At 40.0% G+C, this 144,179-nt stretch overlaps 2 protein-coding genes across 2 annotated transcripts; one reads left to right on the top strand and one right to left on the bottom strand.

The window, feature by feature from the left end:
• Positions 1 to 4,019: 4,019 nt before the first annotated feature.
• On the bottom strand, positions 4,020 to 81,648 carry ctnnbl1 (catenin, beta like 1). Its single transcript, XM_085444298.1, has 16 exons — positions 81,478 to 81,648; positions 80,337 to 80,567; positions 78,482 to 78,588; positions 78,166 to 78,305; positions 77,480 to 77,577; positions 73,459 to 73,552; positions 68,006 to 68,097; positions 65,689 to 65,761; positions 64,454 to 64,512; positions 64,059 to 64,207; positions 55,835 to 56,016; positions 36,541 to 36,638; positions 32,473 to 32,553; positions 18,328 to 18,465; positions 17,594 to 17,666; positions 4,020 to 4,630 (listed from the first exon to the last, which is right to left on the bottom strand). Exons 1-16 carry the CDS (start codon positions 81,505 to 81,507, stop codon positions 4,542 to 4,544), a joined length of 1,734 nt encoding a protein of 577 aa, XP_085300424.1. The 5' UTR covers positions 81,508 to 81,648; the 3' UTR covers positions 4,020 to 4,541.
• Positions 81,649 to 111,254: 29,606 nt separating this feature from the next.
• Positions 111,255 to 114,011, top strand: LOC146684434 (uncharacterized). Its single transcript, XM_085443747.1, has 3 exons — positions 111,255 to 111,872; positions 111,957 to 112,049; positions 112,856 to 114,011. The coding sequence occupies exons 1-3, from the start codon at positions 111,702 to 111,704 to the stop codon at positions 113,165 to 113,167; spliced, it is 576 nt and encodes a 191-aa protein (XP_085299873.1). The 5' UTR covers positions 111,255 to 111,701; the 3' UTR covers positions 113,168 to 114,011.
• Positions 114,012 to 144,179: the final 30,168 nt, after the last annotated feature.

The raw sequence follows: 144,179 nt of genomic DNA on the forward strand, positions 1-144,179 counted from the left end.
CCAGACAAGCGTGCAAGGGAGGTATCAAAAATTAGGATTGGGTAAACAAAGTGTTGCGAGAGCCAGTGGCTTGTTTCATCACTGTACACACACACACACTGCTAAACTCTGAAATAACTGCGCCCACAGTGGGCATCACAACCACGTATGGCTAACTGTTTTTTTTCCCTGTCCACGCCAATGTTTCCTGTGCACCTAAATACATTGGCGCTGTTTGGGGGTCTCATAGCTCACCTCTTGCGTCCAATGTGAACCACTCACTACCAATGTGAGTGGTGGGAAATAATTGTTTCTTTTGATGTAGCTGACAGTCTGCTCACTGATTCATTGCATTGTTTAGACTAGCAGAGCCACAGTAATGAGCTTCATCGCTGATTTGGCGCTGGAGTGTGGTTTGTTTGCTTGAGAGACTGATGTCAGGGGCACGCTGCCTGTGTGTTGTGTAGCTGTCCGTGGTGCTGAAATGTAGCCTCACTGCTGTTCGCATGAGCAGTATAGAGATCAGATTTCTCAATATAGGGCAGCCCAGCCAAGAGCATCATTTTTGTCCACCTTGTTAACCAAAATAACATAAAACTCTGGATGGTGTTTTTTTTTTTCTTATCAGCTCTGCCAACTGGATTTTATTTGTCTTAAATGCTTCAAAAAGTGTGCAAAATAGAAATTGAAACTTTACTTTGAATACACATATGTAACTTATACCGGTAATATGTTTTATTATATTTTGTTCAATGTTTCTGTCTATCTCACAACTTTGAATTACTTAGCTTAAGATATGTATTTGTGTTATTTTCCAGTGGTGGGTCTGTTTCACACAAGGCACAGATGAAATATTCAATCAAGTCGCTAAAGGGGCAGCTGCCCCTCCAGTCTTAGGTCAGTATGCAGTAGCATTGCACTCTCTGTCAAATATTGCCCATTCAACATAATTTGTCCAGTGTTTTGTTCCAATAACCTTGTGAAAGCTATGCATTCTTTGTTTTGGAGGCAGGAAACAATTTTTCATAGTATTTTTTTCCTCCTGTCCACTAGCACCATTCTTTCAGTTTTTCCCGTTTTTCCCTCAATCATAGGTGCTTGTAGGACATTGAACAGAACTTGAGCAAGAGCATAACTCGTTAGGAGTGTCCTCCTAATGGAAAAGGAGGACACTGTTGTTGATGTTTTGCTTGTCATTCTGGTTGTAATACCTGATAGTCACTTTGCAGGGGTGCCATTAGGGCACACTTACAGTTGTATGTGTGCTAGTAATATTTTGCCAGGTCTCACTGAAAAACTATTTTCACAGTAGGGAACGAGAGTGGATACTCTGGTGGAAACATCTTATGCAGCAATAAGTTCAGCCCCTATGCTGAGTTCTGGCGCAGAGCGGCATTTGGACTACAGGAGCAATTAACTTTTTTCGAGCCTGCGAGTTTAAGTGCTGTTAGCTTTATGTATGCAAACTGCTAATGAGGCAAAGTTGATGATGCTGAGAACTTAAGGAAAAATCAGTTTCAGTGGTGTAAACTCAGGGCCACATGTACCCCACCAATATCGATCGACCAGTCGGGCCATTTAAGGCACCATGCCGGCAGACTGAATTCACAACCAATAAGAGACGGTTGTCATTAGACCAAATCTCACCTGTCTGCTTCAGGTTTTCTGCTGTCTCTTCCTTTACCTTAGACAGCCATTAATATAGGTAGAGGGTGTTAAACAGCCAGCCTGCCTCTTTCCCTGTCACCACCAGTATGCTTACTCAGTGTCTGCTGTCTACATGTGCGAGCTCATGACTGAATATGTCAACTCCCGGCCTGCTAGATGTGTTTAGCGAAAGTCGCATACAGTGATTTTGCCTGGCAGTATACATAGATTGTTGCCATCCTTCCCTCCTCATCACACTGCTTTTGTTATTTCTTGCCATGTTTACTGAGGGTCAAAATACACAGCTTTTATTATGCCAACATTTCAAACCTAAATATTATTAGTGCTAATACATAAAAGACTTAGCTACAGAGCTATATTTAGCCTTACATGTTAGCTTTACAGATTTTATCTGGTGTGTGTGCAGATCTATTTCTCTATCTATCTCTCTCTATATATATCAAAGCATTAAGGTGTCTGTTTTGCAAACTTTACCAATCCCTCTGTTCACTCTCAATAACAGAATACCTTCTTCTTCCCTACTAAAAAGAGAAAAGCTCAAAACCACAGTGGTGCACAGTGTTTGCACTCAGTCATTCGGAAAATACAATTATTCTCCCTCCCGTCGGCTGTGAAATTGCTGTACAACCGCTGTTAAACACGCTGCAGTCATAATCACTGATAGGAGATGCATGGGGCTGGGCCTCCTCCGCCAATACGGTATGCAAACGACGCCCCGCCGCTCTACCCATCTTGTTACTGAGTGATATTAGACTTTGTAAAGGCACTTAGGAAATGCAGCAGATGTGGCAGCTATCAGTGAGCATCCCACCCAGTCCCTCCCACCACTGCTGCCTCCTGTCAGCAGTCATGGTCAAGGATCTGGAGAGGACATGGTGTACTTAAATGGGTGATTGATAATGTAAGCCAGTTTCTAACAAAAGTTAGGATATAGTGTAATAAAAACCAATTAAAAAAAAAAAAGAACCTTTCAAGGTAGAAAAGCACTTTCCGTGCTCCACAGTCAAATGGTTTAGATTCAGGATCTGCAAATAATCTTAATATTTAATCGTCATCATCTATGGTTCAGATGCACAGAAATCTTTACCTGTGATAGGAACAGGCTCTGATCTTTGAGCCCTGACTGAGTGTTTTGACAGAAACCTGACATAACTGCGTCATATAAATCTCTTAATAGGCTCAGATGGGGCACAACCATATGCAACTTTATTAATATTCTAAATAAATTTGGCTCTGAGGTTTATTGCTCTTTGTAGATTTAACCAACTTAATTCAACAAGATATAACTAGACGTAACACCTGCTTCCCAACATCTATCAAGTATAAAGCTAGTATGAAGATGGATATTTTAGATTTAAGAATCCTCAGCTAAAATCTAAAATTGGTGCGTGACCTGACTTAGCAATGACCATAATCGACACAAGTGTCATGCACAAGTCTAACACAGTTCATCACTTAAACGTCTGCCTCTGCACCTATGAAGGAAAAAAAAAAAAACATGTCCAGTATTTGCGGTCAATAACACAAAATGATTGTATTTAATTTTATTTTCAATCAGCCCAATGAAGCACTTCACTCTCAGACGCGTGCCTTACTTGTGGTTCCTAACCTATTACAAAGAAGAAAGAGGGAGAGCTTTCAGGCCGCTCTTCTGTGAAACCAGCTCCCAGTTTGGATTAGGGAGACAGACACCCTTTCTGCTTTTAAGATAAGCTAAAAACTTTCCTTTTTGATGAAACTTAATAATAATTAGGGTGACCCTGTATCCCCAACCAGTGGCAGGCTGATGGATGCCTATCCCGGAGCATGGCTCTGCTTGATGTTACTTCCTGTTAAAATTGAGTTTTTCCTTCCCACTGTCACCAAAGCGTAAATTCAGTCTTTATATAGAAATTACTCTTATAAGATAAGGATGATACTAGGCTGATATTCTCTCTCAGTTAACATGTAATTCATAACAGGTTTTTTTCCTCCCAAACAAAGATGCAGCCTGGCGGACAAGACAGAGACAATAATGCAGTAGGTCTGTTTGTGTACACAGCTGTACTGTAATCCACCTCCTCACTGATGTGCGTGAACAGCATCAGCGTCAACGAAAAACAGCAGTGGGCTGAGAGCTCCGGGAGGCTGCTGCGATCCATCCGTGGGTGGGTTTAGACAAGTAAAGAAGAAGCAGGTCTGCCTTTCCGCAAGGATTCTAATATTGCGAACGGGGCTGCAGATATAGGCTTGCTGTCTCCATCTGCGCTCCGTGCAACAGTAACCAAGTGGGGGCATAATGAAATTCATGTGCACAGACCGTTATCAGCTTGCTGTGCCAATCCCACGCTGTAAAACATGACATTTAATCAAAATCAAAATGGCCATCAGAATTCCATCACCAAATGTTTTTATTAGAAAATATTTTACACCTAAATCTATAAAAAACAAAAACAGAAACAAAACAGACCAAACAAAAACTCGCCAGGTAAAAAGCTTTGAGGGGGGAATTTCTGAGTTTAAAATCTGTGTCCATGATTATCCTGCAGTGTCCAACACCAGAGTTCAGTAAATAAACAGCACTGTTGCTGAGAGTAGTCTTGCTGGCTGGGTGTTTCAGTCAAGATACAATTTTCTGCCCTCCAAACTCAACTCCCACTGTGTCTGCAGTAAACATCTTCATTGGAACTGAACCAATTCTCTGACACAAGACTTAGACAAGTAGACAAAAAGGATATTATTAACTTAGGGCTGTAATTTTAAATTCTTTCTCACATGAAACCCTATCTCCCTCCACTGAATGCTTTTAGCTGTTTCTGTTCATTTAATCATTAATTTTCTGGGTTTGATGATCACCGAGGTTCATTGTGTTTGAGGGTGGGAAAGCGTGAGCGTCTGCAAGAGAAGAAGTGAGCTTAGAAGTTGTCTGCGAGGTCCATGATCCTCTTCCGCTCGGCCTCTTTGAACTCATCGCTCTTTCCATCTCCGATGCTCTCAGCGTACTCTGCAATACATAAAGAAAAATCAGAGGATTAGTTGGCTTGACAGCACAGCCGTGGGCCTTCTAACTTTTGCGGTTAAACAGAACATGCTTGGAGCCAGAAATTGACAGAATTGGTCCTCCTCCGGCACTGAACAGGAGGCAAATGAGGGAAGAAAAACATCGTACACTTCAGGTTTAGGAATTTTCCTAAGAAGTTTAATTAGAGTAATGTAGGTTCAATAATTCATTTGTTCAATAAAACAGACAGAAAAACGCAAAGATATTCACAGAAAAACAAAAATTTATTAGATGGGTTTTTGTCAAAGCCACCAAAAACTAACCAGTGCTCTGGTCCTGAAACACCACCTCACTTCAGCTTTACTTTGTGCTGATTAATTTAAAACTGACTGAATACAAATATACTTTGAATTATGCATGCAAGCTGATTTGAGAAACTGACCATCAAGGGCCCTGGGGCAAGTCTGCAGTTCAGTTAGAAATTACTGGCACTGACGCCTGCTTCCTGCACTTAAAATGCTGAATAATTAGAAAGAAGCAGAGCAGAGATGCTGTAACTTCGGGAGGGAGAGTGAAAGCTATTCTCTGTATATTAAAAGGACTAAGCGAAAGGGAACTATGCATTAAAAGGCTTTTGTTATTAAATAGCCTTTCACTCTAGTCTAGACATTCTTCAGTCTGTACATCACTTTTCAACAAAAAGTCAAATTATAGGATGTTTCCTGTGGAAAGAAAGAAAAAAAAAAGGGCTTTTCTATAATAAGACGCCCTGCAGCAGTGGCTGCACTGAAATCTACCCTGTTTCCTCAGTAACCGGTCCAGGTGTATTGTGTAGTGCTTGTACTTAAGTGTGGACTGCTCTACATTTGACTGTTTTCTTTATTGTCTGCCTCTCGCACGAGCCCTCTGAGACAGCGCGACGGTCGATTTGTGAGTCTAATGTGCAGAAAGTTGCAGCTGCCGCAGCCCCGGCGGAGTCCGTGCATCCGGCGTGTCTCTCACCCAGCCTCTGAGGCAGGGATTACACATTAAACTCAGGGATGTCGAGACAGAAAGATGGAATAAAAAAATAAAAAAATAATAAAAAAAAGATTTTTCTCTGGGAGACACTTCAGAGAGAAGAGAATGAAGGGGGGCTTTCCTCACAAGAGCCCGCAGGGTTTAGGAGGATAAAGAATGGCTGCCAAAGACACAGAGAAGACTTTGCTTTTGAGGGTAGAAGGATGTTTTTATGTTATTAGATTGTACATAAAGGATAGTGACAGATGTAATAGGGCTGAGGACGAACCTCAAGAGATACTGTAAAAGAACACTACTTGTTTACAGATGTTCTAGAGGAACAGGCAAAATTATTTATTATGTTAATTCTGGTTTTATAAGGACCTGTTTCTTAATTTTTCATCGTTCTGACAAAAACAAAAGAAATCAGTTTAGACTTTAAAAAAAATGCAGGATATGGATATACAAAAATTTAAGTGTTTCCACGTGTCAAGAACTGGAGTGAGAAGTATCAACTATAAATTCAAAGAGAGCCACGCAGCACCGAGCAAGCCTGGCAGAGGTAGTCAAGGACACTGGAAAGAAAACAAGTGAGAGATATTTCTTGAGACCCCAGAACAAATGCAGAGACACGAGTGAACTTAGCCATGTTGGGAAATGTAGTCCCAAGGAAGATAATCACTAGGACCCTGCACAGGAATGGACCGTGAGGTTGCAGACCAAGAAAAGAGACACATTCAAGCCAGACTGAAGCACGCTAATGATAACCTGGAGAAAGATTATGTAGACTTCTTTGGCGAAAGAAGGGAGAGGTGTACAACCAAAGATCACAGTGTACCTGGAACTGTGAATCTCGTCAAGGTGGAAGGAATCATGAAAAAAGGATGTAGGATTATTTTGAAAAATAAACCTCAAGCAGTCAGCAGGTAAACTTAGTCTGGGTCACCGTTTTTATCTTCCAGAAAAACAAGAACCAAAGCACAAAGCCCTGATCTAAATTCTACTGAAAATCTGTGGGGTGAACTGAAGATCAAGGTCCATCCCTGACGACCATCTAATGTTAAAAAGCTTGAGAGATTCTCCAAAGAAGAATGGGCTAACATGCAGACATGCCTACCACACCTGCTGGCCACTGTACGGCTACATCCTACAAATCTGTATCTATCAGAGTAGTATGGGAGAGCATTAATAGCTACAGTGGGGCAAAAAAGTATTTAGTCAGCCACCGATTGTGCAAGTTCCCCCACTTAAAATGATGACAGAGGTCAGTAATTTGCACCAGAGGTACACTTCAACAGTGAGAGACAGAATGTGAAAAAAAATCCATGAATCCACATGGTAGGATTTGTAAAGAATTTATTCGTAAATTAGGGTGGAAAATAAGTATTTGGTCACCTCAAACAAGGAAAATCTCTGGCTCTCACAGACCTGTAACGTCTTCTGTAAGAAGCTTTTCTGTCCCCCACTCGTTACCTGTATGAATGGCACCTGTTTGAACTCATCATCTGTATAAAAGACACCTGTCCACAGCCTCAAACAGTCAGACTCCAAACTCCGCCATGGCCAAGACCAAAGAGCTTTCGAAGGACACCAGGAAAAGTATTGTAGACCTGCACCAGACTGGGAAGAGTGAATCTACAATAGGCAAGCAGCTTGGTGTGAAAAAATCAACTGTGGGAGCAATCATCAGAAAATGGAAGACATACAAGACCACTGATAATCTCCCTCGATCTGGGGCTCCACGCAAGATCTCATCCCGTGGGGTCAAAATGATCATGAGAACGGTGAGCAAAGATCCCAGAACCACACGGGGGGACCTGGTGAATGACCTGCAGAGAGCTGGGACCAAAGTAACAAAGGTCACCATCAGTAACACACTACAACGGCAGGGAATCAAATCCCGCAGTGCCAGACGTGTTCTGCTGCTGAAGCCAGTGCATGTCCAGGCCTGGCTGAAGTTTGCCAGAGAGCACATGGATGATACAGCAGAGGATTGGGAGAATGTCATGTGGTCAGATGAAACCAAAGTAGAACTTTTTGGTATAAACTCAACTCGTCGTGTTTGGAGGAAGAAGAATACTGAGTTGCATCCCAAGAACACCATACCTACTGTGAAGCATGGGGGTGGAAACATCATGCTATGGGGCTGTTTTTCTGCCAAGGGGACAGGACGACTGATCTGTGTTAAGGACAGAATGAATGGGGCCATGTATCGTGAGATTTTGAGCCAAAACCTCCTTCCATCAGTGAGAACTTTGAAGATGAAACGAGGCTGGGTCTTCCAACATGACAATGATCCAAAACACACCGCCCGGGCAACAAAGGAGTGGCTCCGTAAGAAGCATTTGAAAGTCCTGGAGTGGCCTAGCCAGTCTCCAGACCTCAACCCCATAGAAAATCTGTGGCGGGAGTTGAAAGTCCGTGTTGCTCGGCGACAGCCCCAAAACATCACTGCTCTCGAGAAGATCTGCATGGAGGAATGGGCCAAAATACCAGCTACTGTGTGTGCAAACCTGGTAAAGACCTATAGTAAACGTTTGACCTCTGTTATTGCCAACAAAGGTTATGTTACAAAGTATTGAGTTGTATTTTTGTTATTGACCAAATACTTATTTTCCACCCTGATTTACGAATAAATTCTTTACAAATCCTACCATGTGGATTCATGGATATTTTTTTTCACATTCTGTCTCTCACAGTTGAAGTGTACCTCTGGTGCAAATTACTGACCTCTGTCATCATTTTAGGTGGGGGAACTTGCACAATCGGTGGCTGACTAAATACTTTTTTGCCCCACTGTATTTCACGGTTCTTAAATGGCATGGTAATTGGTTTTAACTCGTTATTTAAAACCAGTAGCACTTTTAAACTCCTTAGCTGACCAAGTGCATAAAGTTGTCTTTGTCTACAGTGATTAGGGCTGTGCGATATGACACAAAATCTCATATCCCGATATAAGACATCTATCGTCCGATAATGATATAAATCACAAAAATGTAACATTACACGACAGCTGGGCGTCGTGTATCTGGAGTCGAGTGTTTTAACCGATGCATGAAAGTATACAATTTTAGATATAAGTTGTAACGGCCGCCGTTTTCTTTGTATTTATTACGTGCTGCGGGGAAAAGCCTGTTCTAACGTCTAAGTCTAAGGTTTATTTTTTAGCACTTGACGGTCTTTTTTGCTTCTCATCTGAAAATACTCTGCATACTCTTTCAGGTGATTCAGTTTATTTTGAAAAGTCTCAACAGGATCTTGAGCTTTATTGTGAAAGGTTTATGTGGAACAAGCGGACACGTGACAAGATGGTTTTACTGTCGTTGTTGCTAAAGACAACACATAAAAACAGGCGCTTGTCCGTCCGTAGTGTGGTTATATTAAATATAAGAAAAAGAGAGAACTTTAAGAAATTAATGTAGCCACTACAGTGACCATCAGAACGATGAAAAAATATTGCCGTAAACAGTTTATTTTGCGACACCACGAAACAAACGATAGCGTAAAATTAAACATAAACGTTTTTATATCGTCATCCGATATATATCGTTATATTGAACAGCCCTAACAGTGATTAATAAATTTCTTTCTCTAACTCTTATTCAATAGGAAAGCTATTAACAACAACACTTTCTATGTTTCCTCACCACAACAAATAACACCTAAATGCAGCATGATGCATTCTTTTTCATTAGGAATTTTAACTTTGTAATGCCACTCATGGAAAGTAATGTCAACCTTTGTAGGTCAAAATATGTATGTATAAAATTTGCATTCAGAAATTCTAAAAGAAGAAAAATATTTCACATGATTTTAACACCATGCTTCAGTTGGAGATAGCATTTATCATGCTTTAAAGCCCACAGTACAGCAAAAGTATAGATGAGTAGACTGTAGTCAGTAAAAGCAGAATTTCAAGCCCCTGCAAAGTTGTAATGAATGGAGTAATTAGCCGAGTTTGGCCACTGTAATAATCATTTACATCTAGTCGAGGGACTGCAGTCTGTGGCACTTCCATGTTAGTTTCATTTTTTTAGGTCAATGCTTATTTCACTAAGATGAAGTCTGAGGTAAATCTGAGAGTAAATAAATGGAAAATGCCAAGCTGTGCGTACAGTTGAGTTTGACATTTATTGTCAGCTTTATGCAAGAAATTCATGCCAAGTTTTGATTTTCTCTTCTAAACAGCTTGAGCTAACACAGAGATTTTTTGAAAAATGCATAATTCTTTGACTGTTCTGTACAGTGAAACTTGTAGAGAGACAATGATAATACCTAATAGCTAAAACTATTAAAACTATTTAAGAAGAAGAAAAAAATGGCTCTTTAAAGCACTAAGATGACAATGAGCTTAAATACCTAAACCCACACTTCTGCCAAGCTTAATTCTTGCCTTTTCTTACCTGATAAGAAGAGTATATTTATTTAAATGTTGAGTAGAGATGAACGCTACAGTGAGATTACCGGAGACGCCCAAGTGCAAAAAGAGATTTTCATATTTTTATGGTAAATGGAGCAGTTCTTATGTAGTGGTTTTATGTAGTGGTACTTTACACAACTTTGCTCATTCATCCATTCACACAAGCACTTTTTTTCTATACTCTTTCTATACAAGTGCTCCTATCTAACATCCACACATTCGTAACTTGGGGTTAGTACTTTCCCCAAGGATATTTGGCATGCAGACAGGAGCAGACCTTACTTTACCACAAAAAAAATAACTGAAGTGAGACTGCAGAGATGTATTTAAGTTTGAGCAACATTAGAAAGAAGTTAGAAGTAAAGGCAGCATAGCACGCTACAAGAAGTGCTTCTAGAAGTACAAACACTGAGCTCAGGTCAGAAGACGCTCAGGATGACAGTAATCTGCTCAGGTTACTCCATCATTGAGTATTCAGGGGAGAGCTAGGTTATAGCAGGCCACAGCACTAGGCATAAAGTTAAGTGTAAAGTTAGACCAGCATCTGCAGATATGAGGATGCAGATTTGTCCACAGATTTGTGCAAATACAAAAGCCTTGAATGTCAGAATCAGGGATTTTAATTTGATCCGCAGAGGTTTGGATGCGAACGAGACTTACTTAAAAAGGCACAATTTTAAGGGTGACTGAGAAAAGCAGGTGAGGGGCAACTCAGAGAAAGCAACTCAACAAAAACATGATAATCTATGGCCTCTATTACTGCCAGCCTGTCATTGTGACCGAGTGCCAGTGTCTCCATGTCTATAAATGGTGTTGCAGTCAGCCACACAGACAGAGAGGTCAGAGATTCCGTGACTCTTCAACTCTCTGCAGAACCTTTTCTTTGGCATGCTGGTACCCTCTCCTTCTGTCACCACGGCAACACGGCAGAGGACAATACAGTAGTGAGCATCGCCATTACTCAGGTCAGCGACTGGGACGGATCTGCCATGAATACAAGGAGAATCATTTCCAGGAGCAGCCTCTGCAACGGCAGCCAAGGATAGGGACACGCTATAGGACTTTCAGCGTGATTGCAGCTGCAGCTGGAGCACCATAAGTCATTTAAAACACTGCTAAACCAGTCTCAAGCCACTGTGATCCCACTGAACAAAGGACAGCTGGTACAGAATATGCCCACAGTGGGGTAACCTACAGTCTATAATCATCATGCAGTTTGCCTTTTAACAAACAAACAAAGAGAGTGGGAAAAAAGATACTGCAAAAGCTCTCTAAAATCTGGATACCATGACAACATTTAGCAAGACATAAGCTTCAAAAAACAATAATTGCTGAAAATGTTTATTTTCTTCTCATAAACCAGTTTCATCAGCACATCTAATAAACACAAATAAATTTTTATCTATGTCTATATTTTTGATATTTTCAGAGAAAGTCTGTGTAGGGTGGACTTTGCTACTTACATTAAATGCAATAGTTTGTATTTTTAATAGAGATGGCACGATACCACTTTTTTATGTCCGATACAGATATCGTAAATTTGGATATCTGCCGATATCGATATGAATCCGATATAGTGTGTTTTTTAATCAATAAAACGTTTTTTTAATATCTTGCTGCATTTTGTATAAGTTTTTACTCAAGTTTAAATAAATAACAACACTAAAGCTATTCTGTTATACCTGTACGTAAAAAAATACACTGCGCCCAAAATATTTCATAGTTCAGCAACACTGATCAATCTAATAAACTTAAACCTATTCCATGCTCCCTATTCTGGTATTTTAAAGAGTACTTAGCAGAAATATTCAACAACCTAACTAATAGGGTTGCAAACTCCCAGCAAAAAAAAAAAAAGGGAACCACCCTCCACCTCATGTTGCTTAATCGATGTAATCAAATTTAATTTGATGCAGGGGGAAAACTGCACAGAAATAAATTCTTTTTCAAGAATAATTAAATAGATTCAACATCTTTCTTCAACAGAATTGCAGAATTCACAGATGGTACTTTCCCAAAGGAAAAAGTACTATAGCTTACTAGGGTATATTAGACTTAACAGTTACTACACTGAACAAAAATATAAACGCAACACTTTTGTTTTTGCTCCCATTCCCCATGGGATGGACGTAGAGACATAAAATTCATTCCAGATACACAATATAACCATCCCTCCCAAACAGTGGTCACAAATCAGTCCAAATGTGTGGTAGTGGGCACATCTGCCATATTGAGATAATCCATCCCACCTCACAGGTGTGCCACATCAGGATGCTGATCTGACATCATGAGTAGTGCACAGGTGTACCTCAGACTGCCCACAACAAAAGGCCACCCTGGAATGTGCAGTTTTGTCTCACAGCAAAATGCCACAGATGCCACAAGCAATGAGGGAGCGTGCAATTGGCATGCTGACAGCAGGAATGTCAACCAGATCTGTCGCCCGTGCATTGAATGTTCATTTCTCAACATAAGCCGTCTCCACAGGCGTTTCAGAGAATATGGCAGCACATCCAACCGGCCTCACAACCGCAGACCTCGTGTAACCACACCAGCCCAGGACCTCCACATCCAGCAGGTTCACCTCCAAGATCGTCTGAGACCAGCCACCCAGACAGCTGCTGGAACAATTGGTTTGCACAACCAAACAATTTCTGCACAAACTGTCAGAAACCGTCTCAGGGACGCTCAACTGCATGCCCGTCGTCCTCATCGGGGTCTTGACCTGACTCCAGCTCGTCGCCGTAACAGACTTGTGTGGGCAAATGCTCACATTCGATGGCATCTGGCACGTTGGAGAGGTGTGCGCTTCACGGATGAATCATGGTTCACATTGTTCAGGGCAGATGGCAGCTGAGAATGTCCCAGTTCTTGCATGGCCAGCATACTCACCGGACATGTCACCCATTGAGCATGTTCGGGATGTGCTTGACCGGCGTATACGACAGCGTGTACCAGTTCCCACGAATATCCAACAACCTCGCACAGCCATTGAAGTGGAGTGGACCAACATTCCACAGGCCACAATTGACAATCTGATAGACTCCATGCGACGATGTGTTGCACTGCATGAGGCAAATGGTGGTCACACCAGATACTGACCGGTTCTGGGTCCCCAGACCCCCAATAGCGCAAAAATCTGCACATTCCAGGGTGGCCTTTTGTTGTGGGCAGTCTGAGGTACACCTGTGCACTACTCATGATGTCAGATCAGCATCCTGATGTGGCACACCTGTGAGGTGGGATGGATTATCTCAATATGGCAGATGTGCCCACTACCACACATTTGGACTGATTTGTGACCACTGTTTGGGAGGGATGGTTATATTGTGTATCTGGAATGAATTTTATGTCTCTACGTCCATCCCATGGGGAATGGGAGCAGTAACAAAGGTGTTGCGTTTATATTTTTGTTCATTGTATATACAGTAATGGATTTCTATATATTTTACATCAGATTAAAACTTTGGGTGTAAGATTCAGATAATTATTTATTAAAAGCTAGACATTTTAAATGAGAATAAGAAAGAAAAGTATGTCTTTGTGCCCCCTTTTCCCTGTTCATGCCCTATCGGCCCCCCTGGCTAAACTTTGCTAGATCCGCCCCTGCACAGTTACAGCCGTCAGCTGCGTAGAAAAAGATCCTGGTGTAGAAAGTAATATTAAATAAATTCTAACAACAGCTTATCAAGCTTAAACGTGCTGCTGTTGTTCAGCCGCTGGTTTCCTCGTTCTGGTGAGAAGTGGGCCAAAAACAAAGAAGGGAGACGGACTCCCGACAGAAAAGCCGATCAGCTGATCATTGATCAGTTTCACGATTGAAGTAGCAGGAGGAGAGTGAGAGAGGCAGTCTCTCCATATATTGGTTGTTAAGCTTACCATGGGAATGCTTTACAAACATTCAGAGATGAACTTACACACTTGCTTTACTTCTCTCTGGGAAAACTTCCTCGGAGATGAAATGCCTGATTGCTAGCAAGGCTACAAATACACACAGCCGCTCTATCACGTGATGCATACTGCTGCAACTTGCTACGGTTATGAGCCGAGTTACGCCGTGTAGCAAGTTTTGTGAGGTGCTTTTTTGATATTTAATGGATCGGATTACATTTTTTATTTCTTGCCGATATCCGATCCAGCAATTTGGGTCAGTATCGGACCGATACCGATATGTAATATCGGATCGGTCCATCTCTAATTTTTAAGTCTTGCAAGTTCTTTCTTTAGTACATGTTCTTACCCCACAGGATACCATGGGAGCCATAATTTCTAGTCCCTGGAATAAGGGCTTGACATTACTTAACTGTTCTTTTGTGATGGGAGGGTGAGCAAGGGTTTCAATATTTTTGGTCAACTTCCACCTTTAGCTTAAATACAGCGTAAAGACTTCTTTTGCACCTTTTTCTTTCTTTACCTCTTGAAGGCCGACTAGGCGTAAACCTTGAAGCTCTTTTTTGAACTTCTTATAGAACAAAATAACAGAGTTTGCATCAGCAGTTAGTCAGGGTGGTCTCTGATTTAAAAACCCCAAAACTATTCTAACATCTTTATTGATATAAAGATTCATGCCACAAGAATGTGCTGCAGGAAAGAACCCAACTTCTTAATCGACACAGTCGCTTAAGTACTGTTTTAGTCAACGGTACAGTTCAATGGCACAAAGGCTGGTTTTCATTGTGTTAAAATAATTTGAAGTGGAGACTTTCAGTTTTATTTGAAGGTATTACACTGAATATTTAAGAATTGCATTCATTTTTGTCCACTGTAGGCTCAAAACTACTAGTATCATAACTTTAAGTGTAAGAATTAGCTTCAATACTTGGGTAAAAATCCAAGTATTATTATACAAGGTTATCACAACTGAAACATTTTAAAAAAGGCAAATCATAAACCTCAGAATTCAAAACCAAAAACTTCACAACACAAGCAAAATTGTTCCTGCGGAGCAGTTTTTTATTCTTCAGTAAGCTAAAGCCGTTAAGGTCAAGATAGCAGAGCAGGCGACACACACTGCATGTGCTTAACCTTTTCCTGTGGTTTAACATTGACCGGGTGGGGCACTTGAAATGGGAGATGGCTCCACACACTGTGGCCTAGTAGAAAGGGTGAGGTCACTGAACCACACGCGCGCAGATGAATTATGATAGACATATGCAATGGCTCTAAGCTATTATGTATGCGGACGCATAGTTATTTGCAGAACACATAAACACAATATAGTTTATGAAAAATAAGTCACATCAAGATCATGCAAGGAAACCTAACATGCACATTAATATGTAGAAAACATTCAAGGGCAGGCACGAGTACAGAATGTAAACTGAATCAGAAATGAAGTAAACATCTGCAAGGATTTCCTCTCAAAGGTTTGTTAATATCTAAAAAATATGCAGATAAAAGCAAGCAAGGACATGTGCGTACAAATAAACATGGAGACATGCTAATGGCAATCACACACACACACACACACACACACACACACACACACACACACACACACACACACAAACTCTGTAAGTAAGCAAAAACATAGTGTGGACAAGCACGATGTGCGTGTATGCAAATATGCAGATGAAAACAAAGAGTCACACAGCCACATTTAGGATACAAATTCCTGCACACACGCACACGGGGAGGACTGGAGAAATGCCACGCTTGCTGGCAGTGCCATGTGTGACGGATGGCTCTATCTACAGTGTTACATGCCACAGAGAGCCAGAGGGTGTGTGAACGGAGCCACGTCCTCGAGCTTTATCCAACAATGATACGGGAAGGATGGATGTCGCGCCGCGAAGGAAATAACACAACCTGCTAGGTCTTTGACGGCAGAAAACAAATATAGCACGAGGAGAAATCTCTGGCTAAGTGAAAAAAGTGAATAAAGGACAGACTGTCTCTGCTCTACTCAGTGATAATATGATCAGTTCAGATTTGCAAGCCAGGCTCAATTTCATCATATTGTTTTACCATCTGCAGAAAGGTAATACAATTAACAAAAACAAAACAATCACATCTGCCTGGATATTTTAGATGCTCGATTTTATCGTGTTTATTTTTCCATCTGAATTGTCTATATCGTAATATTCAGGACAGTCTAAATATTAAAGACACCCCTCTCATACAAGGTGACCTCTGCTACTGCAAATGCAAAGGAAGAATATACTAAACAAAGGTCAGAGTGACAGGGTCTCCCCAGGCCTACTTCTTTGTTCAAGAGAACAGGAGCATATGACATTATTTGTGGTATTTTATTATATTCCAACCTAACCACTTTGGCAGGCAAACAGCACAGGCTTGCTATCAAACAATAACCAGAGCCAAAGAACAGCGATTATACCATCATTTTCCCCTGAAATGCTGTTTCCTTGCCAGGCTGAGAAGCACTTGGAAACAGGATTTTACAAAATGTGTCAATAAAATGCACTTCTGAAAGTAATATAAATCTCTGTGGGTGTAAGAGCAGCTTTTGAAGGCACCACTTTGCCCTTTCAAAATATGCAGTTTTTCTACTTTTATCCTTGTTCACTCTAAGGTGAAGGATCTGCGCTTTTGGGCAAGGTCCCAGATCAACCTGTAGATTTGATATAAAGTCACGGGAAAGGCCTGTGCTGAGAAATGTGTCACTACAGATTATTCTCCCATTTGCAGAGTATGAAGATAAGGAGAAAATTATTTCACACTTTCAATTTGATAGATGAGGACTATCAGAATGGACGTTTTTGTCAGATTCTTCCAACTGCTTTTTTTAACGGCGCAAGGAATTTATAACATAGCATTTCTAAGCATACAATAACATAATTACTTCAGAAAAAGCAAAAGCAGTACTATTTGCCTTCTGAAAAACTAACCTTTTTATCAAACCACTGCTGTGCAATGATGCATTTCAACTTTATGTACTGTAATACTCAAAGTTTGTAAAATCAAGCTAAAACTGAGGATTTTCTTCCACAATATAAAAACTTCAGCGAGAGTTTGAGCTGTCACCTGTGAAAGCATCATGCCAAAAGAACTCAGTTTGGACTTGAGAAAATGAAGGATATCTGAAGATTTCAACAGTCAGAAGCCAAACTGGATCTGGGTCGTCATTTTGTCCTCCAACATAAACACAACTCAAAACATGCGTAGCTCCTTGTAAAGAAATATCTCCGTCAAATTTGTAGAAGCTTGAGAGATTTGCCAAAGAAGAATGGCCTGGGGAGAAGGCGTGTTACAGACTTGTTGCAAACCACAACAAACGACTGCAGGTTGTTATCCAGCAAAAAGGAACTGATTGATTTTAACCCTGGCTTTTTTGGGTTTTTGTAAAATAACTTTGCCTGTTTGCAAAGTAAAATAACATAAACATCCAAAATAAAAAGCTATGTTCAAAATTCTTTACTCACGTTAACAGCGCTTAAAAAATACTAATAACCTTTTGTGTATTGATCAAACACATTTATATGTTAAAGCACTCCCCATATGTTTTCACATAAAACAGTGTCTGTATGTTTATGTGCAGCAGAGTAGCAGAGATACTAAGGAAATATTGAGAAGATAAAGTTACTCACCTCTCATGATGTGGCGCACTACTTTGACAGAACCTCCTCTTAGGTTAAGAATTTGATGGACCCTCTGTTGAAGCTACATGCAGACAAAAAAGAAAAGAAAATAGAATTCCTATTATCTAAAGCTGTATATTGTTGATTGTTTTGATGTGTCTTATTACTTGGTCTGTATTTTAGTGATAAACAAGAACTAAAGGTAACATTGTAGCTAAAAAGACAGTTTCCACTTTGAGTTAATGCTAGTTTGCTCAGCTTAAAATGTCCAACTTTAAGCTAATTGTTTGCTCCATATGTTTATTCTTGGACTCTACTATAGTGGCTTTTATGTTATACTAGGCCTTTTAAACACTAGTGCTTGGAAATATTGCCTCAAATCTTTATCCCAATATTTCATTCATATTTTTTACAATATAGAAAACAATGCAGTGGTTGCACCTTGCAGGCAGTAGAATTTAGCCCAAACCCTGACAAAAGGTTTCAGCAGCAGTATTACAGTGTAACAGTAGTGACACGGCGTTATAGACTGTGACATAATGCAAGTCAAATGCCTAAGTAGTATTTTTTTTTGCCTGCAACTGCAACACTTTAACAAACTGCACCCATTAAAAGCTATTTGACCTCCATCTGTTTTCATAGTTTGTGTGATCAGACATGTTAAGAACAATTAATCTGAAAGGAAATTGGCAAGCCAGGACCAGTTTGCGTGCGTGTGTGCATGCGTGCACATGTGTGTGTACCTGTGGGATTCCTGAGTTGCTGATCTCCACCATAATGTAGCAGATCAACTGAAGAACAAATAGCCCGGCGTCCAGACGACGAAGGTAAAACTCATCCTCCATGCTGTCGTCCAAGATCTCCCCACGACGGACCATCTCCTGCACACACACAAACAGACAGAAAAGCCTTGTAAAAAGAGAAATGTTTTCAAGCACAAAGCAGAGTTTTCTGTTGTTTGTGGCACACTTATAAAAGATTCAACAAACAGAAAAAAAATCAGAGCCCAAGTTTAATTTAGGTGTTGTTTTCAGCCTCTTCCACAAATCAATTTTCTTATTGACCAGACAAACAAATCAATCGATTTCACAGCTCTACTGCTGGCTCTCACACACTTACACATACGTACACACACTTGCATAGTTATCCATCTTAACGGTCCTGTCAGTATGCCAATAACACAGTGGTGCCAATAAGCACACAGCCTACATTAATCATCATTAGAGATCAAGAAGCAGACCTGAGGGGAGAGGGGAATCTGAAGCGTAAGCCACTAGAATGGCACAGAAATACAAACAGTGTGTATAGCACATTGCAGCCTCTAAGATTTACATCTAAACGTCATCAGTAAAGTCACTATTTATTGTGAATGATGCAACTGGCCTGGTAATAAAAACACTGAAATATTCATGTATTTCCAGAATGACAAACTGAGTGTATTTGGTGACATTCACAGGAAACATGCTTTATTAAGCTACCGATAATGCAAATGCAACCATTTTCTAATGATACACCTTCATATTGAAGCATATAAATGGTAATACTAACTTTTCAATGAGGCAGCCAAATTTCACTTTTACCAAGCAGCTAAAAATCTGATTCTTGCTGCCAGACAGAATGACGGAAAAGGGACACTTATTGCCTAGCCTCTATTATTTAAAAAGAATTTCAGGGTTGACAAAGTACAGTGGGGCAAAAAAGTATTTAGTCAGCCACCGATTGTGCAAGTTCCCCCACCTAAAATGATGACAGAGGTCAGTAATTTGCACCAGAGGTACACTTCAACTGTGAGAGACAGAATGTGAAAAAAAAATCCATGAATCCACATGGTAGGATTTGTAAAGAATTTATTGGTAAATCAGGGTGGAAAATAAGTATTTGGTCAATAACAAAAATACAACTCAATACTTTGTAACATAACCTTTGTTGGCAATAACAGAGGTCAAACGTTTACTATAGGTCTTTACCAGGTTTGCACACACAGTAGCTGGTATTTTGGCCCATTCATCCATGCAGATCTTCTCGAGAGCAGTGATGTTTTGGGGCTGTCGCCGAGCAACACGGACTTTCAACTCCCGCCACAGATTTTCTATGGGGTTGAGGTCTGGAGACTGGCTAGGCCACTCCAGGACTTTCAAATGCTTCTTACGGAGCCACTCCTTTGTTGCCCGGGCGCTGTGTTTTGGATCATTGTCATGTTGGAAGACCCAGCCTCGTTTCATCTTCAAAGTTCTCACTGATGGAAGGAGGTTTTGGCTCAAAATCTCACGATACATGGCCCCATTCATTCTGTCCTTAACACGGATCAGTCGTCCTGTCCCCTTGGCAGAAAAACAGCCCCATAGCATGATGTTTCCACCCCCATGCTTCACAGTAGGTATGGTGTTCTTGGGATGCAACTCAGTATTCTTCTTCCTCCAAACACGACGAGTTGAGTTTATACCAAAAAGTTCTACTTTGGTTTCATCTGACCACATGACATTCTCCCAATCCTCTGCTGTATCATCCATGTGCTCTCTGGCAAACTTCAGACGGGCCTGGACATGCACTGGCTTCAGCAGCAGAACACGTCTGGCACTGCGGGATTTGATTCCCTGCCGTTGTAGTGTGTTACTGATGGTGACCTTTGTTACTTTGGTCCCAGCTCTCTGCAGGTCATTCACCAGGTCCCCCCGTGTGGTTCTGGGATCTTTGCTCACCGTTCTCATGATCATTTTGACCCCACGGGATGAGATCTTGCGTGGAGCCCCAGATCGAGGGAGATTATCAGTGGTCTTGTATGTCTTCCATTTTCTGATGATTGCTCCCACAGTTGATTTTTTCACACCAAGCTGCTTGCCTATTGTAGATTCACTCTTCCCAGTCTGGTGCAGGTCTACAATACTTTTCCTGGTGTCCTTCGAAAGCTCTTTGGTCTTGGCCATGGCGGAGTTTGGAGTCTGACTGTTTGAGGCTGTGGACAGGTGTCTTTTATACAGACGATGAGTTCAAACAGGTGCCATTCATACAGGTAACGAGTGGGGGACAGAAAAGCTTCTTACAGAAGACGTTACAGGTCTGTGAGAGCCAGAGATTTTCCTTGTTTGAGGTGACCAAATACTTATTTTCCACCCTGATTTACGAATAAATTCTTTACAAATCCTACCATGTGGATTCATGGATTTTTTTTTCACATTCTGTCTCTCACAGTTGAAGTGTACCTCTGGTGCAAATTACTGACCTCTGTCATCATTTTAAGTGGGGGAACTTGCACAATCGGTGGCTGACTAAATACTTTTTTGCCCCAATGTATATCGGTAAAGCAAAAAACAAAACATGGATTTCAGCATCAAGCTAATGGGTATCCCCATGACCTTCAGACCCAAATGATTTAATCTCTAAGGACTTCTCCTTTAAGATCAATCACATTGAAAAGCTGCCTCTTCTGAGGACTACATTACAAGACTATTTTGTGGAAGCCCTTTTAAACCATGCTGCAAAGCTGGGAAACAAAATAGCATGTCAGTGTAAGAGACTTTGTGATTTAACAGCAGGATGGAGTTTGTACAAGTCTAACAAGCTTCAAGGTCAGTGTTTGGTATGCCTACTTTATTCTGCAAAACAGCCTGAAGTTTCTTAGGCAAGCTTTTTAAAAGTAGTCTTCAGGAATATTTCTCCAGGCTTCTTAAAGGACAGTCGAGGCTCTTCTTTGGATGTTGGCAGATTTTTGTTCTGTTTTCTGTTAAGATCCCACGCTGCTTCAATAATGATGACATCCGGGCTCTGAGCAGGCCTGTCCATGATCAACAGCATTCCATTTTCTGTTTTTATTTTTTCTTCCTAGTTTTTTATGACCATACGTTTCTTTCTTTTCATCACCATGAACTGTGTTTTACAAATGGGTGTACCTCTCTTCATAAGCCTTATTGTCACCGACTTTCATGTGTAATCTGGCATACCTCAGCCTCTTCTCCCCATTTCCCTTCTTGAAGAATGGCTTCTTGATGGCCATCCTTCCACTGACATCACTTCTGATAAGGAGCAGATGAACAGCAGATAAATCAACTAGAGGTCCAGATGCATCTCACAGGTCCTCTGTCAGGTCTTTATTGGATTTTTAGGTTTGCCCACATCTTCTTTTGTCCTCCACTTGACCAATTAAGACAAACTACATAGCATGCTCAGATACACCAAGTTTTTGGTTCTTCTTAGTAATCACCTTGTTGGCCCAAAAATATTATTTTATGCCTCCCAAACTGTGTTAGCATTGACATTTCTTTTTACTCCAGCTAAAGAAATGGGAACACATAATATGTTTTGCAACATTTGCAGCCAGCTACTAGTAACAAAGTAACAACAAAAAAAAGTAAAACTATTCTACTTGTACTATAAAGCACACCTACCTGGAATGATTCAGAGAGCAGAACTGAAACATGACAGGTGATGCTGATTAAAAAATACTTGATTTGGAGTGCTGCCATGTATGCTGAAAACTGGTTATTAAGTTCAGTTTACAAGTATTGTATGGTGCATGACTGACTTAATTAGTGAATCCAAAAGAAACTAACAGGTTACACATGGTTTCCCCTGGTTTAGGCTTCATTAATTACAAGAATAGGGGGAAAAATACCCAAGTCAGCTAATGTCCCTGACATTTTAATATCATACTTGTGCAAAATGTTTTTTTTAATGTCAGTGAAGTATCAGATTTGCATCATTTTTATTTGCTTCCACAGTCAGAGGCTCAGTTTAATTTATTTAGTGCTGAGAAACTGTGCCAAGGAGAGAGAGGTGTTTTTCAAAATGACAGAAGAGGAGGAAGAGGGAAATGCTCAGAAAACTCCTCCTCAGTATGATCCTGGCAGCTACTAATATTAATTTTGAGAACTTTATCACCTCAACCTCTAATAGAAAAAGCATCTGCCCAGACTCAAAACACATTTAGTGTATAATTTTAGAGTGTACATATGGCCGGTCAAGGCAAGAGAAGCCATGATGTCACCAATGGAGGATGACAGAAAGAAAGAAAATTGCAGTTAGGCTTATGTTGTCACAGAAAAATGTGTGCAAGGTTTTCTTTGCTGACATAAGACAGCTAAGATCAGCACTCTGGTATGTTAATCTATCAAAACACATATGACTAAGAATAATTTCACTCATCAAAACAGAAGAACAACCTTCATGGATGGGCTCTATGACACTTAAAGCAATATTATTTGTCAGATAATTCAATTAAATGAGTTGCGCCTGGTTAGTACTTGGATGAGAGACCACCTGGGAATACCAGGAGCTGTACACTTTTGGTAAGCTGTAGCTCAGGTAGAGCAGGTCTTCTACTAATTGGAGGGTTGGTGGTTCAAACCCTGGTTTCTCCAGTCTGCACGACAAATATCCCTGATATTAATCCAAAGTCGCTCTCTGATGCATTCATCAGAGTATAAAGGTGTGTGAATGTAGATAGAAAAGCCTTTAGGTAGAAAAAGCATAGAAAAAGTGCATGTATGAATGGGTGAATAAGGCAAGCTGTATACAGCACTTTGAGTATTAAGAGTTGAAAAGCAGAATATAAAAACCATTTACAAGGAACTGATTTTTTTTTCTTTTTTTTAAATGTCATTTTAACGTGAACGTTTAAGGGGGTTGCAACGCTTTCAGAGCCAGCCTCAAGTGCCCAATAGAGAACTGCATTTTTTGGCACATTTCTCAGCTCCAGCAGCTGATGCCTGATAACGAGCTGTGTGAAAACACTGCTTTGAAAACCAGAGGAACCAGCTTCCAATCTAAGTTACAGAACATACAAATCTAGGTGAATTAACACTGAAAGTTTTTCATTTATCTATATGAATACCCCCCCCCCCCCCCCTTTTTGGAGGGTTTAAGGGACTAGAAGCAGTTTTTAACCAAAAGCCTTAAACTCTATAACTGTAACTCACTTAACATAATTAATGTGTGACGTTTACTTCTAAAGGCCTTTTCCGTAACCCATGATCCACAATCCATTTAGTTACACTTCAGCAACAACGGGCCTCATCAAAAAGAAAAAGTAATAAAAATTTTGCAAAAGTCACCTGCAACACTTTACAGTAACAGCAAGAAAAGCTCGACAGATCAAGAAAGACCTACGAACGTGTGAGAGAGTGGAAGTTCTTTTTGAAGCATGACGTGCATTTACAATTTATTATAGAAAGCAGTGGAAGTGGACATTTGGGATATTAAAAGCTGAACCGGCGTAGGCACTGTGGCAGGATTCATTACAGCGAGAGAGTTTTGTTCACTCGTAAGTTTTGACAATGTGACCAATATCTTTTGTGTGTCAGCTCGGTCCCTCTGGCAAACACCGGACAGAAGAAGCGGAGGAAGAAAAACGTGTTGAAAGGAGGGACTGGACAAGTCAATTACTGCAACCTCAGGGGAGCCTGGCAGCTAGGCTACAGTACAGACAAAGTAATAAGCAGTGATTTTCAGCTGCATTGTGCTTGTTTGTGTGATGGCATGTGTATGATTTATAGAACAGTCTGCATACTTTTGGAAATCACATAGGTTTGTTTGGGTCTTTGTTTGACATGTTCATAAGCGTACATATCTCTGAACAAGAGCCTTTATCTAGTGTGCTCCTTAATGTGTGTGTGTGTGTGTGTGTGTCTGCTTGTTATTCCGGTGCTCTCTTTTTTGCTGGCATACTTCGATGCAGAATTAAAGTGATTTCTTTGTCAGCAATTTACAAAAACCCACTGTGGCTGTGTGTGTAGGAACTAATGGTTTTTGATGAAGCTTAAGCAAACTCCAGAAGGAGGGGTTAGATAGCCTCATTATGAAACAGAGATGCAGAGGTTCACAAGGAAAAATCTGAACCAAACACTGCTTTGTGAGAACACACGTTGACATGCTGATTTCTAGTTGTGATGGAGAGAGCCAAAGAACAGTCATCTGCTTCTGGGCTTGCATCAGTTATCGTTTGCTTACAAAGTGGGGAAACGCAAAACAGCAGTGTTACAGGAAGATGGGGTGGGGTGGGGGCTATTTACAAGCAAAAACAACACATTCGGTGCTGAGCTCTGATCAAATGTTGAAATGGTTGACGGTAAAACACAGTTTGTCCGTGTTCATTCTCAAGCAGCTTTGTGTTCTCGATCTTTGACAGCTTCCTTCAATGTTTCTTTTATGAACAGGACTACACTTCTCCTGTAATTTATCTTTTAAGTTGTGATTGTGAGTTAGCCCTGACTGGATGACTCAATCAAAGACTCAGGAAAGCAGCGGCGCACTGCTTTTAGCCAGAGTTGGGGAAGTAAAGCAAACATCGTAACAAAGACGGTAACAAAAGAGTAAAAGAAAAACCAACAAAGGGTGTTTTTCTAAGGCTACCGTTTTCTTCTAGAACCAAACATATTACCTTATTTGGTGTCGTGATGCTGAAAATAGAGAAAAAAATTTAACATATTAGCCCAAACTACCAAATAAGCCCAAAAAAGTGTCCAACAGAGTCCTTGGGAAGGCTATAGCACCTGATACATCAGACCTCCAAAACAGCTTGGACCCATCAGGGCATGAACACAGACCTCCTGAGGTACGCTGTGGAAATCTGGCACTGGAATGTTGGCAGCAGATCCTTTTGGTCCTGACAGTTGCAGGGAGGGTCTCTGTGGATCAGCCTTGGTTCAGAGCATCTATGGATGCTTGATTGGACTGGGATCTGGGGAGTTTGCAGGCCAGGTCAACACCTCAGGCTCTTTGTCATGTTCTTCAATCCAATACTGATGAGTTTTCACAGTGTAGCGGGGGGGGGGGGGGGGGGGGGGGGGATTATCTGTGTTTTCCACTTTAAAGCTACGTAATGGCTTCACACGGGCACTTCCCTAACCTACTTATGGGTCCTTCAGGGACTGCCTCGCAGTGTATGAGACTGGTCCAATTGGACTTTTACCTACACTTATTTTTGTCTCGAAAACAGATACAAACAACTGATGGTTACAATATATCAAGAGTATTCACACCCGGTAACGCAACTATTTCCAATATTAGGTTGTTTACTGCAATGGGTATTATTTAGGCATCATTAGAATATTACAGTTTGGTAGTATTTTCAGTTTAGATGATACATTCTCGCCGTTAATCACATGACAGCAAACTCATTGATTCAGGCATGTAGATATGGTTAAGATGACCTGCTGAAGATCAAACCAACCATCAACATGAGGAAGAAAGATGATTTAAGTGACTCTGAATTTGACATGGTTGTTTGCACCACACAGGCTCGTTTGAGTTTTCCAGAAACTGCTGATCTACTGGGATTGTCCACAGCAGATGATCACCATATCTATGGTTTAAGGGGAATGGTCTGAAAAAGATAAAATGCCCAATGAGTGGCCAAAATGCCTTCTTGATACTAGAGGTCAGAATAGAATAGCTAGACTGATCCAGGAAGGCAGGAGTAACTCAAGCTAACACTTATTACAGCCAGCGTACGCAGAAAAGCAACTCTGAATGCACAACCTTGTCGAACCTTGAAGACAGAAAGGATAAGGAAGCAGAATACCACACTGGGTGTCAAGTTGAACAATAGATGATTGGAAAAACACTGGCTGGCCTGATGAGAGTGTCTTTTGCAACATTCTGGTGGTTAGGTCAGAATTTTTCATAAGCAGCATTAAAACGACAACAACAACAAAAAAACCCCACAAAAATGTTTCTGTCTTTGTAAGAATCAGGCTAATGGTATGGCGGATACTTTCTTGGGGCCCATTAGTAACAACTGAGCATTGTTTACATGCCACAGCCTGTCCGAGTATTGTTGCTGACCGTGTCCATGCCTGTATGACCACAGCGTATCCATCTCTGGGTGTCTGCTTTTAGCAGGATAATATAGTACATCACAAAGCTCAAGTCATCTCAAACTGTTTTCCTTAACATGACAATGATTCAGTGTACTCAGCTAATCTCCCCAGTCACCAGATCTCAATCAGAGAACCTTTGGGATGTGGTGGAATGGGAGATTTGGATTATGGCTGTGCAGCTGAAAATCTGCTGCAACTGCATGATGCTATGATATCAATAAAGACTAAAATCTTAGAGAAATATTTCATGTTTCAATGTGTCATCACAGTGAACAAATAAGGTACGTCTGAAGGCAGAAAAAAATCTAACCGTGTGCAAGCAAGGAGTAAATAGTTAAGTGGCCACTGAGTGTATATCTTTAATAAAAGAAGCTTTTATTGCTGCATTAGGCCATATTCAGTGCTAGACCTAATTAAGTTCATCATGATACACCAGTATTGGCAGTACCCACTATATATTAAAACAATTAAACAGACATCAGATCATAATGTATTTTCTTTACAAAGTGCACATGAACAGAACAGTTATGGTTTGACTTACTCACCAATTTAGCACGGCTCTGCACTGATGCCTGAACTTACCCACTCGCCTCATGGCTAATTGAAATAAGGTGACTATAGCTATCGGCATTCACCTCTCACATACTAACTGAAACTTCCCACAACAAACTTGCTAATTTTGACTGAGTCACTCACATGGGTGTAGATTTGATTTAGCTAATTATTTATTTAATTACTAGTTTTCTGTCTGCTCTTTCTGCTACTTCTTCATCCCTGTTTCCTTTCTATCGCTGACCTGTTCACTCCATCACCATGTCCTTGACTCAGAGGTGTTTTTGGATGGCCTGATTTAGTCACTGCAGTTTTTTGTTGTATTTTCACCTGCTTCACATTTCTTGATACCAGTTTAACCACATATTTTAAATATTTACATCTGGGGAATTGTTTTTTTTTTTTTTTTTTAAAGCTATCATGGTCATATCATTGCTATTGTCTACAATAATCATGTAGTGAAAATCAGTGATTGTGACACTTCTATACCACATAAATGTGTTGGTTAAAATAAATTGGATCACTGGGTAAAAGAAAGAGATTTTAACAAGGAGATGCAAAAATTGGTCTCTGTGTATCTGACACTTGACTCTAAGTTTACAGCTTGGTAAAATAATACCACAATACTTCCATCTGTGAAGTGCAACATTACCTGTAAATACAACAGCATTTTTTCCCCTTTAAAATGTATTAGTCTTTAGAAATTATTTTTATATGAACACAGTAGATGAAGAAATGAGAGACATGTCTTTTTGAATTAAGACTGAAAAGTTAATACCTGTTAACATTAAATAATTCAGTCCAAACTGGAGCTGGGCACACTCTGGTTAAAGGTAATTTTTAGTCCTAAATCCCTGAGGACTAAACAGTCAAATATATGAATGGAGGGTGACTTTTAAAGGGAAAGAATAACAGATGAGGATAAAAAAAAAAGCTGAGAGGAGAAAGAGAAATGATGACAGGAAGATAAACAAGCTGTGACACAAACAAAATTTCACTGAAGAATCGTGTATGAATCAGGAAACAGAGAGGGAGAGCGAGTGAGGGAAAACATTTATTCTTGGAGGACGTTTAAGAAAACTAAATATATCACATCCAGGTGCAAAACCAATTCCAACTTAACACAGACTTTCTTTGAAAATGTCTACTGTCAGCAAAGCTAAACTAGCTCATTTCTGCTGTACTTGCTACAGACCAGTAAAGGAAACCCACACTCACTCTCTCTCACACATGCACACACACAACACCGCCAGCAACTGAGTTCTTAGGAGCTAGGAAAGTGCACTCAGGCATTTTACAGTATTGAGGTCGGCCTCAGCCATGTTTTGCTGAGCTTCATCAATCTCAAAGAGCTGTTACCAACAAGCTGAGAGCAAAGGGAAGGTTTGGAAAGGAAGAGAACTGAAAGCAGCGGCATTAGGGAGAGGAGGAAAGGAGAACTGAGGGAAATAAGAAAGATGTGTGAGGAGTGAGGTGGTGTGATATAGCAACAGAAACTGAGGATGAAGGAGAAAAGATGCACAACAAGAAATACATTTTATACATAAGCTGCTCACAAGGAAGTAAAGGAAGAAGGAGAGGTAGAAGAAAAAGGGGGGTATGGAAATTAAGTAGAATAATAATATTAGAGGTATGTAAAAACGCAATTTAATGCAGAAAAAGGAAAATTGGAAATATGATAGGATGAAAAACAGCTTTAAGAAAAAGGAGGAGAGAATGAGTGGGATAGAAAGAAAAGAGAAAGAGATACCAAGGTGGAAAGAAAATAAGCAGCTTATTAGAAAGGGACTGGGCTGGAGATGCAGAGAAAAGGCAGCAGCAGCTTTTCCTCTGCTATCCTCCTGAGAAATCTGTGGATAATATGTTGCAGAGGAAAAACATTTTGCTTACCGCCCCTTAAAAACAGGCTTAACTAGGGGAAACCAAAAAGCACGGCGGAGAGAGATAAAACGCTGCTGCTGCTGACGGCAGTCGATTCTGACGAGGCGCTGGACAGAACTGGGTTGGCGTCTTTATCGCCTTATTTAAAGTAACGTGGCATTTGGATTCACACAGACTTAAAATATCACTCGGGTGTTTTCAGGACTGGATGTCGGACCAGCGGGAAGGAAACCACTGCAACCGCAGTATCATTTGTTGTCCAACATTAAGGAGAAGAAGTGATCAAATCAGAAAACACTAATGGAATTTCTATGGTTTGTGAATTAAAATGACATGTCAAAAGGAGCTGGAGAGAACAATCATGGCCTCATGGGTACACGTGAGGCCATAAGTTACACACAGCAAAACTTCCTCGCTGATGTCAGAGGAGAACAGCTAGACTGCTAGAAGAATTAAGGTGTAAACAACATGAAAACATAGATCTATACAGTATCAATGGATGTAATGTATGATGTAATGCTGTGGGGGATGATTTCTTTGCACACTTTTGGCCCCTTAGCACCAACCGTACATCATTTAAACACCCATCCTACCTGAGTGTATATGCCCTTATTTTCACTTTAACCTTTTATGAGTGTTACCACTCCAAATGTGACAAAAAGCACTTCAGTCTATAAATGACTTTGGGTCCACAGACAGCACCACCCCACCGTAAAGTACTTCATATCCCTGCTACATGCTAGAGGCTTCAGGCTACAATATGCATGCCAATATATAGCTCTACACCAGGAATATCCCACTCCAGGCCTCGAGGGCCGGTGTCCTGCAGTTTTTAGATCTCACCCTGGGTCAACACACCTGAATCAAATGATCAGTTCATTACCAGGCCTCTGGAGAACTTCAAGACATGTTGAGGAGGTAATTTAGCCATTTAAATCAGCTGTGTTGGATCAAGGACACATCTAAAACCTGCAGGACACCAGACCTTGAGGCCTGGAGTTGGACCCCCCTGCTCTACACCATTAAACACTTATATTCATATAACTATAAGTCTATAAATGGTACAAGTGCTCCTTTGCAAGCAAAAATAAAAGGTGAATAATGCTCACCAACACGGAAACTAAAACAGTGCTCTGATTCAACCTAAAAAATGTGCACTCGAATAAAGAAATGCATCTTATCAATGTGATTTACTTGAGCTCATGACTACTAGCTGAAAAAACCTCCAGTCAGAGCCTAGATATTTTAATTATTCTCTTTTTCAGTGTAAAATGAAGAGAATACTGTTGCTGTGCGACAAACTGGCTCACAGTATGAAGTCTGAACTGGCTGAAGCAAAACCATGTGGCTTCAAAGATAGCTGCACACGTAGACATGTTTCTTATCACCATGTTATCGCAGTCATACTTCCACCATCACGGAAGAAGAGGCGAGAGAACGATAGAGGGAGAAAGAGAGATGGAGAGAAAATGTCAAACTGTCTGGTCTTTTCTTGGCAATCCCACCAAAGATGCCTGTCTGAGAAATTAATCTTCTGTCATCTTTAGATAGGAATCTCACACTTATCTGTCTCCAGCCAAACCCCGGTTCCCCTTGTCATTCTCGCTTTCACTCAAACCTCGCTCTTTCTCCTTGCATTTATGACACCATCTCCTCTTATTTTGACTATATATCTGTTGAGATATTTAAAGTATAACTATGTCTTTTCTTATCTTCCAACCTTTTTGAGGCTCTTTCTCTCTCCATTCAAGCCATTATCCCCTGCTCGGTCACTTATCTTCTATCTCTAGCCCTCTATCGTTGCGTCTAGCCCACAGCTCAATGCGCTGACATACACACACGCAGACAGCTCAATAGGCCGCTTTCACACAGCTATCAAACTTTCCATTCTTCTGTAAACTGTCATATTGTTATCAGCAGGACTGTGATTGTATTTTAGGTCTCTTCCCTCATGGCTTTGGATGTGACACTGTGTGGAACCGCACACCTTATCTACCCCATCCCTCCAAAAAACCAAAAAGGACTGTATTTTTGAACGCAAACACCAATCCTTTCAAACAGGAAATGCAGCTGAAATCTGAACATCTATATTGCAGTGTGATTTAGCTGGTGGACAATACAAAACCATGTCTGTCTGATATTGCGCTGCGGTCCACATTTTTTCCCCCGTCCGTGGACAATTCCAACTCAGAGTTTATCTTGTGCTGTTGCGATGACCTGCTGCAGACTGCTCAAGTAACTCACAGACCTGTCTCTTAACTTCCTTCTCTTCCTCTCTCTCTAAATGTATTCAACCTAGCAATGCTTCTGTACGTGTCCTTTAAAAGAGTGTCGACGCAACACCACAGATAAACCACCTGATAAATGAGCTCTTACTGACAATACATTTCCCTCTTCCCATTTTCTGACACTCTGAATAGGCCACCTGTCCAGGGGGGTACCCCGCCTCGTGCCATATGACAGCTGAGATAGGCTCCAGCACTAGCATGACCCTGAATTGGACAAGTGGTTAAGAAAATGAAGGAATGGGTGGACGAGCTTTTATAAAACATTAAACTAAATTAGGCTGTTCATCACTTATAAAAAAGGGCCATAAATCTTGAGTAAATGGCCCCAAAGTTTTCTCTATCTATAGCCTTTAATACACACACAAACTCTTCCAGGCCTGGAAAGGGAATGCAGGAATGGTAAGTTCTGGGCAACTTATCTGGGTGCATTCGGTACAGCCTGCCGTCCACAAACGCAGGACAAAGCTTAATCATGCAAAGACGAAGCCATATTTGAACAAGGTCCAGAAATAGTGCTTCTCTGTTCTGCGGTCCAATGAATTTACATTTCTGCTTAGAAAACATGGACGCTGTGTCCTAAAGAGGAGAAGGATCATCCAATTTGTCATCAGTCCTCAACGCCAAGGTCTGCATCTCATATGGTACGGCGGTACATTGGTTCTTATGGAACTGGCAGCTTGCACAGCTGGAAATGTACCATCAGTGGTGAAAGATCTATTCAAGTTTTACAGCAACATAAGCTCCCATCCATTGTCTTTTTCAGGCAGGGCCTTGCATATTTCAGCAAGGCAACGCAAAGCTGCATACTGCAGCTTTTACAATAGGATCCTCTATCAGACAAGAACGGGAAAACAACACTCTCAAAAGTCTAGCAGCTGCTCTCCTCAGTCCCAGACATTTACAGACTGTTGTGAAAAGAAGAGGGGATGGCCTTAACCCATGTTGATGCCATCAAATTAAAAATAACTCTAGTTTCGCCTGAAATGGTACATTTCTTCCATGTTTTTTTAATCCATTGTGAGTAAAACATTGCTTAATGGTATTTGGAAATCATTGCATTCTGTTCTTAGTTATATTTTACAGAGCTTTATTGGAATTTGTCTTGTCCTACAAAACAAACAAATCAAAAAGATCAAACCAACCCAAAACAGAAAAACGCCTGTATAGCAATATTACTCCGAATAATGTCTCAGTGACTCATAATTCATTGGTGGCTTTTGTTTGTGGTCAATAATGAAATCCAGGAAACACGAATGCATAATGTAAATTCATCATCAAATCAAAAAGCCTCACTGACAGACTGAGAGGGTAAGAGGGAGGGATGGGAAAAAGGAATAAAAGAAGAGATGCTTACATGTTTCTCTCCTTCAATCCTTTTGTCAGCCTGTTGAACAGCCTCGAGGTACTTAAAATGCAACTCCATCAGTCGATCAACCTGGAGAGAAAATGAAATAGAGCAAAGTAGAAAAAAAGTGAGAGATGCAAAGTGGAAAAAAGAAACATAAAGAGGACACTACAAAGCAGCGCAAAAACAGGATGAAGCTCTGCGAGCATATATGGAAAAATTCTAACAGGGACAAACAAATTCCACCTTCTTAAAATGAAGTAACAATAGAAAAATACATTTCCAATTTCATATTTCTTTTTATATGTTAGTATGCCACTGATCATCCCCTCATTTATTTGGCTACAGACCTTTTGCAGGGAGTAACCTATGGAGTGGCAAACAAAGAGAAGAAAACACAAGCTTCCCTTATTGCCTTAACATATCGCCAGACGCTGGATACAAACCTTAAAAGCTGATTAAAATGAGACTCTAGGTTGCCTCAGTAGTGAGAAAGCTATCGACATTTGATTTGTACCACAGGCATTTTCAAAAAAAGTCATGCATCCAATGAAATGGCCTTGAGCCACAGGCTGAATATGACACATTTGGGCACATGTGAGTAGGATCGTGGGAGTTGAGGTGGGTGGTGGGAGAGTGTGCAGTGTGTCGCGCTGTCAGGTTTGACATCATAATTGCTTTCTCACATTCTGCAACATATGGGAGACGGTATACACAGGTACAGAGTGACTCGATGACCTCGGTGTATTTAACCTCTCGTAACGTCTTAGAACTAGTTTCTGGAAAAAATAGAACTACTGCAGACTGGTTCAGGTAAAGGTGTTCCCCAAGTGTGTGGAAGCTGAATGGCCTTCTAATGTGAGTATGTTATGAATAGGGCTGCTCAATTAATCGAATTTTAATCACGATTACGATCTGGGCTTTCAACGATCATTAAAAATGACTGAGCCGATTATTAGCCCCTCCCTCATTTATCCGCGACACCTTAAAGGCCGGTCCATGAAAATATTGTCGGGCATAAACCGGTCCGTGGCGCAAAAAAGGTTGGAGACCGCTGATTAAGAGGACCCGAGGGAAGCTCGGAAAGCTAAGCAGAAGTTATTTGGAGAGTGACTTCCGTTGGTTGAAAAGAGAGTTTAAAAAAAAACAAACTTCAGTGGTGTTGCACACTATTTTATATTATTTTTTTAAAGTCATTGTTAACCCTTTAAAGCCGGTCAGAGCAGCACGCTCCGTTTTGCGTAACTATTGTTAAATCCCTGTAGAATCTGAACCGTGTAAGCTAGCGCAATAATTTGTTTTGCATATGAAACCGGAGGAGTTGTACTTACATCTTATGCCATCAGCTTGTCCTCGGTCACGGTTTCGTTCCACATATAGCTTTGCAAAAATTGCATAAAAAGCGCTTGCAGGAACAAAAACATAATATTCCAGAAACACGCTTTGCCGTTCCTATCAGCTGTTCGTAACACTTCCCACAGTGAAATGATGCACATGCTGTTTTCTTTGCAAATTTGCATCATAGGATTGTTTTTTGTTTTTCCTGCAGTATATAAAAATTGCTGTATCTCCAAAATAAAACTATGAAGACACTCAAAATAAATTTCCTGTGGTGGGAAACTATTTTTTGCAACTTTATTGTATTTAAAGTTTTGAGGGATAAACCTCTTAAATTTCTCCAAGTAGAAATATATGTAAACAAAACAAAAGCGATTTTCAATTTTTTTTGTAGTTTATTGCACTTTTTTGCAATTTATGTAATTACTATGCACTTAATGCATACATATTATTAAAATATGGGCTATAACAGTTGTATTGATGTATAGCAACTTGAAATGCTCCCACAAATGGCACTACAGCATGTAAAAAAAAAATATAAGCTCTGGTGGACTTGGTTCTATAGTAGGTCTTAAAGGGTTAAATAAATATCGTCAAATAATCGTGATCTCAATTTCAGTGAAAATAATCGTGATTATCATTTTTGCCATAATCGAGCAGCCCTAGTTATGAAAATAAGATCTGTGGCAAAGCCCAATCGTGGATACGCTGAATATTCAGGCTTTCACCTTTAATCACTTTTGCTTTATTCGTTTCCATGTATACTAACCTTTTTAGCTGTGGTATTTCTACCAGTTTCAAAATAGACTTTTTTGTTTTTGCTTTTGAAAGAAAACATATGTAGTCTATCTATGATTAAAAATTATTTCCAAGAGTAATAATTTGTACATTCATTATACATGTTCAACACTGTTGTCATGAAGTTAAAGCTAGGCAGCCAGTGTTTTGTTTTTACTGACCACACAACTTTAATACTTTTATAAATGAAATGTCACTGAACTTGTCTTTTTTTTCCTTTTGATCCTCTACAGTTGCTGTAAAACATTTTGCATCGCAAAGACCGCTCAAAGTTACGACTGGGCGTAAGTTTTGTTGATGCAGCTCACGTAAATTTAAACTAAAGACTAGTTTGAACAAAAACTCAAGATATTAGGAAGAGGCTTGGGGGAAATCAGTTGATGTGACTGCCATGTGAATTTTCTGACTAATAGTTAAAAGCTTCTTTTGGCTGCTCCCTCACAAGGGTCGCCACAGCGGATGGATCTGCATGTTTGATTAGGCACAGATGACCTCCAAATGTAATCCTCCCATTTAAGTGGGCTTGGGGCCGGCATGAGGAGTACACAAACTTGTGACCCCATGAGGCTGGGATTGTATCTCCTCCCAGTCCTAACCAAGGATCTTCTCTGTGTAAAGAGAATATGTAAACCACTACACCAGCGGACTGGACCGGTAACAGTCCGTGAGTTGTTTTGGTACCGGGGTGCAAGAGTTGAGGCTTGGGTGCGAAATTTATGGTTTTTATCGTTAACTCTGTTTCCCTGGGTCTTTTCCCGTGTTGTAGTTGTGTGTCTTATTTTGAATGAAATATTTACGCATTACCATAGCGACAAGAGAGCATTAAGGGGCAGAGAGGAGGATGTTACACTCAATGTTGTTGGCGCATTTCAGGATGATGCTGCTAATAAAGTTACACAATTACACAGTGAATTTGTGTTTATTATTATATTTACAAAATACCACAGTTTTTGTCTTGGTCGTATGATTTTATTTTGTTGTATTTATCCGCGACACCTTAATGGCCGGTCCATGAAAATATTGTCTGACATTAAACCGGTCCGTGGAGCAAAAACGGTTGGGGACCGCTGCACTACATCATGGAGCACAGAGAAATACGTAACTACCAGTGTCCAAAAGGGACAGATGATCAACTTTTCCCAGTTCCGATAAAATGACTTTAAATGTCTGCAGATACAGAGTACCGAGCAGCACTAGAAGTATTCAAAACGATATTTTTTTTTAAAATGTATAACGCAAGATCAGGACCTAAAGATTATGTCACAAAATAAAATACACAAATAAAATATATTAAAAAAAACACCCCCAAGAATATACATTTAGTAAACTAATAAATGAAAACAGTACAAGGATAAAGAAAATAAAAGATTTAAAAAAAATTTGATTATGCTTTTCATCCAATATTTTTTCACTAGTCTCATTGACTAGATGCCGCTCTCATCTAGGGGCTAAACATTATATAAGATCAAATATTAGCAAGTGTGGATGAATGACAGAAAGAATCCAATATGGAAAGCTTCGTTGCCTGTAAGTTTCATTCTAGTATTTGGGTAAAAACCAGTTGCAAACATATGACAAAGTGCAGAATAACCCTTGCTGTAAGGCTACTTAAGCTCAGTCATGCTGTAGTAGTATTCAGAGCCTTCTCTCACCGATACCCAGTCCTGACACATTTGAGTCAGGATTGGACCATTATCTACTCCTAATATTGATCAGTGCGTTTCTATTGCACAGAGTACAAAGCAATTTTAGAAAATATATTTTTAAGTCATTTAAATTTAGGAAATATAGTACACCTGCTCGGAATGAAAAAAAAACAACTGGTAATGAAGACAACAACACAGTCTGATGAAGCACTCAAAAACATGAGATGCAAAACAAAAAGGGGTTGCAAGGCAAGAAGAAGAATGAAGAAACCAGCAAGACGACAATGATACAAACCTTCTCACAGTCGTTCTCCGTGAACTTGCTGAGGAGCCTGCTTCTCTGCTGGGACTTGAGATTTCTCAGCATGGAGGCGATGATGGAGCAGACGTGTTCTGAGAAAGAGTAAAGTGAGAAGAGAAAAGCTCATCAACGACACAAAATATCTCTCAAATATCTCAAGCACGGCATCGCTTCACTGAAGACCTCACAGGGGTTTACAGTAAGCTTAAAACCCAACAGGTGCATGATCTTTCACCACAGTTACAGTTAAAGCAAACAGTCTCAAACTCTTAAGAAAAAAGAACCGATTACCGCAAAGCTCATTCTCACCCACATCCACAGAAAGGACAAATCGATTAGCACTTGATAATTTGCAATTAGAGCATGCAGCCGGCTAAGCGTGGATACTCTTACAGAGAGTGCACAGAATGAGAGGAGGGAAAAATGTTAATGAAATTTAGAAATCAATTTTCATTTTAGGGCATGCTGGAACATGCTAAATGGTTTTGGCTGTGGCTGAATTACATTTATCGGGGTGATAGAAATTCGTCTGTGGCAGCTCTGGGGCCATTTAGCAAGCAGGAGGTCTAGAAACATGTTAATTGACTGAATTAGCAACAAACACCAGTTAGTCACATTGAGTGCCCTTGTTAGCCAAATTCATGCTATGTAAGACGTGTTATCTCATTCAAAGACCTTCTTAGTCACAAAGCGGCACCAAAAGGCAGCAATCGCATAATATTGCTCCATGATATTGAATGGGAAATACAGTGTACACACAAGGGGGGAAGAGAATATGACATTGTAAAATCTCTAGATATACAGAGTGGAGGGGGAAAAATGTAATTGGACTTTATCAACAAGAGGTCAATATTCTCTCTCAACGAGGCTTTGCAGTTGCTAAGCAACAAGTGTGCAGGAATCAATCCCATTTCTACTTTTTAAAAGGGGTCGTATTTGCTGTCAGCTCCCTTCGTGCAATCCCCTATGACCCGTAGGCTCTCTACCCACAAGAAGTGAAGGCTGGGAACACTTAAGGCCTCTAACACCTGCCAGATGCAGCCTTTTCAGAATATAGAAATATCCATCAAAAGCAGAGGGAAAAAAAAACGTGTGAAAATGAACTGGAGTTGCAGTGTTTCAGCATGGCAATTCAGCGGAAATGTAAAATGTAAAAAAAGCTAAAAATTTAACAATAAATGTGTATTCCTGCTAAATCTGCAAGCCAAATATTTGGTTATTTTAACACTTCTGTTTGCATCTATTGCTCTTCTATCAAACTAAATCCCTCCAATGTTTTACATCAAACTTCTAATAATTTACTCAATACTTCTGATGTAATTAAAGTCCCTGAAACTGTAGCTTTGTGCTTTAATTATGCCTCTAAGCAACCAAATATTCTTGAATAAAAAACAGCTTTTAGTTATTTGTAATGTTGGTGATAAGCCCTATATGGGCATGGCTTAATCAGGTGTGACATACGGTGATGGCAAAATAACAACACCACGGTTATATTTTGATTCAAATATTATTAAACTCTGATTCATTAAAATTTGAGAATTCAATACGTGAAACTTTCAAGGAATTCTGAATTCACATTATCCATATCTCAACAGTCACTGCAAGAATGCCCATGTCTAAAGTAGACCAACTTTTTGATTTATACTGCTGTGATATGTTTGTTTACAGGAGTAAATTAAGGATTAATTAACCATACTTCAAATTTTGACAAACTAAAATCACCTCAGCACTTCTATTAAAATCCTTTATATCATCATGACACATCAGAACAAAGGAAAAAATAAATGAACTATTTCTGACTGGTTCAGAGGTATCACAAGTATCTGCTTAGGCTGAACATCAGGACGGTTCAGTCCAAAGATCCCTTATTTTAATGTAGACAGCCTTATTTCCTGTACACAAAGACAAGGAGGCTAAATGCCATTTCCAAAAGGACACTACTTTATCAACTTGATCCAAGTGGTAATTGATGTCACCACCTCCACGCCCTGCCGGGGAGGCTATTGATCGCTGGCTGCAGAATGTTCTTTCCAAAGAGTTTAAAACTAAGCAGAGACTGCTCCTTTGAGATTTGTGAAGGAGGTGGGAGCGGGATTACATTGTGGCTACCAGATAAAGGGCAAAGCTGAGTAAAAATAAGCTTCCTCATCTGTCTTAGAAAAGTGTGCAATCAATACCTCATTTAAATGTTTTCTTTCAAACCTCCTTCAGTATTTCACTATGGGAAGCGCCCTCTGGCGTGACCAATCACGGAAGCGCCACTACCACCACGCCTGTTCAAGACAGACCAATTACTTCAAGGACAAGGGCCCCCCCAACCCCTGGCCCCCACACTAGGCATTCTCACTTTCTTCCCTGTAAAGATTATAAGAGCTCCTCAGCGGTCCTCAACCAGAATAATTAATTGAATATGTTCATTGACGCAGCCATTAAGGTTGTTCAAGAACGTGGTTTTTTTTTTTAGTTTTCGGGAACATTTATTATGCTGTAGCTTTGTATTTTCATTGAGGAAATAATAGCAGTTGTCGCGTTACTGCTAGCACATCCTGTGCCTTTGGTAGAATTGTGGGTATGTACTAGGGGTGCAACGATACACAAAATTCATGGTTCGGTTCGATACTCTGGTATCACGGTTCGATATTTTTTCGATACAAGAAAATGTTCATGCCTTTTTAATTTGTCATTTATTAAAATTATAAATATATGTTTTAACTCAAAAGTATGGTTTTTAAATGTAATGTTGCTGAAACAACAAATTAAAAAAAATAAATAAATCTATCTGATCGAGAAATCACTCATCTTTGGAAAAGAGAGTTTATTACAGATAAATGGCTCTTTCCAAAATAAAAGCTATACTATCCGCTTCTTCTGGGCTATATTCTCAGCAGCATATTAAACATATCAGGTCCCCATAAGGAGAATCATGTGCTAACGGCTGTCTAAATGACTCGGGTAAAGTTTGTAGCATCCATGCTTGTTGTTTTTGTCTGCTTCCACTTGTCTTTGCACTAGGATGCTGTCGGTGTAAATGTGCAGTGATATTCGTTGTGTTCCCACTAGTGCTGTCAGCGTTAATCTCGTTAAAATGACATTAACGCCATAACGCAGCAAATCTCCGTTAACGAGTTACCACGGATTGCCCCGTGTGTGGGGCTGGACGGGGTCAACACGTTAACAAGATAACTGTGCTAACGCACTAGTTCCCACCAATTGAGCATTGCGTGGCACATCCGACATATTGTTTTTCTTTTGTCCATGACGCGCTTACCATCAGGGTCATGCTTCACATGAAAACCAAGATAGTTCCAAACGCCAGATCTGAATGAGGGTGGGGGAGGTTCAGCTTTGAGCTTAGCTTCTGTCTTGCTAGCTTGAGCTGCGCTCAGTGGATCTGCACTCGACAGTGCAGCCTAGGCACAGTAGTTGAACGCAGATTCACTGAGCGCTCAACACAGACAGCATTGTCAGAAGAAAAGTTGATAAAATAAATAAAATTTTTTGTATTGTTCGATACATATGCGTACCGAACCAAAAGCACTGTATCGAACGGTTCAATACCGATACGAGTATCGTTGCACCCCTAGTATGTACGGACATGTTTTATTTTTTTTATGAAGCCAGACATAAAGCCAAGAGAGCAGTGTGACTGGACCTTGTTTCTGAACTTTCGTCCCCTGGGTTAATTAGCCGCCAGGGTGGAGGAATGGCAAGCACGCGCAGTCTATTCATGAGTGTTAACAACCGTTGCCAGGGGCTACAGGCTACAGTTTGCAACGAATCCAACCATTTACAATGGCGTGGTGGGTTCAATGGCTACAGAGCAGGGCCAAAAAGGCTTTAGAGAGCAAAATATCCTCTCTCTTAAGCTGAGGAGTGGTATCTAGGCTTTTATTCCAGACATTTCCAAATTCCGAAAAGGTGGGGGATCATTTGGTCCCATTCTGAAATTAACGCTCCCTCAGTTCTCACCTCAGAAAATACAAATTCAGAATGTTGACACAAAATGTGTTGTTTCGATCTATTCACATCGATAGATCTACAAGACACTCATTTCCACATTTCCAGTTCTGGATAAATGCTAATTCTTTAGGTTTGCGTTCCAGGGCATAGCCTACAAATAACTCTGTTTCGCAACAGAAAGCTGGTCTCATTAACAGCTTGCTTGCGTTTAACTGGACTGATTGTTTCGGTGATTTCCGTCATTTCCCCAGGGGCTGTCCTCGCTGCAGCTGGATGTGAGACGTTATCTCAGTCATATGGCCAAAATTTCTCCCCGAATGTCTACTGGCTCTCGGTCACTGGAGGGACCCCAAACTGTTCACTGTTGGTGACCCTTTGAATACCGTTATTATGAGGAAAATTGACAATGGATACTACATTAACAGGATAGGGGTATATTTCCGAGGGGTCCGCCGTAAATGACACCTCGCTAGAAATTACTTGGAGCTGGCAGCAGTTTTTCCAACGCTGAAGTTAGAGCTGGGCGATAGAACGATAACGATATGTATCGCGATATAACTTTTACTTGATAGAGAAATTAAGCTATCGCGATAGACCTCGCCGCTCTTGTCTTCTTAAAAAAAAGAAAAAAGAAAAAAAAAGAGAACAGCCAATCCAAATTAAGTAGCGCAGAGCCGAACCAATCACAGCCGCAGCGTCACGTCACGTGACTTGTTACGTACAGCACAAGTGCCAAGCCGCACATGTGTACTTGTTTGGGAAGCAGCCAGCCACCGTACCGCCCGGGTAATGGAGGAAATGAGTGAGCCGACTAGAAAAATCAACCGAGCGTGACCGAAGAGAAAACAGATGATGCTTCCAACGCCGGAGAGATTGTCGAACGGAAGAGCCATAGAAGTTCCGTAGTGTGAAGGTATTTCGGCTATTTCAAGTCTGACTTAAAAACAGAGTAGCGTGCACTGTAAATTGTGCCGAAAGCAAGTCTGGAAATTAGGGCTGAACGATATATCGCATTTGCGATAATATCGCGACATGATCAAGTGCAATTTTCTAACCGCAAAGGCTGCGATTATACTCTGGACATGTCCAAATTCATGGGCTGCATCCTCCTGAGGCCGCATTTGTAGACCGATTACGTCACAGCGACGCGCCGAAGGCTGTCCAAATTACTACCATATCCCAGAATTCATAGTGCGGCCCAGCCAAACTCCAGTTTCCAACAATGGCGGCCGCTACTAAGTTTTAAAATTACTCATACTAATCTTTCTGGGTCACAAAATAAACTTTTAACATATTTTCAGGCGAGAAAGTAGTTGTGTAAACATCAAATATCTGCTCGGTTTATCAAGATATCCCATATTTGCAAAAGTGCTTCGACGTTTTCAGAGGCGTCTGCTACCCACCAGCTCGACAGCTAGCCGGGAGCTCGAGGGTTACTGATGCGGCCGAGAACGGCACAACTCCCGGCACATCATTTTCAGATCACCGCGGAGTTTCGCTGCTCGGGTTAAACGTAATATATAAGTCACTTAGACAACCTAAAAATGTTATTGTTGGGCTTTTTTCAGTGTTTTGTTTGTTCGTGAGTAAATCGGTTTGGCTGAGATTAAAGTTATTAGATTAGATAAAATAAAACTTTATTAATCCCCCGGGTGGGTTCCTCCTTGGTTTTCACACAGCTGACTAAACGTCAAACAGAAAACTTATTAAACAGAAGTATGAGACAGTCGAGAATTTACGCCAGTGTCTGGTTATATTTTAGATAGCAAGAAGCAGACGGCCGAGTTTATTAAACTCCACCGAGACAGCGGTGACGCTAATCAGAACTAGCCTTCTGATTCAGAAGGCTAGACCGTCCAATTTCACGCCTTTAAATTTTAAAGGCGTGTTTGTGTGTGTGTTTATACAATTGCTATTATGTTTGCACTTTATGTGTAATGTTACTGACTGCAGAGATCAGTAAGATGTGTGTATTTTTTATTTATTAGTTTTATTTATTTAATATTATTTTTTAATTGAATGACTGTCTAGTAGTTCACAGATGTCGAAAAACTGAGTGTGGTAAAGCCACTGATTTTGTTTATGTATATTTCTGCAATCTGCACATTGTACTGACTTTCATTTTAATGTTTACACCAGGGTTCCTTGTCAGCACTTTATGCTCAGATGTTTGTAAGCTAAAAATAAACTATTGTGTATGTTCAAATATACTGTTGTGATTGAAGAAGTTAAATAAAAATGTCAGTCATCAATTCATGCATCACCTCATGCCATCATAACAGAGGTCTGTCTTCCAGGAAAGAACAGTTTAAAATTAATGTAATATAGTATTGGCCATACTATATGATGTATTGCTTGTCTTTGTTTAATAATACAGAAGACAAAGACCTTAAAAAATAATCGCATATCGCATCGCAATCGCAATATTGGGGCAAAAAATCGCAATTAGATTATTTTCCATAATCGTTCAGCCCTACTGGAAATACAATAAACTGGTGCATGCGCTACGTCCACACGTACCCGGGTATTTTTGAAAACGCAGATTTTTCTATGCTTTTGCACCTTTCGTCCACACGTAAACGGCGTTTTTGGTCACTGAAAACGAAGATTTTTGAAAACTCTGTTTTTGCATTTACGTGTGGACTAGAAAAACGGAGAAAACGCAGCGTCAAAGGTGTGCGCCACGTTATTGTTTCGGTGAAATGAATTTCTACAATACTGTTAATTCTACTCTCTGCAGTGTTTAAATGCTTACATATACACACAGTTACTGTCCCTCCACACATACGACTCAGTTCTGCTTCTATGCCCCAGCTTTGTTTACTTTTTCCCACCGAGGCTTCTAGACTTCTGATTGGCCAACATTTCTGCACGGTTAGGAATCTAGCGCCACCTGCTGCTTTGGCATGTTCATAGCAGCGTTTTCCTTCATTTCTGCCTTTATGTGTGGACGGGATTATTTTTTAAAACGAAAACGGAAAATCTCCGTTTTCAAAAATACCCGTGTACGTGTGGACGTAGCCTCAGTCTCTGACTGGAAGCGCTAATTCGTCATTCGGCTTTTGTCAGACTAAAGTAACTGTTAAAACTGTTTGAAAAGCTAAGCTATACAACAAGGAGAGATTGAGAATTTCCTTTTAGTTCTGTTTATTTGATATTGACAAAAGTTAGTCAGTTTTGTCTGTTCTTCTGTAAAACAAACTAAGATTTATTTTTAGAATTAATATTTTGTTTCTAAGTGGAATTGACAATTTAGTCTGTTTCGTTTGTTCTATTTTGAAACTTAAACGCTTTAGCGGCTGCCTTTTGTGTAGTTTGCAATATTTGCCTTTATCTATCTGAAAAAGTCTCATGTTCCTTAAGTACATCTACCCTGTTGAACTTATTATGGGAAATAAATATTTAAATAAAAACAAGCTGCTGATTATTTCACATTTTACTCGTGAGCAACGGCACATTTAAATCTTACAAATATAGTTATTTGGCTTATATCGTGATAGATATCGTTATCGCCTGAAATGAAAAAAACATATCGTGATATGAAAAAATCTCATATCGCCCAGCTCTAGCTGAAGTGTTTTTTGCCGCTTCTGAAAAGTTGTCATATCTTAGTTAAAACAGACATAACAGCAGTGCGTATATACACCGTCATGAGGAACTTGCTCTGTAACTTTGCACAGACTGACACACAGCCTGATTACGTGCAGCAGCAAACACCTCCTGTCATTACGCACGACACACATTCCCAGTGTGTTGAACACCATGGCAGATCTGCTCTCTAGAGGGAATCAACTCTACCGGGAGTTTAGACCCAATTCAGAAATGGTGCAACAGCTGTGGGAGAGGTTCGGACAGATCTGTTCGCATCACACAAAAATGCACAATGTCCTCTGTTCTTTTCGTTAAGAAACAAGGGCACGCCATTAAGCGAGGATGCACCCATCCTATTGCTGGCTTTGGCATCAGCGAAAACAATGAGTGATTTGCATGCTATGAATGACTTATCTATGTCCTGTTCCTGTCTGCAGTTTGTCCCCCATCCTTATAATAATTTTATAAGGTGGCTCTGCGCCCCTGCCTTCATGCCTAAGGTTAGGGAGTCTACCTATAGCTGCCCCAGGATCTATCAGCTTTTCCTCTGCCATTTATTGCTGAGAGCCAGAGGTGGCTAAACTCATTTTGTCCTGTCCGATCATTAGCAATCTGGGAGTAGGCTATATCTCCCATAGTGAGATACCACAATTGGTTTTCAGAGAACAGAGGTTATACAAGTAACCAAAACTTTTGAATAATGAGTGTAACAACTGGGGGGGGGGGGGGGGGGGGCAATCCACAACAAAGTCCTTCAAAAACAACACTAGATCAATGGATATTGCCGTTATAAATGTCAAGCAACAATGTCGTCTGAAAAGCCTACCTCACAGTGTTAGAGTTACATCATTGCTGACAATAAGACAACGCGAGACTGCTGTTAGTGTTTGCACTTCCAAAAAGTAATGCACGAAACCCTCGAGTAAAGTTAAACTACTTCACAACAGTGAACAAGGTCCCTGTCAAATATTCCTAGAAATATTTGCACTCACATTACCCAATGCATAATATTCCAATTGCAAATATTCACTCATCCTCCTCCAATCATTCATCATTTGCATTTGCCTTGCCCCAGGGGATCCATAGCACTAAGTTAACATGCAAATAACCCTGAGGGGCCTGGATTCATTTATTGATTGACAGTTAAAGGAAGCATGGTGTAATTCTGAATGACAGAAGAACAGATAGGTGGTAGCTAAATGATAGACTGATTGAGTCTGGACTAAGAGCACCCTAGGGAGAGCAATCAGCCTCTCAGCACCACAGGATAGACTGTCAGGAGGTACCTGAAGGAGCATGAATGAATTGTGGTTTTGTTTGTTTGATTTATTTCATTGCTATCAATTTGCTATCATTAGCTTGGCTAAGTTTAAAAACTTAATCTACATATTGCCCCTAGGAAATGCATAATACATCTTGTTCCAATACCTGTTGGTGGGTACACAGTCTGATAATTTGGGAACTTGGGTGGAAATTTGCAGTCCTGGATGTTTTCAGCTGCCACAGTAACTAATGTTTCTGTCCTATTTTTGTCATAATTGAAGCAGTCATCTGTTTAATTAGCATCTTCACGGTTCCTCAGATGAGTACATAAACAGGTATCTGAGAGTATGTTCTTGGAAGCAGAAATGGATTTGTGGGCAGAAATGACAAAAATTAAGGTTTATTTATGCTCCTGTTGACAAAATGCAGGCCATCCTGATGACTTAACACACATGACATGCAGAATCTGTTTGAATATTTTGTGAGTTAAAATTATTCTTCTTAATACAGCTGTACACACCAACCGCACAATTTCCATAGAAGACTTTGTGGCATTTGTTTTTCTTTTAACCAAGCTTGAATTTTCAGATGCGAATAAACAGATCTGACCAATCAGACCACTGTGCTTGCAGCTCAAAATGCGCACAGGTACTGGATATACAAATAGTAAAATAATACTATTTTACCTCAGACACAGATAGATGCTGCTTCGGCTCAATTGGCTCTCTAAAATTGTTTTTCTGTCTGAAATGTGGTCCCAACTCTAAAAGCAAAAGCTCAAACTGCCCAACTGAGATCCTGAAATATGTACGAAAGCGGCCATGATAGAGCTTGAAATCTTGGCTCAAACCATGAAATTCTCCCTGGTGCTTGCTTGTCTTGAGAATTGGATGAACCCAGAATCTCCATTTCATCCTTTTTCTGTGCAGAAAGACCAGGTCCAGCTTGTCATCACTAAATTTCGACTTTTCTTTTTCCACTAAAATGCAAGTTCATATCCAAAAAATTCAGAATTTAGCATCACTTTTTTGCAATGGACTTGGTGAGTAAAAGGCTTTTAGAAGTTCCTCTGGAGGATAAGGTCTGGAGAAAGAGACCCAAGTTCACATCTTCGGATTCATTCATTATGTTTCTCAGTAAGATTTTCAGACTTTGTAACACATTATACAGTACAGTTTTTCTTTATGGGAGCAGTTTTTGTATACAAAGTATATCTGGTTCTAGTCTATATTTGTCAGAATAGCCATGATCACAGATGAACTACAGGCAATGAAGCAATTTGTATGTAATTTGTATGGGACATCTAATGTTGTCCTTTCTGAGATGTAGCAAACAATAAGAGTTCCTTTACTAATGGAATTGAGCAAGGATGCTGCCAGGTTGGAATTTGTGGCAGGACACTTGACGTCTGCTCAGCATGCATATTTCAGACCATTTTTTCCAACGAAAAAAAAAAGCAGCTGTCAGGTTAAATCAATATCTGACTGTACTGGACACACGCAGACAGCTCCGCCAGGTAAGATAAGAGAATTTTAAGGTTGCACTTTTATTGCTTCTAAACAGGTGTTAAAGTGGAACGGAACAATCCAGAATGGGAATCCCAGTTAATTAGTAGTCTAATCTGACAGGCAGTGTCTTAAAGAAAACTATCAAGAAAGTTATTTACCTCTGTGTTGCAACTTGTATGTTGCTCACAGTTGATGGGATGAAGATGCTTGTTCAGTACTTAGAAAGTAATGTCATCCCACAGTCAACTTATGTCTTCAACACATCCTTTCTTCTTGTAATCACTTTGACGTATTCATGCTCCAGATATCAATAAAGTTGCCTGGCTAAAACTACAGAAGATCAGAAGGGAAGGAAAAATGTTCATGTGTGATAATTCATTTTCAGAGACAGAGAAAGGTGTTAAAAAGAGAGGACCGTAGAAGAAGCTGTGAGATTATTTTCAGAGGTAAGGACTGCTCAGTGAAATCTGAAACGCTAAAAATCTAAAGGTTGGGTAAAGTTCTAAATTTAGAGATTTTTTTTTACAATAACTCCAGGATTTATTGATGATCTGTTGCTGAATTTATGTATTTTTTTCATATAGTGAAAAACATAAAAACAAAATGAAGTACAGCAGTTTTGTTGCATCAAAATACACTTTCGTGCAGGCTAAACTGGTTATTGCGCAGTATTCTGATGAAGACTGCATGGACCGATGCAGGGCAAGCTCTGGTGTTCTTGGTAAATGTCAGATTATATCAAGAGTAGCAGACAGTAATTTAAATTTTGTTAAACTATCTAATTTACAAAGTGCAATAAAACCTAAAGCAGCAACAGCAGCATGGGTCAGCTGGTCACAACCTGTATGCAAAGAAAATAAACTAGAGCTCACGATACAATTTACGTCTCTTATTTCTAAGTGATTTTTTTCCCTTGCTGCATGGTTACACCAGAGAACAAGGGTTCACAGCTACCTGCCAAATCCCATTTTAACCCATGCTATTAATCCATTTCTGACAGACAGTATATGACCGCAGAGCAATCATTTTCTAAAAACTACAATAGGTCTTATAAACAAAACAAAAAAAAGAAGCTTTTTGTACGGTATAATATTAGTATATTATATATTTGTTCCACCTTGTTGCACCAAACAACCCGTGCATTGGAAACGGCTGAGTTTATTACTTGCTACTACTACTAAGTAGAGCAGGGCGATATGGCCAAAAATATTTATCACAATATATATTTGAAAATTTGCGATAACGATATAACTGATGATATAATTGATGCGAGACAAAATACAACTCCACAACTTTACCAGCGCAAAAAAACCCCATCCATTTATTTTCACTTAAACAAGCAGCTGTTTTTTATATGCATTAAAGCTATTTAAAAATTTAACAGTGCAAATGCAAATTCCTTGCTGAAAGTTTAACCAAAAGCCATTTCCAGTAGAAATGGGCTGACATATCCTGAGCATAACCATGTATAATATCCACTGAAGTTAAAAAGAGGTGCTTTGCAACATTAAACTGCAGTGTGCCAAATAAAAAAAGTCTAATATGTATTTTTCGGACCATAAGGTGCACAGGATTATAAGGCACATTAAGCAAAACAAAGCAGTCAGATAAATCAAACTTTATTCAACTCATTTTTCTTGCTTCCTCCACTTCTGTACCATGGATTCATTAATGCTGTATTCTATCACAGCTGCTCTATTCCCATGTTGTTGCAGTATATTAATGACTAACCTTCTGTTGTGGATAGATTGTCTCAGTTGTTCTCCTGACTTAAGTTTGGTCCGTTTACAGCATCCTGCCATGCGATTGCATTTGTCTCTAACCGTCAGGAACCCTCACGTTAACTTTTATCGAGTGGAAAAGTGTTAGTGTTCATCCTCCAGCTTCACTGTTTATGTTATGCTAACATAGCTGTGTCGCTAGTGATCACGTAGCACATCATTATATACCAGCTAGCCCAACCTCAGTAACCTTACAAACGTCACTGCTGTTTAGTTTCCTGTCTGGAAGTGATAGCAGAGCTGTACGTTTGAATTTTTTCAGAAACCTCTCAGCAGAACATGGTATATCATGCATAGGTAACTAGCGAAAATAGCGAGCTAACTTCCTGTTAACTTCTAACTCCGTTAAATGTAATAAATTCTGTTTTCATTGATGCCTGGATGTTAAACTTCATAGTTAAACCTGGTAAAGCAGCAATGCTGATTGCTTTATTAAAGATGAAAGAATTTAGACAGTTTTTAACTCTCAGTGATGCCGCAGTGTTCGTTTGACTTTGGGACCTTGGGAGTTGGGAGTTTAGGACACAGATTACTCCCAGATTTACGAGCACCTTAGTCCGACAAATTTGGCAATAACGACGGCCCGCTTGCATGTTCTACAAAAAGAAATGTACTTTAGTGGGTATCTGACAGACAAACACCAAACCAGTTCCACATCACTGAAGTGGCACCATTTTTACAAACCAAATCTGGTTCATCCTCACTCAACGATCCGCTTTCTCCCTTCTCATTCTCCGTTGCCGCCATGCTTTTTCGGCCATGTGCGTATGAAAACAAAGGCACTGTGCATGCACGTTTTACCCATATTCTATCGCGATATTTCATTTTCTTATTGTTGCCTAACATTGTACTGGTATTATCGTGAACGGTATAATATGGCCCAGCCCTACTACTAAGTAATACATTTCGCCTAAATGTTGTCCAAGTCCCTTTCTGATCAGTCTGTTGAAATAAACCGTTTATATACAGTACAAGTTAATATACCCCAGCACATTTTGTTAAAGTTTACAGAGATAAAACATGATCCCCCTACAGAGGAAAGACCAAATATGAAGAAGATGTTAATTAGATATGTCTTTACACAAGGCTCTAAAAGCATATCTCTCCCTCTGAAATACACTAATAATAGGATTAACACAGCACGACTACGACAACACAGTTTGCAATCATACTTGTAAAATGTTACTGATACCAATCTATGCCTAAAACGTCTGTGCTGGGAGAAGGATGAATAAAGGAGATTTCTATTTGATTCTGGGCTTTTTTCCCGAAATATACAAGTTTCATCTTAATATCTAGATAACCAAGTTTTTCCATTATAGTCACTTATCTAATGTCATATATTTTACTATGCATTCATGCTTTAAGAAAAAAAAATCTCATTTGTTAATATCAGAGAAGAGATGCTTGTGATAAAGTAATAAGATGATAGAGTTTGATGTTTCGTCTTTGTAATGAAATCTCTTCTTGAGGACGAGGAGGAGTGGAGTTGCTTTCATAAAGGGATGCCGTTTCCATCAAATGGTCTATTCCATCTTTTATACCCACAACGTGTATATCTTGCAGACCTGCAGAGCCATAAAACATGATGGTGCTTCTGGTCTCTTTCTGGCAGCATGTCTCACTCATTACCTATAGTAGTGCAGTCATTAGAAAATAAGGGTCGCGATACGGCCGTTCGCAGCACTGGAAGGTGTTTGTGTGGCATTCAAAATGTATCATGCACAAAGGCCTCTGTTCCCTCTCTCACCACCAAACAAACACGCACATGCACACAAGTGCACACACAAAATAAAAAAAACCTTTTCTGAGTTGGAGCTGGAGAAAGAGCTAGGACTATTGTGCCTCACCATGTAAATTAGTTGTTTACTTCTGTTCCCTCCCGCACTCGCTCACATCATTAGCCACCTAAATATAACAACCGGCTGCCACCAATTTCCATCATACAATCTCATTTCACTGGTAATGACAGAGTACATACACCAATAAACCGAGACCCTAAAACAAGGTGAATGGCGGAGTCGAGACAAGAATACTTATGAGCACAGAAATGTAATTTGTTGTTTGGGTTTTTCTTTTTTCCGCGTCTTTTCAGTGTTTTCTCGTCACTTACAATGCCCTATTAATTATGCCATTCTGTGTGCTAACTTGGTCTGGCAATCCCTGGTCATTTGGGCTATGCTAATTTCAAAAAGGATTTCACAGGGATCAGTCTTCACAAAAAGGTTTATGATAGAGAGACTAATAGAGTGAATGTAACCAAGGGGACTGTTGATAGAAGGACAGCGAGGTGCATACTTCCTAATTACTTCTGTTTGAAGCGCATGATAGTTAATTAATCTACGCTGTTATGTTATTCCAGAGAACCACTTGAGTCACACCATATTCAATTAGAAGTCTTACGGAGAAGGAGGGTTCACTCTTATATTGTGACAGGCAACTCATTACATCTATTGCTGTTTGACGAATCAATACAGACGTGATTGGGAGAGTTACGCAGGTCCCATTTGTAACCACAGAGAATAATAACAGTAATCATGTGCCAAATATCAAACTACGAGCACTATATTGATTCTACGAAGTTATTTTGAGTCCCCCTCCCCCCAATGATTATGTTTGTATTTGAAAAAAAAATAAATAAAAAAAATAAAATAGAAAATAGTAGAGATGCACAAAATCAGAATTAGTCTGCTTCATGCACAGTGGTGGAGGCAAACAGCTGTCCACACAAGTTCAACAAAGCAAATATAAGTAAAGTAAAAAGGCAGCTAAAGCAGCTGGTGTGCCACACACACACACACACACACACACACACACACACACACACACACACACAATGTTTCAATAAAAAGTTTGTAATTTACTAGTTGGTGTAATGCTGCATAAAAATTAGAATAAACAAAACACTTAAAAGACAATTTTGAATTCATTGTATGCCTGTTGCTTATATCTGACAGGAAATATGTGCAGTGTTTTGGTGTTGCTGGTATAACCTTTTCCTCTTTATCATTAATAGAAATCTTGAACTGTTAAGAGAAATGTAGAAATTTGTTCGAGTGAACCATCCTCTTTGTAGCTTTGGATAAAAACATGGAAGATTAAGTTAGATTAACTGGGGCTTCTATAGGGCTTTTCCACGCTGAGCTTTGAAATGTTCTTTACTAGAAGCAACATTCACTGATTCATACACACATTTAATACAGCACTTTGATGTATGTGTTTAAGCACTCTATAGCTACCACTCCAAGCGATGCTTTCAAAACTCAAGGAGCCAGGGATCAAACCACTCACGTTCGCATTAGTGGATGGCTTGCGACACCTCCAGAGACACAGCCACCCATTTAATTAAAAGACCTCACATTCCATAGGAATATATTCCATAGGAGGGAAAATATTTTAACTCTCCAAATCCAAAAATGTAATATTTTTGAACATTTTTGTAGTTTGCAGTTTACAAGAGAAGTTGAAAATCTTGACATTTAAGAGAAATGCATTTAGTGCATATGTAATAAATTCCACCTGCCTACTTCCACCTTCAGTAGGAACTGTTCTGCATTTATGATTTAAAAAAAAATAAAATAAATTATATATATATATATATATATATATATATTAGGGGTGCAACGATACACAAAATTCACGGTTGGGTTCGGTTCGATACTTTGGTGTCACGGTTCGATATTTTTTCGATACAAAAAAAATGTTCATGCCTTTTTAATTTGTCATTTATTAAAATTATAAATATATATTTTAACTCAAAAGTACAGTTTTTAAATTTAACCCTAACCCTTGTGCGTGTTTTTTATTTTGACAGCGAATGCGCACCTGCGGACCACTTATGTGCAGCCCTGGTTATTTAGCTCGTCATATTGCAGCCACAGAAATTATTTTGTCCATGAAACCATAAAGCTGCACTTTCTTTTTGCCTTATAGTCTGATTTGTCATAACTTCTCCGTTTTGTGGTAAGCTTTTCTTTGGCTGTCACTTCTTCACCCTGACCTGTCTTATTTGGCTCAGCAGAAGTAAAATATATATCTGTCTGTGAAGGTTCTCAGTCATCCAGGTCATCGTAGTCAAATATAAATCCTGCTGCTTTTACACGCGCACTCACATAAGCTCAGCGATTCTCTGCGCGATCAACCTCTCACATGTTTAAGCTGCGGGAGATTTCACTTGTCATGTTTGCATAGTAAGCTAACAATTAATAAGACGATGTCAGAGGAATTGGTGCACAAATTATCATCACTCACAGATCAGTGCTGTCGCTCTCTATACACAGTTCGCGCGATTGCAAAGTGAAAGCAAAAAAACAAGCGCAAATTCAAACGCGATTGCAATATGTCACATATTGACAGTGGCTCACCGATGCCAATGACATAATTACCCAGCTACATTTCCGAAAGAATGCAAAAGCATTGACATATATTTTTCCTTCCTACAATAACCCGACGGGCAGGGCAGAGATAGATTTTGGTACCCCGACTGAAAAACACCACACCAAAGTATTGAACCGAACCGTGAATTTTGTGTATCGTTGCACCCCTAATAAATATATATATATATATATATATATATATATATATATATATATATATATAATAATGTCATGTAATGATGCCTATAAAAAGGACCAGTAGTAATTCCCCAGTTTTTCCCTTGAAGACCACAAATCAGCCCAACTGAGCATGGTTTGATTTGGCCTAAAAACATCATTTTCTGATTCTGAGCTTGACCTCTTTAATCATTACTGCATATCACACTGTTGATCTCCAAACACAGCTTATGTTGTCAAATACAAACCCATGAAGACCACATTTGTCAAAATTCAAGGGCTGGGAGAACCTTGGGGATGGATTTCCACATTAGTCTTTTAAGAGTATGTCTGCCCTGCCAGAGGCTTCAACACACTGAGGGGGGGCTTTATTATCTTGGTCCTGCTCTTCAAGGGGGTCAAAGGTTAATTTATTGAGTCCCTGGGTGAAAATGGGACACAATGGAAGACAATTTGTTCTTCTCTGCAGAGCAAGCAAGCCCCAGCTGACATATGAAACCTAATTAATACGAACAGAAGGAGAGGAAGGATTTTACGTCTCGGTCGTTGATAATCAAACAAAGGGCAGAGACATGGACAAGCTGTCTACCTCCTCTTCCTTCAGTCTCCTCTCCATTTTTACTCACTTGTCGTGTATGACACGAACCTACGTCTCTCTCGCCGTCTCTCGTTTGCGCTTCCTATCTCTCACTCAGAGACAAGAGAGGTTCGAGAGCACAGGCAGGAAAATCAATCAAGATTGGATTGATAGTGTAAACTGACAGGCCAAAGAGGTAGCAAACCATGATACATGAGCAGATTAGGACTGAGAGCGCCTGCAGGAAATGAGTGTGACTAGACGTTGCAGAAAACTACAAAACAGGAGCAGAAACAAGTAGGGATGGGTATCGAAAAACGGTTCTTGTTGAGAACCGGTTCCCACTGTTTCCATTCCTTGGAATTGTTTGCCATTTTTGCAAACGATTCCCTTATCGATTCCAGTCGCCCCGAATGACGTCACCATGTTGCGGAGCGTCATTTACCTGGCAGGAAACATGGCGGCTCAAACGCTCAAAAGTTAGGTTATACTTTACTAGCAATACTTGCAAAGTAGATACTTCATTTAAGGGAGGAAACACTACGAATATGCAAAAGCATTTGCTCACAAAACACGTGATAACCTTAAATGAATGTCGTGTTTTTAATTCCGCTCCGGACTCGTGAATCTCAACCCAGCAGCAGCGGTAACGTTTGCATGTCCTCTCCCGTTAATGCGGCAGGTAAACAGTGCATATTATGTTAGCACGATCTGCCTTATTACAAAACCTGCCTTTACTTGTGCATTTAGGTGACCATGATGAGAGAGACAGACAGAGTCTGGCTCAGATGCTGGCAGTTGTCGCTGCAGTCTACCGGTAGCGTCTCCTTTCAGGCCACGATAGACGAATGTCACCGAGCAGTGACTAAGTTTGTGGTAAAAGGTTTGCACCCATCTGCCACAGCAGATGCCTCTAATTTTCAGTAAGTGAATGTGTTTAATTGTAGGCAGGGACATTACTGGATATTCTGCGGCAATTGCTACAGAATAATTTATGTTATACTTTGTTATTGCTACAGAAGAATATTTATTTTATTATTTTACATTTACAATTTTTTTTCCTGGGGACCCTGTGACACCCCATTGAAGAGCTGTAGGCTGTGGATCTCTTAAGATCTCACTGTTGGGTTTGTAAGGCCACGTTACTCCTAAATTTCTATCTTGGTCAAAGAGAAGATATAAAACAACAACTGTCAATTTCTTGATATTCGTTTAGAATCACATCTGTAAACCCTGAATATTTATTACTCGGTGACTTGTATATATTGTGCCAGTCCTCATATCTTAACATACTGTGTTGACAAATAGTCTAGTTTGTTTTTGTTGACGCTAGTGTACTGGAGCAACTGTAACCCACATAATTTCCCTAGGGATTAATAAAGTATTCTGATTCTGAAGAGTCACCATAACTTTAAAAAGAGACTTGCTGCCCCTCATACAAAGGTTTAAAGAGGGACATGTCTTTTCAGGTATGGTCACAATTAAAAATGAACCACAGTTTGTTTAGTTCTGTGAGCAGCCGAGTTCATTAAAGCTACAGTGTTTTATCATTTAGTCCCAGGGCCCATTTAAAACCTAGAATCGCAATACAGCAACACTGTGATGTTGAACATTATTCAAAACAATTATCTTTAACACATCACAATGTCTGTTTAACTCAAAGAAGAAGAAAAATGCAAAAACTTTATGCAACTAACATTAACCAATTTCAAGGCTGCATCTCTTCAGGTTTTTGCCTTTTCCCTGCTCTCAAACGCTGTGCTTTGTAGACATTTGAAAAGTGCCACCACGAGGAGTCATGAAGTACTGACACAAAGTGAAAAAGTCAATACATTGGCACCAGTGTATTGATAATGTCTCTGAGAAAATGAAACCAAAAACAGGCCAATCCCATCAATATTTTGTCCCCCTAGATTTTACGCAGTTTAGAAATGTTGCAATAATTTCTTTTTCATTGCTTGAACCAACGTGTCACTCTACTCCAAGAGATCAAAACAAGGTAACAAGATTACAGCTGAACACAGCCTCGCTGACCTGCTGTAATTAGTAACTGACCTTCATGCTCCCGCTCTGAAACACCAGTTTTTCTCATCTTCTTAGGAGTTTTCATGAAAAGCGGGAAGATTGTTCGCAACCCCAAGATGTCCACAAATTTATGGCAGTTATCTGTTCCCTCTGGTCCAATCATTCCATGGTCCAGGACCTTCAGAGCACTGGTTCGGGACATCTTCTTTTCTCTGCAGGATAGAGAAGAAACACTGAATAAATCTTAAATGCAGGCTTTTTTATTTTGTCCTGGAAAAGTCTAGCTAACGGTATTGAGACACCGATAACAGACATGCCATTTTTTTAATGCATTTATATCTACATGAAATTTCAGCCTTGAGGTGCATGTTCTCATTTCTAACAGAAAAACAATATATATTTATTCCTGCAGAGTCAAACAACATGGATTAAATTGGACCACAGCTTTACATGATCACTAGAATTAACAGATACAAAAAAACAAGGTATTTGACAATTATGCTGCTGGAAATTTTAAGCACTTAAAATAAACAGTGGAGTGCATAAAGAATTACTTGTGCAAACACTTTTGTTATCGAGCACCACATAAAAGGGATTTCAGCACTTGCTTCTGGCTTTTGGAATGTTCTCTTATCTGCAAACAAAACATACAAGTGATCCAGATCTAAAATAAAAGAATACGTTTTTCGCTGTTCTCCTCAGCTTGAGGTTTGTGAATTTACTGACAAATACTTGGCGTTTTTGCGTGGCAACTTTAAACTTCTGTAGTGGTTCAGAAAATTCCTCAAACAGCTGCCTGGCAATCCTTCTTTATGGTAGCTGTAGGTGTTGTTGACAGTTTAGCAGTGCATAAACATATAATAATATCTTTCAGGGTCTATATGTCACATCCCTCGAGTATCTCTCTTCAAAGCCAGGGCTTGGTCTAAACAATTCTTAGCATTTCATAGCATTTCACAGACTAAAAATCATATCTTACAAACACACAGCTGCTTTATATTTGATTCACAACAAATAAATGCAGTTTTAAAGAGCTGATTTGTACAAGTTGTAAAACAACACTCACAGTATTAAGCATGAGAGATTTGAGACGTTCAGGAACGTGCAAGCTTGCCAAGCAACAATGAAATGTTGCCTATATTCTCCACTCACATCATTTATTAAGTTGTATATCCCTAAAGGCTGTCGGCCCAATGTAATGCATGAAAACTCATATATGCTTTTACTAATAAAAGAAAACGAGTAAACACGACAAGATGAATTGTCATCTGTTTTTCATCATCAATTTATTGTAGTAATAACGAGGATATGCTGTTCTCTTCTCTTTGCATCAACCCCGTCCGCTCTACACACTTCTTGTAGGAAATGTAGCTGTCTATCAAAGTGTCACTTCCTCCATTCCCACCAATGACAGATGACAGTGTTTATCTCACAGGAGGGACACATATTTCAGGCAGTTGTGTCTGGTTCTGCAGACAGACACATTATATATGATGGACGGCAGTGAAGGGCAAGGGGGAGCGATATGCAGTGTACTTTCAGAAGGGAACCTTCTGAAGGGAAGCCAATTCAGCTAACAGACAGCTGACTTAACTCAAAGTCCTGGTGTCATGAACTACTCTGCTGTCACATAAAAAATGGATTGTGGGTTGTATCTAGTGGATACAAGCATGACAGCAGCAGTATGTTTTCGATTTCAGTCAGATTCTAGATTAGACTAAACCAGAACAAAGTCAAAGAACCTGGAAAAGAGTTTATTAACCTGAGCAAGACAGTTACGAGGATTGATCAGAAAATGGCTACATCCCACTGGAAAAGACAGGGAACTACATTAATAAGAACTTGTATGAAAGCTGATGCATTTAAAAGTCTTACTGTGTGTTTGTAAAACTGCTCTGATAAAACTCTGTTTCAGTAAAAAAAGAGAACAGCCAATCCAAATTAAGTAGCGCAGAGCCAAACCAATCACAGCCGCAGCGTCACGTCACGTGACTTGTTACGTACGGCACAAGTGCCAAGCCGCACATGTGTATTTGTTTGGGAAGCAGCCAGCCACCGTACCGCCCGGGTAATGGAGGAAATGAGTGTGCCGACTAGAAAAAAATCAACCGAGCGTGACCGAAGAGAAAACAGATGATGGTTCCAATGCCGGAGAGATTGTCGAACGGAAGAGCCATAGAAGTTCCGTAGTGTGAAGGTATTTCGGCTATTTCAAGTATGACAAAAAACAGAGTAGCGTTCACTGTAAATTGTGCCGAAAGCAAGTCTGGAAATACAATAAACTGGTGCATGCTCGGCTACGTCCACACGTACCCGGGTATTTTTGAAAACGCAGATTTTTCTATGCGTTTGCACCTTTCGTCCACACATAAACGGCGTTTTTGGTCACTGAAAACGAAGATTTTTGAAAACTCCGCCCAGGGTGGATATTTTTGAAAACTCCGTTTTTGCATTTACGTGTGGACTAGAAAAACGGAGAAAACGCAGCGTCAAAGGTGTGCGCATTTTTTGACGTCACACTGTGCGCCACGTTATTGTTTCGGTGAAATGAATTTCTACAATACTGTTGTTAGTCTGTGGTCTGGGAGAGAGTCCTGTAACTCTGTCTGAAAAATACAGTATATAATGACCAATGTTGGGCAATTAATTATGTAGTTACTTCTTCAAAAAACTAACTGAGTTATGCAAACAAAGTTTTTTGCAGCTGTTTACCTAAAAATGCAGCCAAGGCGTTTTTTTTTAAATAAATATTTCAAACTATTTACAGAACAATCAGCTGTTCTGCATCAAATTTGATGCCACACAAATCATTTGTGCCACTCCAAAAAATAATTTCTGTCCACTATGAGATAAAGGAGAACATCACAAGCCTGATACCTGCAGGCCTGACAACAGGAGATGCATCACTCCTGTAACACTCATTGTTCTGACGCACACAACAAAACTATTGACTACACTACACACTAACTACACAAGATTTGTGCTAAACGTCGCAAATCTCTCACATCTCAAAACACCGCCGTCACTCCTAAAACTTCCCCCCATTCCTAAACAACTAAATGCCATGTTACCATATTATTTTTTGATTGGTCGACATGGTACATTTTTCCACCAATAGGAAAGGCTGGGGGTTTTTTGGTTTTGTATTTGATCACAGGCGGAGAGTGCTTTCGAGCGTTTTCCTTATAAAACGCAGTTTCATAAACAACGATAGTAATCAGGAAGGAAACCAAACATTGCATATTTTTAATCATAACTCTGGTTTTACGTGGCCTATCAACACAATTTAAAAACTAGTATAAAGTCCACACTTTTTCCGTCAATTGTTCCGTCTGTCCTGCTCACATCTCCAATGGTTGTACACGTTGTCATTAACGTGGCTTCAGCCACGCCGCTTTGCTAGCTAAAACACCAGAGTCGGCACATAAGGACGCTGTCATAGCCTCACAACGACGTTGATTAGCTGCGTATAGAGCTGGGCGATAGAACGATAACGATATGTATCGCGATATAACTTTTACTCGATAGAGAAATTAAGCTATCGCGATAGACCTCGCCGCTCTTGTCCTCTTAAAAAAAAAAAAAAAAAAAAAAAAAAAAAAAGGTCAGCCAATCCAAATTAAGTAGCGCAGAGCCGAACCAATCACAGCCGCAGTGTCACGTCGCGTGACTTGTTACGTACAGCACAAGTGCCAAGCCGCACGTGTGTTTGTTTGGGAAGCAGCCAGCGGGTAATGGAGCCAGCGCATAATGGAGGAAATGAGTGTGCCGACTAGAAAAATCAACCGAGCGTGACCGAAGAGAAAACAGATGATGCTTCCAACGCCGGAGAGATTGTCGAACGGAAGAGCCATAGAAGTTCCGTAGTGTGAAGGTATTTCGGCTATTTCAAGTATGACAAAAAACAGAGTAGCGTTCACTGTAAATTGTGCCGAAAACAAGTCTGGAAATACAATAAACTGGTGCATGCGTCACACTGTGCACCACGTTATTGTTTCGGTGAAATGAATTTCTACAATACTGTTACTGTTAATCCTACTCTCTGCAGTGTTTAAATGCTTACATATACACACAGTTACTGTCCGTCCACACATACGACTCGGTTCTGCTTCTATGCCCCAGCTTTGTTTACTTTTTCCCACCGAGGCTTCTAGACTTCTGATTGGCCAACATTTCTGCACGGTTAGGAATCTAGCGCCACCTGCTGCTTTGGCATGTTCATAGCAGCGTTTTCCTTCATTTCTGCCTTTATGTGTGGACGGGATTATTTTTTAAAACGAAAACGGAAAATCTCCGTTTTCAAAAATACCCGTGTACGTGTGGACGTAGCCTCAGTCTCTGACTGGAAGCGCTAATTCGTCATTCGGCTTTTGTCAGACTAAAGTAACTGTTAAAACTGTTTGAAAAGCTCAGCTATACAAGGAGAGATTGAGAATTTCCTTTTAGTTCTCAGTTTATTTGATATTGACAAAAGTTAGTCAGTTTTGTCTGTTCTTCTGTAAAACAAACTAAGATTTATTTTTAGAATTAATATTTTGTTTCTAAGTGGAATTGACAGTTTAGTCTGTTTCGTTTGTTCTATTTTGAAACTTAAACGCTTTAGCGGCTGCCTTTTGTGTAGTTTGCAATATTTGCCTTTATTTATCTGTAAAAGTCTCATGTTCCTTAAGTACATCTACCCTGTTGAACTTATTATGAGAAATAAATATTTAAATCAAAACAAGCTGCTGATTATTTCACATTTTACTTGTGAGCAACGGCACATTTAAATCTTACAAATATAGTTATTTGGCTTATATCGTGATAGATATCGTTATCGACTGAAATGAAAAAAACATATCGTGATATGAAAAAATCTCATATCGCCCAGCTCTAGCTGCGTATATACGAATGTGAATCGCATTATTGGCTGGACTATGGGATAAGGTGGCATCGTTCTAATCCCATACAGGAGCAGCCAGTTACTTACTGACTAACACAGCAAAACAGAATTGTTAAAGTATTAATTTTAATTTCAATTCAGGTTACATTTTTTTTTGTACGCAACGCAGATTTTCTGTGTGCAGAGACCGCAGTGCGCAATTGCACATGCGCGCAGCTTAGAGGGAACATTGTTGAGATGTTGTTAGGGAGGTAATGAATACATGAAGACTGAGGGCTGCAGCAGGATTATTTAATATGATAAAATGGAAGTTTTCTCTGTACGAATTTAGCGTCAAATAAAGGTCATCCTTGCACAATGAAGTGCTCAGAAGTGAAAAATTACAGAACTTGTTTCTTTCTAAAGAAGACATTTACAACATTCCCAGAGTTATATATTCTGCTCCATCATATGTTGTTGTAATTACTCCCCCACCTCCTTTTCTGACACTCTCTCCTTTCCCCTGGTAGATAGATGATTTACCAGAAAAAGGGTTCTGCATTCCAATAATGAGATATTGATCGAAGCATTAAATCTGCGTGACCAGTGATGTGATTATTAGAACAATAATGCAGAAGCTGTGAAGGTTTCATAAAGGCGTGTAATGTGCCTTTATGAATCTTTAAGGTCACATCTCTGCGGTGCTGCAGTCCACCAGCTGTTGATTGATTGGACTGGCAGAAATGGCAGGCATAGAGGTGCGTAAGGAAAGCTGTGCCACAAGGGCCCCATTCTATATCAAGACGTTTAATGTTTATTTTTATATCAATGAAGAAGTCATTTAAAGTTTCACTTATAGTACTTCTGTACGTTACTACACTGAGAACAAAGTTCATACACCAAGTTCTATTTATGAATTTGTGGAAGTGATACTGTTCATTGGTACTCAATATTGCAACAAACATGTCCATGTACGGGCAGCACGGTGGCACGGTGGTTAGCACTGTTGCCGCATAGCAAGAAGGTCCTGAGTTCAATTCCACTGTCAGGCCGGGGTCTTTCTGTGTGGAGTTTGCATGTTCTCCCCGTGTTTGCGTGGGTTCCCTCCGGGTACTCCGGCTTCCTCCCACCGTCCAAAGACATGCAGCTTGTGGGGATAGGTTAATTGGATAATCCAAATTGCCACTAGGTGTGAATGTGCGAGTGAATGCGAGTGCGAATGGTTGTCTGTCCCTGTGTGTTGGCCCTGCAACAGACTGGCGACCTGTCCAGGGGGTACCCGGCCTCTCGCCCTATGACAGCTGGGATAGGCTCCAGCGCCCCCCGCGACCCTGAAAAAGGATAAGCGGAAGCGAATGGATGGATGGGATGGATGTTCATGTACGATATCTATGATGCAGATGAAACTAAACTGTCGCCAGGTATATGGCAAGTAGCGTCACTAAGTTTTATCTATTCACATTTAATTCGTTCTCATGTAGCAATTACTGCATTTGCAGTAATTCACCCATATATCAATTTTTATGGCAGAGCACTAAACCAGTCTAATTATTAAAATGAGTGCCCTGTTTCAACTGCAAAGGACTGATGACTCTGCTTTATGCCTCAGTCACACTAGAGCAACAATAAGACAGCGACTTACTTGCAACTGGGGAGGTGGGGGTTCCATTAAATCTGTTTTGTATTTGCAACAAGTTTTTACACATTGCATCCATATGTTGTAAAGAGAAGCTAGTATGTAGGGCTGGGCCATATCATACTGTTCACAGTAATACCGGTATAATGTTGGGCAACGATAAGAAAATGAAATATCGCAATAGAATATGGGTAAAACGCGCATGCGCAGTGCCTTTGTTTTCATATGCACACGGCGGAAAAAGCATGGCGGCGACGGAGAATGAGAAGGGCGAAAGCAGATCGTTGAATGAAACGGATGAACCAGAATTGGTTTGTAAAAATGCTGCAACTCCAGTGGTGTGGAACTGGTTTAGCTTTCGTCCGTCAGATACACCAAAGCACTATTTTTGGTAGAGCGTGCTAGCGGGCCGTCGTTATTACCGTGTTTTTTGGAAAATACAGCACACTTAAAATCAATCCTTTGATTTTTCTGAAAATCGACAGTGCCCCTTATAATCCCATGTGCCTTATGTATGAATATGGACAGGTGCTGCTAGTGGGAGAGAGACGTCTTTCGCGGAGTCCTTTAGTGCTGCAGGCAGGAAACGTGCTCAAATAGCGCACAACTTCGGGTTTTTTAATTTCTATATGATAATTCTGTATTATTAAGCAATAAAAACAAGTAGTCTGATGTCCTGTAATCATTACGAAGCTATATTATTAGAATTACATAATACAATTATATATTGTATTATGAAATACAATGAAACATTAAGTTTTTGTACAAAGTATCGGTATCGGATCAGTATCGTCGATGCCATCTTGAATTTTACTTGGTATCAGATCGGAAAGGAAATCAGTGGTATCGCACATCACTAATGGATTGTCGGAGCATCACGGCTATCGTAGTCAGGAGCCTTGCAGAGTGATACGTACTGTGCTTCAACATAATATTACCGTATTGTGTGTGTATAACCTCTTTTTTAAGTTTTGTGGATATTATACATGGTTATGCTGAGGATATGTCGGCCAGTTTCCACTGGAAATGCCTTTTGGTTAAACTGTCAGCGAGGAATTTGCATTTGAACTGTTAAATATTTATATAACTTTAATCCACATAAAAAACAGCTGCTTGTTTAAGTGAAAATACATTGAATTTTTTTGGGGTTTTTTGCACTAATAAAGTTGTGGAGTTGTAAAGTATTTTGTCTAGTGTCAATTATATCATCAGTTATATCGTTATCTCAAATTTTCAAATGTATATTGGGATAAATATTTTTGGTCATATCATCCTGTTCTACTAGTATGGCAATATCAAGTTCCTGAAATATCACAGTTTCCACCGTAAGATTAAAAATGTTTTGTAAGCAGTAGTTATTATCACGGCAGTAAATGATAGCACTACCTTGCCAAACAAAAACACTAACTGGGCAGATGCTGTGAACAGCAACAGTTAACATGAGTGAACTGTCAAAGAGGCCCACCACCAAGCACTCAATTTGTAGAGAAACTGGGAAGTAAAACATTGTAGTCGACATCTGCAACAGCAGGAGAGTGAAAGCTGATTTCTGTAGAGGGTTAACAAGACTGAACCTAAATTACACTTGGCTTTAGCGTGCAATATGTAGCTGAGTATCATAAGAAAAAAAAGTGTATTAATGTGAGATGCAGACATTGTGGGTGGCTCTCAACCAGGTGAAAACTGAGCATCTACAGCATGAAGCCATCAGGGAATGTTCCACTTCTACATTTCTACAACGTCTTACACAGCCTCACCTCAGCATGAGATTCATCAGCTGAAGCCCTTCACCTCTGAGAAAGCGGTCACGATTGGAGGGCAGCATGAGGCAGGAACACAGAGCGTCAAACAGGTTCTCCATCATCTCCTGCTCTTCAGCTGTGGACGGGTTGTGACGCTTGAACACCTGGAGAAGGTAGGCGGGAGAACAAAGGAAGCATTTTGAAAAGGATACATAGTATGCACATTTCTTTTTTTCTTTTATTATTTTTTACATTTCTAACAATTTACCACGGATCTGGAGAAGCTCATATTAGAGAAATACTAAAGCTTCACCTGTGTATGCCTCTCAAAGGGCTGTTGGGAAAATATGAAGGGTAGTGCACAGAAGAAACTAAAAATAGAAGGGGAAAAAAAAAAGCAAAAATCTTACAGATAGTTGCTGCAGTAACACATCAATGCCATCCATCTCACCCAGTAGTTCTCTGGTATCTGTGAAGGAGAAAAATAAAAAGGAAAAGACAGCAGGGAGATCATGTCGTGATGGTGGCAAAAAAAGACATTTAGTGAGCAGCGGGGAGGACAGAAAGCAGGAAAAAGAATGTTTAAGTGGACAGAGAAAGAGGAAAACAAGAGAAATGGTGGGGCGACAGAAGGGATAAATACTGAGGAACACAACTGCTACGAGGGACCTCCAGAGAGTCAGCAAATGAGGAAAAATGAGGGCATTGACAAATACACATCCTCACAAGTTATTCCATGTAGACCTGAGCATTACACAACACACCTCTGCTTCTCAGCAGACCCAACTGGCACACACTCACACGTCCTATAAATTGACATTAGAAAGTGGCACACACAACACTAATAATATTATGTGCTATGACCTTTTTCCCCCTTTACCTTTCTTTGCTCGCTTTACAATAAACAGCTGAATGAGCTGGAGAACATGATCAATTTTCATGCTATTTATGGACTGGGATGGGATGCTGAATTTTAAAATGCACTCTTTCAGAGTCCAGTTTTAAATCCAATTCAACATTAAAATGAGCACATCAAGGCTCTTTCTTAGCAGCTGTATGATTTGCCTTACTTTTACTTCAAATAAGGTACATCATTTCTGGCAGCATTTCTCAAAAGAAAGAAAAATGTTCTTTAGTAAAAGAACCTTTTTTTTAGATTTACATTATATTTTGTGTTCGAAAGGTAAGTGGAATAGGATGGAGGCAGCGCGAGTGAATGAGAAGGGTGGTGAGCTTAAAATGAGACTCCAGCTGAATGTCAATGTAACTTGTACCATTAACGACTACTTGTTTAAGGACCAGATAGTTCTGTGTTTACGTGAGGCTCTACTGGGTTTTTAGTGTTAGCGGGAAAGACGGCCAATGCACAAATGAGAACGAGAAACATTAAAAGGTAACATGAAGTCATAAAGTGGTGGAAGGAAAAAGAAAGGGAGAGAAAAGAAAAGGTAACACTGAGGAAAAATATGTAGGGAGGGAAAAGGGAGCACGGAAAGGGCACAATAAGATAAGGCTGCGACAGACCATGACTAAGCCTAAACCCGCAGAAAAAAGGAATGAAAAGAATGGAAATAGGTTGGCAAAAATATGAAAGATAAACTAATATCATTTGGAATCCACAAACCATTTAGTGAGACACACTTACTGTCATTGTTCTGCAGCAAGATGGCCAGGATTTCACTGCAGTAAAGCTTGTTAGCATCAAAAGGCATCTTTGCCTTAGAGGGAGAGGGAAAGAGACCAAAATCTAATTACTACTCATCTTGAGAAGCTGTGCTTAGTTTTCGGGTGGAGGCTTGTGGTTTTCATGAGAATTTGGAAATCAAAACATATTTTACAACAAACTTGTTTCTTTCTTTCTTTAAACTGAAATTCTTGCTTGTATTTTCTGGTTTACAGAAACTCCAAATACAAAAAATTAACAACAACAACAACAACAAAAAAAAAAAACCTTTAAGAAGTTTGTAGTAAAAAGGGTAGCATGACATATGTTAGCTTTACACAAACATTTTGTAGGAGTAGGTAATGATAACAGGCATTGATTTGTAAATAACTGGACATGAATAACTTCATCTTATTATATAATATTTTCCTACAGTACATTTCTAACTAACTCTGGAGCTCATTCTCTTTCTCTTGACAACACGCTCTTTAAAGATATGACATATTTTGAGGTCAACTTGAAAGAAAGGCAGATGTGAAATTTAAAAGTGATAATAATCTCCAAACTCTTTTACACTACGTCCACACTTAAACAGGTATTTTTGAAAACGCAGCTGTTTCTATGCGTTTGGACCTTTTGTCCAAACGTAAACGGCGTTTCGAATCACCGAAAATGGAGATTTGTTTTTTAAAAACGCCGGTTTTTTGCGTTTCCATGTGGACGAGGAATACACAGTTTGTCAAGCAACGTCAAAGGTATGTGCCTTTTTTCACGTCACGCTGCGCGCCACGTTATTGTTTACAAGAGATGAATTGCAGAATAGCAGATAGAGACAAAATACTGTTAATCTGACTATCTGCAGGTTTTACACGCTTACATATATGCACGCAGTTACTGTCCCTCCATTTACAAAGGCAGAGGCGTCACGGTGTGATTATTTTACATGTAGTTGTTTTTTTTCTGTGCAATAATATTCAACATTGCTATCAATACATTTTTCAAAAAATGCCTCTCTGTGCAAAATGGGTTCAAAAACATAAACAGCTGTGGGATACTGTTTGTCCGTGATTTCGACAGGGGGAACAAATCGTGGCAGGATCAGCCTGATATTATTTGTATCCCGCTGTAACTTTACTGTATGAAGAGCTAACATCTCCAAAATGTCAGGAGTAGTTAGTCATTACAACAAGTGTTTGTGAACTAAAAATCAAGAATGTGAGATTCTGTTTGTCCGTGATTTGGAGAGCCCAGCGCTGCTCCCGACGCAGGGGAAACTAATTCTGTCGCAGAGACCTGCCTCTGCACTTGTGCAGGTGAAGCCAAAGGGAAGACATGCTTCACCATATTTTCTAGTATTTGGCTTAGAATGAAGTTTGTTTGGAAACATATTTGGCAATGCTTCATCTCCTGCTTTGCGTTTGTGTTGGCGCCCCGTCAAAAACCTGTCCATTATGCTAGCAGTGTCCAAGCGTTCTTTTTATTTTTATTTTCATACCGCGCCCCCCCTGCAATGGCTCAGCACCCCCCCTAGGGGGCGGGCCCCACACTTTGGTAGATCATTCCCTATATGCCTATATGTCATCAAAACAAACAATAGAAGAAATATAGTTTTAAAATAGCTCTATACTTTGGATTATTATCACTTTCACCTTCAGATCAATCAACTGACCCTGAAGGAGAGGTCAGAGGTCATATGTGACATTATTTTATAATGTACTTTCTGCGTCTTCACAATACACACCACACTCCAACAAATAATTAAGTTGACCTCAAAGACCTTGGTGGATCTAAGCCTAATTTTAACAGATTGTTAACATGAGCTCACTCTACACCCACAACAATTTCTATGAGAATTAATTCAAACACCTTTAGGAGCAAGATAGCTTAACACTACGTGAAGGTCTTAAAGTGAAGGGAACTAAAGGCAAATGCTAATTCAACATCAAAATACTGGTAAATAAACTCCATAACACAGAAGTCACGACATATTTTATCCTCAAAATATTTTGTTTTAGCTTGGGTCTAAAAATCGAGAAGGACGCTGAAAACTCTGGATTAGTTTTTGATATTTGCTTAAGAACATGATGACATTTAATGTGATATGTATTTGTAAAGGCTCAATATCTTGCAACAACAAATAATCATTAAAAAGAAATGTATTAATCCAGATTGATTCCACCGTTACAAACTTCTAAGTTGGCCTTCTGGTGGGAAAAATTAAAAAAATTATTCAAATCCTGCTAACAAACCAATCACGTAGCCTTCTTGGGGCAACTTAAAACAATATTCTCGTTCTTACCTTGATTCTCTTGAGCAGCCACTGCATGAGTCCCTGCTGGGCAGCCTCTGTGCACATGCCTGGTCTGAACTCTGCCATGTTCTCAATGATGGCTGCAACACACAACACCATAGTTCAGTCTTTACTGTTAATATCAGCCCTTCATTCTAAGTAGGTTTCTAAAAGGATTTCTGATAGACATCAAAATCTGCCAGATTGATATCAAAACCAATGCCAATCTTATTTAAGGGATTAAGAATTGCCCGGATGTGACTAATCCACTTTCTGCCTAATTATAGAAGCATGTCTTAACATTTATGTTTAATCTGTGTTGCTCTGGGTTCCTTTGTGTGCAATGTCGTTTTATTTCTAAGCCTAATATCAAAATCAACTATTAGTCAAAAATCATTCTCTGACTTTACAACATGGTGCAGTTTTATAGAGGGTTAATCTGTTTTCTGTCCCAGCTTCTTCCTTAATGTTATCATCAGAAAGACTTGATGTCTCCATCACAGTAGACTAAGTGCAGAGGGGGTTGAAGGGAGCAAAAGACATTGTGGGGTGTTCATGACACCAGGGGGAAAGAGGAAGATTAACAGGAAGGAGGCAGAGGAAAAGCAGAAGGGAGGGAAAAGGGGACGGGAAGACAGTGTCAGGGATGAGGGATGGAAAACAGAGTGAATGAGGAGATAACAAGATGACAAAGGGAAGAGAGTTTTGCAAGAGCATAAAAACTGAAATAAAGCAAAAACATCTGGAGAGAACAGCTGCAGATGACAGGGAAATGATTGAAAGAGTGAAACAGGGGATGAAGTGACAGGGTGCTGAGGGAGAGATGAGCCTTTATCAGTGATTCAAACAGAGCAGACAGACAGCATCCTGGAGGACAGCCGGCTCAGAGTAGAGAGCAGCCAAGGTAGACAAAAGGCTTATTCAAGCTTGGAGAGCTCCCTTGATAACTCGCACACACAAACTTGAGCAGAGGATGCACAAGCACTGCCCCCACGATATAACCCTCATACACAGAGCCAAATACACACACCTAAACAGCCCTCTTGACACTCGGCCTCAATCTGGCAACAAAGAGGAAAAAAAATCATCTCAGTAGACTCATTCTACACAAAAAGAGCTGAGAGGCAGAAAAAGTCTGATTCATGTGGGGCTAAATACAGAGACCAGGACTTTTCAAACTATCTGCTGGCCCATGCCCTCTCCAGGACCTTGTGTATACAATTATTACTCCCCAGAAACTCTTATGACTTTTATGGTAGGCTCTGAAAAGGTATAAAACCTCCAAAGAGTTGGTGCTAGAGACATTGACAGCTTCCTTTCACTGTCACTGAAAATTTCTAGGGCAGCTGGCAACAGGGGGACACACTGCTAGCAGAATACAAATAAAGTTAGTCTATAGCCTCTATGATGTATACCCAAGTCTGCAAGGACTTCCTGTCACCGCACTGCCCAAAGACATAACCCTGGCTCATACACACCTTACAGGCACACCTCCCTCTCGAAAAGTTTCAGTTCTAAAAAGAAGGCACGCTTTGCCAATTATTCTTGCTCAAAATATTCAAATCTTACTGAGGTGCTATTTTTAACCAAGTCTGTTTTTATAGTGTTGAATTTAGGACCAGACTCTCTGCAGCACCTGAGATAGGACACCAAATAGGAGTCTCCCTTGTTTTGCATATGAACAACTCTGCATTTAGGGTGGCGTCCAATGTTTATTGCTTTATGCTGCTCACTTGGAACTTGGTATAAATTGTAGCCCTTATTACGTGTTACATGAGCAACTTAAATATTTACTGATTTCTGAAGTTCGCAGAAAAAAACTGAACACAAGCATTACGGCAAACACATTAAAAAGAAAAAAAACAAGAGGTTTTTCTTCAGCATAACATGCCCCCTAAAAATTAATTAAGGTTACTAAATGTAGGAAAAAAAATAGGTCACTGAAATACAAAAATAATAAAAACTACATTTTAAGGGGGGGGAAAAGAACTAAGATTTTATTTGCTTAAAAACTACAAATGTGCAGTGAATGTCTTTAGCTTTAGTTTTAAGACCGCTAGCCTGAGGAGGCTTTAGTGCATCCATTTATTGAAGATCCAGATATCTACATGCATTATGGACAAAGGTGTTGGGCCACAATTCAGGTGTTTTCAGTCCCATTGCCTCAGGATTATATAATAAGAAAATAAATATATACAAAAACTCAAGCACCTAGCTGTTCAGTCTGGCTTTACAGCATTTGTGAAAGATTGGGTCATTCTAAAGAGCTCACAGGTCATGGGTCTGTGATAGCATGCCACCGCTACAATACGTCAGTTTGTGAAATTTCTTCCCTCCTAGATATTCAACAAGCAGCTGTAAGTGTTGTTACTGCAACTAAACAGCAGACCAAATAAAGTTATTAGACAGGATCTCTGAGTGTTAAAGCACACAGTTACTGTGCAACATGAGTATAAATATCTATAAATGTAAGAGTTGTTTGCCGTATAATACTAGTATTTTAGAAAATAACCAGAACATTTTTGTTTCTATTTTATTCTGATAAAGTCAGAAAGTAGAAGAATGCTGCAGCATCAACTCTGCAAAGGGTCACATAATTCGTGCAGCCACAGAATTAGAACGAATAAAACATGTGGTGGGTGGAAAAAATGTATCTATAAACAAATAATAAATATAACAAATAAGAACCTGCTGACTCATCGAAATATGTACAAGGGCAATCCCAAAAGTAACATCTCCAAAGGAGTGGGGAAACTGTTTGTACGGCTGTTTGCCACACTGTTGTGGTTGGTGCTTTCTCCACTCCGAAACAAGCATGCACGACTTCGCTGGGATTCTCAATCTTGGCTTGGCAGCCCTTGAAAATGGAGCTCCCGTTGAACGCTACCGCCAAGTGTGAGGTTCGCGCAGTTATTCCACTTTTGAACGCAAAAGGCATTAAACCGGTTGAAATTCAACGCTAACTGACGAAAGTGTACGGACAGCCGTGCATGGATGTCAAAAACGTTCACAAGTGGTCTAGTGACTACCACCTGTTCCCTAAGTTGAAAGAACATTTGTCCCGTAGACGATTCTACTCCGATGAAGAAGTGACAGATTCAACGCTTCCTGAAGGACATGGCGGCGAGCTGGTATGACACAGGCCTTCTAAAACTGCCGCAGCGTCTACAAAAATGCATCCACCAAAAAGGTGAAAATTATTTTTTAACCTTTAAAATTATGTAAATATTATAGAAAATAAACAGTTGTTTGTATTTCTAAAAAAACGGGAGACCTTACTTTTGGGATTGCCCTCGTAGTTGTTAATACCAAAGTGCCAAAATCTGATAACTTCAAGCATTCAAGCAACACAGAAATAAATAAAAAAAAGCTCATATGAGACTACTGAGGAGTACTTGAATTACTTGAATTCACTCCACTGAACAACAGGACAGAAACAGACTGTTTAAAAAAAATAAACAATTCCAATTTTTATTCCTGCCACCTGGTTTGTTTGGGCAGTTTCACTTATCTACTATTCCACTCAATCCATGATGAACGTTTGACTGCTTCATGCCAAAACGTCAACTGACTGCTTGATTTATTTTACATATATATGTTGGACAGGTGAGAACAACATGACTTTAGCTGTATTTCAGTCCTATTTCAGGTGGTAGCGCTGTAGTTTCAGACATTACCTGACTGAGGAAATCAAAGTTACATTCATGTTATTTTAGGGCTGAACGATATATCGCATTTGCGATAATATCGCGACATGATCAAGTGCAATTTTCTAACCGCAAAGGCTGCGATTATACTCTGGACATGTCCAAATTCATGGGCTGCATCCTCCTGAGGCCGCATTTGTAGACGGATTACGTCACAGCGACGTGCCGAAGGCTGTCCAAATTACTACCATATCCCAGAATTCATAGCGCGGCCCAGCCAAACTCCAGTTTCCAGCAATGGCGGCCGCTACTAAGTTTTAAAATTACTCATACTAATCTTTCTGGGTCACAAAATAAACTTTTAACATATTTTCAGGCGAGAAAGTAGTTGTGTAAACATCAAATATCTGCTCGGTTTATCAAGATATCCCATATTTGCAAAAGTGCTTCGACGTTTTCAGAGGCGTCTGCTACCCACCAGCTCGACAGCTAGCCGGGAGCTCGAGGGTTACTGATGCGGCCGAGAACGGCACAACTCCCGGCACATCATTTTCAGATCACCGCGGAGTTTCGCTGCTCGGGTTAAACGTAATATATAAGTCACTTAGACAACCTAAAAATGTTATTGTTGGGCTTTTTTCAGTGTTTTGTTTGTTCGTGAGTAAATCGGTTTGGCTGAGATTAAAGTTATTAGATTAGATAAAATAAAACTTTATTAATCCCCCGGGTGGGTTCCTCCTTGGTTTTCACACAGCTGACTAAACGTCAAACAGAAAACTTATTAAACAGAAGTATGAGACAGTCGAGAATTTACGCCAGTGTCTGGTTATATTTTAGATAGCAAGAAGCAGACGGCCGAGTTTAATAAACTCCACCGAGACAGCGGTGACGCTAATCAGAACTAGCCTTCTGATTCAGAAGGCTAGACCGTCCAATTTCACGCCTTTAAATTTTAAAGGCGTGTTTGTGTGTGTGTTTATACAATTGCTATTATGTTTGCACTTTATGTGTAATGTTACTGACTGCAGAGATCAGTAAGATGTGTGTATTTTTTATTTATTAGTTTTATTTATTTAATATTATTTTTTAATTGAATGACTGTCTAGTAGTTCACAGATGTCGAAAAACTGAGTGTGGTAAAGCCACTGATTTTGTTTATGTATATTTCTGCAATCTGCACATTGTACTGACTTTCATTTTAATGTTTACACCAGGGTTCCTTGTCAGCACTTTATGCTCAGATGTTTGTAAGCTAAAAATAAACTATTGTGTATGTTCAAATATACTGTTGTGATTGAAGAAGTTAAATAAAAATGTCAGTCATCAATTCATGCATCACCTCATGTCATCATAACAGAGGTCTGTCTTCCAGGAAAGAACAGTTTAAAATTAATGTAATATAGTATTGGCCATACTATATGATGTATTGCTTGTCTTTGTTTAATAATACAGAAGACAAAGACCTTAAAAAATAATCGCATATCGCATCGCAATCGCAATATTGGGGCAAAAAATCGCAATTAGATTATTTTCCATAATCGTTCAGCCCTATGTTATTTCCACAGCTGAAAAAGCACCGTGTATAGTCTTTTAAACCATTATTCAATGTCATTTTAGCCAAAGTGGACAAAACCTTTTTTCAAGCATAAAGTATGGAATTAGCTGACAAACACATTATTACATGTAGCCTTGTTTAACTGTAAATCCATGTTTTGTTTTGTTTATGTTTTTTCTTCCTGAGTGTGATGACAGTTTACTTGAGGACAACTAGAAATTGGAGTTTCATTGCTAAGATTTTGGATTATGTCTCCTTACCGAGGGTGTTATAGATTCCATCAGCCTCCTCCTTCACCTGCTCGTCCAGACGCTCCATATTCTGCACCAGCAGGGCAACCACCTGACCCTCCAACTACAGACACACAAAGATGAAATTCAAGTCACGGTTCTAAAACAATTTTGCCAAAGGTCATATACAACTTTATCAGACTTTTGGAGAAACAATTTTTCATCTTTTAAAGGTTTTGGTGAAAGGTAACATAGCAGAGACAATATTTTTTCATGTTCTAGAAACACTCCCACCCTTGCACTTTGTTGGAGGTCTGTCAGATGATTGTGTCTACCCTGTCTGAAAACAAAATTATAGTCTCAATCTCAAAAAAGAAAGAAGAGAAAAGATGTATATAGACTATCCAGGGATAACAGAGAGATGGTTCACTTTTAAGACTTGTCTTTGCAGAAGACGCTTGCTTCCTGTTGGAGCCTCTCTGACGATGTCCGAATGTTATCAGTCAAGTCAAGATTGGAGACTCATAACCACACAAAGCTTGCAAGGTGCCAGCGGGCTGGATAAATGTACTCTTATAGATGAAAGAAGACAGTCAACACAGATTTATGAGCCACTGGAGACCACCGTGGATCATTTTGATTTATCTTACCAAGGATGCCACCTGGCCTTCAGGCAGCAAGGACAGAGGAGCCGAGGGCATTACAGCAAAGAGGACAGACAAATGGATTCAACCAACCTTTGCTGCCCTGAAACTGTTTCCCTTGGAAGTAGCTGTAAAGAAGAGTGAGGTTTATGGGCGCTCCATTGCATGGTAAATGGACTGCATTTATAAAATTCCTTCATTCTGCGAGCCCTGCACAGCTACCCGAGTCACTATCATATAAGAAGCCAGCTCACAAACACACACAAAAGCCAGTTTTGTCAGCAATTTCTGATGTTTATCCTGCTTCATCTACAGTTCTTCCTATCACACACCAATATAACTAAGATAGAGGCCTCGGATATGTGTTCTTAACTTGACTGTGTCAGTTATTTAGAACACAAACAGTATTTCAACATATTATACTTACACAGAAAGTAACATTAATATTCTGTTCTGTGTTTGTAAGACCATTTCAGAGAAAGACCCCATGGGCAACACCACAGAAACCATCTATACATCCAAACATTCAATAAAATGAATACATTTCATTAATTATTTACAGTGGCACATGCTATTAAGGAGAGGTAGGGAGATGAGCTGAGGAATTTGACAACTACACGACAGCGTTAGGCCAAAGGAAGGCAGTTCTTGTGAGGTATTGTGGTATGCAGTCGCCATTATGTCTACAGAAAGGACAACAAGCCCAAGGCTTACTATACAGACCAACAGCACAATAACACAACTGCTGAAAACCTTAATGAGGGCCACAACTGACAAATGTGCAAACCATTCATTGCTGCTTGCTACATAAAGAGCTGTGTCTGCTGGTGACATTGCACACTAAAAATTCGTGTCTACCTCTTAATGTGCCTGCAAAGAGGAAGGTTAGCATGAGAACCAGAAAACAGAGCAGGTTGGTGTGGTCCAATGAAACAGGTTCTTTCAGGGATGTCAATCAGGAGGTCTGGGTCCCAGAATCGGTCCAGGAAAGACTCCCATCCAACCCACTCAGACAACTTTGGAAAATTTGAGCTTTAAAGTTTTTTGTGCAGATAAAGACCTCCACCATGGCCACTAATACTATGCCAAAAGTAATTAAGTAATAGATAAACAAAAATAAATGGCAAAAGTTCCTGTTTTTTTTCCACTATCTACTGTATAATTGTTTTGTTTAAATATATCACAGTGAAAGAAAATTTTGTGTGAATTAACAGAAACCATCTGTTTTATAATCACAGGACAATTTGAGCTGAGCTACCAGAACCTAATCTGTCATTTTTCTGAAATTACACAATTTTTTACATTTTGAGCCCAAAGAGTTCTTCTGACAGATTTCTTCATTTACTACAGCAACATTTGTTTATCATATTAAAAAACAGAGACCTACTGTTACAAATACACTTCCATTCATATAATTAGATATCACAGGGATTGAATGTGCAGTTAAACACAGATAGAAAGAGGATTTTCACTGGTCCGGCTTATGTGATATCCCCACATTCTGCTGCTGGTACTGTGTTTACTGGGCTTGCAACATGCATTAAAGGAAGAAGCTGAGCCAATGAAGGTACTTTAATATTATGAGTAATGTTCTGCAGTGATCTCATTGAATAGAACAGGATGATGCTACCAACTATACTGCAGAAATTGTTCAAAGAGCACAACCAAAGATCCATGGTGCTGGTTTCACCTATAAAATCCAATCTACCATCTATAGAAAGTGCTAAAAATCCACAGAGGTCATCCCTCCATCCAACTATCCTTTTCGGCTTATCCGGGGCCAGGTTGTGGGGGCAGCAGCCCAAGCAGAGAAGTCCAAACTTCCCTCACTCCAGCCACCCCCTTCGGCTTGGCCGGGGGGACACCAAGGTGTTCCCAGGCCAGCCGAGAGATATAATCTCTCCAGCGTGTCCTCAGTCTGCGCTGGGGCCTCCTCCCGGTGGGACATGCCTGGAACACCTCACCCAGGAGGCGCCCAGGAGGCATCCTTGTCAGATGCCTGAACCACCTCAACTGGCTCCTTTCGATGTGAAGGAGCAGTGGCTCTACTCTGAACCCCTTCCGGATGGCCGAACTTCTCACCCTTTCTCTAGGGGAGAGGCCAGCCACCCTTCAGAGGAAGCCCATTTCCGCCACTTGTATCCGCGATGTTGTTCTTTCGGTCACTACCCACAGCTCGTGACCATAGGTGAGGGTAGGGACGTAGATCAACAAGTAAATTGAGAGCTTTGCTTTCACACTCAGCTCTCTCTTCACCACAACAGACTGGCACAGCGTCTGTTAATCTCCTGCTCCCTTCTCCTGTCACTTTTTAAGTCCATACCAGGTAAATGAATAAACTTGAATTAGCTAACATAGATACTTAAAAAACAACAACAACAATAACAACACAGGTCTGGTGTTAGCATCTTGTTCACATCAGAAACAGTGCTATCCTCGTGAAGTTGCACTGAATTTATCAGTATGTACAAAATGCCACGCGGACGTGTAAAATATTGGGATCAAACTACTCAAAAACTCCCAAGACTCCCAACCAAAGTTGTCAAGTGTAGCAGAGAAAAAAAGTCAACTGATTCTCTTATGAAGTGTCACAGTGACAGGTGTGAAGAAACACAGGCATGCATTTCTTTTCTCCATCATGGCTTTACCCGCATATTATTGTAATTTGACCTTTGTCTGTGTCGATCTAAATGTCAAAAAACATAATGGGCTATCAAGAATCACGACACTCTAATATTTATGAAAGCCCGGCAACACGACAGGCTGAACTAGAAAAGGAAAAAAAAGGAACGAGGGGGCTAAATATACAGAAATGGAGAGACAGGGAGAGATCATCAACGGTGAAGTGATGCCAACACACACAGCCGGAGGGTGACAAAGAAAACAGAACGAAAAAGAAAGAGTGGGAGAGTCGATGCTATAATTACGCTGATCAAACTACATACTGAAATCCATTTTTTCCTCTTGACTGAGTTCTTGTCATGTTGCTAATCCCATCATGTTTTTTTAACTGTCACAGCTCACCGCTGAGAGATAATTAAAAAGACTTTAAATAAATAAATCAACAGGTAACTTCAGACATTTGTGCCCCTGTAAATGACACTGGCAGCTTTACTAAGAACTAATGTTTGTGGATTTGTTTCCCCTTTGAAGTTATTTTAATACAACGCTTTTTATTAGAATTATTTTAATTTAATGTAATTTGTGTTTCAAACCACACACAAAGAAGACAAAACCAAAAACCATGAATGCTTCTAAGTGAGACTAAACTGAAACTTTGCTTTTGATTCATTAACAAAGACTAAGCAATCAATTTCTCTCCACCAGAGCCAAGAAGCTTAAATACTAACTCCAAACAGTGCTGCTTCATCAATATCATCAGAGACTCATGAAACTTTTGTACTCACCAGAGCATCTATGAGTACCTCAGCACCATCCTCGCTCTCATGAAGTGTGTCAATATCTGTCAGCTCCTGCAGCAGGTCCACCACGGCTATGGCGACATGTGGCTCAGGCTCAGGCCAATAACAATACTCCATACTTGATTTAACTCTGCAATCCTATAATACTGTAGAAGTAAAATCAATGCTTTCTCTTTTCCTCTAAAAGCCAGGCGACTACTTTACCCACAATGCAAATTCATCACCCAGTTTGGTCTATATTTTTGGTTTGTTGCTGGGAGATGCATCTTGAGTACCAGTGCCTTCACTGAAGGTATTTTAATGGCTACAGTAATATTTATTTTGTGTATTTTTAAGGGTTTATGCATTTACTCCAATATGGTTTTGAATCTGAAATATGACTCACTTAGTAAATTGTATTTTGTTACAGTTTTAATGTAAAAGCAAGTTTATAGTAAAAAAAACAACAACAACAACAAGCTTTGTGTGCAACAAATTCAATAAAAAGTTGACACATCTTTACTCTCTTAGCTCACATTCATTGTTCTTATCCTGTCCTTGGTTCTTTGTACTAGCTACGTTTACAACAGTAAACTTCTATGATACAGGGAACAAGTTTAAAGACCAATGTTATGTAACAAAACATTCAATAGAGAGAGGTGATCTGAATCAATCTCAACGTGAAAGGATATCAGTATTTTCATGACTGAGGAGGCCCAGTAGTGAGTGGACGGCGTTCAGCTCCACCAGCAGGTGGTAGAGATCTGGCATCGTAGCAATCACATGCATTTCCTGGATAATGTCATTCAGATCAAGCTCCGACTCCATGAACCTAGTTTAATAACACAAATCAGAAGTTTTGCATTATAAGTTTGATCATAATGACAGTGTTTCTTAGAAATGCTGAGACCCTCTTTTTTTCTTTAGATCCACTGAAGTCCACATATAGTTTTGTTTGTTGGAATAAAGTCAAACAAGACTTTATTAATCTGTCTGTAATAGGCTTACTTTTCTGGATTGTCTGGAAACTTAATCCTTAGTTCCTGGTTTTTGTATGACCTCTTCTCAAAGGTCAGGATCATTTTCTTCACTGAGCTCTCATCGACCAGTTCTGCCTGTTTGATTAGCACAGGGGAAAGGGAGCAAAAAGATGGAGAAGGGAAGACGGGGAGAAAAAGGGAAAAATAAAATTATTAAAGCAACTGCTGCCATAACAACAAAGAGACTGTAGGGTCACCTTAATCATGTGATTGAAGCAAATTGTGCAGACATTTTGTTCAATCAGAAGGAATGCATCTGAGTGAAAAGAGAATGTGTTTGACCTCCTGATGGATTATAAACCTCCGCAGTGCTGGACAGATAACAATGTAGAATAAAACAACCTTTCCTGGAACTTATTTTTATGCTGTTTCACCATGTTAGGTGTTTCAATTCAAGTCTCACTCTCTCCAAGTTTCTTGAAAGATCCAAGATTAACTGGGTGATTCAGGACAGCAGATCCTGGTTATAGTAATCTAGTTTTGTTTGGTTTGTCAAAGCCATAAGAGCATTAGACCCTGCAGACTGACTGCACACCCAGTGTGGTCACTGAATATGGGACCAGCAATACTGGCAAGACTGGCAACTTTGTGATTGGAGGATTGATGTATGGGAAGTTTGAACCCCAGTGGAGCAAGAGGACCTCTCAAAGAGCTTTCAGGAATAAACCATTTTGCAATTCCTTTTTTTAAAGCAGAAACCTGGATAGAAATCAACCAGAAAGATTAATGAACAATACGAAACTGAAAGGGAAATTTGGGCAGGGAAACCAGTGGGGAATCACAGAAAACTATGAAAAAGGAAAGTGAAAAGTGGCTATAAAAAGCTTTGTGTGCCCACTACAATAATCATCTGACAGTTTATATCATTTATTGCTTATTATTCTAAGCTGGTACTGCAGACTAAGCAGCTTGGAACAAAAATAAAAAATACAAAGACACTTTATAAATGGACGTTTACTTTTGTTTTTTTAATTAACCGACTTTAACAGGTCACAGAACAATAAACAGACATGACCGCAGTGGCCAAGTCTCGTTTAATGGCGTGACTTTAAATGATGTAAAAAGAGGGATCTCTTAATCAGACCCAAAGGCAGGATGCAGCAGTAGTGAAGAGGAGAATTTGAGTTAGTGGCAGCACCATCAAATCTCACATTTGTCTTCAACAAAGGAGTGTGAATTATTTCCTCCTGACTAAAGCAGAGATTGCCTAAAAGAAATTAGTCAGCTTTGTCATTTAACACTGTATTCCATTTGAATTAAATTGCTCTTTTATATTATCAATGCACCATTCACAAAGAATGCCAATGCATTTAAGTCTGTTGTTTGTGTTGTTTACAGGAAACAAACACGCTCTTGAGTAAGTCTGACTTAATAGATGTGCTCCCACGTGTTAAAGAAACTGAACTTTTGTCTATTTAATGTTGTCAATCTTAATCTGTTCTAATTACTCCACCGACACAGATGTCACAGGTAGTTACATTTAGACACAATGCATGCAGAGTATACCAACAAATAACATCTAATAAGTCTGATTCGGTATAAATCTGGCTGAAACATTTTTAATCATAGCATGTTTGTGTTTGTTTTAGTAGCGTTTGTGTAAATCTATCTGAATTTGCTAATATGGCTTATGTCCTGATGAAGCATGCTAGTATGGTGAAAGCTGTTTAAAGATTGCCATGCAAACTATGAACTCAAAACATATGAGAATAAAGGAACATATTTAATTTTCATGATCTTTGTCACATTTCTTCATTTTTCATCACCCAAAGAAACCAGAGTAACAACTCTATAATAATAACATAACAATTACAATAACCCACCTCGGGTTCTTCTGCATCCTGGTCCATCAGCTTTTCCAGGATTATTTTCTTGTCCCCTATGAGCTCCTCAGTCTCCCTCATCTCAGCACCTCCTTCTGCTCCTGCCACCTCCCTGTATCTGGCCAGCTCTCTAGCACTCATCCCTTTCAGCTGCTTCCCTCCTCTGGAGTCTTCATCTCCTCCTGCTCCTCCATCCTCTTCGCCCCTGGGACGCTTTGCTCCCCTATCAGGCTGCAACAAGAAAAGGGATCATTAAATGTGTGTACAGGGATTTACTCTATAAGATGAATATATGAAAAAGTGTTGGGAGAGCCCAAAATTATGTGGTTGCTTGTTTTCAGCAAGGTGGCATTTAATGAGATTAAAAACAATCAATGAAATACACCATTATAGCACCTGACTAGGTCATATCTGGCGCAACTATAGAAAAGTCAATCTAGAAATACTCAATCATGACTTTTCAAATGAATTTAAAAAAAAGAAGCACATATAATTTTATCAAGTTAATCGAAGCAGCTGTCAAACAACTAATCTAAGAAAACTGATGGCATTAAAAAAAAAAGTTGCAACTAAACAGTGAGCCTAAGTAGAAGACGAGATTTTACTGAAATACAGATTTATGAAATGGGACATATAATGGCGATTTGCATATTTGATGCAAATACTGGGTGAAGTCGATTTCTCGTACGTATGCCTTGTATGATAAACGAAACTGTTCAGGTACACATTTGTTTCGACATTAACATATAGAAGACCGAATCTAACTGACGAAAGAATCCCAAAGATTCAAAATGCTTTGCTAGGCATAACTAGTTTTAAACAGATGTATCTGAGGGAAGTCCGCAAAGTTTCCCCGCTCTTGATGTGCTGCTGCGAGATAGCTAACAGACTTAGCAAACGGGCTAACTGCTAGCGTTAGTAAACACGGACTTGAGATCCAAAGTTGTTTTCTTTTCGCGCAAGCGTCACTCAGTTCTAATTGACTGATCATTAAACAAGGACGCAAACAAAGTAGGCTAAATAAAAGTCTACATGCTCACACACATTAAACTGTTAGCGTTTATTTACAACCCAATGAATGAGATAAGTTACTGTTAGCTTAGTTAGCTCTCACACACATTATCAGGAGTGAAACGTCTACCTGATAGTTCAGGAGCTCTCCGACGTCCATTTGTCCAGGATACAAGTCTCAGCTTTCTTATAATTTTATTTCAAAGTTGAAAAAGCGCTCTCACAGTTTAAGTAGACAGCTATTCCGCTAACTACAAGCTCCCTGCATACACATGCCTGCCGTAAAACAGTCTTCACTCATTGCCGTAGCAACGAATTGTCGTAAACGTTGACGTTGCATGAGCAGAGTTTTCAACCATCTTCGTAAAGTGTCGGAGCGATTATTTGGACAGGGATTTTGATTATTTTCAAAGTTACTGTCATCGTTACATCATCATCCATGCTGTTGCTGAATTCTCCCGTTGACTGGACTTCCATGTCTCTCCGTGCCTGTAGTGAACAATTGTACTAGGATTATTTGTATTCCGTTGTATCTGTGTTATTCATTTTCTCATAAGTGATTTAACCAAACTTGCAAATATAACTTAATTTGCTTAAAAGTACAGCGGACAAACACTATTATAGACAACAATAATATTAAGAAATACTTTATTTTCCCCATATTTTTGAAATTCCAAGCAATGGTAAAGAAATACATAATATTTCTAAATCAGTAATAAAGGGGAAAAACCACCTTAAATATCAATAAAATGTTCAAATGAAAAAGCAGATCACTGTATGTCAGATATCTGAATTGCATTATAAAAGGTTGTTGCATCTTGTATGAAAGATTTCCTGTATCTGTTCTTGTGGCAGCGGAGCTGAATCAGTCTGTTGGCGGAAATTGTAAGCGGTGATGAAGTTGATCAGGGTTATGAATGACTGAAAATAGTTTTTTCAGTGATCACTTTTTAAATGTGTCCAGTTTGCAGCCAGTCACAGAGCCAACAGCGCACACCACAACCACCACAACTGGCTGATTAAAAATCTCCATCATTTTCTATCAGGAAGGTCTCAGCGTCCATAGGACATTGTTGTCTTGTATACATCCTCTGTGTGGGTTTTCGAGGTCTGTGGTTAATCTGGACATCCAGGTACTTATATTCATCCACAATATCCACTCCCTCTCACTCTTTCTTACTCATGTTCAGAAGCAGATTATTTCTCCAAGACCATGCCACAAAATCATTCACTAGTGCTCTATACTCCTCCTCCTTCTGCCCATGACTAATACATCCAATCACTCCAGTCACATGTGGTGGTCAACAGTTCTCAAGCTCTGATAATGTCGGCTTCTACTTCAACGCCAGTATCATATGCTGCCTTATACGTGAGCTGTAAATTTGACTCAGGTTAACAGACACGGGTCTGAAGAAACTTGGGGCTGATACCATCAGAGTTGGAGAAGTTAAAAGTATGGTTACTTTTAGGGCCCCTCCCCCTGCCCAAAAAGAATTCTGCAAATCAATGGCAGTGCTTGAAAGTTAGATCCTCTAAACAAGCAGTAACGGGAACACATTGATTGTATGTTATCATACAATTATAATTGTATGTTATAACACAATACAATAAATGAATTCATTATTATCAGGGTGTCCTAAAAAGTGACTACAAAGCTTCAGTTGATCCTAAATGCTACAGCAAGATTAAAGAGTCTTGCGTCATCAGGCCCTATCTTATCTTAAAGGCCTCATAATACCATTTCACACCAATAGAACATTTCTGGAGCTGGAGGCTTCTTATGATGTGCTGAGTGTTACTTCTTCACTCATCTCTTTTTACTCTCCATGTGTTTATATATTTATTTCAGTTAAGTAGTTATTGATCATCTCTGGCTGTTTCTACACAGTGTGTCTTTTGTCCTGTCTCCCTCTCCTCACGTCCAGGTGGTTGCAGCAGATGGCTACCTCCCCCCTGAGCCTGTTTCTCCCAGAGGTTTTTTCCTGTTAAAAGGGAGTTTTTCCCTCCTACTGTCGCCAAGTGTTTGCTCATAGGTGGTCATTTGATTGTTGGGGGTTTCTCTCAATGATTGTAGGGTTTGCATAATAAAGAATCCCGAGGTGGGTGATTTAGTGCAATATGAATAAAATTAATTTGAAGTTGGATACAACATTCTAGAATATGCATTTAAAACATTAAACCTAAATTTTTTTCATTTTTGTGGTTATGTCATTGTTCTGGTTTAGCAGAATATGTGTACATATGGATGCATTATTAATAAGCTACTTCATCCACCACTGATAATACATCTTGACAAAAATATGTTTCCCCTCCCAACAAAATCCTTTGGGCTCTGTTGCCAATGCTGAAATAAGCCCACTTAATAATACAACTAAATTACACATGACTGTTACCTCATCAGACCTCACAACATTGAATCCTGGTCTTATAGGCTCAATTTTGGTGCATTCATAACAGAAGATGCTTCATATGCCAAACTGTCCCACTGTTCCAGACAAGCAGAAAATCACCTTTTCAGTGAGCGTCATTGAGAAATGTATGAGTGCCGCATGGTGTAGAAGCCTCCTTTGCCACTCCAGTCTCTGGCCAGTGATCTGTGACAGTAGAGCAATAAAAACAACATTTAAAAGGAAGGCCACTGCCAGGCAGTCAAGCTTGACGTCCCACCAAACACGAGGGAAAATGCACTTGATCAAAGGCAAAAGAGAGAAAAGAGAATAAAAGGGAGCATGAGGGTGAAAAGAGGACTTTATATGGAAATCCCGGGGCTGGTGAGAGGCAGTTTCAGATGAATACAAAGCTTTGAATCAGGGACCTGGAGAAGGCTCTTTTTATGAGTTTGACAAATGAATTTGGGTTAAAAAAAAGACAAAAAATAGATGATGAAAAAGTATTTATACTGATACTCCCAATCCCAATGCCTGTTTGTGGTTATTTACCAAGTATACAATAAGGTAAACGTCCAGGTGCATTATTAATATTTATATTGCTTACAGTTGTATAGTATGCATGTGAACAATGACAATGAGCCACATGCATCTTCTGATGACCGAAAGCTGGATGGTGAAAGACGAAGAATATAGTGACTATGGAGGTCATCAAAATGTGAAAAGTTCAAGAGAGCAGCTATCTGAGCCATGAGTTAAATGTATAGTCATCTGGGACACAGGACATGATATGATTTGATCCAGCAAAGCAGACACACACAGTGTAAGGCACTTAAAATTAAAATTTTAAATAATTAAAGTTAACTTTTTTTTTTATCACAGGGTCTTTTTCACACAAGTCACTGTAGAAAAACCAGCAGTTTATAAGACGAAATGATTAATTGCTGACTTCCATTTGGCTTCAGTTGAAGGGTATTGTGCATGATGGCTCACTGTCACATTGAAACTGTCATGCTTTACTGAGATAGTTTAATAGAACAAAAATATTGTAACACCGGTACCTAAGTCAAGTCAAAGTGACTGTAATGCACAGTATTGCAAATATATTAGTTGATCAGCGTCTCACCTCACAAATGTGCTTCTGGAAGAATGGTCAAAAATCCCAATAAACACACTCCTAAATGTTATGAAAAGCCTTCCCAGAAGAGGGTGCAAAGGGTAGGCCAACATCACATTAAACTCTTTGGATTAAGACTGCAGTGACACACAAGTTCCTAACACTTTTGTTAATATAGTGTACTTTTCTTTCTTTTTTAAATTTTCTTTTACAGTGCCCTAAGACCCATAGCCATGATTTAAGTCATAGAAAACCTCACTTACTTACAAACGCAAAGAAATTGATTTCTGACACTTTCACTTAGAGCATTGTGAATGTTTCCTGCATTCAAAATGCTCTTCAGCAGCTCGTGTTCGTCCTACTGTCACTAAGTGTTTGGTCATAGGTGGTCATTTGATTGTTGGGGTTTTCTCTCAATGATTGTAAGGTTTTTACATAAAGAATCCCGAGGTGGCTTTTGCTGTGATTTGGTGCAATATAAATAAAATTGAATTTCACTTAGAGCATTGTGAAGGTTCCCTGCGTTCAAAATGCTCCTCAGCAGCTCGTGGTCTCCTGGAAACTTCAGACACAGATATGCTTTTAAGTTTTAAATTATGGCTGCCACTTGACTTACTTGAATAAGCTTCTGATGGATGGAACAAATTTACATTTAAACAACAGAGAAGATACAACTCTACAGACAAGTTCATGTCTTTTTAATCTTAGATGTTAGACCTTATTGTATTATGTTGTATTTTTTTAAATATTTCTTTGTCAAACATTCTTACTGTGTTACAAAATAAACTGTATGCTAAGATCAAATAAAATTAATTTATTGTTTTTCAGCAAATCTACTAATGAGTTCAGCTGAAGCACTAATTAACTCTTTAAGGGGATCGTCAGAAAGGTGTATATTGTGTATCTAGTGTAATATTTTTATATAAACATGTCAACTAGAGTATTTACTCTGAATGAAGCCTTCCTTGAAGCTTGCATGATTACAAACACTTTCTGTTCCACGCAATAATTAACACGTTTTGCTATCCCTGAAGGAGCCAAAAGCTTTTCACACACAGCCGTCTGCCTAATGACACTGCCTCATCGTTTCCCCCACAGAATTATTCTGGTTCGACGCTGTGCGATCCCTTTACACAGAATCGCACAGCATTTTCCCTGAAACAGAACAATACAATTTCACACAAGCTGAGAAGGCTGATTACATTAAATCACATGAGGTCAGTGTGATTGTATCATGCTGTGGAGACACGCATAAGTGTGTTCAAAATTCAGACTGGCAATGCTATTAAAAAAAAAAACATTCAGAGAAGGAGCGAGAGAGACACAGAGAAAGGGGGAGAGAGCGAGAGATGATGATGAAAGCCGATTGGCCTTATCATTTCCCCCTCACTAAGTCAAGTGGTGCAATCAAATGATTTTCTCTCCTCTCAAACATGATTTGAATTATGCATCACATCAGCAGAGTACTTAAAAGCCCCATTCTCCAACAACGCACATTAAGCACTTACCTTACTTAGATTTCCAGAAAACTAAAGAATTAACAAGTTGTTTGGTCATGATGTACAGTAGTTCTCTGTGGATGAACAAGAAATAAGCTTTGCTATCCTCCTTGGATGGAGGAACATTTGATAATAAATTAATTTTATTTCAACATAGCAAACTAAATAGAAATTGCACCGTATTCCTTTGATTGTTAGGAAATCGTAAAAATACAATTTTGTATATTGTGTTATAGTCTGCAGAATATGTCAAGAATTGCTTGTTGTACAAGTAAAAAGGTGCTTTATTATTATTTGGGTTATGTGCCTTTTCATAAAGCTGCTATTATACTTTTATTTAACCCTAACCAGAGAGATTTCTGCATATCGTTGCATTAGATAATGTTTGGGCTTTTTTCTTTTCATTTTTCTGGTGGTGTCTGCATTTTCTGCTGTCAGATTTAACACGGCAAGTATTTTTTGATCTATTTTAAAATCAATTTTGCTTCTATTTTGGGTAAAGCTTTGTATGTTGTACTTCACAGTATACTATCAACATGTCATTCTTTCTTCCATCCATATTCTTCTGCTTATCTGGGGCCAGGTTGCGGGGGTAGCAGCTCTACTCTGGCCTCTCTTCAATGGCTGAGATCCTCACTCAATTTCTAAGGGAAAGCCCAGGCACTCCTTGAAACACATTTCCGCCACTTGCATCTGCAATCTCATTCTTTTCAGTCACTACCTAGAGCTTGTGACCATATGTGAGGGTAGGGTCGTAGATCAACCAGTAAATTCATAGCCTTGCTTTTATGTTCAGTTCTCTCTTCAACACGATGAACCAGTGCAGAGTCCACATCACTGCAGCCGTGACCTCATCCATCTGTCAATTTCACGCTCCCCTGTCTCATCCCTTGTGAACAAGACCCCGATACACCTAAACTGTCCACTTGGGGCAGCAACTTGTCTCTGACCCTGAGTGGTCACTTTAATCTTTTTGTGGCTGAGAGCCATGGCCTCAGATTTGAAGCTGCTCATTCTCATTTAACCACCTGATGAAGCCAGTAGAACCACATCATCTGCAAAAACCAGAGGTAGGATAGGATCTAAGGCAACCAAAGTGAAAGCCTTCCCCCAACCTGGCTATGCCTAGGTCTTCTCCAAGACCATTTAGATAGGTTGAGCAAACTCCCACACATCCTTGCATATCCTCTGGTCCCCCTTCTCAAAGATGGGGACCACCACCCCAGTCTACCAGTCCACAGACATCGTCCCAGATCTCCACATGACATTGTAAAAGCATGCACTACATCCGGAGCCTTTAGGAACTCAAGGCAAACCTCATCCAGCCTAGAGACCCAGCCAACTGCCTCAGTGATCTTGCCCCTAGTGAGGGCTGAGTCGTTCCTCAACTCCACATGACAAGGTCTTCAGAAAGGTACTGTGAATGCCAGTGCATCTCGGAAGGGATTTATAAAGAAAAACACACATATCTAAATTATTTAAAATAAAATCCCTGCATCGTAAGGGAAATCATCTATACGGGTAGAATTATTTCACAATGGACTACCCCAGTAAATTCAGAGTTATTTGTGGGAGTCAAAGTGCATGTCTATGGAAGAGGATTAGGTACACTAGAAAAAAACAGTGGGGATTTCTTATTTTTCACTGAATTCTGAGAAAAACATCAGATTAAAACTTGACATTTCTGATTTTAATCTCAGAATTCTGTCCCTCTCACAGCTATTTGAGAGGATCTATATGGCTTGTATTCCCATGCTTGGAAAAAAGAAGTTCATGATAAATTTTCCTTTTTTTCTTATACAGCTTTTCCTTGACTGTTAAACAGCAGTTCATTAGCAGGTGCTCATTTGCATGGGTTGCATAAGTAAAATTTCTTTTTTTTAAATTATGCTAATACATTTTAACCAACAAAGAAGAACAACTTTGGATGGATGGATGTGCACACTGAAGCATGGTGTTTTCCTGATAAGAAACGCAAGAACAAGCTCAAGCCTATTTGCTACAAACGTTTTCAGAGGAGCCAGAAAGCACCTAATAGCCTCTCTCTCCATTGTGCGGTTCACAAACCTGACACCGATAGAGGCTGTAGGCTGCTGCCTGGCCTGCTGTAACATGGCAGTGAAACAAAGAGACACAGAAGATGGCAGGACACACACTATAGAGATAAATGTATGTAGGGAATGGTGTAGGAGGAGAGAGAGCAGGGAGAGAGAACAAGCGATAGAGGAGGTGGAGAGTGGCAGGAAGCGATAGAGGAGGGGAAAGCAAATTAATTTTATCTCCATTATGAATATGATGGCTGTGGTGTGCTGTGGTGGTGGCCCACGCCTTTGGGTGATAGCAAACCAGCGGTATTTAATCGGAGGGGCTTGTGCGCATGCACACGCACACACACATGCACACACACACTGTTCTTGGCTGGATGGAAAAGCCTGTGAAAAAGAATTTAGAACAAGATGTGATACAAAAACTCCAATGAAACAGATACTGATGAAAGTGTTTTAGATTGATTAGCAGCTCCTTAAAGGCATGAAAATTTAATTAATCAATCTGCGCACCCTTGTGTATACCAACGGAAGACCTGATTTAAAGTCACAGAGCAACAAAATACAGGGGGCTTCTGTTTCAGAATGGTTATAGTCCTTCTATAGCAATGTGCTCTGATAGCCTGGTGCCATATTTAAGGTCTATCCATGCCTGCACTCCTGCCCCCCACTACCTTGTGGATTGCAAAAATTACAAGTGTATATACATTCTGAATATGTATGTCCAATCTCCATATACACTCGCTCTACATACAAAGCAGTGGGGATTAATTCATAATGGACATACAGAAAAAAAATCCCAATATTACTCCAACACACCCAATTGGGTCTTTGTCACACACGGACATCTTTTTCAAATCCCCGTATTCACTCATAACCCCACTCTCGAGCTCAAGTCAGAAGTGCTGCTTGAAAATCAAATGTGTCATTAACTCAGATTTTTAATGAATTATTCACAGCACTACAGAAATCCCTACGGATTAATCCCTGCATCACGCCTTCTCAGCATGCACACACGGCACCAAGTCCCCTGAAGCCTCGCTTGTCTTGAATGACATTTTGCATGCACATAAATTCACATGCATACACGATTACACGAGTGGACACAGAAAGTTGTAGTGGCGCCCACTGAGAATTTCTTTATCGTTTCCCCACAAATGTTTCCACATGTATAATCGCATTTCCACAATGCAGACATCTGATAGTGGGATTAGCTGTTCAGAAAATTTCACAATGCACACCAGTGCATCATCATCTAAGCTTTGGGTTCAAAGATTAATTTCTGCCAGTTAGTGGGTGGAGAGAAAGCAGATTTTCTGTCAAATATTTTAGCAAACATCTAAACTGTTGTGAAAAACCTCAATTCTGTGCACACACTGTGTTCATACTATGCATAGATTAGTCAAATCCCAGTGTTTCTAAAAGCAGCAAAGTTTTTATTACTCAGCATAATTATTAAGTGTATCAGAGATCTTCTTATGCCTGAATCCTAGCTAATCAAAACAATAATGAAAGCTTTGAATTGAGAAGCAAGAAACAAGAAACATTCTAACACACAAATGACCAAAAACACCCACTTAATATCACATGTGAACCTACCAAGCGAACTTGTCAGCACTAGCATGAGCTGAAAACTTCCCAGCTCTACACAGAAAAAAGAAGTGAGTAAAAAACAAATATACTGAAATCATAAAGTGAACACAGCTTTTATTCTTTGGAAGAACATGGAATTAACATAAACATTTATTACTCTACTTTTAGTGTATACTCTTACATGTGTTAAGCGCAACATAACAATGAACTTTTTAGTTAATGAACTTGCAGTGTGTAAAATCTCACAACTTGATTTCAGTAGATTTTATATTTGGAAAAGAACATTTGGCACAAAAGACATTAAATGAGGCAGGAAACAGCAGATTGAAAAGGCAACACTAACTATCAGTCACCTAGAATGCAGTTTTGAGATCCCTTCCCAGGTGCCTTAACACCCACACACATCTTGCATCAGCTGACCTCAATATCATGTTTTCTCAACATGATAGGATGAGGCAAGGTCTCACAGTGGTTTCACCTAAAACCTCTAGCTATACTGACCCATGTCTTTTTTCACATGGGTCAGTATCGCTTGACTGGCCCGTGTGGCATAATGTGATGAGCCAAATGATAATGGGTCAACAACCCCCGTAAGGGTTTAAATACCTGTTACCCTTTGTGGGGTTTCTTTTTTTTAAAATTTTTTTTTTTAAACACAGGTTACTGACTAACAGCCTAATAACATGGATGTGGAAAACACTTTAGTTTGTGGGACGATCAAAGTGAAACTAATTTTATTGATTTAATACATATTGTTGGTGATAAATAACATACAAATCTAACCAGTCAATTCCTTAATTCGTATCGAGTAAAATCGAGAAAGCAACATGAGGACCAAATAGTAGTACATTTCTATATTTTCTCCATCACCAATGGAATAATAACAGTGTGATTCACAGTTTGCGCTGCTGTAACTTAAAAGTTGGACTTTGTTCAGTGGTGTTAGGTGTTCTGTAGAGTGAAAAGATTTACCATACATCAAGAACGTCATGGTGGATTTGATGCACACTACATCTTCGTGAAGTACTGACGTGTCAGATCCTCCAGATCCAAATGAAGCTTCAAACCTGGAGGTCAGGTTAGAGTGTAAAGATTAATCAGCAAAGTCAGTGTCTTCACATCATTCTTGCAAATCACATGCAAGCCGAAATACAGCAGAAATGCAGGCTAAAGCAGAAGCAGAACAGAATTTGCCAGACATCAAATAGACATGGAAATTGAGATAGCTTACATTGCTGCAATGCTTAATGCACATAAAGAATTAACTGCTGCAGACAATGAAGATGGTAAAAGTCATGTTATCATCACTGGCCCTCCTTTATCTCCAGCTGTGTCACAACAACACACTGATGAATACATCAATGCACACTTCTTTCATCAGCAGATGAAAAGAAGAATACTTCAGAGTCTTGGTATAAAAGTGTTACATATGCCAGCCAACCTATGTTGCAGCCTTTCTTTCTCTCCTCACACACCCCAACAATTTCAAGACACTGCAACCATCATTCACGCCAACCTTAAAGCCTATTGCCCATTCTTATTTCACAGTGGGGTCCTCATGAAATCAGTGGCAGACCTAAACAGATTTTTTACAGAGGTCTCGGACCTTGCTGCCTTCCTTGCTCATCATGATCTTCTTACGGCAGAGTATTTGACTGTTGGAAGTCAACCTCTGTCCCCTTCTGGCTGCCTCTGCCTCAATTTTATCCCACAACTTAGACATTCACATTATTCACACTCTCATTACACATACATATAGGATCTTGGGGGTGGGCACAATCACGGAGTCCATATTACCATCAGGGTGTACACCTCACCCCTGGCGTCGTTGCCCACCTCTCAATTTTAAATACACTTAGAGATTGAGGGCTATCAGGAGGGACCATGCGCTTACCTGCTGCTCTCTGGCAGGTAGCTCCATGCCCTCCTGGGTTTTAATTGCACCTTAGAACACACATGCATCAACACTACAATGAGCGGGTGGAGGGAGGTTTGGAGTCTTCTCCCACCCCCATTCTCTGCGGCCTGCTGGAGCGGGAGGGCTAGGAGGAGTTGGCCGTCCGACTGCGGTCTGGAAAGTGGGGCCTCCCTGCTGCTACGGAGTCGGGGCGGTCTGCCTCTCCCCACCGCAGGGAAAAGGGTAACACCACCTGGGTCTGGGTGCAGTTCCCCCCTCCAGGGGCAAGGGTACCTAGACCCGGTTTGTAGAGTACGCTTGGGGAGTGTGATCGTGTGTACAGCGTCTCTTTATGTCTGTCTCCACGTTGGTTGAGTGTGGAGTGAGTGCATATGAGAGCATGAGGGGGGGAATGGATGTTTGTGTCTGTGTGTGCCTGTATGTCTGTGTCTATATGTCAGGTTGGGTATCAGACACCACCTCTCTGGGGACACCTCAGGCCCTCCAAGGTTTGGAGGCCTATCTCCACCCCTCCACCACTTCCCCTGCCGGTGGCGGACTCCCTCAGGTGTCGGTGCGTTGGTGGTTCTTTGTGTCTGGGGGTGGGCGTCCAGGTACACACCGGCTCACTCCTTGGCGGCCGCTTATCGGGGCCTGGAACCTGGGGCTCACTCGGGCCACTTTGGAGGTGGGGTGCCCCCGGCCTCTCGGCCTGGGGCTCGGTCACTCAGGCACAGCTGGCTGCCGGCGGAGCTCACGGGCGCGTCACTGCAACTCCCCCTGGCTTCTGCTCCGCGGCAGCTGAGTGAGCCCTCATCTGGGACTCTCCTCAGCTCTTGCTGGGACAGTGGCACGGCTGCCCCTCTGTTGGTCTTCTATGGCCTCTTGTGTTCTGGGGGCCTCTGGATGTCTGGAGTTTTGATCTCCTCCATACCTGCTTCATACCCTGGAGGACGGGGCTATGCCCCCCCCACACTCCCTAGCAGATCGTTACATGGAGAAACCTTTGGAATACAAGCACGCTGATCCACACAGGTATGCACACGGGTGTTCACTGCTCGTAGACTTAAATTACACCTTTCTTGGCTACTACTTCGAAGCACATCTGTCCTGCGTGCTGCACAACAACATTGAATATTTAGTATTTACTGCTGTTTACACTTAGCTAGATTAATGCGATGGTGTTGTGTTTAGTATGTTGCTTTGTTTTTTTTTGTTTTTTTGCTTGTTTTCTATTCTTCTCTCAACAGGTGATCCAGGAGATTCTTATTTTTTTTCTCCCCCCCTTTCTCACTGTCCCTCTCCCCTTCTGTTTTTCCTTTCCTTCCTCTTTCTTTCTCCCTTTCCTATCCCTCACTCATGTCTGTCCCGTCTGTAACATCTGAAAATAAAATATAATAAATAATAAAAACAAAGATCGACCAAATGGACCAATACGGCAATGCCACGATGATCCATTTGGCAAAGTAAATCCATTGGGTATCCTTGTTGGTCTTCAGACAACAATTCTGATGGCCAAAGAACCAAATGGGACAGGCGGAAAAAAAAAAAAAAAAAAAAAAAAAGGAAGTCAACCTTTCGCAACTCCAAAAAAAAAAGCTTAAATCTTAGACCTAGCGAGGAACTAGACTTACTTACCAAATGGATTGGAGGGGGGAATAACTTCAGCATGCTTTAAGAACGAGAGCAGTCTACGTCAATAATCCAGCGGCTGATCTTGACAGATTGTGGCAACGGTTAGATAAGAACTTCGGGAAGTTCTCCAGAGGTCATCGAAGCTTTGCTTTTCAAATGTCTTGAGAACTTCCCAAAGATCTCTAATAAAGATAACTACGGAGCCCCGCGGGGGACATGGGAGAAAAAAAAATTAAGACGGACTTTTGCGAAATCTCGCAAAACAAACTCGGGATCTCGCAAAACTTTTAGCCGCATTCTTCGGACGCTGGCTCGAAGCCGACCAGGAGGTCGGGGCACGATGTGCCGGGAAAGCGGTGTTCCTCCCGGCTGTAGTAGGTCTCGAGCTAAAGGGAAGAATGCGGCTAAAAGTTTTGCGAGATCTCGCAAAAGTTTTGCGAGATCCCGAGTTTGTTTTGCGAGATCTCGCAAAAGTTTTGCGAGCAAAAGTCAGTCTTAATCTTTTTTTTCTCTCATGTCCCCTGCGGGGCTCCGTAGATAACTGACATCTTCAAGAGCTTGCTGATCTTTTCCTTGAGGTAGATGCAGCAAAAAATTAGGGCTACCTATCTGGTTTGAGCATCCTCAATTCAGCAAGAGGAATCAACTCAATTCTGGAAAAGCTCCCACAAAACCTTCAAGAGTCACGGGTTACTGAAGGCACCAAATACAAACAAAATCGTTTTGTTCATTACCCACCAGTCTCATTCTTTGTTAAATTTGTTAACTATCATGCAGTAATGAGAACAGACCAAAGCTTTTCCCTCCAGAGCTCTAGTGCAGCCCCCCTGAAATCTGAGAGAATTTTAGATAATCAGTGGAAGACCATGTTTCCCATCTCTGCTAATAAGACAGAGGTTGAAGCCTTCAGATCTCCAGATGGCAAAATGCCTGGCATCGATCCAGACAAGCATCGTATGATTTACAAGAAAACAATTACTCTGGAAAAATGTAGGGGTTTCAGAATGAAAACTATGGATGAGAGGAAGAGTTTTCTCAAAGAGCATTTCATGCTACAAATGCTGCATGTCTACAAACCATAAAGCTAGAGATTGCAAGGCTGTTATTCACTATTCAGAGTCCAACTCTGAACATGTTCAAAGATGTGTTTAATCAATGTATATCCTAAAGGATGTCCTGAAAAAAAGGAAGAAGCTGTATGTGTAACTTGTCATACCCTCACATATGGTTAGTAACAAGTTACTAGTCAGGTCTGCTTTCTTTGACATATTCAGCATTCAGGGAGCCAGCTCTTCTTACACCTTGAAAACACGTCCTAGCGTAATACACACAGTGGAAGAAGGGCCATGGACTTTGTGATAGCTCTAGATGGTGACGTACTCCTAGAATCCAATCCATTATTATTATTATTATTACTTATTGAGTGAAACTTAACTCCCAATAATAGAGAAGAAATTCCCGTACCTGAAACAAATGAAAAACAAGGAGCAAAAGTTCAACAACAGGGAACAAGAGTCCAAAAAGGGCGTCTACAATGGCACTGATGCTCCAGCAACAGTCCACACATAATCCAGAGTGCCGGAGGACAGCAGCACAGGAGCTCAAAGTGAAAACGACCCAGAAGTCGACAGCTCCAAAAGTCCAGAAGTCAGTTAAGCAGGCCAACCGCGTGGAAGGTAGCGGCGGTGACTGAGCAGGTCGGGAGGCCGGTGTTCTGAGAAACCATCCTACTCTGACAAAACATCCTACCCGTATCATAATTTGACGGTGACTTGCGACTAAACCTAACCCTACCCCTAACCATAAGCTTAAGAAGTATTCCAGATGGGTGACAGAAAAAGAAGTTAATTCGGCATTGGTGTTTTGCGCATGCACCACGTCTGCAGATGACGGCTTGGGAGCTGCAGAGTGTTGGATAGGCTCAGTCGAGACTCCAGCAGGAGCTGATGCAGGGCCAGAAGGCGTTGAGACCCCTGGCTGAGTGTGTAGCTGACCAGGTGGCTGAGTGGCTGACAGAACTGAAGACTGAGCTACAGAGAGCGAAGCTAAGGGCTGATCTATGGGGAGTGGAGATGATTGTGGTGACGTGTCAGAGGTGGTGGAGTGGCTGACTGGACTGCAGGCTGGGTGACTAACTGGGCTACAACCTTAGCTGAAGGCAGTAATGATGGTTGTAATGGAAGTTGAGTTGGTGGTTACAGTAATGACTAAACCAAGGGCAACTTAACAGGAGGCTGAACAGCTAACTGGGCTAGAGACTGAGCTGAAGGCTGCTGGGCAGCTGACTGGATTGGCAGGGACACTGAAGACTGGGCTACAGACTGAGTGATTGAACTGGAGCCTGAGCAGCTGACTGTCGTGACAGTTGTGGTGGAAGAGGAGCTTGTGGTTGGGGAGCAGGAGGCTGAACTGCAGGCGACTGAGCAGGAGACTGAGCTATGGGCTGGCTCGTACTGTCACGATCTGGGAGGCAAATCGTCAGGAGAAAGAGGATTTGGACCCAAACGCAAGCAGGGGCGACACCGTAGCTGTGAGAAAGTTTATTAATAATGAAAGGCAAAATGCAAACCAAAGCATCGCAGAGAACTACTCTAACAAAAACCTAAACTGGGAACAGCTACAAAATAATAATGAAAGGAACAAAAAAAAAAAAAATCACGGGGAAGCTCTCTCACACTCTCTCACGTCTTCTTGCCCAAACTCACACACGCTCATACGGCAGGGAGGTCACAGGTCCGGGGAGGAAAGCCTGTAGCAGAGGAAAGGGAAATCACTCACAAACAAGAATACTAAAGCACAGGAGCTGGGAGAAACACTAACGTCTATAGTACAATCATCTAGCGACGAGAGGATCTGTTTTCCAGCCTCAAATAGTGCTCCAGGTGATGACAGCTGATTGTTGTCAGGTGTGTGGGCCAAGGGCGGGAGCCCACAGTGAGCTCCACCCAGGCAGAGAGGGAGAGAGAGAGAGAGAAAACCAAACAACACATGTAGCCTTGTGGGGCCGGCCGGGCAGGCACGGAGACCATGACACATAGCAGAGTAGTGCTTGGCTAAAACTTAAATGAGTCAAGATGCTTTTACGTTTATGTTCACAATTGTGTGCAACAGATCAAACAGCCCACAAGAGCAAACCAGTGGAAATGTGTCTACCAACAACTACCCAGCTGATCGTGCAACCAGGTGACCAGCTAACATTTTCTTCTGGCTAACAGGATCTGCATTTCTAGTGGATGTAGCACAGAGACAATGTTACCAGGAGATTTTCTGCCTCGCTGAACCTAATTTAGATCAAGAATTACAGTCAGAGATCACAACTTGTGTCACCAGTCTGGCACACAACAAGCTTAGCAGCACACGTTTTGAACGGTTCTCTACTTGGAGTACTCTTTGAAGGCGTGTTAAGTGTTAAATTTATCTCAGTGAAGAGCAAAAAGCTGCAATAATCTTTGCTCTTCAGAGAGAACTGTATTCAGATGATGAGGGCAATAGATTAGTATTGGTATGGCTTAAGGTGCACATCTAAAACGTCCCCACCAGGTGAATTATTACATTTAAAACATGCTTTAAATAAAAGAATCTGTAAAAACATGGAACTTCCAGTTGATTTTAAACCCAAACTCTGAACATACAGTAGATACATGGGTTTAGTATACGTAAGAATAAGAAAACCCCTTATCCAAATTCCTTCTACAGGATGATGAAAATGAAAGTAGAAGCAAGTTAGGATTTATATGACTTACCCCCCCCAACAATCTTTCAGGGACCTCTTCTTTTTGCAAATGGGGAACTTGACCCAGCACTGGTAACATTATTGTTTTTACCCATTACGCTCTACTTATTATAGGTAAACAGAGGCTGGGGTTGGGGTAATGAAAACAGATGTGAGAGGTCAGCGTGAGCACTGAGTTAGCAGCTGTGATCATGACAGTAAGAAATGAGCTTGCTCTGGAGGGAGAGAAGCACAATGTTTCATCATTTCAAGTCCACCTGGAAGGCATAACTGCAACAGAGATAAGATGTGCCTTGCTCCAGGACACGTCAGTGGCAGATGCAGAGGAAGGACGATGCACTAGAAGTTTAAATCAGTAAAGATTAAATATTCAGTATTTGGTCACAAGCTCTGCAGCTTTACTACTATCAGGATATTACTGCACCAGCGTGTTCAGTACATAATCCACTACATATTTCTCTAAGCAAAGCAGAGCGCATGTGCAGGATGCCATCTCTGTTTCCCAGATGCCCCAGGATGCACCTGGAAAGGCAATGCAAAGCAACAGCAATGCGCATAAAGAAAATACACACAGAGATAAAAACACATCAAACTGCCAACACATGGCTTGAATTGTAAAATATATGTCAAAAGTTGGGTACTTGTGGGTGAACAAGTAAGATGAGATGTTTACTGTCAGTTTCAAAGGACGTAAAGGACACAATCTGCATTTAGGCGAGGGGAAGAGAAATCCAATTTCACTGTGTATACTGCTGTCGCATTTTAATGTCAGCCATAAATGTACTCCAGCTGAATCATATCCAGAAGCAAACTGGATGTGATATGAATGTTAAAGGGTCTATATATATATATGAATTACTGTTAAGCCCCTCACAGCAAAAACTGCTTGTCATATATATATCTTCAAGGCATAAAAAAGGTCTTTGCTGTAATTAGCAAGATTATTTGTCTGTTTTCTGATCATCCGTCTTTCTTGTGGTTTTTGACCATAAAGGGCCACTGTAGCTCAAATGATGACAGAATAAGAGGAGTTGATTCTTACAGTTTCTGATTTTGTACCTGCCAATCCAGGTTATTTAACGTCAAATGTCTTTTCACTTCAAGTGTAAGGAGACCAGGTGTCCGTCTATATGGCATTTTGTCAGTCTGTCCCTTTGTCTGTGTAATCCCTATCAATAGTCCTTTGCCGTGGTGAGCCACAGGCGGTTGGCCTCTCTCTGTATGAGTCTGATCCCCACAGCCTGTGAAGTCAAATGTTGACAGAGAATCACAAACCCCATCAGAATACTAAAAAGGCCAGTGAGTGCTTTTATGAGAAAGTGAGAGCAGGAGTAGGAGCACCCATACAAGCGTGTGTTTGTGTGTATGTGAGTGTGTCTTCATATTCCTACACTATAAAAATGACAAGCCAGGTAATGTCTTGTATTTTGTACCAAGAATGATCACCCTTACTTCAGGGAAATTTTGTGCAGCTGCTCTTTAATTCTTCAAAATGACCTTTTTCAGAGAATAATCATGAACCCCCCAAAGAAAACCCCCCACAAAAAACCCTCAGTGAGACAGTTTCTCTTTTTTACAAAACAAATGTCCTGAAAGAGTTAGCATACTGCTACAAGTCTGCAAGCTATGGTAGCTATTGTAAAATGAACCTGATAAGCTTTCATTCCAAATAAAATCTCTTGCCAACCTTGTCTTTTTTCTTTTTCTTTTTTTTGCAGTGCATGCATGTTATTCTTTGTGCCTGGCATTGTGAGTGTGTGTTAGAAGGAAGAAAGAGAATAGAAGAGTAAAGGAGATAGAGATAGAGATGAAAGGCCAGTGTTGAGTATAGTGGCTTTCCTGCATGGCTCTATGGTTTCTGAAGGGTGTCTTGGCCTCTCATACAAATGAGTTTGCATCTTATCAGCTCTCCACGACACTGAAGTCCAAATAATGAGTACTTGGCCTTAGTGGTTGGGTGCACTCGATTTGGTCTGCCAAGCACACTGAAACCTTTAAAATAAAAACCACTAAGCATTAGTTGGAATGAGAGTAAAGCTTAATGAAGTGTGTGTAACCTCAGCTGACAAGATATAATTGTCGTGCCTAAAGATTCACCATATAACAACAGCATATTTCTATAGTGTCGCAGGGTTTTGCTTTGAAGTCTGGTAAATTTTAATGGAGCACTAAATAAAAGCTGTAATATAACCATGTTAATAACTAACAACAGTGTAGCCAGTGTAAATATGTTGGTTTTCCATCTGTAAAATCAAATTAGTTGCACATAATGCATGCATACAGTTGCTTAGTCATGATTGCAATGTTACCATTTTATATAAAATAGAGAGCAATTGTTTATTTACAATATCAAAAATAGGGATAATAACATTTCAAAATACTGCGTGCACATGTTTAAAATGTAATTATGTATTGTTTCATTTACTTAAAGAGAGTGTTGTACAATCAAAAGCTCATTTACACTTTCTCTCCACGATTTTGCAGATTGTAAAAATGGAGGTTTTGCAACAGAAAGCATACAAACAGCTGGTTAATGGAGACATTAATCTCAGAGAACCTACGCTGCATTAAAAATGATTTAGCTGTTGGTAAAAATCTGTCACACTGACTAAAATCAAAGCACATGGTGGGACAGGGGTAAAATAATTAGAGGGCATTTTAGCACAAAGATCCGACATCCTCATGGTATCTACTAATCAGTGATGATCCACGTGTAATGCTATATTAATTGGATGAAATGGCCAAAAGAAAAAAACAACACCATGTAATATACTTGACTAGACTGTCTCGTCTGCTTGAGCACAAAAAACTACTTAAAATACTGTTTCATGCTCTCTTGAAATAATTCTTAAGATGTGCTGTCTGACTATATTGGCAATCAATGTATTTATAGCTGTTGCTGGGGGAGTATAGAGAGTGTTGCATTAACTTGTAAACATGAAAAGAGCCAAAAATAGTTGTGGCCAGAATGAGAACTGGCAAGACAGAGAGAGAGGAAAACAATCATCATGATGTCGGTGTGAATTAATTAACTGGCTTCAGAAAGTTTCACAACATAGCCATGCAAACCAACTTATTTTTGTGTTAATAGCCACCCATTAATCTCTTAGATTTCCATTCAAATTCAGCAAAAATAAAATAAAAGTAATAAAAGTAAAAAATCAGGTGAAAGAAAAGATATCCCAGTAGCAGCATTTGTCTGAGCAGCGTGAACGCAGTGTGACAGATTTACTTTTTTGGCCTGATCGGGACAACGTTTGTTTAACAAGCGTTTCAGTGCCGTCACACGTATCCTGCATTAACCATCACCATTCTTTTGCTGCCGCAGTCGCCCCTTACCCTCAAAGCAATCATTTAACCATAACCTTATCTTGAGTTCACATTGATTTTCTCGCCAGTGTTATTGCTATTAAAACACCTACCGGAGGACACTAAGTCAATGTCAGTGTCAGTGTGCGGGGGGGTCACATGTTTCCTCTCTTAGGCATCTTTTTTCTTGTGACATTATCCAAATTCACGAGTTTGTTTACTGACAGAAAATGCGTGGGTTTGAAAATGTCTGAGTCATTGCTGTGCCCCACTGATGAAGTGAGCAGATTGGAAATGGGAAGGTTAATGAGATTTTCACAAAGTGTCCGTCTAGCGGTTTGAACCCAGATTAAATTGACACAGTCTGATTAAAATTAATTGACCTGTGAAATGAGTGTGTCCCTCAACAGTTAAGGATTGATGGATATCACAAAGGGTTCAAGAGGGAAGAAGACATTATTGGGGAAAAAAGGAAAAATTAACTATGTTTGTTTGGCAGTAAAGGGCATATATGGCAAAAGACAGCTCATGTCAGCTCATCAAGACAGGTATACTCTGACACACACACTTCTGGGGATTATATACATTATATATTATCTTAAACCTGAACTGGAAGTGTTTATGTAAGAGAACAAAGCCTTGCTAGCAGCTCTGCATGTCGCTCATGCTGACAGTGCTGTCAAATAGAAAGCTTAATGTTCACTATGTGGTATGCTAACAATATAGTAATATTTGCAATATCATGGAAATCTTATTAGCATATAATGTAGTTAGTCATAAAACACAGATCCCTGTATGTTAGACAATGTAAAGCCTCAGCTCACCTTGGACTCCATACTGTATATACATTATTGTATTATTGTAAGTCCATATGCAGACAAAACACCTAGTCTCTCATTACTGTAACAGCCGTATGAGTTCATCCCCGAAATAAAACCCATTTCCATGCCTCGAATGACCCTTTTGTACAAATAGTTAACTGCAGTTCATAGTCTACAGTGTTGGACTAATTCACTTTCAGTTCATAGTGATGGAAACTCTAATTGAACAGCCATTAAGACAGTAATGAGGAAGCCTCTTAAGGAATTAACTGAACTGCGACTGAGTTATGCATCTATTCTATGAAAAGGACAGAATTTATCACACTGTTGATCAAATCAATCAGAAAAACAGTGACTGTTTAATTACTGCATTTACTCAAAAATGCAATAAAGATGCAAGGCCAGGTGCACGACTAGAGATACTACAAACCTCGCTGGAAGCAGGGATATAAAAATCAATGTTCCTCACATTCGGCAAGGCCATGCCTCACAAACATAACAAGGATGCTGATGGTATTAGCACAGTCCAATGAGTGGGCATTACTGCTGCAAGGCCATAACTAGGATGTGGTGGATGGATGGCATTACTGAGAGAATGTCATGCTTGGAAAAGCTTCATTGTGTATTTCATTAAAGGATGTGCTGCTTGACTGGCAAAGGGTATGGCACCGCATAGAAGTGACTAATCCAAACTGAGCTTTCTTTGACACTATCTATCTATCTATCTATCTATCTATCTATCTATCTATCTATCTATCTATCTATCTATCTATCTATCTATCTATCTATCTATCTATCTATCTATCTATCTATCTATCTATCTATCTATCTACAGTAGTACATAGTAACACTATGTTATGTTAAGTAGAATTTTATAAAATATTTCCACATTTGCTTCTATTCCAAGAACAAGCACTGCAAGCATTAAGTATGTGGAATTAAAAATTCCATTGAGAGGAAAATCATCTATTAGTGATGTGAAATTTTTAGAAAGACTTTAAATAAATTTACTGTGTATAAAACGGTAAATACAAAAGAATCATAAGCGTTTAAAAAATTGTTTAAGAAAGAAAAAGGTATTTGTTCCTTTTCATATCGGATGGAAAGCATTTAAAAGTATGGTAACCAATGAGTGAATAAAATATCATAATTGATATAATTGCGCACAGAAAATACATGTATCGAAGGTTACCCAAAATATTGGCAATAAAACTGTAAAAACATTAAAATCACCAGAAGGTAAAAGGTGATGATTAGTGATCAGCCAAAGGTGGGTAAAATAAGGCTATCTGGAAGTTGACTACTAGAAACATGAATGCAAGATGCATAACTGAAGGCTTGCCAGCTCAAAGGTCGTCCAGCTTAACAAGACCCACATCAGCTGTTGAAGAACCAGGACATGCTGATGAGGAGCAGGTTAGTGGAACATGCGACTGTGCCAGCTGACCTAGTAACAGAGGTTATATGCAAAACATCTGGGAACTATCTATGAATAGAAAACCAGAATCCCCACTAACCAAAAAGCACCTAATTGTTCAGTGCAATAATGTCAACAGGAGTCTGGTACTATCAAAGTTGGATCAAAGAGGCTATAACACAGTGGTAATGGTGGTGAGCAATATAGAAATAATGGAAGCACCTAGAAACACTTGCGTATAAGATACAACAAGCTTTTCAATACTGAGGCTCTACAAAGTGCCAAACAAAGGCCACAACTCTAGCTACAATGCTGAAGAGATACCAGAGAAGCAAAGGTCAAGAGAATAAATGGCCTGTTCTCCACATATCCATCCAGGGTGTGCTCTCACCTACAAGGTAATAGTAGCACACGGACAGACCACGCACAGCTGAGACTGAGCAATACTGGGGGAACATCTGGGGTAAAGAAGTCCAAGACCAATGCCAAGCGACTGGTGGACATTAGAGCAGACAACAACAAGCAAGAACCAGTCGATCTTACAAAGACACACATCCAACAATAAAATCTCTAGAATAAATGAGCTGCACAGCACCAGGCTATGACATGATCCATGGCAGAAGAAGCTAAGGCATTCTATGATTGTCTGGCAGCACAAATAAGGGGTCTGCTGCCAACAGGCAGTCATCCAAACTGGCTAACACAAGGCAGAACAATCCCAGTCACAATGGATTCCCACAAGGGTACAACACCATCAAACTATTGTTGGTAGTAACTATTAAAATGATCTGCTCCTCCACAACATGGAAGGTCCTTTCAGACTTTTAGAACAGCATCTTAATAACCAAGCTGAGTAAGCATATGAGGAAAGCTCAGAAAGGCATTGGAAATAATACCAAAGAGCCAAAGCACCAGATCCTGGTTGACCGAGCAGTATTTTATGACTTTAAGATGAGGCAAACAAACCTGAGCACCACTTGGATTGACTTCAAGAACACCTGCGACTCAGTGCTCTCCAAATGGATAGTGGAGTGCTTGGCACTGTACAAGGCTAAGTGTAGACTGATAACGTTCATTAGGAACTCATTCGGACTGACTGTGGAAACTCGAAGGCAATTCCACAAGTCACAGTTAAATGTAGAATATACTGAGATGATGGACTGATAGGAGGACACAGATTCCATTGATGTCAAGGCACAAAAATGTCTTGCAATGCACAGAGGTCACCCGAAGTCCAGGCTCTTTTATCAAAAGAAAGAGGGAGGGTGAGAATTAGTGACCATCAGTTGCACAATCCAAGATGAAACAGGCACCATCTGCAAACACATCAGGAAGATGGCCTCCTGAGATGAGCTGCTCCAAGAATGCCTCAGGCAGCTGAAGACAGATGGTGATGCAGAACAGAAAGAGAAACCATCATGGATGACCGAGCCCCTGCATGGGATGTACCATCCACAGAAAAAGGAAGTGGCAGACTTAAAAAAAATCCTGCCAAAAGTCCGTCCTAAAGTACAGAGGTTCTAATCATGGCAGGATAAGAACAGCCCTAAGCACCAGGTCCATAGAGGCAACAGTCTAGCTCAGGAGATAAGACCCACATTGCAGACTGTGCAAAGGTCCCCTGGAGACTATCCAACACATGATGTAAGATGAATGCTGGGACCACATACACTAAGAGGCACAACCAAATGCCTGGGATAGTGTGGAGGAACATCTGTGCATATGGTCTAGAAGTTCCCAAGTCCTGATGGGAGACACAACAAAGGGTGGCTGAGAACAACGGGGCCTGTGGGACTTTGAGTTTGGACCGACAAGCACCTGGTGGCCAACCAACCAGACATAGTGGTGGCTAAAAAGGAGCAGAAGACCATAATTGTGACAGATGTGTGAATTCCAGCACACAGCAACACGAGTATAGGAAAACAGAGAAGTACCAGGGGCTGAAGGAATAACTGGAGCAGATAAGGAAGGTAAAGTCCAGAGTAACAGGAACATGAGAAGCTATTACCCCAAAACTGGAAGAATGGCTCCAGCAGATTCCAAGCACAATTAATCTCAATATCTTGTCCTAATAATAATAAAAATAATTTAAAAAAATTGTGTCACATAGTGTAAGAATGTAAGTAATTCAGATAAAATATGGTAAAAACATCCAGGGACAGAATATATACTCAGTCTATAATCCAAAATTGTGTCGCTATTACTTACCATGTAGCTTGTTAATATGCAGATCAGCTTCCTCCTCTACCTTGGTGGTAACACTGCATAAAGGGAAACGTAGCATGAAATACAATTACCATGCAAAACTGTCAGGAACCTGCAGCCTCCACCACTGCAGTCTTATTCTTTGAAGAGCAGTAACAATGCAATAAATTAACAGAATTGTTTCAAACTTAACTTAACAAATCTCTATTTGCTCTTCATGTACCTTATCTGTTTTTAAAGGATAAAAAAGAAATAAGGTGCTACAATCTATTCTACAGTCTTGTCTTCTTCCTTTCATCTTTATTTTCGTCACCTGTTCCACCGATTCTTCCCTCCTTTTTTGCTTTTCCCCTTTTTCAGTTGGACAACTTTGCTTTATCTTCCTTTACTTGTTTTCCTTTCTCCATCTCTCCCAAGACTGACTGATGTTGTGTTAAGGCAAGACAGACAGACGGTGGGTGAGGGATTGCCCCTGCCACCCTCTGACACCAGGCCCTATTCAGGCCGTGGAAATGATCGATGTTAAATCTAATTTTAAACACCCCCAGTTTAACTATGGCAGACAGACGGTGAGCAGAGGCTAGCGTCTGGCAACACAGCTGGGGCAACCTGATAAGACCTATGGTTAAGTCTACCTGCTGCTGTGTCTGTGTGGGTGCACGTGTTTGTGTGTGCTTCCTTCTTACTTCAGACAGCTTTCTTTGCACAGGAGCCATCTGTCCTGTATTTAAAGGGGAGTTGGAGGGCGCAACTTTAGATGACACAGATGAGGATCTCTCTGCCCTATGTGCTAAATCTACAAATATTACTCAGTGGAATACCACAGAAACAACTAATTGGTGATATAAAACACAATAAAAGTTTTGCTGATGTTGGGATTTCCCCAATGCGTGGTATAGGTCATAGGTTATTTAATGGGATTTAAATTTGCCAGTTCATCTTGTAGATTATATTAAATATGGAAACATCAAGGAGTAGTACAAGTAGTAGTGTCAAATGTACTTAGGTCCATAATTTGCTGGATAAAGTAACAGTTTTTGTAGTTTTGCAGATCTTCAGCTTTAATTCAAGGGGGTTTGACAAAGAGATTAAATTAAATTTTTAGGGATTTGAGCCATTTTTATACATAGTCCCTCAAATTTTATTAATAATTAACTGACAAGTAGTTTCATGGCAAGGTGAGGCCCATTCCCTTGTTATTGTATGTCAAATGAACAGACCTAATAGCCAAAGTTGATTCAAAGTGATGAATGGTTCAGAACAGAAACTTCACAACATCTAACTAAGCCAAGAAAATTCTTGAGGAGGTAGGCGTTTCAGTCTACAATCAAGAGATATCTTCATAAATGAAAGTACAGAGAGTTTATAAAGATTAACTTATACACGATTGATAGAAAGAGGAAAAATACTGATAAGGAGAGCAATAGCTGAAGCATACTACATCATCTGTCAAGGTGGTAAAGTCAGTGTTATCTTATGGGCATGTATGGCTGCTGGCATTTTGTGCATTCAAGTTTTTTTTATCTGCCTAACATGAAATAATTATTATATCAATAAAAAAAATAACTTTATATTGATGATAATGCACTGCCCGTATTTGCTGAAACTTTGTGCTACAGTGAAATACTTTTTCATAGCCTTTGTAAATTGAAGTATACACCATCAGTGCCCAGAGATGCCTTAAAGGAATGTCACAAGATGTCAGCAGAGATGAGCTTGGTTAACTGAAGGTTGCTCTGGCTGTTGATTGCAAATCCTCCTATTGAAAAAACATGACACGTAAAAATGATCACACATGGCTGTTAGACTTACTGATGGGTACATTTTAATATAAATGCATCATGAAGGAACTGATCGTGGACTTCAGGAAGACCAGGAAACACTTGACCCCTGTTTCAATCCAGGGGGTCAGTGTTGACATTGTGGAGGACTATAAATACCTTGGAGTACACATTGACAATAAACTGGACTGGGCTAAAAACACCACAGCACTTTACAGGAAGGGCCAGAGTCGTCTCTATTTTTTGAGGCGACTGAGGTCCTTCAACATCTGCCAGAAAATGCTGAGGATTTTCTATGAGTCTGTGGTGGCCAGTGCGATCCTCTATGCTGTTGCATGCTGGGGGAGCAGGCTGAGGGTCGCAGATGCCAACAGACTTAATAAACTGATCCGTAAGGCCAGCAATGTTGTGGGGATGGAGCTGGACTCCCTCAAGGTGGTGTCGGAGAGGCGGATGCTGTCCAAGATAAAGACAATGTTGGATAACACCTCCCACCCACTCCATGACATGTTGGTCAGTCACAGGAGCTCGTTCAGTGAGAGACTGAGATTACCGAAAAGCACCACTGAACGACACAGGAAATCATTCCTGCCTGTGGCCATCTCCCTGTACAACGCATCCACTTAACACACTGTTTGCTGCTACAACTACACATGTTTCTTTTCCAAATATTTATTTATAAGTGACTTATGTATGTATGTATGTATGTATATATATGTATATATTGTACTATTCTTAGTTAGCGTATTGTCTGTCTTGTCTTAATGTTGGTTTAAAATGGAGCACTGTAACAAAAAATAATTTCCCCCAGGGATCAATAAAGTATTCTGATTCTGATTCTGAAGTCTTTTTTTGTTCACTTGGTAACACTGATGTTGCAACCATTTTTAGTGTCCTCCCCGCTACAAACCTGGCTCTGCTCATTAATCTTTAAAACAATCACCGACCATACACTGAACCATGTAATTGTTCTGGACAAAAAGAGTAGAAGAGGACAGAAGTCAGAGAAACAAGCTTATTTTTTCAGCAACAGTGTTGTGAATTCTGGGTTTGTCAGTGTTTCTCCTTTAAGCTTTTGTAACTCGCCCTGATGATGATTTATGGCTGGCTGGGAGAGCTGATTAAATCACTGAACAGAACGCCAGGTAGCATTACCGAGGCCATCACCACTATATATGGCCGTCGCATGGCAACCACTACATTCCTTTCTGCCTGTTTGTCGTTTGAACTGCCCAATTGTCTCTCAAGCTTGCTCTCTCTCTTTCTGCTCTCATCCACTTTCCCTTTCTCTGCACGCGCAAATAGTGTCAAGAGAGAATGCGAGAGCCCCGATGAATTTAATTATTCTCTATGGATACAGCACTACAGAATTCTTAAGTTGTGCACTCCCAATTTAGGAGTTCACAAGAACAATAAAAAGAAATCACAAAGGCATGCAAGGATTGTCTAATGGATTTGCAGGTCTAAATTTATTCATGCAGGTTTCAATCTCACCTCTGTCAAATGTGTTGCATGAAATTCACTGCAATGAAGTGTACTGGTGCTTTGTTCATTGCTCTGTAGGTGCATTGATTATTATTTTTTGTCTCTCTAATGTTTTCTTAAAAAAGTTAAATCCAAACTCCTCACCTGATCGGCCACAGGGTCCAGGTTTAGAGTTTTGCTCCAGTACAGTTGTGTTACAAACTTAATCATAGATTAAATCTGCTCAGGTCCCAAAAGGTAGTGTGCCAGCAAACAGGAAAGCAACTGCAGGTTAAATAAAACTGTTGTGAATAGTATGGAATTGCACAAACAGCAATGTAAGCTAATGTCAGAGGTAGTCCTCTTTGTGTTTAAAGCTGGGACTAAACCTGCTGTAAATGCTCTGTCATGTCAGACACATAATATACCAGTTAAACAGCCTCCCAGCAGCCTCAGCAGTTGATGGCCTGTAAATTGTTGATCAGTGGCTTGGCACAGGCCACCCAAATTGATTCCAGGAGCATCCTCCAGGAGTGAGGGTGTCTCGACAAAGGCCAAATATACAGCCATGCATTAGAATGAGAAAGGGGGGGAATGGAAGTAGAGAGAGGCTAGGTAGAGGTAGAGGTAAAGAGTAGAGTGAGAGAGAGAGAAAGAAGGGTAGAAATGTCAGCGATTCTGTGTGTGTGTGTCACAATGGAGATATACACGAGAGACACGAGAGTGGAGGGTGGAAGAGAGGGAAAGAATAACAGTGAAGAATGAAAGTGTCTGTGTGTTTGAATGAGTGAGTCACAAGAGACAGAAATACATTTAGAAAGAAATAAAAAAAGAAACAGAGATATTTTACCACATAAATAATATAGATCAGTCTTTATGAAGTATATTGTTTTATTTAATATGCTTTTATATATCCATCCATTCTGCCAGCCAGCCAGACCTATCATAGGGCAGATGCCAGGATCTGAAAGTCTCTTGCTGGGCACACTCAAAAAACAGATTCAGGTCCTCCTTTCAAAGAACACATGCAAATTATGTTAGTTGTTCACAAATGCAATTAAAAAATACCAAATTAATTTGATTTTCTTTGTGTAAACCTAAAATTATTCAAAACCAGCAGAGGCTGATTCTGAACACAAAATGAATGAGTTTGTTGGGGCACTGGGGGTAGGAGGAGTGCATTTTTGCACTTAAGTATTTGTAAACTCAAAGAAATAAATTCAAGCCCCTCTTTAAGCTTAAACATTATTTTTAATCTCATTCAACGCAAATGTAGCACTCCAGCATTACTGCAATTATTATTCGTGTGGTGAACCTAAATTATTTTCTCTCAAAGCAGTCTTTGTCACAAGAACACAAAGTTACGGAGTTACACAACGGTCCGCCTTCTTTGAAAATTTTGCGCTCTTTCAGGATCACCTAAATGAATCCAGCTGCTCTTGGCCTCTCTGTACTTTTTGGATAAAACTACACCTTCAGGTAAGGTAACATATTATTTTTTCATATATCCAATTGTGTATTTCTTTATCAGCTAAATCTATGGCAATGCTATTTATCATAGAAGCTTGTAACAGTTGTTTTTTGAACTTTTGGTGGTGCTACCATTCTCTTCTCTGCTTGAATACTATTTTTTTTTGACAATATCCGGTTGTTCAGTGATGACGCGACGAATCCTACTTCCGGGTCTAAAGTAGTCTGCGTTTAATATGGCTTTTGTGTTGTTAACATGTTTAATGTTTTGTATTTTCTTCTATTTGATCTCAAAAAGCTCCTAAAACAGTCAGTGATCCCCGTTGACCTCCCTCGGCTTTTATTACCACTAATCATTTATTTAAGCTCAGTTTTTAAAACCTTAGGATGTAACTACAGCCCAGCCCATGCAACAGTATATGAATGACTAACCTCGTATTGTGGATGGATTATCTCAGTTGTTCTCCTGGCTGAAGTTTGGTCCTTTTACAGCATCCTGCCATGCGATTACATTTGTTTCTGACCACCGAGAACACTCACGTTAACTTTTATCGAGTGGAAAAAAAGTTAGCTTGTTTATATTATGCTAACATAGCTGTGTCGCTAGCGGTCACGTAGCACATCATTATATACCAGCTAGCCCAACTTCAGTAACCCTACAAACGTCACTGCTGTTTAGTTTTCTGTCTTCATTTATGCTGGAAGTGATAACAGAGCTGTATGTTTTAATTTGTTTCCAAAACCCCGCAGTCAGGACATGCTATATTGTATTTAGATAGAAGCTAGCGAGCTAACTCCCTGCTAACTTCTAACTCCGTTAAATGTCATAAATTCCGTTTTCATGGATGCCTGGATGTTAAACTCAATTGTTACACCTGGTAGAGCAGAACGCTGATCATTTTATTAAAGATGAAAGACTTTAGACAGTTTTTCAACTCTCAGTAATGCCACAGTGATCGTTTGATATATGGACCTGCAGCGGAGTTTAGACCCAGACACGGCTAGTGACGTCAGACTGAACAACCGGATAGCCAGGTCTTTTCAAAAGTGCCTTGTTTTAGAGGAGAAATTGTGTAGCTGCCAACTTTTAAGTCGGAGCATGTGCTAGCTTATTAGCAGCTAGCCATTGTGCTCAATGAAAGATGATCGTGGCTCAAGAGTTGGGCGTTTGCCTTGTAATCGGAAGGTTGCCGGTTCGAACCCCGGCTTGGACAGTCTCGGTCGTTGTGTCCTTGGGCAAGACACTTCACCCGTTGCCTACTGGTGGTGGTCAGAGGGCCCGGTGGCGCCAGTGTCCGGCAGCCTCGCCTCTGTCAGTGCGCCCCAGAGTGGCTGTGGCTACAATGTAGCTTACCATCACCAGTGTGTGAATGTGTGCGTGAATGGGTGGATGACTGGATATGTAAAGCGCTTTGGGGTCCTTAGGGACTAGAAAAGCGCTATATAAATACAGGCCATTTACCATTTACCATGATGTCCTATAGCTAACTTCTTTCTTACTGTTTTCTTTTTATAATCTAAAAATTATGTATTCTGTGTTTATTATTATATGCCATTTTCTAGTAGAAAGTATCGTTTTGAGGTGTCTTTAAAAGCACTACATAGTTTACTGAGGGTGCTACCAAAAGCGAACCATGTGGCCGGAAGAGTAACTGCAGGCAGCACAATGCGCACTCCCATGACGTTCAAACCTATTTATTATTATAAAAGATTTCGGCTACGTCCACACTTACACAGGTATTTTTGAAAACGGAGATTTTCCGTTTTCGTTTTAAAAAATAATCCCGTCCACAGGTAAACGCAAAAATGAAGGAAAACGCTGCTAGGAACATGCCAAAGCAACAGGTGGCGATATATTCCTAAACTCAGCTAAAAACAGTTTAGGTCTTGACAAACTTCACTGATGGTTCAAATGTTTAGCAACTTTCAGTGTGTTGATTCAGCAGTCTGTATTTAAACTTCTAGTTTACTATATTTATGTATGTTTTATTTCCAGGTGAATGCAGAGTTCCTGCAGATCACTACAAAACCCCTGCAGGCGAAGTTCTTGGCTCAGCTGGACTATTTAACAGACAAGCTGATGCAAATTTTTCAGGGGAGCAAAGGAGCAAAGGGCCAAAAGATCAAGGATATCATGGCGATCAGTAGTTTGGTCGGTACTAATGATAAACCCATCAATTAAATGCAATCAATCAATTCCATTTTTTTCACCCTTTTTTTTCCACCCTTGCATTAGTATGATGACATCGACATAAAGAGGGAGCATACTCTTAAAAGCCTGGTGATCTACTTTAATGAAGATCCAGACCTACTGTTCAAGGAGTATCTGGTACGCTTATCACACTTTCTTTTCTAGATTCAATTTGAGTTAGGTTCATCGCACACAAAATCCTCATATATTCAAAAGAGACAATATAATTGTGAAATATGTATTATTCTTAATAGTCATTGTTAAAACTTGCACTGGAGAGCACTTTTTAAGGGGACAGTTTCAGCAAAAATTCAATTGTTCATTCTTTTGGTGCTGCCATGTAGGTATCTACTGCCTCTATAAACACAGTAAATGTGGACAAAACATTCATCCATTTTCTGTCAGTGTTTCAATTCAGTTTATTTATATAGCGGTATATCACAACAACAGTCATCTCAAGGCACTTCAGAAAGTAAACACTCCAATGGAGTTCAGTTTATTATGCCAATTAGTAAAAAGTCTTCATTATAAGGAACACAGCAGATTGCATCAAGACACTAACTAGTGTCACTGCCATTACAGCAATCTCCTGGTTTCAGGAATAATGTGCATAAAACAAGCTGTTTCAAAAGGTTCCCAATTGTGATGAAATAAGGGAAATTGACCCAGCCCACACACACACACACACACACACACACACACACACTGATAGACACTGGAGGAGCTGCTGCTCTATATCAAGCCCCTCCCTAAGGCAGGTACATAATACCTGAACCCAAACTATTGATAGGAAACAGATTGACGGGTTTTATTTATGTTTGGAGTGTTTATAGAGGCGGTAGAGACCCATGTTTCAGCACAAAAGGATACAAAAGCTGAGTTTTGCATAATATGTCCCCTTCCAAGTGACAGAGCCCTTAAACCTGAAACAACCTGTTTTTCAGACCTCCTCCACTGAGGATGAACGGTTGAGGTCCACTGCAGCAACTGTCATGGGTATTTACACCATCAGAAGAGAAGGGATTCAGGAGCCAGAGGATGTTGGAGTTGTCATTGAAGGTACTACAGTTATGAACAACCTCGGTAGTGTCATCGTGGCATTCATCGTCCTCTTTGGACTGATTTATGCACTTGATCTGAGCTATCCAAATGACCACAAGTACACTTTTGAGTTCTGTCAGAAGATTTTGATGAATCTGGATGGACAAAGGCTCAGTACAAAGATGCAGCAAATGAAAATGAAGATGTTTGCTTAGGCAAACAAGACCCAGCACAAAAGTTGATTTTGGCCTTTTTAGATTAGATTAGATTAGATTAGATAGAACTTTATTAATCCCTCGGGTGGGTTCCTCTGGGAAATTCGATTTCCAAAAAAAGCACAGCACCGACAGAAGTTACAGAGTTATACACACACACATATATATAAATACAGAGACAATATAAATAAAATATACGAAGGGGATAAATAGAATAAATAGGAATAAAAATAAAAATACAAGTGAATTGCACATTTCAAGTATTTTATATCTTTTGTTCAAACTGTGACCTTTTTTTCTTTCTTTTTTTTGGCCAAATGGAAGTTGTCTATTTTTGTCTGCTGTTCTGTTGTGAGTGATGTGACTTTTAATCTGTACTACTATAGATGGATGAAAGGACTGGGGATTTAGCTCAGAAAAAGTTTCATGGTTGTAACCACCATTTTCTTTTTGATTGCTTTTGGGATTTGCAAAGGTAATAGAAAAATGTTGACAAGTTTTGTGTCTTCCAGTGTTTTAAAGTTGGTCTTCCCGTTCTTATAAGCTTGTAAATGTTTACATGTAATTGGTTTTGGAGAAGTAAAGTTGAAAGATTTTTTTTTATTAAAATACCTCCCCCTTGGTAACAGAAAAATGTTCGTCATGAAAACACACACACACACACACACACACACACACACACACACACACACACACACACACACACACACACACATATGTATATATGTGTGTATTTATGTATTGTTGGGTTGTTTCAAATCTTCAGTGACTGCCATACTATGGTGTGAATTGAAATGTTTAGTAGGTTATCATTGTGAATTTGCAAGTGTCACTATAAATATATACAATGATTCTGAAGTGAAATCTGATTTCACAGATTCCAGTTTGTTTTCAGTATTGCCTAGTAGTACAGAGGTGTGTGCTATTCAGATTTGACATTCATTACAAATGTACGTCAGCACTTTTTTGTGAGCACTTTGATTTTTGTTAAGGTTGATTTGACCATGTGACATGTATGTTTATTTACAAAATATTCTGTTTCTGCTTTTAATTCAAGTGAATAAACCCGAGTTGTAAAAACAAATTCATTTTGTCATTATTTTAATAATTAAATTAGTTTTCTGGTAATGAAAATTATGATTTAGTTGAACTCAAAATAATGATTTCAATGCAATGAAAATCTAGCTCAAGTGAATGACATTGTATTGAGTTGGACCAACCAAAACCTTTCACATCATATTAATGTACTTTTTTTCATTTTAGCAGTATTTACGAAATTGTGTTCTACTGACTCAATTTAATTGAATTGTCATGATGTATGTAGATTAGGTTGGACCAAAATAGATGTATTACGTGGAAAACCTGCCATCAGTCCAATTGAGTTCATCCAATGACTTATTTTTTTGAGTGCATTTAGCACACTCATGTAAGGAATTAGATCAGCATTTTGGAAAACAGATGCTGACAGCAGTGTCATGTCTTAACATGAAATATGGTGTGTGGTCATAGCTGAAGATAAATGTAGAAGAACAGGTTAGTCCAAAGCAGTAAAGTAAAATAGTATAACTAAGCTATTTACCTCTTGTTTAAATTCTACCAAGAATAATCACATAGCATCTGTGGTAAATAATAGGACCCCACCTTTTGGGTTTTTTTTTTGTCACACTATGATTGTTAGGTTTGGTAGTTATCGTCCCTTCCTTTGACACTTAAGCCCTTGGTAAAATGACGTAAAGGGAAAAAAAAGTAATGTAAATTAGCGAGTGGCCCTCTCTGATTCGTGTGTCACGGAGAGGAAAATGGAGGGACTGGAAGGGGCAGCTAAATGGCTAAGAAAATCAAACAGCTTAAAGGATGAGAAAAAGCAAATGATGAAATTGGACTGACCTTTAAAATGTCTGATCAAACGCTGTATTCTTAATTCTGGTGGTTTCAGACATCCGTGCCTCTTTTCAAAGTGCATTTTCAGATTCATTGAAGAAAAAAAAATCCATTATTTATTATTAATTGGTGTACTTTGGCTCACTTTTGACTGTTTTCTTTTATTTCAGTAAATCCATTTTTTTGAAATATTAAAGAGGTTAATAATCTTTTACTTTGTAATTCACTCAATTTTATTTGGATAATTTAATCAATTTGCCTTTAAATGTGTTAATCTTTGATTTTTGATTTTTGTGCAATTATCTTTTAATTAATTTATAGATAGATAGATAGATAGATAGATAGATAGATAGATAGATAGATAGATAGATAGATAGATAGATAGATGTGTCTTTAACACACCTCAGAATAGCCACTCACAACAAAATACACCAATTAAAAGCTCGGGAGCTGTGGGACTTCACTCATTAACTTGCAAAGTTTTGGAACCAAACAGAGACCAAATTCATCAAACCAAAGTTTAGAATGTTATTTCTGCCCGCCAGTGTAATTTATCACGTTTAGGGAAGCTGTCACCAGTTAAGTGGATTGCCCGTAATTGTGGCTGGCCCATCACTAAACAGAACCGACTAAACCAGCTCATCAGGGACAGACTTGTGAAATGGAGGGTAGCGATCTCTTTATCCCTCAGCAGAGAATTGAAGGTGGCAATCTCTCTTTCTCTTAACTTGCCTGTCTTTCCTGTGCAGTGTTTTTTCTTCCTTCCTACTTTAATGCCTCACAGCTCTGCTCTGGATGTATATCAGATGTATTATTGTGAAAGGGTTTGAAATGCTTAACAAAATGCAGAAGGATTTATCTAAATACGCAAGTCCTGCGTGAATACTGGGAAAACTCCTGCTACACAATATCCATACAATACATTATTGCTCTTTCATGCTATGTTTATACTAGACTAAATAGTATTTTAGATTTGAGTGAAAACTAATTCTTACATATATAAAAATGTGTTCTCACTCCCCTTGTTCTCACTTTTCTAGATCAGTCATGTTATGATCAGCTAAAATTGTGATTCCACCTCTGAATGCTCTCTTTGCTGTTTTTGTTTTCACAGGGACGTGAATTGTTTGCATAACTTCCAGAAAATCCAAATTTTGTGGATGAGTACACACAGCAAATGTTCAGGCAGGCAACCGCAGTGCCAGATGTGCCTTGAACAAGACCTGTGACGAGGACTGTCTGGGTGCCTATATTTAAAACAAACAGAGAATCAGACATTCATTCAGTCCTGTTGCACTAGCTCCTACCCTCAAATCATATTGAAGATGCGGTACAATGTGGCATCGCTCATATTTAAGCTGCTCTCTCTCTTTTTTGTAATAAAAAGCAAACTCTGAACCCCACAGTGACAGTTTGTAGCAGCTAACACTGTTTAAATTGCACTTCAGCTCTTTAGCCTGTGCACACACAGACAGACTTTTACAAGCCTCAGCCAACGGGCCAAGCCCGGTCATTTCATGCCAGAGATCCACGCCAATTTCTCAGAGCTGACTGATTTTTTAAGAGAGATCGATGAACCCGAGGCTTATCAGATGAACAGATGTCACACAGAGAACTATGGGTAATTACACTGGACTCAGGGGTTGATGGGTGTTGTGGTGGTGTGACATATGTTGAATAAAGATGGCTCAAAACAGATCTGTGGTCCCGCCGTGCCTTAATTCCAAAATGAACTGCTGAATATAGTTAAATGCATAGTTTCAAGTGCTTCCGAAAATTCATTCAAATAAAATGATTTGTTGCATTATTAGCAACGTTTAACGTAACATTTCCAAAAATGTTGGAGATTCTGAGAACTGGAGAAATGAGTACTGGATCCATGTGATCTTTGTGCCCTCGGGAGGCGCTGCATTAAAAACAGGAATGATTCTGTGTTGGAAATCACTGCATGGACTCGGGAACGCGTCCAGAAATCACTGTCTGTGATCCGTGTTCACAGACAGTGATTTCTGGCATCTATTTCAGTCACATCTACAATTGAAGATTAAAGTTCTGTCATGCAAACAAGAAACCATATGTGTAAACGATCTAATAATACTGCTGTTGTCTCTGGGCTAAAGCTCATTTAAAGTGGACTGAGACAAAGTGGAAAACTGTTCTGTGGTCAGACAAATAATATCACTTCCATCCTCCTACACCATGACACCCACATAGAGCTGTTCCAGAGTAGTTAAAGCGTGTAGGGTAGTGAAAGCTGTAACCTTTGGAGGTCCTTCAGGTGAACTGGAGATACATCCAAACATAAATGAATAATACCTGCATGAAGTTAAAATGTGTGTAAATATATACACACACATCAGTTTAATATGAACACTATTCACAACAAACCAGTTGTGAGAAACGTTACATCCACTAAACTAAGAATCAGAATGCTCCACAGTCAAGTGCATATATGCTCACATGGATGTCTACAAGGACAATGCTGTAATTTGTAAGGCTGACTTAAGCAACAACAAAATCCTTGTTATGTAGCTTAGGGAAAACTCATTAGGGAAACAATGGGGGAGGAAGTTTGTTGGACTGAGAAGCCTTCATTCTTTTTGTCATTGGCATATCTTTAATTCTGAGTCAGCTATATTTGAAAATTGTACTGAGATGATCAATTACTAGTTGGCACTATTACCCTGGAGATCATTATACTTGCCTTAGAGAATTCAGTTCAGTCAGCACCACTGTAGTTGAGGGACTATTGTTAGTTCCAGCTGCAGTAACTTATATTTTGGCAGTGTGGCTTCGTTCTGCCATTCCATTCTACGTGCATGACTGCATAAGACAGAATAATCATTCCTGCCTGCCTTTCCATGTGCATCCATGTAAGAGGTCTGCTACTCTTTAAGTCAGATCCAAAACAAAAGGAGCAGCTGTTGTGGAGGTGGGCTGCAAAGCGACTTGCAGGCGCACAGGAAATGTGCACTGCAGCTGTGCTTGACTTCTTAGCAAATCTGTTCAATTATATAAATCTTATAGAAGCCTGTGCAGGGTTCTAGTAAGACTATAATTCCCATCTTGGCTATATCATAGTGTGTGGATAATGTGGACCCAGAGTTGCAGAGTTGAAGACTTAGTTGCTGGACTAAACAGCCACTTCACAAACGCATGGCACAACACAGAAGAGCCACCTCCACAGGACAAGACTCAGCAGTCCATCTGCACCTTAAGGATAAAGAACACTCTTTCGAGGATGCCAATGTTCACATTTTGGACAGAGAGGACAGATGGTTTGAAAGAGGAGTGAAAGAAGCCATCTATGTCCACTGTGAGCGACCATCTTTGAACAGAGGCGGGGGTTTACGACACCAACTCTCTGCCATCTATAATCCAGTTTTGAGATCCCTTCCCAGACGCCTTAACGCCCACTCACATCCTGGGCCATCTGACCTCAGGAATTCGCATGATAAGGTGGGGCCAGGTTTCACAATGAACTCACCCGAAACTCTGGCTTATTGGGACCCACACCCAGTTTCACACCTTGGCTCAGGCGATTAGAGGATCATCAGGGGGTCCTTTTGTCCCTCTGTGGGGGGTCACTCCCACTAGGTTTATATCTGGGACTCTCCACCATTTGACCTTAGAACTGAAGAAGCTTCTCGGATGAGAGGTGAAACGTCTTCAAGCAACTTAAAGAAGTCCAGACGCTTTTCTTTGCAAGCTCCTTTGACTACGATGACCTGGATGACTGAGAACCTTCACAGACATCTTGCTGGACTAAAGGCAAACTTTTATTATGTGAAGCTGAAAAAAAAATTCAAAAACCCAACTTATTCCAAGACACTGCTTCATGCAACCACTACTTCTACTTCAGGATCAATCGCTAGAAAAAAAACGTGTGAGTGAAATCAAGAAAGCTGCATTAAATGTTGTGTCAATTGTAGACTGCAGTTTTTAAAGTTCTGTGCTGATCTTCGGGCCAAAACAAAGCTATTCTCAACTATTTTTAGGACTACAAAAACAGCTGTCAGGACATCAATCCAGTGGCAGGTGGAAGCTGAAGGAGAAGAAATGTGTTCGGTATGTGCCGTCAGTTTGAAATGCAGAGTTTGTTTGTATTTCTTTTTTTTCTTTTTTTCTTTTTTGAGTTACCTGACTGCAGCTCTCGAAAGTGATTTAATTCCCAGATGTCATTAAGCTGGCATCAACCGTTGATTTGCTTTGTAGTGCTTTGTTCTTGTTTGGAGAGCTATTTGTTCAAGGGTTTTACTGCAGGCATTTTTAACAGGAAACTCTGACTTCTTTGAGTTTGTGTGTACGTGTGGGTTTGTTGTTGCCGCTATAAATTGTTGCTAATGAAGCCGTGCTAGCTCCCCATCCGAGCAAACTTTGAAACGAGAAAAGAACATTGGTATAGCTGCTGGCAGACTTGATTGCTGTCTTCAAATGCAGCATCCATTAAGACGATGTAAATGTATGCGGCAAATGCACTTTCACTGTTTTAGCAATATTCTAAAATATTTCATCCTCTAAGATTCAAGAGAAAATAAATCAAATATAGGCTTTGCATTCCCATTGCACTTACATGCAATCACATATCTGCCTCTTTGTAGATCGTACGGATAAAGTAACAAGGGTTAGCTTTCAGTGCACCCAATATAGTTTGATTTACCTGTAGCCATTTAAAAAGGGGGGTGCACAATATTCCCCCTAATGTGAATTGAAAAGCACTGGAGGAGAAAATCATTTCATCACTCTATCTGAGATGGTGTCACAGGGGAGAGGGAGAACCGAACTAATGTGTGTGTGTGTGTGTGTGTGTGTGTGTGTGTGTGTGTGTGTGTGTGTGTGTGTGTGTGTGTGGGAGACAGACAGTCATTTCAGTGGATCCACAGAGGATAAATGATTACCTCTGTTAAGATGGAGCTTTGAGCTGAAGAGACTGCGTGATGCTGTGATATTGAAGGCCCGGTGTGAATCCTATCGACCACAGTGCATCACCACCCACACAGCCTGCATTCATATAAACCTGCTAGCTATGCACTGGGTGCACAGTGTCACCACAACACCTTCTTAATATTGAGCTGTAACACCTTATGAAGAATTCATGATTTCACTGCTACCCTTCTTTGCATTTTCTCTTGAATTGTATTTCTGCCTGTCAGACTGACGGTCTGTTTAAAAGAACTGTCTACACATTTACACCCTGGAAAATGCTTAATGAAGTTTAGGACTAAGCTAAACATTATTAAGATTGTTATCTTTGTGTTTATTTGACAAGTTATAAAGATTCTGCAGGTCAACCTTTTGTCTCTAGTTTGACTGCAGTGAATTTTGAATCCATTGTGTTTCTGCCAGGCATGACCACTGGCCATGTGGTGTACGCCATTTTATCAGTTGTAATCACAGAAAATCTATTCAGAGCTATTACGACTGCTAGAAAGGCTACAACAATGAGGTCTGTCACCAGAACGACTCACGACTGGTACAATTATTTAACAAAGAAAAAGAGTTTGCTATAAATAAAGAACCCAGGAAAAACAAAAGAGAAAATATATACAGTCAAAGACAAACTACAGGGTGGGCCATTTATATGGATACACCGTAATAACATGGGAATGGTTGGTGATATTAAAGTCCTGTTTGTGGCACATTAGTATATGTGAGGGGGCAAACTCCTCAAGATGGGTGGTGACCATGGTGGCCATTTAGAAGTCGGCCATCTTGGATACAACTTTTGTTTTTTCAATAGGAAGAGGGCCATGTGACACATCAAACTTATTGGTAATGTCACAAGAAAAACAATGGTGTGCTTGGTTTCAACGTAATGATCATGGAAAATCTCATCTAGAAAATATCTTACATCCATGTGGTATTTTTTAAAGCTGATTTTAAACCAAAACTCTAAATATAATCTGCTCTGGAGTGTTATATTTGTTCAACACGAATACATATAGTTATTTTAAGAGCTAGAAAAGAAGGCAGCTGAACTTCTTTAGGTTTTTTTTTTGAAGATGTCTCACCTTTCATCCAAGAGGCTTCTTCAGCTCTGAAACCAACCGATGGAAGGTCTGTAATGGGTGGTTAAAAACCTTTAGTGGTAATGACCCATGCCTTTTTTTCTCACATTTGCTCCTGTGATGACGCATATGATTAATAATGGGTCAACAACCACCTCCTAAAGGAGAACCCCTATTAAGGTTTAATTACCTGAGACTCTCCACCTTTTCTGATTCAAAACTTTTTGGGTGAGAGGTGAAACGTCTTCCAAAAAACCTAAAGAAGTCCACTCGTCATCTGTTCAGGCTCTTAAGACTATCATGACCAAGATGACTGAGGACCTAGACAGATATAAATATAGTATAGATAGTATAGAGAGCCATATTTCTAAGATTGAAGACCAAGACTTGTCAGCATACCTCAGTCTTCTTTAGAAGTAATCCCCTCTGGACCCAGGACATGAGAGAAGTTGAATATGATATAAAGAAAGGGCTTCTGTTATCGCTATTGCAAAACAATGTTAATTAGTACTGGACAATAAAGCAAAAAGCTGATGCATGTACTACAAATCACACGAGAACTACAGAATTTAGGCTAAAATATCTAAAGCTTGCTGTGCTCATGGTAAACACGCCCAGATTTGTTAAGGCAGGAGAAAGATGGTGGTTATGATGAATACAAACATTAATTTGCAGGATGTCGGCTTCTGCATGACAGTATGACTCACTACAACAATGCACTGCCACGACCTTCACATCCTAACGATCTGTCTCTTTACATAATCCCACAGTTCAGACAGGACTTAAATTGCAAGGTGAACAACTGAATATTGATGCAATTTATTTGTTATCCTGCCAGACTTGATTTACAGCCTCAGAACCACTCAATCATGAATCAGTCTACAGATTCCAAAATTCAATTCTCGCACACCATTAATGATAGTCATGTTGACAGAACTGAAATGCCACTGCTGTGTTATAAGGGCATAGTGAAGTACAGCAAATACACAGTAAATGTATCACATTAATTGTGTTAGTGGATTTTCAGTGAAAAGAAGTAATTTAATGTCATTTGCTTGAAAGTTGTTGCAAAATGAAAGCATTCACACCCTGATTCAGACAGTGATAGTTAATCTGGAACAGGTGACTGATTGTGGCTCACAGATCACCGGAGTACGTCACATAATGCTCCGTGTCTTTTGAATTGGGGACTAATTGTACACTGCAACATGACTCCGATGCAAATGATGAATTTCCCCAAAATGATGTACCTATTTTATTTGACACACCACTTGTGCTGTGTAAACAAGCTGCTGCAACAGCTTCCACTTAACACTGAGGTAGCTCCACATTACAAATGGAACACAAGGAATCTTTAGAGACAGAAACGCTACATAAACAATCAAATGTGATGTTTCATATGATGCTCAATCTCTTCAACCTATTTTCAAATGCTCAAAAACAGCATGCAAAAATGCACTTTTACCAAGGCTAACCAACTGATACTGCAAGATAGATTCGACTAAGAAGGAATTGCATGACAATTGCATCTAATTACAGTCTAAAGAACACACCTAATTATTTGAGTAATTTCTGGATGTCCGTCTGTACATTTTCTACCTATCTTGAGGGGCCTGCTCATACATATATGCTTGTTTAGCCTTTTTGAGAAAATTCACTGGCATAGCCTCTGCTATGACAAACTGAGAGTCAAGCATCTCCATGCCTCGTAACCTTAGGCCTGGGTGGCTGCAGCTTATAAAGCAGAGTAGGTCATTGAATATTTGGAAGGTTGGTGGTTCAATCCCTGGCTGCACCAGTACGCAAACCTATGTATCCTTGATACTGATCCCCAGGTTGCTCTCTAATGCATTCGTCACCATATTAATGTTTTCAGAACGTTAGATAGAAAACAATTAGATGCAGAAAAAAGTATAAATGGGTGAAATAGGCATGTTGAATAATTGCTCAGTAGAGTAGACTTATCCTAACCCTAACATGAACCTAGGTCTAACCTAAATCCTAAAACAAAGTCTTTCCACTCAAACAGGCCTTTGAAAGTGTGAGGAAAAATGAGCTGGAAAGGTTCTGATAGTTTGACGGGTTATTGTTCATTTATTTATTTATTTTGTCAATGGCTCCTGTATCAAATAACTTCAGTTACTTGCTCATATTTTTTTGGGACAAAAGCTGCAACCTGTAATCTGCCACAATATGTCTCTTCCCCATAGTCTCGTCTTGAGCGGGCACAATTACACACACACTGTATCCATAGAGCAACTTTTCAGTCCTCTGTACCCTTTTTAAAACAGGTACTTAATGATTTCCTGCATGTGATGTTTTAGGGGACAGTAAAATCAGTAAATTGTGTCTACAAATCCACGAGTTACACTGTGTCCAAGCCGCATTGAACAAGTACTTATTTAATGCACTGAGGCCAGAGAGTTGAACACACAAACACACACAGAGTTCAACATGTTCAGATCTTTTCTATAGCTGCTGCAGTCCTATATAGTCCACATCTTTAGGCTACATTCTCATTTCAGTGCCTCGGGGGACAATTCTTTGAAAAGGGCAGTGACCAAACAAGATGCTCCATGTATCTCACTACTCATGTTACTATAGCAACACAGTCATCTCAAGTCTCATAAGGAGTGTGAGCGTAAGTATCCTATAAGCCTGTGTGTGTGTATGCCTACATGGGTTAAAACAACAACTGTCTGCCTTAGCAAATTGTGTGTGTGTGTGTGTGTGTGTGTGTGTGTGTGTGTGTGTGTGTGTGTGTGTGTGTGTGTGTGTGTGTGTGTGTGCATTTGTGTGAGTTCATGTGTGTGTGCGCACAGCCAAGACGGGAGAAAGAAATAGGGTTGTTTTTTGGTGTGTTTATAGGCTCCCTGAATCCTGGACCTTTTATTGAGTTGCTTTATGAATTAACATCTCACAGATGTCACAGTAAAGACAAGTTAGTGTTTTATTCATTGGAAATAGAACCAGTCAGTAGATGATTTGTGTATGCAAGACATCGTTTTTGGGGGGAGGGTGTCCTAATTCTGTATTAGAGCTCAGGAATACTGCACTGAGAAAATAAAAGAGGGGAGTTGGTCAAAAGTAGCAAGGTGGGGCACAGCAGTGGGGGATTTTTTCCTTCTCTCTGTTAGAAGACGAGCAAGCTGCAACTTTATTATTATCATTATTATTGTTTGAGTAATTGATGGAGCCTGCCACCTTTCGTGTAATCAACACCTTCTTACATTCCTTTCCTGGTGTGAAGCAATTTAAGTGCTCACTAACCTCACTATATTGCCAAAAGTATTCACTCACCACATCCAAATCAGGTGTTCCAATCACTTCCATGGCCTCAGTTGTATAAAATCAAGCACGTAGGCATGCAGACTGCTTCTACAAACAGCTGGGGGTGATTGTGGTGTGGGGAGGTTTTTCAGGAGTTGGGTTTGGTCCCTAAGTTACAGTGAAAGGAACTCCTTCAGCATACCAAGACAATTCGGAAAATTTCATTCTTCTTTGTGGGAACAGTTTGGGGATGGCCCCTTCCTGTTCCACCATGACTGTCTACCAGCCCACTAAGTTAGGTCCATAAAAACGCGGTTGAACAAGCTCGATAAGGAAGGTCAGAGTTGTGACCTGATGGAACATCTTTGGGATGAATTAGGGCAGAGACTGCATTTCAGGGCGTTTCATCCAACATCAGGGTTTGGCTTCTGGAAGAATGGTCAAACATACTCCTAAACTTTGTGGAAAGCCTTCTCAGAAGAGCTGAAGCTGTTATAGCTGCAAAGGATTGTCTCACATCTCATCCCTATGGATTAAGAATGGGACGTCACCCAAGTTCACGTATGCAAAGGCAAATGAACAAAGTGCTTTAAACGCAGTGTACAAACATTTCTTTAAACCATTTAGTCGACCTTCAAAGAAACTTACATTACAAATATAAAGGGCACGGCTTTCTTTAAGTGTAATCACTCTCCATGTATCCTTCTCATACACTGCTGCATGTCTTTCTGAGTCTGCTGAATGAATGAATCACATCAAATACCCACGGTGTTGCTTGAGTTGTTCAAATATTTGAAAAAGGAAGTGGCAGTGAAGGAGACACAGACCGGCAGGGGAAGTCGGATGAAGAGGAACGACACTAGCGGGTTGACATTTGTGTATATGTGAGAATTATATCTGCCGTAATTGCTTTCTCAGTTGTGCATGTAACATGCATCTCCATGACGGACTCGGTTTTGTAAGTCATCCATCATCGTCCTCATGCCACCACATAGTTTGTAGCACAAATTCAATATGAACATGTCGTAAAGATAGAGGCACATTACGATGCGATGGTTTCAGTGTCTGCCTTTATGTGTCAGGATGCATGCTTGTGACTGCTGAGTGCTCAGTCAGCAAAGGGCTGCTTGCTCTACAGGCTGCAGGCACCCTTTGATGGCCTCTCTGTTTCGCTGCAAAGTTAACAGGCTAATCGTTTGCTCTGCTATTTTCTTACAAATTACCTAAAATTACAGAACTTGATACAAAACGTTTTTAAGTTTATCTCAAGAATCCAGCATGTTGAGTTGCAAATAAAGAGCGACATGTAGACATGACATTTACTTGGGCCTTTTCTGTAACAGAGTCACATGCTCGATGAGCAGTGGGTTACCAGGGCACTGGTAAAGAAGAGTAGAGCCTTGCAGAAGATCATATCTTGATTGTGTCTAATTAAATCATATTTAAATTAGTGATTAAAGGTTACTTTAGTCAACATTCTCTTTTTAACAATGTATCCAATACCTGCACATGGTTTGGATGTGGATGCATGCATAGTGGCAAACCTAAAGCACCGTCTATTTCACTATTTTGGTTTTATGGCATTTTCATTTAACTCTTATTATCTGCTTAAACTTAGTGAAGATGATCAGCCCTCATACAGATAAGGATAATGGCTCATTTCTGAACACAGTGGCACATTTAACTGCTGAAGAGGTTTATCAGATTTGCTGGACACAGACAATAGTCAAAATCAATGTTCGCAGCACATTGTGTTTTAAGGGACAATGATTTCACCTCATACACCTATAGTGTTAATATGTTAACTGTGTACAGCTGCTTCAAAGGTTATCAGATCAATAAATGACTCTTATCCCTGATATCAATCCCTTAATTGTACTACAGGTACTTTACCTAAGTGCCTGTAGTACCATACTAATAGGCCAGAATGTCTGCATCATCCATTCTGATCACTGATAAAGCAGAAATGGCCCAGATTACATAAGCAACCTCTCCAGAATAAGAGCTGGTAAAATCTATGCTAGTGTCGTCCAGTCCACTATCGCACCAATGTGTGCTAGATTAACCTGTCCACTCTAAGAAAGTGGGGTTTTTCTTCTATGAGGTGTGGAAAACCTTTTTAACACCCAACAAATTTAATTAAAAACACATTTATTTCCTAATTATTTGGTTTAGGATGTCTAAAAAAATTCTGGTGCCTCACAGGACACAAATCTCTCCAAAGGGAAATTTTAGCAAATGTTCTTTTACTTCCCAACTGTTCTCATCATTTTCAAATGCTGTTATAGCTAAAATGGTTTTGGGTCCAAATGCAATGCTCCAGGCAAAAAATATCAAAAAGGTTATATGATATAGCACTTAGTGTTTCAGTGATTATTTATAGGTGATATGTGTCAGCACACGGGGAACTAGAAGCTCCAAAAAAAGAGTCAATAGCAGAATAAGCTGTTTGGCACCAGCAGAGAAGATCTGGCAAGTGGTTTTTTTGTCGCAACCCACATACTCAACGTTGCTGCTCAACCCACAAATGCATCTTCCTTACAAATGTGGCACCATTAGGGGGGAATAAACGGGCTTTCCAACATCCCCATGAAGCATCAGTACAACAAAGAAATATTTAACCATGCATAAATATCCTTACATCCTAGAAAATCAGGAAAGAATCCATTCAGTTTCTTAACCACGTATCCAACTATCCCCAGGGCTGCGGGGGCACTGAAGTCTATCCCAGCTGACATGGGTCAAGAGACAGTGCACACCCTGGACATGTCTCCAGTCTATCACAGGGTACAGACAATCAGCTACTGCTAAATATGCCATACTTTTTGTGACACATTGCCAGGTCGTGTGTGTTTATGGGAGGTACCTGCTCTGCAGTCTGCTTACCTTTGCCCTGCATATACATCTCCCACACACAAGCAGCAGAGCGGTGACTCAGCTGTGCAACAAGCTTCCCGTGCAGTTGTCATTTTTAGAGCATCCCTAGGCCTCTGTCTAGAAAAAAAAAAAAGAAACATTGAGTCAATGGCTGATTTGAGGATCTTTTAAAAACCAAGCTGAATTTTTTTATGTAATGTCTAAGACTTCTTTTTTATCATCTGTGCAATAATCACATGAATGAAGTGACGCTCTGTGCCTGTATTGTATTGATATGCTTATATGCAGCAGTTTCTCTGCTTTTGGCAGGTACTGTAAAGCAGACAGCAGACTGCTGCAAGCTAAGAAAGAGAAAATTCTAACAGAGCCTAAAGTACTTTTTTCTGAGGGATTTTTGGTTTGTCAAGTGGCCAGTTTCAATTCAGCTGGAGACTGGAGAGCCGAAGGGGTGGGGATTGTTAGCATCTTCTCTATTGGTCCACACAAAGTTTCCCAGTGACTAACTAGGATGTTAGGTAAGTTTTCAAAAAAAAGGATAGCTGAATGGATGCTCAACTCAGTAGGTCCTCTGGGAAATTATTTTCAAAATACTTTGTTAAATGTTAGTTTATTGGTGTTCGTTTTGTTGTTTGTTCTTTACGTGAACAATACCAAGAGCTGTGTGCATTTTTAAGAGCTACTATCAGCTTCTAAAAGCACACACACACAACAAATGATATGTACTGGTGACATGGTGGGTGTCACAGTTAAGGGTCAAAACACCCAGTGAAGACATCATCTCGAGGCGAAAGGCTGCAGTTGCTTTATAAGAGCGACAGCATTTGTGGCATCTTTGGATTTATTAAGCCATTTTCTAATTTTTGTGATATTAGAATATATTCTAACTGTCATCATCAAGTTTGTCAGCATGTGTGAAAAATGCAAAACAGCACAATATGGCAGTGCTGCTAGAGCAAACTGCTGCAAACATTTAAAAGATGGCCATTCTGGCACCAAGTCGAAAAAATGGAAAGGAACCATACTGGACAATTGAAGGCTCAAGCAACCCCCAAACAAGTATATGAACAGCTCCCAACGTGCTAACAAGCCTGCTATCATGACTGTAAATGCTCAATCACCCAGCAACTATCAGCCATTGTCATTTCTCCTCCATCACTGTCCTCCAACTATCAGGACTGAGGCTGTACCCTCCTCTACCCACCAGCACACATCCAAAACCACTGCTTCCCCACCTATCAGATCCCAGTCAATGATCTCAAACTTCCTATAACTTGCCAGAACCTGGGCAGGATCACTGCTCCTTATTGAGTGTTAAATTACATGAATTATGCATTCTGGCTTAGAGCAGGAAGACATTATGGCACATGGTCCCATCCTAGATATTACAAAGGTGGTATAAATATAGAGTTAATCTAATCTCCATTATCCACTTAAATGATGATATCTGCTTTGATGTAACCTACCAGTAACCATGAACATCACAACTGCCTTACAACATAGTGCATTACTGTTATATACTAAACTTCATCACAGTGCTGAAAATCAACCTCTTGTGCACTTTGCTTTGTTTTCATGCAACCTTTAAATAACAAAAAGTTAATATACTTCAGTTTCTTTTTCAGGACACTCACAATTTGAGAAAATTAACTTCAACCTCATGTCATGTATGGATCCTCTATCTGACAGGAAAAACAGAAAACTAAACTAAACTAAATGAGGACATTAGATGTAAGCTTTACAGTTCCAGTTTATCAAATATCACTGCACGTTCCTTACCTTCTAATGTAATCTCTCTTCTTCCTCATCTCACATTATTTTCTCTCCCTGAGTAATACAGCATTACCTTTAGCTAGCAGACACACTGTGTCACAGTTTGCACAGAAACACTTTGTGTGTTTGCTGGTATTTGTTGAGCTGTTAGAAATGTTGCATTTGAAATTACCTTACCTTAAAAAAAGATTGCTCCTCTTCTGTTGCTCCAGCTAAATGCTGGAGCTGTACTGTGACTGCAACTTCATTTAAATCTGTACAAAGAAACATAATTCTGGATCATTCCAACCCACTTTAACACCTTCGTACAATAAATGATACAGAAATGATATGCTTTTGTGTCTTGCATCTTTTGTGTGATAAGCAGTGGTTATGGATACACCAATAACACTGTTGTTTATGTGTTATTGTTCTGTCAATTTTAATTTAAATTGGTTTGATGTTTGAAGGTTTGCAGGGAGAGGAAATAACTCCCCTGAAATGGCTTAAACCTAAACTAACGAACCTTTTTTGAAAATGCAAGGGATGGAAATGACAGATATCTGTTTTAGAATGTATAATAGCTAAAGTTGCGAGAAAAATAAATATTCAAATAAAGTGCAGATAGCTGAAAATTCTAGTAACAAACTATTTTTGCTTTGTTACAGTCTGCCTTTGCAGATTAGTACATAAGAAACCAGTTAAACAGTGACTTTGCTAATACACCATCTCGGTTATTCAGTTTTATTTTTCCTGCTTCTAATTCACTTGTTCCCTAAAATACCCCACCACCTAACAGGTGCATGAGGAAGAGATGGTCAGTGTCATTCACTTCACCTGTCAGTGATTGGTATATATTATCAGGCTACACAAAATCATGATAGAGTCCTTTTATTAAAGTCACAATACACCTTTACACTAATTCCTTTTGCATGTCATACTCGTGCAAACAATGGAGAAAAGCTTTGGACACGATGCAAAAAGACCAAAGGCCACAAGTAAAACACCCAGCAGCTCAGTGCGCAGGCAGAGTCTTACCTGGCAAGTATCACCATGCTAAAAGTGGCCAAATGTAAGACACCAAGAGGCATGGCACATCCAAGAGATTAAAACGGAGCATTTCTCTCCAATATAAGAGCTAAAAATACACACACACATACAGGCTCACAACAAAGTATTTCTTTTTTCTTAAAGTACCAGTTCCTTCTGTTAATAGTCTTCCTTTGAGTCTACATCCAGAAATAAAATGGAGACATTTTACAAGCACTGCAGCATTCATGAAGACGGGTTATACAAAGCCAAACATTAAATTCTGAATGAATTAAATTATTTCCAAAACAAAATTCCAATTACCTCCTCCGAATTTATATAAAGTGTTTATTCCATTCCCCCTGTCCCCTTATCTTATTTTCCCTCTTTTGTTTGTAAGTGTATCAACTTTAATTCTTTTTGGCAGAAAATTAAACTTCATATTTTCTCTCTGTACTTCTTTCTCTCTCTCTCTCTCTCTCTCTGTCCCTCCTTTCTGCCCTCTCCTTTTGCTGGTATCAAAATGCGTGCAGCGTGAAATTAAAGCCAATGCATTTCTGACTCTGAAATAAATTCACCCTCCTGATGAGGTTGGACTTGGTCCAAGGCTCAGTGATGAAAACACTTTTACACTTATTTTCCTTCATGGTAGAATTATCCACTGCCTATTATAGTTCAGCATACATGACCCTTTCCTCTGGGAATGTGGCTGCCGTGTTTAACATGGCCATTTATGAATTCTCTTCATGTCCTCAAGTGCCTTAAAGAATCTGTGTTTTTCTTAGGTAAAGTGTTAGATCTGACCAGTACAAGCTATGATTTGAGCATATGGCTTCAAGGCCTGACCGTGTTCTTTGTATGGGCATCATCGGGCCAGTGATAAATTATTGATAAAAGGAAAATGTAACAGAAAAAAATATCTTGTTTAAAAATATTTAGTTTTTCAAGTTACAAATGATCCTGTGAAAATGGAGCAGTTAATGGAATACTTTGGTCAAACATCTTAAATTAAAGGGTAGAATTTTTCATTAAAATCCTGTGTGGTGGTTGTCATGGGTGTGTGTGGATGAGAGGAAGAGAGGACCCAAACGCAGAACTCGCTGCTAGGTGAGAATTGGTGATTTATTGTAGATAATGGAGAAATGAACAGAACATAAGACGACTGACTGACTGGACAACTGAAAAGTTGTGTCCCAAAACGTAGGCTGCATCCTTCGAAGGACCAAGCGCACGTAGACCACGAAGGCCGGGTCCTCCAAAGGATGCCGCCTACGAATGGCTGACTGCGCATACGGCACTCACGGGAATGACAACATCAATGACAAGACGAAGGACTGGCGGGAACTGAGGGCTTAAATACAAGACTAACGATGACGACGATTGGAGACAGGTGAGTACGCGGCTGAACTTGAGTGACTAATGATGCATGGAATAAACTGGAACACAATACACAGGTAGACAGGCTGGCACAAAAAACAGGAAGTGAAAAACATGGATGTGAAAAATAAACTGAACATGACAAAACTGAAAACCACCCAGGAACCCTGACAGTGGTGTAACGAGGCAAAATTACAATATTTGGTTCTTCAAACCTACTGATATGAAGACTGCTTATGAAAATGCACAAAATGTACAGAATTTTGACTTTTTATTTCTCTTTGAATGCAGCATTAAATTAGTGGGGAAAATAAGTGGGGATAGGTTGATTGGAAATAGGTTGACTGGACAGACTGGCGACCTGTCCAGGATGTACCCTGCTTCTCACCTAGCTGGGATAGGCTCCAGCGCTCCCCGCAACCCTGGAGAAGGATAAGCGGAAGCGAACCGATGGATGGATACTCAGAAAAAATAGTGTGAGTCAAATGTAAATGATCGAATCTTCTCCAAAATGTGTGTCATCAGTCTGTTCATACATGATAAACATCTAGGTGTGAACACATGTCGTTGCAACAGATAACATTATCCAATTTACATCTTATACATGTGATTAGTGAGTGCTCTCTGATTCCACATGGTGAACGCAGGAAGTGATGTAACTCCTTTGTGCACTGGGCTAATTATGCACGCTCTCTTTATACTTAGCCAAACAGCATCTGCCTCTCAGCTGTTAGTAACATAGTAGTTAATGCACAGTCATGTTTATGGTGTCTAATTGAAACTAATTTGCATTTAAACTAAACAAAGAAACCAATTAACCAGCTACGATTACCTATGGATCTGTGTACTTGTGCATATTCAAAAGCTTTCCAGAAGTCAATAAAACTGGAAATCTAAAGTTTCACCACCCAGCATAAACACATTATGTGATATGGGGCTTAAGTTTTTTTTTTCTAACAAGAATTCCCAGAATACACTTTTTTCTTCAAGTAAAACACGGAGTATTACTTGCTGCAAGTATGAACAAATAGCACCAGTATGACTGCAGAATAATAACATTATGGTTCTTCTAGAGGATGTTAATAGAGATGAAACAGCAGACTGTAATTCTTTTAGTCTTTAAATTACCCGCGTTCAAGCAATGCAGGTCCAGCTCTACAAGCTGTAACTTACTGTTTTGAAGGCATAAAAGTTCCAACTAAACTTCTGCTGTTACATATTGGATTTTCAGCAATGCTGCCTCTGAGGCAACTTTAGCAATCGGTCAGCTTTGATAGTCTAATAGCGCCCTCCGCGGCACCAGCTCAACGATGATGTATTCCGGTTCACAGATGACCAAAAAGGAGCTGAAGGCAGTTGAAAACGACTCTGTAGCTCATAAAATATTGATTATTGAAACATATAGTCCGATTTTCTTGAATCATGGCCTCTTGGAAGCCATGGAGAGTGTTAAGAATTACAGCCAGTCCTGTTTTATTCATGACTTTGTTCCTTATAGCCCCCAGAGGTATCATTATTGCTCAATTGCCAAATAACCATCTTTGAACTTTTTTTTTCCTTCGCCACTCATTTAGAAAAATTGCTACGGCTCATCATCATGCAAAGCTGAGAGCCAGGACCATATTTAAAATTTGAGTTTATTTCCCCTTTAATCTTTGATGATTATAACTCACGCAGCAGTGCTCCGGCACTCAGGTGGTGATTATTCATTCACTAGCCCTTTTCTCTCTTGGCTGCAGGTTGCTCCCAGTCCAGCCATATTAATCAAGTGCTGCTCTAATTGACTGATTAAGTCGTGTCTCCAGAAGCCAAAATGGCTGACTGACTCATTAAACTATGACACATATTCTGGTTGCAAAATGGCTGACTGCAATCCAATTTCCCCGTCATTTATAGGCACTAAAAATTGTCCTTTTTTCCATTAATTCAGATTTAGTGTTGAGTCCAGCATCTTCTGCGAAACCACACGTTAGATCAATGAGTGTTTCCAAAGGAAGAGAGTTGCATGTGGCATAGCAACAACTTCATTAATTTTTCAGAACTATTATTCATTCCTGACACAGATAAGTCGAGACCTACACCGATGCTGTGTGCTTTTTTCATTTGAGACAGGTGAGCTCTCAGACGCAGTCACAGTTTCTGAACTTAAAGCTAAATAAGCTGAGCTTAGTGACGGCTGTCTGAATATTATTTACTGTTCATAAAAGTTTAATCTGTTTGCTAAAGTCTCAAGAACATTTTCAAGGATTTTTTAAAAAGAGGATGTTCCTGTTCTGACTTTATAACTAAGTCACTGAGTTAAAATTTTATTTATTCAGCAGGAATCCAGCAACTGTAAAAGAAATGTGATAAATTTCATAGCCAGAGCTATCATTTTTATACCTGGCAGGATTATGTAGGTAAGTGTATCACCATTATTATATCCCTCTGTCCAGGATATTGTTGAACTCCCTGCCTTCTGTCCTCCATCAATAAAATATGAGAAAACTCAAAATGACCTCTTCTTCGCTAGCAAAATTAGCAATATATTTTCATAAGCCTTGGTCCCAGAATGAGGATGAATTTGTCATATGGGTCCCAGGTTAAGAAATAAGGCCTGCATTGGAGAGGAAATGTGCTACCTGTGGGCTGCCAAGTGTCTGTGCAAGAACCCACTGGGACCAATTCATTATATTAGCATCCCCCATGGCAAGAGTTTGTCTACAGGAAAATGCAGGAAAATATAGCGGCCAGGGAAATCCATCTGCACTGAGCTAATGAGGCAGCAAAGAGCTAGTGAGTACTTCTCCTAGCAAAACATAGTCACACACATTCTTACTCGCAAGCGATGCATTTGTGAACAGGATATAGAAACAGGGCAGAAAGTGGCAGCATTCAGAAAAGAGATGGTTTTCTTTTTTTTTCTTTCTGAAGTTTCTAAAATAATCTATGAAATGTTGATTCAGTTCTGAATCTGTGGTATTATTGGACTTTAAGAAATATATTTTCTTCAGTGTTGTGCTAATGGAAAAAGTTATGAATAAAAAAATCACATTATAAGTGCGCCCCAGGGCAGCTGTGGCTACAATGTAGCTTGCCATCACCAGTGTGTGAATGTGTGTGTGAATGGGTGGATGATTGTGTATAGTGTAAAGCGCTTTGGGGTCCTTAGGACCAAGTAAAGCGCTATACAAATACAGACCATTTACCATTTACCATTTTAAAAAAACATAGTTACAAAACAGGAATAAAACCATGTTTTAAAGACAAGTGTGCTTGCTGTCAAATATATGGTCTTACATTCATTCCAACATACACATTTCCAGGTACATGTTTGATTTTATACTATGGACAAAAATAATGGGAGAAACAAAGGAAAAGCTAACCTATACAAATCTATTTTAAGGTTCTCAGTAAGAGTCTTAGTTTTGCCAGGACTGAGATGAAGGAAACTAAGACACTAATGTCTGTAAAAGCCTTCACTGAGAGGCTGCTGAGGTTGGTTGGCTTAACAGAAAAGTACAGCAGTATATTGTCAGCATAGCAATGGTAAGAAATAGTGTGGAACCAGTCATGCAGATGAAGCTGAGAAAAAGCGATGTCAAAGGCTGCAGATAAAAACAGCAGGACTAAAATGCAATATTCATCTTGATCTAAGTTCATAAGAATATCACTTATCAAAATGTATCAAAGATACCCATATGGAAAAGATATATATAAATCTTATAAAGTTTGTATCTGTCTTGTGTGAAACTTGTATGAAAAGCATACAAGAGTGAAAACAGATATAAGATCTGTTAGGTATTTTAGTACCATGGTAGCATTTACTGGATATTGTTTTATAGTGACATTATGCAGGAAAACTCTGTCATTCAATAAGGCCCCTTTTGTTTTAGTTATTTTTCTCTTTGACCCAAGAATTGATGTGTGAGAATCACAGGCTGGTACAAGGTTGAAATACCACAGAGATCACTCCCTCAGCTACATTAGTTTCTTAATCTTTTAGACGCCTGTTGAAGGCCAAATGGTTTGTTTCAGATTTCACTAATGTAAGAACTCTTCGTTTTGTGCCTTGAAAATATGTCGCTGAGATAATCACAATTGTAGCTGAACTAATAAACTACACAAAGGATGCTTCTTCACCCAAGGGCAGGAAGACGCTGCCTTATCTTGGTCTGTACTGGTTTAAACTGATAATCTGCTGTCTCATGAATTTTACCCTCTATATAAACTGTTGTACTTGTGAATAAAGTTGAGTCAATTTGGGAAGACAATCTAAAGCAGTCTCTGTTTTCTTGTTCTCCCAAGCTGCTCCCGAGCTGCTCGTACTAACACGCTGAATGGCATGCTTGAATATTACTTGAGAATATATTTGACTGTGTTACAGACTAAGGGACATTCTCTGCTGATAGGTGAAGGTACATTCTCTGCTGATAGACGTCCACGCCTCGGAGGAAGCCGATCCACGGACTAGGCCCTGGAAACAGTTTCCTTCAAGATCCCTTGAAAAATTATATAATGAAACTTGTATGTTTTGGATACTTACTAAAACAATATATGAAAGTAATGAGAAAGTGGCCACTTTCATGAGTTTTTACTATTTCTTTTCCATATGGGTAGTTTCCATCAACTAGCTGACAGAGCTGATGAGCAACAACTTGCTCAAGAATTGTTGAAATGAACAGCAGTTTATATCTGGGTCTGTAGTTAAGGCTGGCCTAACTGTAGTTAATTACTTAATCTAGTGCGGTAATGTATTGCATTCGTGTATTACTGAAAAATGTAATGTGATTACAGTAATACATAACTTTGGAACATGTTGCATCCAACGCTGGATCCAGGAAGGGTTTTTTTAAGTAACGTAAAAATGATGGCTGTTTTTTTTTTTCATCTTGTATGCACCCAGATGAAAGGGATTGATTAATAATAGAGAAGCCAGGGAGAGATGACAGGTAGAACTCGTTTAATAAATTTAGGAGGGATATAATGTCAGTTGGGCAGGAAGATGTGTACATCTGAGAAATTTTATCAAGGAGATGTGTCCTGGAAATGAGATTAAACTCGGATAATAGCAGTGGATGATACACTTGGGCAGGTTGATAGGATCTTGTATTGAACTGTGACTGTGACCTGTTCAAGTCACATACTACTGATCTTTCCAACAAAGAAAAGTAGAAGTCATCAGAGCACATGGCAGGGAAAGCATACTGAGCAGGATTAAGGATTCTGTTACTGGTCTTCAACAAAAACCTTGGATTGTGCTTACAAACAAACCACCAAACCTTACATCTGCATCTAATTTCTTCATGTGAAGGTAGTATGTATATGGAGGTTTCTGTTGTACCATCTCCATTCTGCCTTTCTATACATGCTTCTCTAATGACAAATATTATTGTTGATCCAGAGTAAAGGATTGGTAACTGGGGCTAAGCTGGCTTTTAAGGGGACTACATAATCAAGAATATATTACATCAATCACGTAATTGATGAGCAATAAGTCACTGATATATAAATAATTAGGTGTTGATATGGGTACATTAGAAAAGAGAACTGAAACCCTAGCTGCCAAATTCTCATTAAAGATGCAATAATGAGCAATTTGGCTGTGGAAAGACAACACTGTCTGAAACTGTTGAAAATGAGCAGATCAGACATACAGTACATCTGGAAAGTATTCAGCTGTTTTGTCTCACATTTTGTCATGTCACAGCATTATTCCAAAATGGATTAAATTCATTCTTCGCCTCAGAATTGGACACACAACACACTGCGATGACAAAGTGAGAAAAAATATAACATGCACGTAAGTATTCAAAGATTTTGGTCAATACTTTTTGGAGCACGTTTGGCAACAAGTTTTTGAGTATGATTATACAAGCTTTGCAGTTTCTCCAGTCTTGTTTCTTTAAATCTCTCAAGCTCCATTAGGGTGGATAGTGAGATATCTGTGCACAGCCATTTTCAGATCTCTCCAGGATCTGTCTCCAGAGATGTTCACTAAGGTTCAGGTCTGGGATCTGGCTGCACCACTTAAGCACAGTCAAAAAGTGGTGCTGAAGCCACTCTTTTGTGGTCTTGGCTGTGTGCTTAGGGTCATTGTCCTGTTGGAAGATGAACTTTCACCCCAGCACGAGGTCCAGAGCAGGTTGTTATCAGTGGTGTCTCTGTGCATTACTGCATTCATCTTTCCCTTGACCCTGACTAGTCTTCCGGTTCCAGCCAGGTGATGAGCATTGCCTGGTTTCTTTCAGATATGATTTTTGGCAGTTTGTCATCATTAGAAAGTCCTTCAGGTGGGCTGTCGTGTAGGTTGGCCACTGTAGCATGCAGGCGTGATTGGTAGAGCGCAGCAGAAATTGTTGTCCTTCTAGAAAGTTCTCCTTTCTCCACAAAGCAATGTTGGAGCTCTGTCAGAGTGACCATTGGGTTCATGGTAGCCTCCCTGACTAAGGCCATTTAACCCGGATCACTCAGACTGACCAGGCAGCCAGCTCTAGGAAGAGTCCTGGTGGTTTCAAACTTATTCATATTATGGATGATGTAGGCCTCTTTTCTCATTGGGATCTTCAATGCTGCAGAAATTATTCTGTCCCCTCCACCAGATCTGTGCCTCGATACAATCCTGTCTCTGAGGTCTACAGACGATTCCTTGGATTTCATGGCTCAACTATGGGACATTATATAGACACGTGTGTGCCTTTCCAAATCATATCCAGTCAACTGAATTTACCACAGGTGGACTCTTGTCCAAACATGTGACATACGATCAGTGGAAACAGGATAGAAAGGAAAGGCTTCGAATACTGTGTAGAATTCTGAAGTTAAAAAAGAATTTCATTCATTTTGGAATAAGGCCATAACCTTACAAAATGTAGAACAAGTGAAGCGCTGTGAATACTTTTTGGATGCAATGTATGCCGGAAGATTACAGAATGAGTAAAAATTGCCAAGAGTAAAAATCAGACTGAAACTTAAAAGGCACAGTATTCAAATTAATAAGCCTGTGTATAGAAATGTGGTCAATATAAAACTTTTTGTATCTGTACCTTATAAACACTGATTGGTAAAGTTAAGGTGGCAGTGTAACAGCTATAGCAGTGGTTAGGCAATTTAGCTGGTGAAAAGCTTTTTAATTGCAATGACAGGAAATCAGCTGTGCCTGTAATAGAGTGGGAATGGACAAGAAGAGTTAAACCCCTAATCATTAAATAACTGTGACTTGAATATGTTTTGTTAGACATTTCATGTAAAACAAATAGGGTTAGGGTCTATAAATATATGGACAACTAGGGTCTTACCCTAAGACCCTGTCAAGGGTCTAATACTTTCTTAAATTATAGGAACTTTCTGGATGGGGCTGAGAGTCACTGTTTCTTTTTTTTTCTTTTATAAGAAAAGCTGTAGACTGAGCTCACGGGTCCATAATTATGCTTAATGTGGAAGAAAACATCCAGCAAGAAAATGAACTGCTATTTTTATTGTAGACATAATGAGAAGGCTGTCAGCTAAACAATTAGACTAACCTCCCAAAGATTAAGACTAGCTTTCCACCCTGCATATTCCATGTGCACAGGGACTGACCCCAACCATTCCCATTTGAAATGGCTACTATTTGAGACACATCACCTGTGGTGGCTGCACACTGGCTGTCAGCCCTAGTTATATAAAAACCAAATATGCATGGACTCTTCAAGCCTTTGATTTCCATCATTTTAAAGTCAAGCAGACATGTGTTGGCCTTAGCAATGAGTGTGCCTGGTCAGTATCTTTACCAACGCTGAAGTCACGATCGCAGAAATGTTCTTCTCTACCCCTCAGACAAGAAAAGACTAATCTGATGCCTCCCAGGCACACTTGATAACTGTGGACAGGGATCATTTATCATCAGCCACTGGCAGGTTGGATGGCATAACATGTCGCTTATACTCTCAATCTCAAGCAAGAAAGCAAGATCTTGGAATGTATTACTATCTTCTTTGGTTCCAGAGAGACAGCTCGCTAGACATCAATGTCCCAGGGACTTCTGTGCCTCCTTTCCTTTCAGTCTCCTGCATCTACTCAATAGAGTCCTGGTGCAACAAGTGAGCCTTATTTCTTGTGGCTAGTTAGAAGATATTGTTCTGAGCAACTGCACCATTCCTTCACGGATACTTCTGGGAACTAGTGATCCAACATGGCCTTCTGCCCCAAGCACAGAGAAACTGCATTATTTACACAAATCTACTAATGATCTTTCTTCACATTACACTCCTGGTAATAGATCTTCACCAGATGATGGAGCTGGCAGTCGTGGAGAAAGGCCTTCGGCAGTCTTCAAACGATCATCTTGGGGAATGTGAGGTGTTCGGACAGTAGTATAGACAGGCTCGGTGAGTTCATTAAGACTCAGGTGGAACACAGTGAACATAGTTTGATGTGCTTTGAACAGCATTGGGGCATTGTAGCAAGACGGACCACGTACACATCGCCCAGACCAAAGTGTGACCCAACTTGGCTTCAGGTTTGTGTTTTTTTCTGGTGGACAGAAAAACTGAACTGATACTACTGGAATGCATCCATATAACTCACTAAAGGAATTTATCACCGTTGCTCCGGTGTGAATCCAGATTGAATCACTGTTTCAGTCCTCTACCATTTGTGAAAGAGTTCGTTTAAATGACTGTGGTGAATGGTTTCAGTGCTGGACTTGTTCCAATGATCATCATAGGGAATGTGAGGTGGTTGGACGTTCCCAAAGGTGATGAATGCATCCCGACCCTCTGTGGTGCTACTTTCTCTAACAAATGTTTCAACTCTGCCTCAAGAACAGATACAAAAACATTATTATCTCATACCACGATACATGCATTTATTTTAAGATCCTTATTATCTTTTTTTCTTTTGTTTTGTTTTGCTTTGTGTTCCTGCAACACATTAATTTCCTGGCTTTTCCATGGGTGTTCTCTCCTGATACTCAGGCTAGTCAAGTTAACTGGTGATTCTAAATTGAATGTGAGCTTGAATAAATGTCTCGCTCTCTGCTGACACACTGCAGACCTGTCCTGGGTGTTCCCATCCTCTCCTTTTATGACAACCGGGACAGGCTCCCTCAACCCTACGCCGCATAAGTGGTTAAGGCATTAATGGAAAATATTTATACAATAGAGAGGGTCATGTCATATTTTATCAATACAGTGGAGGGTTACATTACAACTAAAGTTCTCCCACCTCCAGCTCCAGGCTGCTTAGAAACATAATCTAATTATGACTTACAAAGATGCCAACCATGTGCTTAAAGCTAAACATTGCATGGCAACAGCAGCTGTAATGTGTTTCGACATAAGCAGTACCATGTGGGGCATATGTTTTATATATATATATATAAAGAGTGAGAAAACATGTAGGCTGGTCTTTAATATATATTTAACAGCTTTCAATGGGTATTTTGGAACATATTCTAATTCATAAAAGTACAAATTCTTATTCCATTTTGTGTTTTGTTAGTGTTTTTTGTATTAGATTTTGTGTGTGTGTGCAAAAAGACTGCAATCAGACTCTTCTACAGGATTAACCAAAGCTGCACTGATCAACACTGAATGACAGTCCAGGCGAGCAGCAACTCAACCACTACAGCAAACAAATAGCCTCACTGACCAGTGCACCTCCAGCAACTGTGCGCTACATTACCGTGCAGCAATAGCCAACGTTGCTAATGAGCTATTACAGCAGTGACCTCCGGGACAAACTCATTACCAGGTGACAATAGACGCCAGACAGAAGCTAGATTCATTATCATAATTATCAGCACCGCCTTTATTGCAGCTCGCAGGGGTTGTTGATCGAGATACACGCTTGTGTGCGAACCTGCATCTGTGTGACTGAAAGCACAAGACAGAGAGCATTACAAGTAGTTAGAGACCATTACAATACTGTGAAAAATTATCTCAGTGCTGTGCAATAGCTTGGAGCAATTTGACTAGAATTCTCTCATATTTTATAGGCTGTAATGAGGAGGCCTGTACTTTCAAATAACATTTGGACAAGTCCATTACAGCCCCACTGAATCCTGAATGAATATTCTATTTTTTTTTCCTTTTTGACATGACAGAGTCAAACATCGAGCTCAGAAATGTGTGCAAGGATGCACACATTTGAGAATGGACGGCCACTTCAATGCTTTGCAGCTGTTCCATCTGTTCGCTTGAATCTATCAAATGGTCATCTATCAATGGTCCCTCTTGCTGCTCCCTCTCTTGTCAAACGGCAGAGGGAAGTTTACAAACTTGCGCTTCTCAGGCTTCACGACAGCAGGGAACTTACTCATTACTCATGGAGCCAATGAGAGAACAGGGAAAGATAGGTATGCATCTGATACTCTAGCAGGTAAGTATTTAACAGGTACAGATCGTGGGTAAGTAAGTGTATTGCAGGAAGAGAGAACAAGTGTGTTGCAGGTATTGAGAGCAGATAAGTAATCAACGGGTACTTAAGCAGATGTGTTATCATTCTCTGACCTGGGTACACAGCAACTTCAGCATGGGTTTGGCAAGATGCAACGTTGACTCACTGTCTCACCTTCTCCTGATGGGATAAGTGGTGGCAGTACTTTGCCATGTGAAGAAGGTTGTATTTGCAGCAAGTGAGGCAAGAGTGAGCAAGGCATGTAAGCAGACGGGTCTTGGTCAGGAAGCTCCAAGCAAAGGAGAATTCTACAATGCAGAATTGACTGGGGATGAGACGCTCGATACCGATGTTTTGTCACTAGTTCAAAAAGCACGAAGGTTTTTGTTGGGTCTGCGCTTCCACAGGCCCCGCTAGTTTAGAAACTTATTCCTGTTAACGACAAAGAAGCAAGACAATCAGCTTTAACCAGTTTTTACTTGCAAGCAAGGGAAGGATCTCAGAGCAGCACTTCTGCCCTCGGTCAGACCACTTCGAAGAACCAGCTTCCGCTTGCCGCCTTTTATTGAAAACAGTTACGGTATACACAAGCACCACCCATTGTAAAAAAAAAACCCCTATGGTCACAAAAGATAAGGTACTATGTGTGTATGTGTGTGCACGTGTAAGCACGTGTGTGTACGCGAGTGTGACCTCCTGCTCACCAAAGGGTCATAAAAGCAGGAAGCTTACTAAACAAGAAAACAGAACCCTCACATAGGATGTGCCTATATTGTTGTCTTTATACCCCGGTAATACCTGATGGCACCACAAACTCCCAGAAAGATTAAGAGTTAGCAACAGTAGCCGAGCGGCTGGAATAACCACAGCAAAAGACAGTGGCAACTTTTTGCCTATGCTAATGGCACTGTAGAGGTCAAACGATACCTCAATGATGCATTTGTTTCAAGGCCACATGATCCACTAGTTTATTGGCAGAAGCAAAGTGTTACCCTTCGAACCATCTCAACCTAATAGCCGAATAAAGGAAAAAGCCGAAAAGCTTTTGAATAGAAATCTTACTACAAATAAAGACGGTTACTCCAAAATAAGTGTTGATCATCGTTACTGATAGTCTGGTGTAATGTGTAACCTTGTGGAGATGTGACAATACCAAAAGTGGCCAATAGATGTCACTGTGGAGACGGATGTCAGATTGTTTCGTCGGAGTAAAAAAGCACTATATGAGTACCAGCCCATTTATCGTGAGTAACAAAACAGTGCTACCACATGAGCAAGTTAGCATTCAGGCAAGGAGCAGTAGTGAAGTCCTGGTTTAAATACTGTGTTACCTGCAGATGGATGACATACTTCATCTGCAGATTATTTGAACATGATATCAACTTGTTTTTCAGACAACCCTGCTAATTGAGAATATAAATATGGAATAATTAGGAGACTAGTAATTAATTTTGCTTTTCTAGCAGAAAAAAATGTCTCAGTTTCCATAAAGTGGCCAACATAAAGATGGTGGGTTAATTTGAATTCACTTCGTAAATCTTACAGGTTCACAGTGCTGCTATCAGTACAGTGTTGTGTGGTGCAGAGCCTTTTTAGTGCCTTTAACAATCTACTGTAGCAAAGTTGGGATAATTTTCATCAGGACAAAATTACAGCAGACAAAATCTGCAGGCAGTATAGCAAATTATTGCTTTCTTGCCCCAACACATTTACCTTTGATGCTTTCTGTCAAACAGGCTCTCTAAGATGTGGTAAATGCTCCATGACATCATGTTTTGAAGCCCATTCTGGGGTTTGGTTGCCTAAACCAAAACAAAATGGGACTGAAAATGACTCCTGCCTCTTTGCAGCATGTGTGGAAATGTATGCAACAGGTTCTGAGTTAGCCACACTGCTTATACGGGTGGGCAAGAAGTATTTGTGGTACAAATACTAGTAGTGGCAACAAACACACAGTCAGCACTACTAAGCGCATTTCAACACAAATAGCTTCCAACAATGTGCAAGGTTAAAATGGTCACAGGACTTACAATGTCTCTGACAGCAGATATTTTCTACATATCTGTGCGTGGAAATTTCTTCTATGCAGGTAACACAAAGAAGGAACACATCCTGGTCTCTTTTGTTATCACTTGCATCATTTCTTGTGTCACAATATACCTAACCTGCACAGCCTGTAGGTTAGGTTACCCTGCACCCTTTTCAGCTTGTTAAACCTACTTTGCACAGAATGTAACTGCACTGGATGGAAACTGTAAAGTGCAGCAGTGTTCTGTATAAATACTCCTGGAATACTAGCCTATGTAAAGTTTATTAGGGTAAAAGTTTTTGTTTGAGGGTGATTAGTCAATCAAAAATCCACATGGCGCATCCTAGCAACCCCAACCCTGAATTCAGATTGAACAGATTAAATAAACTCTTAATTAAATACCACAAATAAGCATATAAATGAGTTTCTGAGC

The sequence above is a fragment of the Copadichromis virginalis genome, linkage group LG20, assembly GCF_057382275.1.
Source record: "Copadichromis virginalis isolate Kocher_CV1m ecotype Utaka linkage group LG20, C_Virginalis_male_GT1.1, whole genome shotgun sequence".
NCBI classification, from domain to species: domain Eukaryota; kingdom Metazoa; phylum Chordata; class Actinopteri; order Cichliformes; family Cichlidae; genus Copadichromis; species Copadichromis virginalis.

Excerpts from the sequence above, each read along its gene's own strand:
- LOC146684434 (XM_085443747.1), top strand. The coding sequence starts at position 111,702 with ATGTTTTATTTCCAGGTGAATGCAGAGTTCCTGCAGATCACTACAAAA. Across the intron at positions 111,873-111,956 it reads TCATGGCGATCAGTAGTTTG|TATGATGACATCGACATAAA; the intron begins GTCGGTACTAAT and ends CCCTTGCATTAG. Across the intron at positions 112,050-112,855 it reads TACTGTTCAAGGAGTATCTG|ACCTCCTCCACTGAGGATGA; the intron begins GTACGCTTATCA and ends CCTGTTTTTCAG.
- ctnnbl1 (XM_085444298.1), bottom strand. The coding sequence starts at position 81,507 with ATGGACGTCGGAGAGCTCCTGAACTATCAG. Across the intron at positions 68,098-73,458 it reads TGGAATCTATAACACCCTCG|CCATCATTGAGAACATGGCA; the intron begins GTAAGGAGACAT and ends TGTGTGTTGCAG. Across the intron at positions 36,639-55,834 it reads TTCAGAGCGGGAGCATGAAG|AACACGTCTGCTCCATCATC; the intron begins GTCAGTTACTAA and ends ACTCTTTCTCAG.